Consider the following 121,896-nt stretch of genomic DNA (forward strand, 5'->3'; position numbering starts at 1 on the left):
AGGCAGGCACAATCACAAGTCATTTATTTAAAAAGTAGAATGTATCTGTGCTTTACCAGTGGTGTAATTATATGCACTAGGTTAAGAAAGTACTTTTTATTAAAAAGAATTTTTAGCATGCACCCTCTCAAGATACAAGCAAAGAAATTAGCAACAGAAATTACCTGATTGGTCGTTAAGTCCATCCCTTCACAGCAGGGTAATTGCTGTGCAATAAAGAACACAAATTGCTCCAATAAGCTTAAATTTGTCATGGGGAAGACTAAAGGCAAGATATGACTACTTTATACAGATTAAAAGGACTTGTCTTGATGAAATCATCATCATTTGTTGTAAAAAAGAAAAATCTTTGTGCCAGAAAGGCAATTCCTAGCCTGACCCAGTTCTTCAAATGCAAAAATTGTGTTTTCATCTTTTCCAATGTCTTTGAGTATACAGTTCCTGTGAGATATGGAAAAGATGTGCAATGGAGATTGATTAGAAATGGGAGTGATAAATATCTTTTGCTGTGAGGAACTCCTATTCCTCCCTTACTGATCAAAGTTCCTGGCATTCTTCACTTTCTGAGAAAATACGTGTGGTCCTATTCTGCAAACCTTGCATGAGGGACACTGGATATATGGAGTTTTCTGCTGGGGTTCCCCAGACCCATGCTAAATGTAAAGATGGAAGGCAGGGTTCTGGGGTGCCCATAATATTACCCGTGGCCTTTCTCTGAACTGACAGAGCCAACTACCCCTGGGTCACCCCACTGTGGGGGGACTGCCACTGTGAGGGAGGCATTTATGTCAGCTGTGCTCACATGTGCTGCTTGCTGGTTATTTTCATTAAAAGTCTCACATTGCAGCACTTGTTTCCTTGAGTTCCTCTTTCATTTCTCTTTGTCATAGCCAAATGGCAGAGTGGACAACAACTGTTTTTCAGTGGATGGATGAATCCTTGGGGCCACGTACAGGGGATGAGGCGTATGTATTTAATTGACAGTTAGAGAAATTAGGAGAACTTCTCAGGCTGAGATCAGAGTTTCACACCTCCCAGATACAGAGTGCAACCCAGAGACTGGCTGACAGGTGTTTTTGAGAGTGTTCTCTGGGTTGCTGTCTTTAAAAGGTTGTGGCATTGAGGAAAGCCCCAGAGTGTACAAAGTGCTACTTTGCATTTTGGAATACTTGCATCTCAGGTAAGGAGAGCAAGAGAGCAAAAACAGAGGAAGAAAAATAATGAAGGAGCCAGAGTAGTCTGATCTTACTAAATAAATGTATACAGATGCTGCTAAGATGTCCAAGAGTGCTGTCTGAAGCATTTGAAGTAATGGAATCACAGGAAATGAACCTGGAAGAACTACAGGATATCTGGAAATGCCAAAGAAAGTGGATTGAACTCAAGGGAAGGAATAGCTCCTGCTTCGGTTATGGGAGATACTCATGAGGAAAACAATAAGGCTGTAATGCTTTAAGTCTTTCTGAAGCTCACCTCTAAATTGTTGCCTTCAAAATTCTTGGCAGTGCTGAGTCATCTGGTGCTCTGCGATGACAATTTCCCTCGCTGTTCACAGCTTGATTCTGCTTGACCAGGTACCTCTAGATCTACCTCCGTTCCCTGATTGGTTTTGTACGCAGCTGAAGTCTCATAAGCTGCATTTCACATGGCTATAGTAAGTGATTCCCAACTGGGTATGTTGCCATCCACAGCAATGACATTGTTTGATAAAGAGAAAAAAGAGCCCAGGAGAATTTTCAAGGTTGAGGTACATTTTGAGTAGATATAAATAGACTAAAGCTATCATCACACCTGCCGCTCTTCTCTAAAGTCCTGCAGATCACCAGCTCTAAGTGTCACACTCAGCAAGGACAGGAGAATACAGAAGAAAGAAATGAGTGCTGCTGGCAGTATAAAAAATACAGGGTTTAAATTTATTTCTGCCTCATAGACCCTAAACCATGACTATTTCGTGCAAGTTGTGAGTTCAGCTGTGAAAGCACCGTGGGTCACCTTGCTACAAATAAAACTCACTACTATTTTCTCCCACTGTCTCATAAAGTATGGCAGGTGAAATTTCAGTTCTGCTTTGCTGTTCCAGCTCTCTCCCATTCTGCAACATTCATCTCCTTAAATGTTTTCTTTAGTTCCCTCTTTAAATTAAAAATGTTTCTAATTCAAATTTTGGGGTTTTTTAAGATGATAGCAGTTTCTACAGAAAGTCTGATTGACAGCTCAGCTGGCCTCACATTTTGTCTTTGATGGTGCCTAAAAAAAAATAAGAATATTTATTAAATCCCTCCTAGATACTCCACTGAAATCTCTCCCTGGATAATACTCAAAGGGACTCAGATGCCTCAAAGCAAATTAGCAACCTGAGATGTCAAAAAAATCTCTTCTTATCCCAAAAATTGACTGCAGTATCCTCATTAAGGAAACAAAAGACCAAGACTTATGCTTACAGTTAGATCTAGCCTCAGCCAGATCCAGTGACTGTCATAGCCTTGTGCTTGTAAGGACCCTGCCATATGCCAGACCCTGCATCCCATCAAGCCAGCCCTCTGCAGCAACCACTGCTTGGAGGATTTAACTGAAGGTGATTGAAGATCTCCTCCCCTCTGAAGGAAAGACAGCTTGATATGTACTGTAGCACAAGTTAGTAGTGATGCTGGAGCAACAGATGTGTTCTTGTGGGAGGTGGTGGGTTTGCAGCTCCCAGATCTCTTCTGCAGTGCCCTATGCAAACACTGAGCCCATGTTAGGATCAGCACTGCCCTGCAAAAGTCCTGATGAGGCTTGGGAAGCAGGCTACAGTGGGGAGTGAGGCACTGGAGGTGAGTAAAGAGAACATGGGTGAGGTGGAAAGGATGAAAACAGTCATGGGATGGGCTCTCAACATGTGGGTAAAGGTAAATGTGCTTATTTTAGGACAACTTACAGCTCTGAATTCAAGTTTGGCAGATGGCCCAGTTTTATTTCAGGCCAGTCTTTACAGCACACATTCACTCCTCACCAGAGAATGAGGAGAATTTTCTTCACAACATCTGAGCTGACAGGGCCAGCTGGAAGCAGATAGAGTGGAAAAGCATAAGCAGACTTTGAACTGGTCTTCAACAAGCTTGGATGATGGCAATAATGTAATTTGTTCCCTCAACTCAGAGGTTTTGCAGAGAGCAGTGTCTCATCAGCATCCCAATTTGTCTTCGTGACCCTGGGACAGAAATCTGTGCTTGCATTTCTTGCATTGACCTCTCAGATTTTTTTGTTGTTGTTGTTTTGTTGTTGTTTTTAAAAGAGGGCACAGGAAGTTCCACATGCTCTAACAACATTTGCTGTTTATTATCCTCTATCTCATTCAGATTATGGCTTGCAGCTTTTGCTCACTGGGGAAGTTTGCATAATAGTTTCAGTTCGCTTGTTAACAGTAATTATTTTTCCAGTCTCTCTTTTGATGTAAGCTGAATAGCTTGGCCTCTAAGAGATGCAATTAGTGATTCCTGCAGTTTGCTATGGAATGGGGCAATTGCATCATTAAATTCAAGATAAGTCTTAACTTAGTATTTCAGATGCTCACATAACGTGTTATGCAACAAGGGAATAAAAGTTACACAATCCTGCCCTTTAGAACTTTTCCCCAGTTGTTTCTCCCCACAGCTTCAACGCAGAGAGGAGACACAGATTTCCCATTGCAGGTGAAAGGACATCAGTTGCTCAGATAGCTCAGCTGGCATGTAGCTGGCTTGTGTGACATGGGATGAGGCAGCGCAGCTCCCCCGCTCCCCCCACCCTTTTGTCCGTGCAGCTAATGGACTCTGGGTACAACATGTGCAGCAGCAAAGATGAGATGTGATCCTAACTCAAGAGAAAGCAAATAAATAGTCCCAACTTATTTGGATGGAATTGTATCTAGAGAAGTCAGGCCATTCCTTCAAGAGGCTTATAATTTACTGTTTTCTCTCAGTTTGTTTACTGTCTTTTCTGAAAACCCTTTTACTGTAAAAACAACCCGTGAAATTTTTTTAGCCTTTACTCTCAGTAGATCTTAAAATTCATAGTTTTATTTAAGCCTCACCTCACTCCTGTAAAGAAATCATGATGTTATTAATAGAAATACCTATTACTTACCCAATAGGGAAACCAGAGCACAGAAGTTGTACTGCTGTTTGTGTATGGCTGTGCGTAAAGTAAATGATAGACTGAAGAACTGACCTCTAGTATCATGCAGCTTTACCAATTCCCTACCTCCCCATTTTATTCCAGTAAAAAAGTAATTCAGTAAAAAATCTAATCACATGGAAAAAATAGAATTTTATTTAATAATATTGAAATCTACTGTTTAAAATATTATTTACTATTTTCATTTTATTTGCACCCCGTCTTTGCAGATAAGTAGGGTTGATTTTAAAGTAATAGTTCCTGAAGTTTATGTAAAATCTCAAAAATATCCTTGTTTTGGGACTGTCCTTTCCTCAAAGTCATATGGCAAACCTCTGACATGGCAGTGTTGTACCTGCACACAGAAATCCAAACTGCCATGAAGATTGATAGGACACTGCGACACAGGAGACAGGAGCACATTTTTAACAAATTGCACTCCTGTCCAGGACTGTTATGCAGAACTGCATAACACTCAAAAGAGGTGGCAGCTACACCAAAACTCATCACTTTTTTTCTGTCTCCCCTGACCTGAAAGCTAACACATAGCTGGATGTGTTTCTTATCAAACCATCAGTTGTTCAAACCGTGCAAAGCCCACACAATCATTCTTTGACTGTTCCCTGAAGTGGGGACATACATACAACATGCTTCCATTCTACAACCAGAAGACAATTTTAATAGGACTAATGCCTTGTCCCTCTGATAGTCTCAGAAAGCAGAGAGAGAGGTGAATAGAAATGTTCTCTTCTTTTCTTATGTAGCCTTTTTTCACGTATTTTTTTGTATTGTATCTCTTGCCTACATACATATTGTGAGATGCACTGTCTCTTCCCGCCTCCCCTTTCATGTGTTTTCCGACCATTTTTTCTCCCTGTTCTCTCTGCTCTTCCATTCCAATTCTTCATTTTAACATTCATAGGAGAATATCCTAGATATCCCAATGGATCCTGGGACAGATTTAAAATCCATTTTAACCAAGGGAAATATCTCCATTTCTGCTGTGGAAAGAGATAGCATATCAGGAACTGGAGGCTGGCATATGCCACAGCACAGATTACACATTGGAATTTGGCTGCTCTGTCCCATATGCTGATTTTTAACTTTGCAATGATACAGTTCATTCGTAGGCCTTGTGCATGTTTCTTAATTTCTGAATTAGCCAGAGCTCTTTTAATTTTAACATCCAGACTCTCTCGTAAACATGTCTTATTACAGCAGTACCAGTATTGCCTTGAAGATAATATCCATTTCCATTTTTGCTTTTTTGGACAAGCTGCATCTTGCCTAAAACCTAAAACCCAGTATCAATTTTTTAAAATGTCCTTTTACACTCAGTTGATTTGTCTGTTGTATCTAATGTATGAGGCATTTAGTTCCTTATTCTTACTGTGGCCAGTAGACAAGAGGAATTCCTCTAAATCTTGTTACCACAGGGATCAAGCCCAACTTCTTAGAATGATTTATGGAATATGCATGGCTGTACTCAAGTGGTTGATCCTCTATTTCTCTTCCCCACAGGTGCCTGTCCCACTGATGGATGCACATTCTTGGGATCTGTGATGTGAGAAGGACTGTGTAGTGTATCTCTTCCCAGTTTCATTTTTGCCAAAAAGAAAAAAACAACAGGTGAAAATCTCTGGTTAGGTTGGGAGCAGAGACTGTTCTAGTGACATTATGTGAAGAGCAGCTCCACTTGCATTCCCAGGAAGATCAGCTACCAATAGATGATAATTAGTTCATTAGCATCCCCATTAGTGTCTGACAGCATGTGATTAAGCTGCAGAGAGCACAATGTAGAAGCCAGTCAACAAGCTAGGAGGACACTCAAGCCACTCTGAAGAAGTCTGCCAACAACAGACCATTGGGAGATACCACTCCGAGGTGTCAGCACAAGTCACAATGACTTCTGCAGGCATGAAAGGGATTGGAGATCCCACCAGATGTGAGGGAATGTGAGAGGTTGATTGGCTTGTCCACTTTCTCAATCTCTTCTTTCACCACATTCCTCAAAATCACAAACTTTTAATTGATTCCCAACATGAGGCAGTTCCATGGAGAACACTGTTCATCTCTGGATGATAAAGGCTGTGGTCTTTCCTTCTCTCCTCTCCTTAAACTAAGGCTTAATGTCTAGCAGCTCTGAGCAGAATAGCAAGGCAAAACGCCGATAGATGTTGAGGAAAGCAGGGCCCATAAGCTGACCCCAGAAGAGTATCACAGACATGTGAGTGTGACTGCCCTGTTGTTTTGGTGGTAGCTTTTGTCCTGTGGCTGTTGTAAGCTGTCATACTACCCTAGGACCGCTACATCACCCAGAACAGGTTTCTGTGTCCTTATAAAGGCTTTTGTAAAATAAATGGATAGGGAGTTTTTTGAAAGCACAGCTATGGGGATTATTCATCCATTCATTGCTAAGACAGCATTTTCTTACACCTGTATCTTCTATTGTCTTAGAATAATTTTGTTACTACAAGAAATCATTACCCAGTACTATTTCTTTTATTTTTTCCTCTCTTTTATGTGATAAACTGTGTTGTGATGGAAAAACCATGTCTTCTTATCTATGATACAGATTCTGTGCTTTAGCTATAAGTCCTTAGAGGTGGTATCTTTGACCACCAGAATAGAAAATGGTATGAACTTCATTCTGTTTCACAGAGAGGAAAAGGTGTATGATTGTTTGCCTTATAGTTCCTCTATTTCCTAGGACCTGCACGGCTCCTCTCATTGCATGGGAGGTGGGTAAGGGCATAACTTTTGCATGTGCAGGTGTTTCTGCCTTGAACGGCTGCTCCATACCCAGGACTCAACAGTGAAGGTGTGCAGAGGTTCAGATGACACCAGCAGCTGCCTGGGCCAAGCTCACTTGCACAGGCACTTCCACCAGCCATGCTCTGCCCTGTCTAGTCGAGTAATCCCTCACAAAGCCACATAGAAAAAGAGCTGAAGAAATACCACAACCCCTGTTCTGGTTGTTAAAATTTCCCGCTCTTCTCAAAGGCAGAGGGTATAACCTTCCAAGTCAACACATACACAGGCCCGAGTCCAAAAGGTAGCATGCCAAAATCCAGAGCTGTGGTGTCCCTTTGGGAAAATGTAGCTGCTACAAACACCTCCTCCACGATCGCTAAAGATTGTATTGTGTAAGTTATTTTACGCTCACCTAGGGAAATATATTTTTCATTCATTGCCTATTGCAATGACTTTGCAGTTTGTGAGAGACCTAGGCTTTACTGATTTGAATGTAGTACAGTATCCACACATCTTTATTTTTAATGAAGTGACCTAGGAAAGTTCTGGTAGCTATGTTATAGCCATTTTTTCCCCCAGTGTGGCTTAGGCGCTATTTTTCCTGTAGTTACCTCTCTTTTATGAGAAGCATAAATCATCAGTTGTATAGAACTGTACTGGGGATACAGCCTTCAAAAATGTGAGAAAGAAGCCAATTACTGTAGAAATTATTTTGAATAGCCAAAGAAAGCTGCCTTCATATGCCAAGCTTGGCTGTCTTGACAAGTCATTGATACTATGTTGGCAAACCTCTTCTTTTTCCTTTTAATCTGTGTTTTTAATTCAGAAGCTACACTGATTTTACAGAAGACTAATACTAAACTAATCCAACCCGTGTAAAATCAGGGCACAACGTTACACAGAAAAAACAATGAAAAGGAGAAGAAACATGAAAAAGCATATTGTGGCAGGGACTGAGTTCCTATCACTGCCTGTAAGTAAGTCTGCCTGACACTTCCCAGATAAGACTGCTTTCTGTTGACTGTAATTATATAACTCTTTAGCTGTTTAGGATGAAACATGCTTTGCTGGGTGACTTCCACAAATAGATTTCTTTATTTTTTTTTTAAGCCAGCCAAATACTCAATAACAGAAAAGAAACCCCAGGGAAGCTTTCTCTGATGTTCACCATCTGGAACAGTAAATTCCAGAATGGCATCTTACAAACCAGGGCCATCCAGAAGAGCCTTTTTAATGGATTATGATATATGTTGCTATTGACATAAACAAATTAAAGCCCCTGCCTGCTTCTTTAACCTAGGTAGCAATTCTCCGTCCTTGGAAACCTCAGTCTTATTCAGTGACCTATCCATTTTGAGAGCCCAGTGCTTCTGTGATAGGATGTGACAACTCCATTTTGCAAGGCAGTGCAATACATCAGATCTATTTTTCTGAAACTGAGGACAGCAAAGGTGAACAGCTTTGCTGGTAATGAAGAGGAGAGACTAAACCTCTGTATGTATTTTGATTCTTGCAAGAGGCAGCTGTAGTCAATGTTGGGAGCTGCAAATGCAGTGGCACATCCTTTAGTGAGGAGGCAGCCAGTCTTTGCATGTTAACTTCACAAGATGACTGTTCCTTTGTGCTTTGAGACCAGTGCTCCAAAAGTGCCTTATGACTTCACCTGTCAATGGCTCAGATCCCATCTCTCCTGTGTAAAAGGATGAGTTGTGTAAAAACGGTCACTCTACCCTGAGCCTCTCTGTCCCTTTCCTCAGCCCTCAACCCTATGTGTGTTTGAGTTCATTGAGGCTCATGCTTGTACTTCAGTTCAGTCGTGTCCACTCTTGGTTTGTTGTGAAGGATGGATGACTCCTGCTTCTCTAAATGCTGCCCACATCCTTTAGCTTCAGCTCCCTCTGCAGAAAGTAAATAACAATACCTTCCCCTGGGGTCTGTGATCAGTGACCTTCTTTAGCTGGGTAACTTCAGCTCTTCAACTTATGACAGACTTAGACCTCATTTCCAGTGAACAGAGAGCACCTGATGGATCAGTCTGAGGCACACAACCCAGAGAAAAGCCACAACAGTTTTAGGGACTGGTCCTCACTTCTCTGAAGTGTTTATGGGTGCCATGGTTTAACTCCAGCCAGCCACTAAGCCCCATGCGGCCACTCACTCACTCACTCACTCACTCTCCCACCAGTGGGATTGGGGAGAGAACAGGAAGGGTAAAAGCTAAAAAAATTGTGGGTTGAGATGAAGACAGTTTGATACGAAAAGCAAAAGCCATGCATGCAAGCAAAGCAAAGCAAGGAATTAATTCACTGCTTCGCATGGGCAGGCAGGTGTTCAGCCATCTCCTGGATCCTCCTTCTCAGGCTTCTCCCACTTTATATACTGAGCATATGGTCTGGAATATCCCTTTGGTCAGTTGGGGCCACCAGTCCCACCTGTGTCTCCTCCCAGCCTCCCATTCACCCCCAGCCTCCTTGACAGCACAGCAACAGAAAAAGCAGAGAAGGCCTTGGCTCTGTGTAAGCCCTGCTCTGCAATAACAAAAACATCTCTGTATTATGAACCCTGTGTTCAGCACAAATCCAAAACACAGCCCTGTACTAGCCACTGTGAAGAAAATTAACTCTACCACAGTCAGAAACAGCACAATGAATTATATAAGTGGGTAAAGGGCACACTGCCTTTGGAAGGGACAGTCACGTCTCAATTTTATTAAAAATCAAGGAAAATAGTCAACACATACACAAACAAACTCACTAAAGCAATACTTTTTCTAAGTATGACTTCTGAAGCTGAAGAGGTGCTGAGCTTTTCTCTCTTTTTTTTTCTCTCTTTTTTTTTTTTTTTTTTTTTTTGCATTCTGTGGGCATTCTTCTGCAACAATTGGAAGTCAAAAACCCTCAGGTTTGTCCTTGTATGAGGTAGAAAATATTTTCTTTTTGAGTTCTGATATCCTGGTCAAAGGCACATTTTTAATATGACTTGCAGCAGGTCATTGGTTGTATACATGCCATTGCCAGTTCTACCAATCAGCTAAAGAAAGCTGAAAAATTAGTCAGTTGTAGCTGGATTCAGAATGCTGGTCTATAAATACACCCAAGATGAAATTTTTGTTAGCAATAGGATTGGTAAGAGTTGTCAGATTATGAACAATTTTTGTAGTTCTTGCCTTCAAATCTTGATTTCCTACTTGAATTTGGGAAATAAAATATTTTAAATAGATGACTTAAAATCATGAATCTGTTACTTTGATTGTCTGAATTTACCTGTCACATACTTTTGCATTTTGTTAGATGTTTTATTATTATTATTATTGAGCACTTTCAAACCTCATCAATTTCCAAGCTTCTGGTAGTATTGCTACCAGGAAAAGTTGTGGCTTCCTACCACTTTGGGTGAATAAAATTGAACTGGATGTTGTTTTCATAAGAGGGTAGTTGATGAAATTTCCACACTGCAGAACTTCAGAGAGATTGTTCACTGTGATTCAGTAGCAAAGGGAATGATTAACATTTCCATCTGACATGACATACCCCACCATTCAAAGTCTCATTTAATGAACTTTCCCTGCACCCTTTCAAAACACAGTGTACCAGACAGTTTTAGAAAGTAAAGCCAATGCATTTACACAGACAGTTCCTCTTGTTGGATTAAACACATGCATGCCTAATGCTGTGACTAACACTTCCCACCTTATGTCCTGAAATGCAGCATCCTGTTCAGATCATCTTTTGCTTCCTTTTTCTTTTCCATGTAGTTATATAAACAGCTTTTGGCCTGTCTCTTATGGCAGTTTTGGCTCATTGCATTCAGAGCCTGCCTGTGGCAACAACTACATGTAGCTCAGATTTTCTTCTGTTGCCATCTGCTTTCTACACCTGATACAAAGCCTGGCCTGTTTGCAAAATCATCATTGTGTGTGCTCTATTTTTCCTCCACAAGAAGCTGTTATTGTTCCTCAGAATTGCTAATCTCAGTCACATCCATCAAGGACTTGGAGGTGCTGGTGGATGAGAGGCTGGACATGGCCCAGCAATGTGTTCTTGCAGCCCAGAAAAGCCGGTTGTATCCTGGGGTGCATCCAAAGCAGCGTGGCCAGCAGGATGAGGGAGGGGATTCTGCCCCTCTGCTCCATTCTTATGAGAACTCACCGGAGTGCTGCATCCTGCTCTGGGATCCTCAGCACAGGACATGGGCCTGGTGGAGCAGGTCCAGAGGAGGGCAACAAAAACAGTCCTAGGACTGGAGCACCTCTGCTGTGGAGAAGGGCTGAGAGAGTTGGGGCTGTTCAGCCTGGTGAAGAGAAGGCTCTGGGGATACCATATAGCAACCTGGCAGTCTCTAGAGATGGCCTACAAGAGAGCTGGACGGGGACTTTTTAGCAGGGCCTGTTGTGATAGAGCAAGGGGAAATGGTTTAAAACTAAAAGAGGGTCAGTTTAAATTAGATATAAGGAACACTTTTTACAATGAGGGTGGTAAAACACTGGAAAAGTTTCCCCAGAGAGCTCGTAGATTCCCCATATCTGGAAACATTCAAGGTCAGATTGTATGTGGTTCTGAACAACATGATCTAGTTGAAGATGTCCCTGCTCATTCCAGGAGGGTTGGACTAGATGACCTTTAAAGGTCCCTTCCAACCCAAACTGTTCTATGATTCTATGTGACTTGTTTATTTAATGTCCTTCAGTTTATTTATAGCTCATTTGAAATCATCAGCAGCTCCTCCCTCATGCAGCAGAGTATTTGACCATGAAAGCTGGTTCACAAAATTGCCTTGAGCAGGATGGCTCACAGAGGTGCTTATGTTAAGTCCACATCCAGATACTTGGGCAACAGAAGATCTAAACAAGACTCTTCCTTGCCTAGATTTTTTTTTTTTTTGGGTGGTTCTGCACTAGACATGCAATTTATGCACTTAAAAATATCATTGTCTCTTTGGAGGCTGCTTTAATTGCATACTGAAAGTACGTGAGCTGGAGATTTTGTTTACTTGTCTCCGTTCTCAGCATAAAGATGCTTTTGATCAACAGTTTCTGTATCACCTTTTTAGTTTAATTACAGGAGGGTGCTTCTACTGAGTCAGAATAAAGACAGCTCTAACTCGACATCATGTCTCTGATACTGGCTAATACCAGATACTTAGAAGAAGAAATTGAGAAAAAGGGCAAATATGAAATAATCTTTCTTCTATTTATTGATGCCTCAGCATCAAGAGCTGCAGGGTTATGGACTGGGAGGTTTTTTTCACGTCCAAGATTTAACTGGGCTTATGTTAAATATCCCATGTCCTACTTCCACATTAATGAATATTACCTAGCAGCGTTTTTTAACTCATTCTTGCTTTTGTCTCCCTAACACCTATGGCAAAGTGTTACATGGTTTAACTACATGCTGTGCAAAAAACCACTCACATTTTTATTATTTATATTTGCTACTGGCTATTTTGGTTTTGTGCACTTTAATTCTTTCATTATAAGAAGCAGTGAAGATCTGTTGTCCTTTTCCAAACCATTATCATTTCATAAACCTTGATCAAATTTTCCCTCAGTCATCTCTTTTCCAAGTTAAAATGCTCTGAGCTATTTCCATTAGCTTTGAACAGACTTTCCTTTGTCCACATCTTTTATGGGAAAAGAAATTCTCATAAAAAGCATGGGCACACTGTCCTAATCCAATTAATGATGGTTTCTATTTGTGATTCCCATTCTTTTTTTCCCCCAGCATCAGTAAGTAGCTAAATTAGACCCCATTCACTTTTATGTATACTTAGAAGTGTTTTTCCTGTATGTGATACAATGGTCTTAAACTTATGTTTCACCTGCTATTTTATCTCACAGCTATTCAACATTGCGAAATCCCTCAGACACTTTTTGCAGTCAACTTTAGAATTGATTTTACTAAACCATTTTTAATCATTACAAAAGGTTTTTCACCTGCACTTGTACCTTCCTTGCCTGTCAGTAACTTCTTCCCAAGTCTGAGCACATAATCTTTGGATTTTTAGGGGTAATTTCCCTTCTTTATGAAAAGTGACCATTTGTTCGTATCTTCTTTTCCCTATGTCATTAGCAGATTTTAAATGCAAGAATGACTTCTCTTCCATGCCATGATGATTATATTTGTCTAAGAGCTTTCTGTGAAAGCTTACTGAAAGCACAGAAAGGAGAAGAGGAGCAACAGCAGCCTCTGGAAACTGGGGATTCAGATTACAGAAGCAAAGCATCTGGGTCAGCTGGAGGGAGCTAGAGCTGCTGAAGGTCATGACAAAAGAGCTGCAGAAATGCTTAGGAAACCTAAAATGAGGTCTGTCTGAGAGAAAATCAGTTGCAGAGTCTAAATGATCAGCCCATGTCAGGTCTTGCTCAGAAAGCTAATTCAGATTAAGTCATGCAATGTGAATGCGAAGAATTATATTAAAATCATGTCACAGAAAAAGGATTAGATTACTTGAGGAAGATGCTGTATGCCTCATTCCTATTTGACTGTCATTTCAAATCCAGATCAGGGCTGTGCTCCTTAAGACTTGCTAGCATCTCATGGCCCATCTGATCACAGTATGAACCTCTATTTACAAGCAGTCATTCAAGCAGTAGAACACAGAATTTCCTCTGGATGGCTGCTCCATGCATGGGCCAGTTCTCATGACCAAGCCTGCTAGTGTGTATGGATAGCATTTTGTCCTAAAATATCATATTAGAAACTGTTCTTCTTCGGGTGGCAATTAATTCAGAGGAGGAATAGCTCTTAGTTTGTCCCACAATAAATTTTGAGAAGACAGAGCATGAAACTGGTTTTGCTTCAGTCTGTTAGTGATGAAAGGTGCCAGCAGAGAAGCCAAAGACTGACTGGGTAGGGGAGAAAATATCATTCACAGTCCACCAGCAAACCCATTTCCAATGGGCTTACACTGACGACTGAAGACACATTATTTTGCTTGGTCAGATCTTTCACTCAGCCTACCCTATTTTCTCTTTATGCCACTGCTTACCTCTGATCCAGCAGATTTATACATTACATCATTTTGAGAAAGAGGTTGAAAATTTGGTTTGAAAAATATTAGGAGTTGCTTCTTTATTCTCCAGCCTTGCCTTTTTGTATGTGCTGCATGCCCAATCCATCACCAAGTTCTCCTTCTCAGTTATAGAATTGTGGTATTTTATAAAATGTATTTTTATTCTCCCAACTTACATTTCCAGCTGCTCCTTCTGCAGTGTTAATATATATATATTTAAAAACGCAAGAAAGCAAAAATACTACTTGATCTATTTGAAGCAAAGCAATGGCTAACTAGGAACTTGAGTTTATTAAAAAATATACATGTTTTGGTTGACCGAGACGGGGCTTTAACCACATATCAGAAAATTCTTTCTGTATGTGTAGCTATGTGACCAACAGAATTACAGGGAAAAAGAGATTGCATTTCTTTGTAGAGTCTTCTTGTGTTTCATCACAGAAATGCGCCTGGTTCATCACTGAAGGAATGTTCTTGCTGCATGAAAAGACAGAGTTAGTTATGATGCATTGCTATGCTGTGCTAGTGGTAGCTTTTGTTATGCTGTGCACAGAGCCAAAAACTCTTTCAGTTTGGATGACTTTAATTAAAATTTCAGATAGCAAAGACAGAAAAAAATTCCATGTCAGAGAGAGTACAGCACATGTCTGTCTGTCTTCTGCTCAGACTGTTTTAAACTCCCAGAGGGTTATTAGCTTGAAAAGTTAGACACTGGAAAAGTTAGTTGTATTTCCAATGCAAAACCTTTGTCTTGAACATCTTTGTCCCCATCTTTCCAGTTTGGTAAACAGACCTCCATAAACCTTCTTGCCACCTTCTGTGCCTTTATCTCTTTATTTGCTGGTCAGTTTTCATTGGGAATTTGATGGCTGAAGTTGAAGACACCCATTCTGGGAATACCCTTTCATTCCCACCCATCATCCATTCATTCACAATTTCCAGGCAAAATCTTTTTGTTTGGGTGAGTGTAGGAGGGTGTGAATTAGTGGAGAAGGCAGAAGGTGAGAGAGTCAAACTAGCTGAGGGAGAAAGGATGCTTGAAATAGTGACTATTTAAAGGGGGGAAAATAAATGTTGAGTTGAAGTGTTTGTTTGAAAAAAGGAGCAGAGAAAAGCAAAAAATACTTGAACTAAGACAGAAAGAGGGAACAGAAAGCCAATGATCAGACAGAAGGAAAGAATAGACCTGCAGAGGAAAAGTAATAGAAGGGATGAAAGCCTAGAAGAATGGTATTTAAAAGCCCTCAGTATTTTCATGGTGAGGAAGCAATTTGGTTTTATGCCCATGCCTTAGTGAATGAAGTTGGCTGTGGTGCCAATTAGCTTCTGAGAGCTTATAACTTGTCCTCATTTCTCACTGCACTTTTCCTCTTGCCTCAGCTGCAGTTTCATTTCAGGAGCACAGCTGTAAGTCTCTTTTCTCTTGCTGGAATTCTGGGAACCATGATCTTCCATGTCACCAGCGTTTAACTGGACACACATGAAAAGCCGCAGGGGCCGTCCAAGGCAGGACAGGCAGCAGCTGCCTGTAGACAGAGCTTCTTCAGCACCCACACGTTCCTCAGAGCAGTAACCTGACTGTCAGGGTCCAGCTTCACCTTTGCAACTGCTCACACTTCCTCAAAATAGCATTGTTGCTGTCTGGGGCTTCAGAAAACATTCATTTGGGGGAATGTTTGTTGTTGCTGTCTAGCCCTTTAAGAGGTGGAAATGTACAGTTTTTCAGATGAGTTGGTGTGCTTTCTGTAGCATTTTAAAATGGTGAGGAAGGCATCATTTTTCCTTGAAAGTTGTGGGCATTTTAAGATTAATTTCAGTCGAACTTCATTGAGACACCTGAGTGTTGTTCCCAGAGACCACTCAGAGAAAGGTCCTCCTAAGGCCATAGGACAACAGAAGGACAAGAGAAACAGCGGGTTTGAAATATCTTTTTTTGGCATAAGGAATAAAAATAAAATTTTAACCAAAGAAAGGAGAAACCTGAGAAACCTTTCACATTTCCAGCCAATGAAAGCATAAGAACCCATTTCCAGAACTCCCTGAAAGAAGTGGTGAGCTGACACTGAACCATGCCGTAAATCAAATCTCTCCTGATGGGAGAGGGTGTTTTAAAAGTCCTTGCAAGGAGTTCAAGAGACAAACAGAGACTTTCCTGGAGTTTCACTGCTGCCAGATAGTTGTTTATTAAGTCTTATCAGAGAAACAGAGTCACTAGTGTGACCCAGGCATACCACAGAGCAGAGAATGCAGGAGAAAAGTCTAATTATCAAGATTTACACAGCCTTTTAAAGATAATTTAACCAATGGTTACTAAAAACATATATTATTTTCACTTTCCTACCAATTATTCAGTATCACGGGCAGGAACTGCGGAATTCTCTATCCAATCATTCCAAACTACTTTTACTGCAAAATATGGAGTGGTAGAAGAAGAAGAAGGTTTGGAGAACAACAACAATCCTCCATTTTTATGTTTTTTGCTCTCATCTATTTACTACAAAGAGAAGCCCAAAACCTCTAAATTTTTCACCCTGTGACAATCTTACATAGTAGTCTATCACCTAATTCACACCACTGTACTTTCTAGTTTTTGTCTGATCGTAGGCAGTTTTTTCCAAGGTTGGAGGTTACAATAGTGTTGTTCAGGGGGGTAAGAACCCTTCAAAACAGGTAGAGAAATATTCTCGGCATTTTGGGTTCCTACAGTGAGCTTCACTTTTACTCTGCATTTTCCACAGTGGTGTCTCTCAGCTCTCCCTTTAATACGAAAGCAAGGAACCCTATGACTAATTTCTTTAGCATCAAAAAACTCCCTAATTCCTCATACCCTGTAAAAGTCTGCAGTGGGACAATAGCACAAAAAAGTATAATTAAAAAAATAAAAAGGATAAAAGTGTAATCGTTTCCTTGTGCATAAATACTTATGAATACTTCAGTAAGAAACTCTCTGGAGAGCATTTTCATTAACAAGAAGAAAAGTAATAATAATAATGATAGCAAAAAAGAAGATATACATTTTGCATTTATACAAAGGAATAATTTATCTAGAAATTTGCTTCCAAAAGTGATATTCTTCAAGGGACATGCACTTATCATGTTACATATATATCTAATGAAATCTAGGCAACCATGCTTCAGTTTCATGTATCTGATATTTTTAATAAGCTGTGCAAGAATAAAATCCATCTGTCAATAGCATGAAGATCTTTCAGGGGCAGGTTTTATTAATGTTTTTTCCTGCCAAGGAGCCCTTAGTCACACAAGGAATCCTAGTTAAATGAATGAGAGAATAGTGTGAAACTTCTGCACCTCTGTAGATAATTACACATAACTTTGGGAAGAAATCTTATCAATGCTGTCTTTGTTCCTTCTCTAACTGAAGGGGGTGGCTGAGCAAAACATTTATAAGTCACATATACAGATTTGTAAACAGTGCCTGAAATTAAGGTTTTAAAGTCACTTGCTATTTGTTTTGATGCAATTTTGGGATGTGCATGGTAAACATAAATGTTAATTAAGTCCTTGTGTTGACTCCAGCTACTAACATAGTATGCATTCTGCTTATCAATAATGAAATGCTTTCCCTTGCACTAGTGGGAAGCTGCCATGTAGTATCAGATTTGCATGGTATAATCCTGAGTCTACATTTTTCCTCTGGCTCTGAGCCCCTTAGAGTTCCCTTAATGATTCAAATGGTCAATATATGTTTTAGATTCTGTGTCCCTTAATTTAATTTTTTAAAATATTATTGTTGTTATTATTACCAGATATATTGCCTTCTTCAATGAGTTCCCCCACTGACAAAAAGAATGAATGTGTCAGGTTTAAGAGAAATTTTCTAAATTTCCATGCTTATAGAATTATTCACATCTCTCTTCACTCCCTCTCACCCTTTCTTTTCTCAGATAGAGGGAAAGTAAACAATCATAAAGTTGATTGTTAACAACAATTACATCAAAATCCTTTGATTGTTTTTATTGTGCAGTAAATTCTTACATTTTTATGGTTTTTTTCAGTGTAAGTCACATTCTGTTCAAAACTAACTGCCAGTTTCTTTCTAGATTGTAACTGTGAGGTATTACACTGGGGAATTATTTCCATTCTGGAGTTTATATACCTGCCTTTTCCTTCATTGATTTGCCTCTCTCATTTCAGGTATACTTATCTCAGCAGAATCATTGACTTAGCTTAAGCCAACCACAACAAGCGTATGCAAAGCTACACACCCACGCAGCAATTTCTGCCGGGCATAGTACACAAATGACAAATGCTCTTTTGCCTGTTTATGCCAATCACCTATGTTCTTCTCACCAGATTGAAGGCTATAATCATTTTCCCTTTCATCAGGTAATTTTAACAACCTCTCCACTGCTGCAACAACAATTTAAACACGAATGCTCACCCATCAGTGCTCAGACTCACTTTGCGTGAGCTAGTGCTCAGCTGGAGGAGTGAGTGGGTATGTAAGTCTCAAAGATGATTTTTCTGGTAGCAGTTCTCCTCTGTGAGTCAGATTCTACATGGACTATGAGACACAGATTGAAAACCCCTCCACTAACTTGGTTCTGTATATCTTCTGTACTTTTCCAGCCTACAGTTGTAGGCAGGCATCATTAGTGTCTACAGAGGATGTCATGACTCCGAATGATGTGAGATAAAGAAGTTAGGAAGAGCATTTGAAAGTCAGTTTACTGTCTCTAAAGAGAGTATTCAAATGTTGTGACATCCACTCATCAGCACCTACAAAGGAACTGCAAATGAATATTAGATATTTATCTTGAAAACTAGGTCAAAATTTGCCCCAAATAACAGTTCCTTAACTATGATTTCATGCTTTCTTTTGAAACATCCCTGGCAAGTAATAGGAAACCCGATGAAAACAATGATTTTGCCTTCTCGTGTGCCTAGCCCATACTTATTTTCAAGCCTGGGGACTGCTCACCATCAGAATTTTGATGCTCAAAGCCATCTTGATCTTGTATTTGAAAAACATTCACAGATGGAGTGAAGAAGACTGTTTCCTGCAGTGAACACTCTTCTCTCTGTGCTACTTTCTCGTTTTCTTCATGGTTATTTTTCCTTTTTTGGGGGGGACAAACAGCATTTAGCTGAGTATTACCATAATGTTTTCTAAAAGCACTTTCCGTGATTGAAGAGACCACTGCTGGATTCCTCACAAGGCCGCTTGGTAGCACAAGCTAAAAAAAAATAAATGTAAGATAATGAGAGAAATCTGCAAACTGAAATAATTCCCCACGTTAATAAATATTTCAAATCATCCCAGTAATGCTGCAATTTTCTAAGAATACCCAGAACCTTTCATTAATGACCTCTGTAAATGCTTTTTACTGGCTGGAATCGTTCCTCTTAGTCACACTAATAGCAGCATGACAGACAGGCCAATAATGGCATCCTGGGGGCTGCAGCCACTGCAGCTGAGCTGGGGTCTTGCCTTTCGGACTGGAGGGAGCCAAGCCATTCCCCTTGTGATGGCCAGGGGGTGGCTCTCAGCAAAGGATGCCTCTGCCAGGGCTGGTCAGTGACGGAGTGATGCCACAGGGATGATCCAAAGATGGGGAAAGGTGGGGCAGCCCATCAGCTGCCCTGAATTATGTGGGGGACTGAGCACACCCATGGCCACTTCAGCACCAGGGAAACAGTGGGTGAAGGTTGTAAAAACCCCCTTCTCCCTTCCTCAGTTGCTGCACCCAGGGATACTGTCCAACACTTATAGCTAGCATTTGCTTTGGTATTAATGTTTCTGCAGCAACATCTCCTAAGAATACAAGGGACTAGGAGCAAAAGTTAGCCATGTAAGAAGGTAAAAAAACCATCCAGATTTTGGTAATCATAACTCAGTCATCATTTTGGTCCCTATATGCAGACAAATATTCTGAACACTTCTCATGGAATATTTCTCAGGCATTTTTCTTGTTATCTGTTAAAAATGTAGGTATGCTCCTGCCCCCATAGAGGCCACTGAGGAGTGGAAACTGTCATCATCTAGCTGGGGAGGAAAAAGCTGCTGCTCTGTTTGATACTCTGGGTCTGATTCATGTGAAGCAGTTGGAGAGGAAAAGGCCGAGAGCTACAAGAGCAGCCTGAAAAGGCCCCTGCCTGTCCCCAAGGCTGGCTGAGAGCCTGTTGGCAGGGCCTCTTACTCTGTAGGAGCCTCTTACTCTGCCACTGGCACAGAACTCACTGCAGGACCCAGCCTTCTCTGTGCCCCTGGGAACACAATTAATTGGTGTCATTTTTGGAAGTGCCTTGCCCAGTTTTCAATAACAAACTTCCAGGGGAGACTTTGCGACCATCACTGACATTGGGACTAACAGCTCCACCCACAAACAGCCATACTGCCAGCCATTCCCAAGCTACTGTTTCCCAAAGGAAGCAGGCTCTGGGTTAGGTTATGTGCTGTATTGCCCGTGCATGGCTGGTACAGGAGGGGTGTGGTTCTTGGGATCAGCACTTGAACGGAACCTGAGCATAAATCATACTAGGTCAGCAGACTGATGGGGAGCAACAGTGATCTCTGAATCCTCGTTTGAAGCAAAAATGCCTAAGCTCCCTCTGTGTGCCAAACATGATACCGTTTCTAACATTTTCTAGCACTATCTCTGTCATGCAGGAAATTATTGACAAACAGCTCCAAGCTATGCAATACAAATCCACCTGGTGTGCACCTCATGCTGTAATGCCTTTCATCCATTCACAGCATCAGTGTCTTTTCAGACAGATACCAAACAGTTGATCCAGGGGTGGTTTGTTTCAGAGGCTTCTGGTATGAACATCTTTTCTTGGTTCCTCAAATGAAAAAAATGTAAATCTATAGCTCAGCATGATCAGTTTTCTTACAGTCCTCAAAATTGCTTAGAAGCAAAGAATTTATAAGACCTAGTGAACTGAGTTGTCCTCCTTGTTCTCCTTAAACGTGCACAGTTAAGGGAGAAGCTGAAGGAGCAAAGTAATGAAATAGGACAGGTACGCTTGACAGACACGTCAAATATGCCTGACATCAAACTGAGGTGAAATCAGCTTTGCCTCTGTATTGCATCTTGAAGGGAGGAAGAGATTTCTGATCTTAAAATGACTGAAGGACATCTTACCCTACACTGAATGACTCGGGTGCTTTAACAAGTACAGACAGGGCAGGGGCCAGCTAAAGCAGTTGGTAAGGAGCATTAAAGGTGTGCAGAGGTGCAGAGCTCACTCTCCTGGCTAGCATGTGATTCAAAACAAAGAGCCACATCTGCAGATGATCGAACTAATTTCACTGTAACCCACGGACAACACTGGTGTGTTTGCTTACAGGACATGGCCAACTCACTTTCCCACACATTTTTGAGTAATGCACTAGAGACTATCACAGACTACAGCTTCCATTACGGCTTTGACCTAACACTTTACAATATGCCATGTACCCCTTCAAAGAGATGAACAAAAAAGTCAACACAGGCAAAGTTCTGGTTAGCGAGTTTCAAATGTTCCACTTTCGGATATATTATCTAGCAAAACACTAGTAAAGTGTAAAGCCCACTGACGTGCAAAATTAAAGGATTCTTCTTCTTGATTTTGTCTCTTGATATTAATGAATTGTTTTTCTTAAAATACTACCACTGATGAAGATTATGTTACCTTGCAGCAACCCTTGTCTGTAGATTTTATAGAACACTGAACTACAGCAGTCCCTCCACTGGAAAACTCTAAATGTTTAATAAATGCACATAAACTAACCTCAGCACTTACCCAAAGAACAGAAGAATCATTCTGTGTTTCTGGATCCTGAATGTGCCAGAGTCAGTGGAAGGAGCAGCTCTGGTTGTGATTCCTGACTGCCTCCCTTTCCTCTGGAGGAGGGGTTCCTTCCTATTTGTCTTCCAGCATGCTGCTGTGATCCCAGGGACATTTTTCATCAAAAGAGGGATCACCTTCATGTCTAGCATTTCACAGAGCTGAGTGCCTGATCAGTCCAGATTTGGATCAACCTAAAATCATTAAAAACCAGCTTTTTTCAATTGGAATGTTTCCACTGAAAACTACTGGCATTTTCTAAAAACTGAAATAATTCACCTCCAAGTGGAATTAATGCTTTAGTACTTAAGACAGATATTTGGACTCAAGCAACTATAAAAAAGCAAGTCCTTTTCTTACCACTGCTGAGTAATTAATGCATCTAATTTCTAAATTGATTTCTCTTGAATTACATACAGCTGAGGAAGTCAGCGAGACAAAGAAATTCTGTTTGTTTACAATCAAAAAGCCAAATTGGGATGAGATTGAGAAATCAGATTTCAACACCTCTTCCTCCATCAAATTAGTTGATCCAAATTGTGCTTGCTTGAATTAAGTAAGAAAAATAAATTTGCAACATATAATGGAGTTCCTTAGAAAGTTTTTTATCAGTGAAAATATATGTATTTAGGTAAGGGACTACGTGGAAGTAAACTCTCCTAAAGAGTTCTCAGGCCAAATTTACTCATTATTGAAGATGATAAAACTATTTTGCATCAAAGAGTCATGGTGGATGACACCTGTGATGCATAATCATCAGCTTTGAATGAAGCTTTGGACCATGAAGCTGGTTTCTTAAGGAATAAGGCTGATTCATTCAAGATAAAACTTTTTGTAGGAAAGTGTCAGTTCTGACATTTACTTTTACCCTTAAAAATTTTCAAATGTGATAAAAAAGTTTCAATGAAACTATTTTTCTAATCACAGCGTATTTCTATCATGTTTACAGAATTTCCCCATGTTGAAACACTGTCCATGGTTTGAGTAATATAATTATGAAAATTGGTGAAATATTTCAAAGGTTTTGAAACAAAAAATTGGCACAAATTAAATTTATTTTAAAAATTTCTTTCTTAAAAAGCCAAAAGAAGTAAATAAGCAACCCCCAAAGCCCACCAAACCCCAGGATTTCACCTCTTGGTCCCTAGATAAATTAAGTTCTTTTATTTGCTTGGTTTTTCCTAAAAAATCTGGGTCAATATATCTACATTTAGCACATAAGTTCGTTTCAAAACACTGACTAATATTTGTACAGTTTCTTTTTTTTTTCCAAAAGACCCTGATTAAGTTGTGAAAGAAACGAATGTCTTAAAATTCAGCACCATGAGGAAATTACAGATGGTGCATCAAGCCCATGAGAGCCTCACTAACAGAAGGGAATGGGCCTGTAGTTATGAAAACACAAAAAAGGTCTAAAAATTCCAGTGTGAATTCCATAGGCTGTTCTCAGCCCTCCAGCAAAAATTAGCACCAGGGAAATTTCTGCAGTTGAAAGCCTCAAGACCAATCTCAAGTTCTACTATTAAATGTTAGCATCTGTGCTTATATTGTGTAGTACCTCCAGAAGATCTCTCACTGAATAAATATGATCCATCAATAACAAGTTATTTTTTATGTTGACCTGCAGCCTCATCTGGGTAATTAGGGGACAAGTTTGTGTCGTTCAACATCTTCTGTTCCAAGGTAGCATCAGGTCACTTTCACCCCCTCATGCATGCTGGCACATTAAATCCCCCATGAACTAGTTATCATAATTTGCATCTGTCTTCCTGAAGCAAAAAGTGGCCTGGGACATGTTCTTCCATTGTTGTTTATTGGTTTAGCATCTCTTGGTCCTGAGAATACTAACTTTTAAAATACAGACACGTATATGGCAAGCATAGATGACAGTGACATATATGCTCCTGCTATGACCTTCATTTCCATCAGCTTAAAAACTAATTTTAGTCACAACTGAGCAGCTCCACTAGCATTGCAGGGGTAAGAAAGACATAACCAAGACTGAAACGATCTTCATTTGTAATTGCCCTTCTCACCCTGGCACCTTATGCAAGTATATTTTGTATTATGAGTATATTTGTATATTTGTATTCTCAGCATGTTTAACAAACAACATCTGCATTCAACTGTTTGCTTTGTTAGAAACAGCAAGACAGCAAACAGCACAACACGAGACCGTCCCTGCAGGTGAAAAGGACTTGCCTCTTCCCAAAGGACCTCGATCCAGCTGCAGTATCCTGTTACCTGCATTGATTTTTGAGCTGCTGCCTGGGTTTCAATAGGATCAGATACGATTCTTCCACACTGTCCTTGTGCCAAGGCTTGGTCTGGTGTCCTGAGAGTACAGGTATTCCCCACCTCCCTGGACTGTCCTCAGCAAGACGGATGATCAATGCCTGCACAATGACAGTGCAGTGACAAAATGGCCTCTCTACTACCTCACTTTCCTTTGGATAATTTGTTACTGTCCTTGTCTGTTTAGTGATGCATTTTATAGTGGCAGCCGATTCTTCCAAGCTTAATAATGCAGCCAAGCTGCTTTCTGACATTATCCCAACATAATCACTATAATTCCTTCTGTTTCCAATATAGGTCAGGTTCTGCCTGATTCAATAAAATACCATTTTTAAGTGAGCATCATTCATCTTAGGGTGCATTTGTCTGTTTCATTTTGGTAATTGGTCTCTATCATTTTTTGTTTGCTCTTTCACATTTTCCTTGCTCCTTAATTATCTAATCACACTATGGATCATTAAAAAGCTGAATCCCTGTTAAATAAGGTGACCATATGCAGAAACTTCTTTGCAGTTTAATTTCCATTCCTTCAGGCTACAGAATTCCTGGAGTTGAACAAAGAAGTGAGTTCTGATTTTCAGTTATAAGCATAGAAAAGAACAGGAAATAAAGGCTCTAGTTGTATTCAAACCTGAAATTGAATAGAAGTGGAAATAATTTTAAAAATAAATGGACTAACAGAGATGGTGTAGGGGGCACGGGGACTGGAAATTCAATATTTTATTCTGTGGTGTATGGTAACTTTTGGAATGTGGAAAACATCACCAATGTTGGAGAGGGAAACAGACAACTGTAGGTGTAAGGGATTGTACTTCTCTTTATTATTAGATGTATCTGAGCCCCATCTCCAGAATGACAGACATGCAAGTCAAAGAGATTTGCAATGAACAAATAAAAAATAAATACTAGCAGCTTTTTGTGACTGTAAGTGGCTTTAGCCTAGATGGAGCCTCTCAGCCACAGGCAGAGGCTCCTCAGAAGATGAGGGTCCTAAATGTAAAGACTTAGTTTGGAAGAAGCAGTTTTTCAGAAAGTTCCAAATATTTGCAGAAAGGATGCATGATAAAAATTGGCCTGGTCTTCCATATATTTTGGTGGGTAGTAAAAAGTTGCAAAAAGAGGTTGTATTTTGTATCAAAAAATGAAATTTGCTTAAAATAATAAAAGCTAAAATTCTGAATTTAAATTAATTTATATGTTAAATACTGTATTCTGCTTCTAGTGAAACACTTAATAAAGTCTAAACATAAAATACAAATATATTTAGTACATGTACTGATAAATATAACATATTATTAATATTTTAATGAGTCAGAATTATGTGAATGACAACAATGCAATCTAAATTAAATTATCAAAACAAGACAAACCCAAGCTATTTAAGTCTGTTCTCTATTGAACATGTGAAAAAAATGGCATATTTCTGTGAAATATATGGAGGGGGAAATCACATTTTTAGGGAAAATGGGTATATAGATGGTTTTGCAGCCACGTTTCCAGCAGACATTTTAAAAAAACTCTACTTACTGTCTGATGACAATTGAAAGTTCAGCTTATACTGTACAAACAGATGAATACTGAAAGTACTCACAAGTAATTATTATATATTATTTATTCTTACTTGTATGCCCAGTGCTCTTACAGCTACATAGACCCAGCAGAAGGAGTGGTGCCTTCCCAAGAGCGCAGCTGGAAGACTTTGATCTGTGACAAGCTTCCTATTCCTTCCAATAAAATAAATACAGGGCTGAGGTCTACCTCCTTATGTTCTGCTGAGAACTGCCAGATAAAATTAATACAACCCGTGTCTGATTAGACATTTTTTGCTGGGTTGGCCTAGAAGAAACTTTTGCCACCCTGAAGAGCAATTCAGGATGATGTGATTTCTTACACTGACTAAGTCTTTGACATGACTTCTTGAGGGATCATGTCTTTTGAAGATAATAACTATTTTATGTAAATGTACTGTGATTTGCAAGTGTATCCATGTGGAAAAAAAGGCCAACTCCACACTAGCAGGAACAGCAATTAGGGTTGTGAGTTCCTGAAAGAGCAGCCACTAGCTTTTAGTTGACTTAGAAGATGACTGAAATCAGAATATGAGATGAGGTTGCTGTGCAAGAGGTGATTTTAAAAGTAGTCAAGGAATGATTCAAATAACAAGTGAAGTGGAAACAGAGCTGTCTTAAGGAAAAGAAAGCATTGAACTTTAGATTTTCCCTATCATTTTATTTTCTGCACTCCAATTCATGGAGGCCCAGGAGACTTCATAATTTCTCCAGAGTCTCTGCCTGTATAGGGGAGCTTCTGCAAGCATAACAGCCTCTTGATCTGGACACAGAGAGAGTCTGAACTCAGGCGCTGGGGGAATTGGAGGCAGACTTTTTCTGCTGTTTCACTGCCATTTGTAATAGTGTGCATGTGACTAGTGCTCCAAGGTATCAAAAAGTTTGTCTACAACACCTGTTAAATATGGAAGCTAGCTGGGTTACCAGATCAGACTCATCCAACACAGATGTATATACATGAGAAGCAGGAAAACTCAGGTTTGCTGGATGCTTTAGCCTGTACCAAACATCTACCTCGGGTGGACTGTGCTGCCTAGGACTGTCAGGGCTGAGCACACAGCAGCCCAGTCCAGCTGTCCTGCATGGAGCTCTGCTGAGGCCCGAGCATGTCCTGCTGCAGCAGAGCAGACTAGTGCTTCTCAATGCTTAGGGACAAGATCCACTGAGTTGTCTTTGTTGTTCTCACCAGACGAAAGAGGAAAAATTGCCAGCAAGACACAATAGGTTTCCCTCTTCTAAAATTTTCTGTCTCTGGTGCCCAGAGGACACCACCAGGGGACTGTGAGGGCCATTCATTATCTCTCTGCAAGATGTCCAATGAAGTACTGGGACAAATCAGACACTCTCCAAACCCTGGAGAAACCTGCTGTAATTCTGCATTTTTCTGGAAAACACTGTGGTGTTTGCTTTTGTTTGGAAGAAGCTGCTTCTTTCCACTGTGACCTGTTTATATAAGAGGACAGGATAAACCAGTTTCCAAAGATACTCTTATTTTCTTCGGTGCTGGCTCCCTTCCTCCATTTAAGTCTGCTTTGAATACGTCTTTTAAGTCCACTAATGAGTACATTTATCACATTTCCCAAATATTTCTTTTGTAATTCACTGACTTGAAACTGTTCTGGAAACTGCCACATTATACTAAACAATTCTTTTAAGGCGAAGATATCTGGGGTGGGGAGGGAAAAAAGACATTTATTTTCATAGAACTGTTCCTTTTTCTTCAGGCTTTCAAGATTTATTTTTTTTCCTTAGAGCTCAAAGTAACCAAGAGTAACTAACCGAAACTAAATCAATAATTTAATTAAAAATAATAAATGAGGAAAATAAGATTTATCACTAAAAAGGGAGAAACCACCTAGCTTTCATTCTGTCTAGTAACAGTTTTTACTAATCTAATCAGGCTAAAACAGGTGAATTTAGACATTCTTGGGGTGAACAGGAAAATATAAATATCTCTTTGACCAACGGTCATCTCCTTCTAAGGGACTGAAAAGATTAAACTGTTCAGATTGCATAAAGCAAATGTGTGCATCATAACCCCATAAGGGCAAGAACGGGTAACAATGCTTGGAGCACATGAATTTTCACATGAAATATTCTAAGACAGAGCTGCTGGAAGCCTCTTAAGGCAACAATGGCTATAAATTCGTATATTACATGTAAATAACCTTGCTGTCAACAAACACAGGGAAATTTTTAATCACAATAATTATTTTAATCTTTTCCCAACTTAAAAAATAACAGAAAGGAAACTGGGGACTTGTCTTCTAGTTTTGTATTTGTTGTTAGTGGTACTGTGTGCTCAATACAGGCAGCAGTGCAATAATCAGAATGAGCCTGTTTATCCTGCCAGCTGCTGACATTCGCCCCGTGCTTCCTCCATCTTCTTAGGCTGCACCTGGGCCCCTCTGATAAATGGTCCCTGGTGTAGTTGCATGCTGAATAGCTACATCATTTCTTCTCTCACCTTTCCATCTCCTCCTGTCTTGACTGAAATGTCACCATTTTCACAATGGTGGCATTTCGATTGTTTTCTGTCCTCATCAAGAATTACAATAAATGCTGTTATTCCTCACTGATAATGTCTGCTTGATCCAAATGTGAAAAGAGAGGCTGTATGGTCCACATCTTGGTCATCTCTTACCTCTCACTGCAACTTGGTTCTCTGTAGCTTCCTCTCATACAGCTACCTGTTCTTTCTGAAGAGGAGCTGGAGAAGAAAAAGTCTGCATTACATATTTTCCTATGAATGTATGCACCCTCGTGGCCTTTTCCATATTTTTGTCTCTGTTTTTGCATGAGATTAAAGCACCTCAGTTCTGAAGTTCTCCACCTCATTATGCTCTAATCAGCAACTATTATCCATGAAAGAGAAACTGATTATTTTTCTGACTAATTCCAGAAAACATCAGTTCGCTATTCAGCATCCATGAAATAGGAAAGCAGAAGGCTAAAAACTAGTAAGAAAGGAGTAGGAAATAGAAAAACATCAGTAAGTCTTTGCCAAAGTCTGCAATGCACACACACCTAGAAAACTGCAAGGAGTTTTGATAAATCAATGTTTAAAAGGATACAGTGAAACTAGAACAAATACAAAATTACATCAAATAATATTTTTAAAATATATAAATTTATGATTGCCACAGAGAAGATGAATGAGGAATAATTATTGACTGTTTTTCACAGTACTGAGAGACATCAAATGTCTCTCAGTACATCTCACAGGACTGAGGGACATCAAATGAAATGATCAGGTGACAGGTTAAAAAAAAGGAAATACTTCACAAGCTGTTTTTAACTTGTGGAATTCATTGCCACAGCATGCTGCAAAGGGTGTTGAGAAAGCTGAAAGTACAAGTTTGCTCAAAAAGGAATTAGAAAAGTGATTCGAAATAAAGCCTACTAAGACCATTAGACAGAAAGGTATAGTTACATTTGTTTGTGAAAATTCCTAAACATTATCATTCTTATTTTCTTTCCTTCCCTCTTGCTGGGACTCCTTTTCTTCTCCTCTTCCCCTCCTACAGGCCACTATTCCTACTGCAATCCTCCCCGTCCTTCACCTCTTTATAGGAATTCCTGGGTACTGATTTGTCCTGAAAACACATCATGATAAGACTTATACTTTTAGTGTATATGTCATGACCTGAACTGAAACATCAACTGGTTTTCTGAAGGTTTCATCATTTTTTAACATTTGCACACTGGTAAGAATGCCTCCAGGGATGAAGAAATGTGACTGTATCTTCCAGCTTCATAATATCATGCCTACATCTCGCTGACTTTCTTGTAGCAGCAGAGATCAATATGAAAACAAAAATAGGAGAAAGAAATAAGAGATGGATGGGTGCCCTCTGCATTCAGCATTGATCAAGAGAATGAGTTTTGCTTCTGAGTTAATGCAGAACAGGTATGACAATGATGGAGATATCTGAAATCCTGATCAGAAGAGCTTTCATGGAAAGGAGGCTCCATGCTCATGCCAGAGAGGGATGCTTCTGATGGAGGGTGCAAAAATATGGCCCAACATCTATCTAGTGATAGGACAATCGTGGCAACTGAGTGTGGCACCTGGCACTCTCTGTCAAGCAGCCTGACACACCCATCACCCAGTGACAGCACTGATCTCTTAATTAACGTCATGGGCGTACATCTAGCCACTCCGAGCCAGCTGCCACTGCTGGAACAAACCATCCAGCCAGCAGCGGGCTCTCTCCTGTGTCTGAAGTGTCTTTCTGCAAGAATGTGGCAGAGCCTTTGTGAAAGGAAAAGGGGCACAGATAAAGTGGATCTTGTCAGTGTCTCACGGGATCCAGGCTGTGAGCCTGGTGAGCCTGCATTTTTATGCTGCTTCCCATTCTGTGGACAAGGCAGAGGAGAGCACTGACAAATGGAGGCTTCTCCAACATACTCAGTACATATTTTATGGCCAGATAAGGCTAATAGGACTGAATATTATTGAATCACTCTTACCACCCCAGATTATCTGGCCTAACCTATTGATTGATCTCAGTACCTGTTGCATATATCCTCATGAACAAGCAACCATTCATTGATGTGGCAAATTATAAATACGTTTATGTGATGAAGAAGTAGGCAGATTTTCCTTAATATATGAATACCTTGGCGCCAGACTCTTTTCAGTGGTGCCTTGCGACAGGGTGAGGAGCAGTGGCCATAAACTAAAACTCAAGAAGTTTCACCTCAACATGAGGAAGAACTTCTTTACATTGAGGGTGGCAGAGCACTGGAACAGGCTGCCCACGGAGCTCGTGGAGTCTCTCTTTCTGGAGACATTCAAAACCCACCTGGAAGTGTTCCTGTGTCACCTGCTCGAGGTGACCCTGCCTTGACAGGGGGTGGGACCGGATGATCTCCAGAGGTGCCTTCCAACCCTAACTATTCTGTGATTCTGTGATTTTCCACAGTTACAGAAATTAATATACATGCCCTTATTCCTAAAGAAGTACATATATACAGTCAGCTATTTTGTCCGTAGTCTTTACTTATTATTTTTTCTCAGTGGAACCAATGTCTCTTTACTTAAACAACCGGAAAAAAGGTGCCAGTACTGAACACATCTGTTTAATAAGCTTTGTAAGATAAATCTTGCAGAATATATATTTGGAAATACATTTCCAAGACAGCTAAATGCTCAAGTTTTTCTTTTAGCTTTCAGTGTGCTTTTGTGTATTTCAAGATCAAGGCGATTTATGGGATTTGAGCTTGCTGAACTAGAAGAAAGGGGACAGTGTTACAGCCAACAGCTGATGATTTGACCTCTGCTCATCTTTGTAGAGTCTCTGCTTGGAAAAAGAGGAGTTGAAATTAAACAAAGATGGCTAAAAAGTACAAATCCAACTACTTTCATCATACAGTATATTTGGGGCTACAAAATTACTGAACATTCAAAAATAACCCTAGTAAGTGTCCTTGGAAAATAATTGTATCAAATTATTAATCAACATTTAATAAATTGGTTTGACTTGTACTGCAGCTGCCTGCAGCAAATACCTACTTTACTAAGAAGTTCAAGACTCCAGAGTAATGTAATTTACATACCAGTCTTTAAGTACTGCTAAGACTAATTGTCTTTGGGAGAGGGGTATAATACTGTCAGTGTGTTCCCGAGGTATCACCTTGTTAGTAGGTGCTGAAGTGGTTGAAGATATCCAGGATGCCAAAGTGGCTGGGAAGTTTTCCCGGAGAAGACAATTGTCAGACACCTAGTAGCAGTAACTGAGGATGGGACAAAATTATGAACCCGATTTTGCCTTCTTTCTAGAAGGCAATGAGCTGGGTTACATAGGAAAATGGAGCCCCAGGAATGACAGGTACAGAGTTACCCAGGGACATTCCTTGGTGTTTCAATGGCTATTCAGACCATGCCTGTAAGCACAGCACAGCTTGAGAAGGAAGGCTGAGTTTACAGAGCAACATGATTTCCCCTCTTTAATGGGTAAGGAATCACAGTCAGAAGAGAATGTTCCCACTGCAATTGTAGCAACCCACTAATAAGGATGACCATAGGGGAAATCACACCATGCAATATTTTTTTTTAAGAGTAATTACTATAAATCCAAAAACCTATAAGATATTTTCGTGTCATCTAAGTCAGTCAGTTCATGATTCCTCATTGCTCCACAAACACACACCAGGGAGTGATACTGATTGGTAATATTTTTCTATATTTTGAGCATGGCAGGGGGAAGAGGATTTAAAAAAAGCTCCAACAAAACAAAACAGAAAGAGCAAGCCACAACGAGGAAAGACTCCTAAAATCAAATATCCTACCAGGGAAACCTTACAAGGAAGATTAAGCCCATGAGCCTGTGCTTAGTTGAATTAGTGGCAAAAACCCATACTGGTCTGGATGAGACAGATGGGCCAAATGGGAGACAAAATAATTCAGGGCTGTGTGTAAAGGAAATGCAGGGAACCAGTGTGTCCTCAGCCTGCAGTCAGCAAAGGAAGCTCTCATCCATGACAGCAGATTTCCCAGACAATAGCTGTGCAAAATGGAGAAGATGAAGGAAAATGAAGCTGTGGTATAAATCAGGAGAATAACACCATATTTCCTCAGGTTGTTTGTGCAATCTCCTTCAGGGACTTATCTTATACATAAAACACTTTGAAAAGGCAGGTGGCCCAGGTGAGGAAAAGTTAAGCAGACACTGCAGTGCACAAATGAACAGTTTGACAGCGAGCAGACGGAATATTTTGTGTAATACCTATCTTAAGCTTCAATAACTCAACTGGCATTCAGAAGCATTTCTCTTCTTTCTCTTTCTTTTATACTAGACTCCATGTTACAGAGTAACTTTGAAGGAGTAATAATTAAGTACCAGACAAATATCGATGTCCCTCCAAAATTTAGTAAAATTCCCTCCAAAATTTAGTAAAACCTTTACCCACTGTGGTTTTTCATCTACCTCATGAAATTAAGCAGACTAGGACATGACACATGAAGCACTGACAGATTTATAGCCATAGCTGAATTTCCATGAATATTCTGCTGCTTTAAGCATACACAGCTTTGCCAAAAAAAGCAATCTCAGGAAAAAAGTGGTCTCCTAGCAGGACTTTTTTTGCATATATATAAAAAAGAAAATGAAAAAAGTTGTGTTTTCTTTGTCCCTTTTTGGAGAAAGCAATGGGGAAGGCTGATACCCTGATGACATAAAAGGTGCCTATTTCAATCCAGGCCAATGTGCTCTGCCTGATTTTTGTAGATTTCTGATAGCTGGACAATGCCCTGATGGAAAAACCATGGTAAATCTCCAGACAAACTACAACTTGAGTGTTTGACCGGTGACAAAGTACAATAATAAGTACAAAGACAGAATTGATCTCTACAAGTAGTCTCTGATTATTCAAGAAGAGCAACTCCCAAGCAAAGCCACTAGGAGATGTTCCAAGGTCTGAGAAATGGACTCTGCCATGAAGCCTCAGTGAGCAGGAAGTAGCTCCCCACCATGGGACGACTGAGATACAACAAGAAACAGTGGCTTTCTAGCTCATATGTTGGATTTAACCTCTAGGTTGGTACTGTCAGGAAGAAGACAATGCAGTACCTGAGGCATTGCTGGCAGCTCTCTGCAATGGCGATCCATTCAGTGATCCACCATGTAGCAGTGACATGGCACACATGGAGGAGTGGCCTTCCAGCTTGAGGTTGCTGCATCTGGTCACCAGCACTGCTTTAATGCCTCTCAGACTACATCGTTTCCCTGCAAAAAAAAAGGGGTCAGAGTAGGATTCCATCACATAACAATGTTCTCACATTTTCTTAAGTCAGCTGGAACAGGCGTTTTAAACAAAATGTTAGGCTTCTTTTGAAATCTAATCAACCCAACACAACAACAGGGTCGCCGAACGATGAAGAAACAAGGGAGTTTGCCAGGGCATGCCCATCTGAATGAAAGTGACAGTCATTCACCAAACTAAGCTACACAAATGCCAAAGGGAGAACATAAATCTGACACAAAAGCCAATTTGCATGATTTCTTTTGGTTTTGTAAAATTATTTTCAGCATTACTCGGAGGGAACTTCTAAAAATGCATTTCAATTAATAACTTTCTCCATCTTGCAGTACCAAAAAATCTGATTTTTATCTTGACAACACTCTTTGGAAATATTCTTCTTTTGAATCACAACTCCATATCTGGAGAAAAACTGGCATGCAAATAAGCCATTTCTGACAGAAGATCACAAACATTTTTTTTCCAGATGTCTTTTAAATATCCTATTTCTAACAACATTACAAGCTATTTAGAGACCTCAGCTTCTGGAATTGGTAGCTTTCAGTGGTGCATCTCAGAATAGAAATTCCGAGTGTGCTGAGCCAGCAGCCAGTTCCATGCCCTGAAAGGACCACTTGATGGGCCAAATCCTGAGAGCTGGGAAGTGTTTGTACATTTCATTCACTGCTGCAGCTGTTCAATTACCCTCAAGAGCAAAACCCACTTATTTTGTGATGGCTGAACATTCACCCTTTGCTTGGAAAAAGAAAATATCTCCCATGGTGGGGGCAGATGTCAAACAGAAGGTATTTTTGAGATTAACAATTATTTTTGTTAATGAAAATAGACTGTCACTCTTCTTCGCTGCTCCCTCACACATTTTCAGTATTGCCCCCTTTTATGATCAAAGTTTGACTTCTGAAAGCCTCCTTTTGCTACAGCTAATTGGGACCTGATCTACTTCCTGTTTGCACTAATTGAACAGAGTGGGTAAACTCTCCTAATTTAATGGTGACTAACAGACATCTGCCACAGTCTATGACTAATATTACTCTGTTTTTGTGGGAAGATGTGATTCCATTTCAGATCTTTAAGCGATTCAAATCACCCTATACAGAAGATATTTTGCCTTTTCAGCCTTTTTTTTCCTCTCTGGAAAGAAACGGGATCCCATAAAAATGTGATGAAGGGGGCTGCTCTTAACCAAAACATAAATTAATCTGTTTGGTGTCTGATGAAATGCAACAGAACGTAAGTCTAATCTCACTTTGCCAACCTGTACTGCTTTGCAAGGACTACCCGTTTCAATAGGTTTAAAATTGTCTGTCAAGTTATGAGAAGGTTTAGCACAGGTTATCAGTGGGTTGGAGCCTATTTAGATAACGCTAATCAAGGCATCTTGGCAACTGCCAGATGGGGTACTGTATTTCCTGGTGGCTTTAAAGGGCATATTACAAAAACATGCTAGAAACTAGAATGCATTTCCCTGTAGAAAATGAAAGTGATGGTAGATGACAAAGATTAGCAACTTGAGGAACTGGTTTTGGGCATTATGGCTCATCTACCTACTCATGGATTATGTTTTCTGTCTCCAAGAAGAGGCCTTCATAATGTTAGTGTATACTTGGGGCCTCTTTTCAATAACATTGTATCCTAATTTTATTATATTATTATTATAAACATTAATGGTTTAATAATAATAGTATACATATGGTAATTTAAAATAAATAATTAAATATTAAATATTTATTATAGAAGATTAATGTTTGCACTATTTAATGATTTTATCACTTTACTTCTGAGTTGGAAAGGTAAATTAACAAGCTGATACGCGGAAAGAATGAGCACATTCTGCAGCTGGAGAACCCTCCAGTTTGAGCTGCAATGGGAAGACGACAGTGTAATCTGTGGAGCAAATAGAATATGGTTGTACCCATGCACTCAGGCAGGCAGATACCTGACTTGGCAGCTGAGGCATCCTTCAAGAAAGATCTCAAGAAAGCAAACTTGGGAATCTGCAGACCAGTGGCGGTAAAGCAAAGATGACCATGGCAAAGCAAATGCTATGCAAGACAGGAAACTGGGAACCAGCCTGGCTGGGATCCCATTCTCTAGTCACCTCCTTCATGTGTTGCCACAACACGGCTTTCCCTGAAAATCCTATTATGTTTTTACCGAGCTAATGAACAAATATAGGATAAGATCTGAAATTGTAATTTGCAGCAAACAGGTTTCCAGATGGTAGAAATACAGATAGGTTTGCATGTGTGATTTGCATGATAAGGAGTGTTCTCACAGACCTGACTGTGAGTTGTGGGTCACAAGGAGCAAAGTTCCTATCTCTAACTGGGCATCAAGCCCTGCAAACTTAATAATCCCGTAGCATGTTTTAATAGAATTAACTAGCTAAACAAAGAGCTTCCAGATGGTACCACACTACCAGTCCCAGGGACTTTCTAGGTTCAACTCCCATATTGATCAAAAGTGAAACTTGATCTACACTGCAGGGCACACAGGCTGTTGTAGAGCATTGCCTTAAGGACTGCAGCCTTTAACAGGGCTCCCCTGAGGCTCTGCCTTACTGGCTCAGGTCTTACTGTGAAGTGTGTGCGTGGGGTCAGCCCTTCTAAAAGTCCATTTCAAAACTGCATGGTTTTCAATGGAAAAGTAAGTGCAGCCCTACAGCACTCTGATTTTTGAGTGACAGCACAGCTCTGTGCTTCTAGCCTACTGCACTTAGCTTCTGCTTCACACCCATACCAGAGAGGAAGGAAGGGCTTTTGCAGACCATTGCAGGACACCCTATGGACCCTCCATAAATTATTGATTAAATAGCTGATTTTCCATGCATGCATGAGAAACACACCTTATCTTTCCCTTTGGAGCTTAGGTGAGACTTGTTCATAATACAGCTTTTGCTAAAAATGTACTGGGCATGCATGAAACATGATTTCCAAGGGCTCTTAATCTGAAAATCAAGTGTTCATCACTGAAGCACTGAAATTTCTCTCCTAGATTTTAAATTGAAGTCCACTTTTGCTTCAGTATTAGAAGAATCAAAAATCACCTCTCCCTCTCATGCTATAAGAAAAAAACCATACTTGTTCCATATCTCTCATTTGAAAAGAGCAGCTTGCTTTTTCCCTTGATTTTTGGGTCAAGATCATACTTGGGAAATGTTAAACATCAAACCAAGAAATACAGGGTTCAAACAATACAAAGCAGTTGGAAAACAGAAAGCAAAAAGGAAATACCTAGACAAGCATTTTTATTGTACCCAACTTGCCACGTGCTGTAAATACTTCACGAATTTAAAAGAAAGACAACAACCCACATATATTATCAATGTTACTTCCAACAGGAGAGTTGCAGGGAGGATGAGAAAGAGCTCCACAACAACCTGCATAGAGCACTATATTATGCAGGGCAGAACAGTGGCAAATCAATCCCTACTGAGATGCTTTTCCCTGTGCCGTGCAGCAAGACATGTAACAGAAGCCTCTGTGGAAGGGTGTGCAGAGCACTGTAACAGGACAGGTTGTGGTCATATAGATTTCGACCCTGCAAAGTAGGGACATCAACTGGTGATGTGCTTGAGAACCAGCCTGAGCCATGAGCTCTCCCAGGGATGGGACAGTCCCTCCCTACCCTCTTCCCAAGGGCTTGGGAGGAAACAGTCCACTGGCTCCAATTCATTATTGTTTTCAGTCTTGATGAAGATTTTTCCCCAAGTTCGTCTGTTCCTCTGAGGCCATGCAATAATGGAAGAGGGAACTGAAGCCTATTGGCCTAACACTGGATAAACAACTCGACTGACTCTACAGACTCCTTTTAGTGAGGCACTGAGATGGAAGACAGTTTGAAACTCAGATTCCAGGGTGCACTTCCAGAACAAGTGATTAGAAAAGAATAATTTTGTAATCTAATTAGATATTATTCCATCTCAGTGTATTTGTGCTATGGAAGGCACACACCAGGGCTTAGTTCTACAAACTTCATGAAATCAATAGGAAGTGAAGAAGCTGAGACAGAAATGTCAATATTCTGTTGGATCTAGGCCCAAGGCTTGACAGTGTAAATATGGTGAAAGATGGCACAAGATCCTTCCACAAAGAGATAACTATGAAAAATAAGTTACCGAGAAGTGAGAAACAAGAGATTTCCCACTATCATAGTCTTAACCATGAAGCTTTTCATGGTCAGAAGGAGTGTACCAAAGGCATCTTTTCTGTTGCAATAAAACCAGAAAACTTAAAGGAAAAAAACACCAAACATTTTCTCTGTAGACAAATTAAAAGTGAATCCACAGGTTACCATGGCTACAAAAGTCCATTTACTCTAGTAGCGTTTTCTAGCAGCTAAACACAAGTTTAAGTGATTAAGGAGAAAACACAGCTATGTTTATAACATTCCATTAGGTTTACATAATTAGATCTTTCAACTGCAAACCACCGCTGGTGACGGTTTTCTTGACTGTTCATAAAAGCCCAGCGGACTGATGTAACCATTTTTAGAACCATCCATCGTATTTCTGCACCTCTGCAATCATTTGGGATCAAACGACTACTAGCATGTCATACATGGCAATTTTCACAATCCAGAACACTCATTTTGGGTTACAGTAATCCAATTGGCAGCTTCTGTGGATGGCTGGAGGGGTACACAAGAAAAGCTAATTCTTAGACCATAAGGCAAGCCAAAACCTCAGGCATGCAGCCCTGTGTGGGAGCCTCTACAGTCCTGCCTCCTAAAAGTAATCTTCCCATACACGCATGAGAGACTAAAGCCGTTTCTCTGCTTGTGGGACAGGCAGAAGAGGGACTTGTCATTTTATACACTAAGCTGAAAGAGGAGAAATTTCCATCAAAATAAACTGCATGTGTGTGTATGGCAGCAGACTCCGTCATTAAAATGTCATGTTGGATTGGTAGGTGAAAGGATCAGTCCCATCTCTCTCCATCAATGCAGTGATCTCCTCCCAGAGCTCTCATGTCCATCACTCAAAAAATGAAAACTGAAGTTTTGGCCATTAGGAGGGAGGGTCCTGGCAGTGTGCATCAGCCAGCTGTGATGGGAGCCTGTTTTTGGCACAAAGCATGCAAGAGTTGGGAGACATTGTCTTTGCTGCAACCCACAGACAGAGAGGGCTCTGTGGGTTTCTTCAGTCTCTGGACTGTTCCCATGAGTTCTTTTACTGGGAGCCCATTCTGATAAACTTCTCTTTCTGTCCTGGGCTTCGGAGCAGTCCTTGTAGCTGTTGTGTTTCACAGAAAAGAAGCAGCAAATTGAAGACATTTGAGTGTCCATGGACACTTTCATAGAAGCTGGGTGCTGAGGTGAATTCTACATCACCTGGATGGACACCTCCATCCTTCCAAAAAATCAAAAGTGTATTTCAGTGTCCCTATACAAAGAACCTGTCAACATATTTGAAGTGGCTTTTTTTCAGTCTTAACCATTGTGTGAGAAGATCAACAAAGGGTATCCCTATTTTTTTCTTTCGTGAGAACAGCATATAAAACAGACAACATTTGTGAAGAAGAGTCTGTGGTTTTCTACATGCCATCCCAGCAAACTGGATTCATGATGTTCAAGCTGGTCACTCACTACCAGCAAGAAAAGTCATGCCTTCCCATCACGGTACTCTGAAGACACAGGGTGGCAAAGATCGATTAAAATGATACCTTGGCCTACAGAGCTCTGATTTCTGGGGACCAGTGAGATGAAAGGAAGCCAGTGCAATGCTCAACTGACAGGCTACATCGGCAGAGACTGCAACTAAAAAAAAAAAATCCATTTGTATATCAACTTAGTAATTTTTTAATATCATCAGTAAGACACTTGACATTTTTGAAAGTAGAAATGCAACTTAAATCTCAGCCTTCAAAATACACTGGGCTTTCCTGTTTACTTAAAGATGCACAGAAGATGGATTCTTTTCTCTGGATTTGCCTGTATACATTATATAGAACTTTAAAGTTTTAATGAAGCCATTGCAATTAAAAAAAACCTGAATAGGATGTAAGATTAATCTTTTAAATACCTACACAATCCAGCTTTTATAATTTTCCATGTTGTGCTATAGTCCTTGAGAATCATCAGAAGGCCATTAATCTTCCTTTTTTAAAGACAGAAACATTCAGTGTTATAAAATTTGTTAAATCTGTAGCACTAACAGATCTTCAGACCAACCTAAACTGAAAGTTTGCATCAAAAAATGCAAATAATATGCCCTTCCTCCCCCCCCCCACCAGTTCCATACGATCAGTCCACAGAACCCGATTACTGTTCATTTTGAAAGCACTGCTGTGAAAGGGTAGGCTCGATAGCTGCTATTGCTGTTGACAAGGGAGTGAAGGACTGTCGTCCTAATGAGTGTTTGTACAGTAACCAGCACAGCAGTATGCCAAATCACAAATAATAAACCCTGATCAGAGATTTCAAACATTCCTGTAACATCAGACAGACCATTCTGACTGCTGCACAACCAGGGACATCAGCTGCTGTATGAAATCCTTAGATTACTCCAGGGATACTTCTAAGTCATGTTTAACTAACCCGGTCACGGCACGGGTGTTTTCACTTGCCTCGTTTTTCCTTGTGCCACGATATTGCTTTTAAATCAGCGGCAATTTTGGAAGAACGGTTACTTCACTTGAGAAAGCAAACCATGCACTGGAGGCACTGAGCCCCACACCCTGAAGAGAGCTGGACAGGCAGGAGCGCGTGTATGTCCCACGGCCAGTGCAAAGCCTGCACGGAGCCCAAGCCGGGTGGTAGGGCCTGCCAAGTGCCAGGTGTCCCACAGCCCTGTGCTCCAGCACCTTCCCCACTTTCCTTCAAGGGCTGCCCCGGCGCTGGAGCTCTGTGTCCTACTAGGGGGCAGCGACACGAGGGCCCCCCTGCTCACGCTGTCCTCCATGACGAGCTGTGTGGCCCCGGCCACGCTGTCGGGGCTCGGACCCACCGGGTTAACACCTCGGCGCCTTTCTCCTCCCAGTCCGCGGGAGCCCTTCACCCTCTCCCCGCACAGCGGGCGGTACTGAGGGACCCGCAGGCACCGAGGCCAGCGCTCCTGCCTCCGCCTGTGCCGCTCCAGCACCGCGGCAGGGAACAGCTCCAGCAGGGAACAGCTCCGGCAGGGAACAGGGGCCGGGAGCTGGAGCGGTGCTGGGGGGAAGGACCCCCCTCCCGGCGTCGGAAGGCAGCGGCAGCCCCACGGCAGCCGATGCTGTGATTTTAAATGGGCGGAGCGGCGTCGAGCGGCGGGGCGGGCGGTGGGCGGCCCGCGCTGGCTCGCGGCGCCCATATAACCCCACCTCCCGAGCGCGGAGTGCCGCGGCAATTGGCTGGATGTGGTACTTGGAGATGTTGAGCTGGCTCCTTCCCCCCATGTCCCTGCACACACACAGGGGCGGGTGGTGCGGGCGGGAGCGGGAGGCAGGGCTCAGCCCCGGTGGCGGCGGCGGCGGGGCTTCCCCTCCTCGCTGCCTGCCCGCCGCCGTGCCCGAGCCGCTCCTGCTGCTGGGCTGCTGCCTGCGGCCGCAGGACCCGGCCGAGCCGGGCGGAGGGGAGCGCGGGCGGCTGCTGGCGGCGGCGGAGATGATGGCGGAGGGCGGCGGCGGGCCGGCGCGCAGGAAGGCACTATCGCTGCTGGAGGCGGCCCGATCCCGCTACGAGAGCCTGCAGATCTCCGACGACGTCTTCGGGGAGTCGGGCCAGGACAGCAGTGGGAACCCCTTCTACAGCACCTCGGCCGACTCCCGCTCCGCCGCCTCTTCCCAGGACGAGGAGGACGACGAGGAAGACGAGGGGCGCCCGGGGGTGCCGAGCCCGCGGGGCAGGGCGGGCCGGCGCCGCGCTCCCCGGGCGGCGGCCACCCCGGCGGAGCGGCGACGGCAGCGGCAGGTCTGCGGCGGCAGCGCCGTCCCAGGCGGCCCCGGCCCTATGGAGGAGGAGGAGGAGGAAGCGGAGAAGGGGGGCTGGACCCGGTCGCTGCGAGACGTCCCACCCCCTCATTTCAAGGATGGCAGCGGTACGAGGAGAGCGGGCTGCCGGGGGCGGCGGGTTCGGGCGGCCGTGGGGATGCCGGCGGGGGTGCCCGGAGCGCGGCCCCCACGCTCGGGTCGCGGCGCAGCCACGAGAGGGAAACCCCTACACGGGCTCAGTTGCCGCTTGGGCTGCTGCCCGGCGCCGGGCCTCACGGGCGGGGGCACGGCAGGTGCCTCTTGGCAGGCCCCTTCCCGGGAGCGGCCCCGCTGTCTGGCCGCAGGTGCCCAGGGCCGGGCGCGCCGGTGCCGGAGAGCCCTGCCGCGGCGGTGAGCGGGAGGGTGAGGAGAGGCCGCGTGTGCTTAGTCACAGGCATCCCCTCCCCAGCGGGGAGCAAGGTTCCCCATGGAATGAGGACAGGCGCTGCCCCGAACAGGGTGGGTGCCTAGGCCCCCGCAGTGGCTCCGCTCCGGTGTGCGGCTGGCTCCTCGTCCCCACTCATAGGTGGGGAAAGCCGCTGGTCAGGGCACTGCGGGTCTCCTGCCCTGCGCTGTGCAGTAGGGCTCTGGGATTGGGACTGGGATTCCCCCTGGCTGCAAGGTTTCCTGTGCAGCCGTCCCTAAACTTAACCCTCCTTGTGTGGCTTTTGGCCAGAGCGCATACCAAGAGAGTGGTGAAATGACACAGCGCGACCTACAGCAGCAGTGCGCTGCACGGAGATCTCCGCGGAATGGCTTGTGTAGCAAGTTGCACCATTGGTTTGCCGAGGGAGCCATTATAACATATATCTGCAGGCCTCGACAGCCAAGTTGACTGTGTAGCAGATCAGCAAGGCATTGCAAAAAAAGATTAATGGTTATGAAAAGCTGGGATGTGAAATTCAACATGTGCATCTCAGACTAGGATGGGATGATTACTGTCAATTGAGTGGGCAGTTTCCCTGTCCTAAGGTTGCTTCTCTTTGCTTTTTTTCGGTAGTGTTTAATTCCTTCATTTGGCTGCTAAAAGTAATAAATGGCCAAGAATGCTGCTGCACTCGGTGTAGTGTGCTGAAATTTGTGCAGTGGGGCAGGCAGAAACCTATCTGAGGAAGCAGCTTGGGATGGTTGGGGAGGAAGGTGGAGCTAGCACTGAAGCCCAGAGAAAGTTCAGTTCTGCTTCTGACAAATGTGCAGATAGAAGCTGTGTTTGCTTCTAGAAATATCTGAACCTTGTAAAATGTTCAAAAATCACTGTGATGTGCCTCTACAAAGAATTCCTGAGTTTTATTGAAGGTTCTTATTCATAAACATATCTAAGATGACATTCTGGACTATAAGCTTCATGATGTGATGGTATTTCAGCATTGATTCTCATCTAATTTCTCTACCTTTGATAGCTTATTTCATCATGTCATTACTTTATAGTAATACCCGTTTAAATACAGAACTGGGATTAGTGCTTTAATACTGGTTTGGAAAGGAATTGAGTTGATGAACTGTTAATTCAGGAATTCATATTTCCTTTGATATAAAGGAGTCTGATTAATGGTTGACAGGGACAATGCAGATGTCTCTTGAGGAAGGTGTATGGATATTGCTGTGAATATTTCCTTCCACTAATAGATGCAGAAGAGGATACTTATGCCCTTTCATTCTGTTGATTGTGATGATGATGATGATAGATGCTGCATGTTCTTCATAGAATGGTAATTTGGTTTGGCTAAGTTCAGGTAATGTAGTGATTTGATATGTGGGAAACATTTACCATCTGTGATATTTTTATTTTTGACTACTCAAATTCCAAGCTATGGAAACTACTGCATTGTATATAACTAAGCTCTTATAAATCTAGTTTGTAGATTGACTGACTTTAGGCAGGTATCATCATCGGAGTCATGCTAAACATACTTGTGCTGGCACCATTGTTGCTTCATGGAACAGCATTCTGACCCAAAAGTTTGTATCTATACCTGCTGAGGAAGAGGTCTTCACTGAGCTCCCTTGCAGTGACAGCTAGTCTTTCACTCCCTTATGGAGTACAGCAAGAAATACAGGGTTAGACAGAGCACTAAGAAAACTGTATTCTTGATTCAAATGTATTGGATGTAAGATCCTTTCTCTCTAGGTTCTGAGATTAACTGGAGTAGGTTTACATGACACTGAGATAAAAATTACCTTTGGTTAGCACCAAAACTTCAGAGTGTGGCATTTTGGTCAAAATCTCAAGGTTTGGTTAGGGGCAGGTACTTGACATCATCTGATGTCAGAAGACAAATGTCTCATGAGACTTCAGCCTCATTGATGCTGGAGATAAATTCTTGAATCAGACTAGGATCAAACCTCCTGTCAAGCTCTTTGGTTTGGGAGACTGCTCCTTCATGAAAGGGATTGTGTGGAGGAGGAAAAGGTTTGAGTTAGTTAATGAGAATGAGCTAGAGTTCCCAAGAGGAAGAATAAAGAGCCACTTATAAAGCTTGTGGTCTTTTTAACTACAAGTAGAAAATACTATCGCTTCCCTTTTTTCTTTTGAATAAATTACTTATTACTACCTTTCCCTTCCCAGCCTCAATATTGAACTTACGTCTTTAAAAAGTATTGTACCCATCCCTAGAATTAATCTTGAGCACAGACAGGCTGATACTTCATCCCAGAAATACACTCAAGACCCAGATGTGCTGGGGGCTGCTGGCAGTGTGTTAGATGGTTGAGTACGTCCTCAGTCTGCAGTCAGTCACCGCATGTATGCGTGGTGATGCCTGCCTTGCTTGTGTGGCAGGTTCTGACGAACTGGGAAAGGTCTGGCTTGACTTATGTGTGAGGAGATAAGTGCATTGCTATGCAACATGGTGCTGTTTGTGTCCCAGATTTTTGTTTTCTGCCCCTTCTTCAGGGATCTCCAGTTCCTGTTGCTCCTGTTCCATATAATAAAAATAGTGGGTGCTTAGATTTCCTGGGGAAAATACCCCCAACGTTAATACTTTAGCTGACTTCCTTTGTTGAAATCCAAAATAGCTGTTAACTTTAACATAGAGGTTAGAACAGATGGCTTGCTGGAACTTTGTGTTACTTCCTGTTAAACTATTTTGCAAATCACTCTTTTAGTTGGTGAGAATTCCCAACCATATGATTTGATACCCTGATTTATAAACTGGTAACTTGTGGCACTGTGTAGTTCTAATTAAATCAGGTTGAAGAAACGAGTGTCTGCCACAAATATTAAAGCAGTAATGTAAGTTCTGAGGTACTGGGATGTGAGTAATGGATAGGAGGTCTTGGGGAAGTTGCTGAAATGCCTTTCCTTCACAAAGAGCACCTGGCTACAGCACGTCCATGGGTAGGTCAACATCTGTGTTTAAAAGGATGATGTCATCCATGGTCAAATGCTGGTCAAAAGCTTTTTGTCCTAGTTGTAGAGTGTGGAAAGAATAAGAGAACAAATTGCTGCTAGGATAGGGAAAGAATAATTGAAAAGGAGAGAGAGAGAGAGCAAGCAACTACTATTACAAGCCGGTATGTGCCAGTAACTCAACATAAGCCCATCATTTTTGGTTGCTCCTGCCTCAGACTTAATTGATGTGCTCTTCCTTTCTTTAGGAGTGGGGTGGCTCTGAATGGTGCTTTCCCTTGTTAGCTCAGTAATGTAGCCAGCAACTGTTCTGTGATATATTGAGGCACTATTGCTTCTGCTCTTGGTTCTTTTGGGGTCTTTGGAGGTGCAAATATCCTGGTATTGCTGCAGCTTGATGTTCCTGATTTGGGGTAGGTGGCATTTTCTTCCTAGGATCCAATGCGTCCTATATCAGTGTAGTTCAGCAACCAGAAAATTTGACCTCAGATGTAAGAGCACTTCTTACTGTTAGGATGCTATGTTATGGTTATGTTTTAGGGTGGCAGCAATAGCAGGGAAATGTAAGCAAAAGTTAATGTTGAAGTCTTCAAAGATATGGGCAGTTAGTGCTACTGTTTCCTTCATTTTCTATGCCCTCCAAACCCTATTCTTAAGCCTAGACCTAAGGGCAAAATATTAAGAATGTTCCTTGCTGAAAGAGCATAGCAGGTCCTCTTTGAGTTGCATTTAGACAGTGAAAAGATCTTTTATGGATTTCCAGAGTGTTTCTCTGAAACACTTAATGTGCCATAAGTTGCCGTCTTTGAAGAACATGCTGCTGTAAAACAGCATGCTCTCAGGAAGAAGCTGCTAGGACCATGTTTAGCAATCTTGTTGCCTTGAAGAAGTTTAAGCAAATATTTAAAGTAATTTTTAGTATTTTCTGTTCCCAAGAGTGTGGACAGGCAGATGGGAAGGCAGCATTCCAGCAGCAGGGAGTCTGGAGGAAGAGCTCTTGGGTCAGGCTGGGCCATAAAAGAGGGCCATATGCATGCTACCACCTAACAGTGCAGGAGCTCTTGGATCAAGTTCAATAATAGAATCTGAAGACTTTAGTCTTACTGGATTGATGTCAATATTTAAAGATGCTAGAGTAACAAAAGTATGAAAGCTACTTAGTCACTTATGTCAGATTCTGCTTCAGAAATATCTGGCCCAAATTTTCTGGCTGTAAGTGGATAAAGTGATGTTGATATGATTTGTTCTTATTTATGTCGTCAGAGAACTTAGCTGCTTTTGATTTGCATAACCATGGACAATATTGGGGAAAATGTGTATTTATATAATCTGTTCTTGCATTCTAGGTAGAAATTACTTATAATGACAGTATCACAACACTTTCAGGAAGATATGATCAATACATCTCAAAGATGTACATTACTACTTTGCAAAGCCTTTATAGGATGACTTAAAGTCTTGAAGTTTTGCTAAATAAGTGAATTGTGCAAAGGCTTAGTATCTCATACATATTACAAAATCTAGATGTGCTTTTCAGGAGGTTTTAATGGCTTTAGAGCACATTTTCCTGCTTCCATCATCACTGAAGAGAACAAAGTGCATATGACAGCCTTATTGATTAAAAAATTTAGTGCACCTTAGCTATTTGTGTTCCCTTGCCTCTTTTGCCCATACCTCTGCCTTAAACATGCATTTGAGGAACAACCTAGTATTTAGATAGACTTTACGGGGGAAAAAAAACCACTGTTTTTTTCCTGCTTTTATAAAGAGAATCTGTTTTGGTCAGTACTCGAGACAAGTCTATAAGCACTGCAGATTAAGGTCTTCTCCATAGACTCTATCTAGCCTTTTACAGAGAAAAAGCATATTTGTTCCTAGATCTGTTACTGCATAAAATGAATCTTTTCTCCTTGCAGCTATTGATGGGGTCATTTAAAGTAGATCAGTTCCTACAGCTACTCATGTCCTTTAGTCAACATCTCAAAAACAGTACAGCAAACAGTTTCCATGTCTGCATACCTTTAAGTCAGCCTAGAGAGGAAATCAGCCTCTCTGTTCAGTCTAATGAGGATGCTAATGGTGGAGTTGACTTGCAAACTCTGTATTGACTGCTAGGTCACAGGAAGTTGTCCTGGATGCCATAGACTTAAAAGAAACTGGAAATGCCTCTTAGATGTTCATGTTCATATAAGAGTTTTGCTTCCCTCCTGTGCTCAAGCTTCAGAATTTTTGGAGTAGATGGATTTAGCAGTTTGGAAATACGAGGTATTTCCCAAAGGGAAGGTAATAATGGATATAGTTACACATCCTGACTAGAGGTCAGTGGAGTATAATCACTGAAATATCTCATTCTTTCAAGTACTGCCAAAAATTGGGCATGTTACTAGAAAACAGAACAGATGGACTCAAAAGGAATGCATGGCTAGAACAAATGCATGAGGATACTATCATTTGACGTCTTACTTTCTTGTAGCAAGCCATCGTTTCTAGGAGCTTATCCAAGCTCCCCCTTCATATTCTTTAAAGAACAGGATGTTAACCAGTCACTGGCCCTGGGTGAAAATGAATGAACTCATACCTGAGTAGATCATTTAAAAATTAAGCCAGTTCCTTGATTGATAGACTGCAGGAAAACAGGCTTGGAAAGCTCCACAGCTGATTTTGTCTCTAAGTTACTCCTGGACTATCTTCTTATTTTCTATGAAAACAACTGGTATTCATGTAACATGGTAGAAAACATGCTTTTGATTCTGCTTTCTTGGATATCATGAGGGATTCACATGACCTGTATGGACAAACCATACATAGTGTTAAGGACAAAGAACAAAACCAAGCAACTTTTATTCAGCAAGCAATAAAAAGCTGTAACTATGCAGCTGCAAACTGGGCAAGTTGAAGTGTAGTTGATGAGGCCCATTGTAAGGATGCCAAAATCATGTTGGAGAGGGATACACAGCAGACACAGAAGAAGAATACTGTGTATGTATCTGTATGGATGGGGACAATTAGCTGTGTGTTGGTCAGGAAGATTATTTGACTGACATAAAAGATACAGCAAGCCCATCAGTGGGCACAAATGAAGGTGTTATTTCTAGTGAAGAAAAAGCAGAAAAAGACCTAAAGCGGCTGCTGTTATAGCAGTGATTCATTTCTGATTACATATGGCAGGGAGGTGGGTGTGTATGAAAGATTAAATTCATGCAAAAATGAGAATATCTTTTTTAGTTACAAAATTGACTGTTGTGAAAAGTCTGACTATCCAGTGCATGTAGTCATCTCTGCTTTTTTTGGAAAGGTAGATGCTGGTTAACTTCTGAGTGGGGAGCACCTGTAGTTGTGCAGTGCTAGGGGTCAGCGTGTAGCTGTGGGCATGGCTGTTCCCATTGCCTGCTGCCAGATGCACCCTGTTGACAGAGGGCTTGGACAATGGTAATCTTGTCAGTTCGTGCCCAGGGACACTGCTTGGAAGAGGCTACATGTATTGAAACTCATACATGTGTGCACTTACACATTCAGAATCATAGAATCATTAAGGTTGGAAAAGACATTTAAGATCATCAAGTCCAACTGTCAACCCAGCACCACCACAATGTTCATGACTAAGCCACGTTCTCAAGTGCCATATTCATAGGTGTTTTGAACACTTACAAGGATGGTGACTCCACCGCTTCCCTGGGCCATCTATTCCAATGCTTTCTAACACTTTCAGTGAAAAAAAAATTTCTTATATCCAATCCAAACCTCCCCTGGCACTACTTGAGGCTGTTTCTTCTTGTCCTGTCACTTGTTACTTGAGAGAAGAAGCCAACCCTGTCAGGTAGTTGTAGAGAGCAGTACTGTCCGCCTTGAGCCTCCTTTTCTCCAGACTAGACAACCCCAGCTCTCTCAGCTGCTCCTCATAAGACTTGTGCTCCAGGCACTTCACTGACTTCACTGTTCTTTTCTGGACTCCCTCCAGAACCTCGATGTCTTTCTTGTCAGGAGCATAAAATTGAACACAGGATTTGAGGGGCGGCCTTGCCAGTGCCAAGTACAATCACTGCCCTGGTCCTGCTTGCCACACTATTGCTGATACAGGCCGGGATGCCACTGGACTTCTTGTCCACCCCTGCTCACACTGGCTTATGTTCAGCTGCTGTTGATCAGCACCCCTTTTCTTCTGGAGAAAGGATGCAGGATAGATTTCCAGCCACTCTGCCCCCAGCCTGTAGGACTGCATGGGGTTGTTGTGACCCAAGGGCAGGACCCAGCACTTTGCTTTCATGAACCTCACACAGTTGGCCTCACACATGGCCTCAGCCCATGGATCCAGCCTGTCCAGATCCCTCTGCAGAGCCTTCCTACCCTCCAGCAGAACAACACTCCCACCCTGCTTGGTGTCATCTGTGAATTTGCTCAGGGTGCACTCAATCCCCTCATCCAGGTTATCAGTGAAGATACTGAACAGGCCTGGCTCCAGTACTGAGTCCCAGGGAACACCATTCCCTGGCCCTGTCATTCAGCCAGGTTTCTCCCCAGCAAAGAGTACATGCATCCACACCATTGGAAGATAATTTCTCCAGGAGAATGCAGTGGGAAACAGTTGTAAAGGATTTACTAAATCTAGGTAGATTACATCCAGAGCCTTTCTCTCATTCACTAAGCACATCACCTCGTGATACGAGGAGATCAGGTTGGTCAAGTAGGACCTGCTTTTCATAAATCCATGTGGCTTATGGCATTTGGAATATGGGGTCTAGTTTTACTTATTCTGCCCCAGTACAGGGTAAATAGATCAAGTGGACTACAACACAAGAGGTGGCCAGCCCTCCCCAGAGGGCAGGCTGGCAGTTCATAAACCTTTTGCTGCTGAAAATGAACCACCTTTGGTTTGGGGTAAGGGATTCCCGGGATGATCTTGAAAAATGTAAGATGCTCTTACATCTATCTCGCTCGATATGTTGCATTATGGATATAAGTACATATGTGGATATAAATTCTTTTTTAGCCTTTCAAAGGGCTTCTAGCTTTCTGGACTGTATTCTTGAAAAGGATCACTAGATGAGAAGACCTTCTTAAACTGAACACTTTCTCATTTTTTGGCCATTATAGTTCTTCCTTACTCATAAACTTGTCCTTTTATGTAGTTAGTGGTTGTTTTGAGATGAAGAAAAATACAGTGTTTGAAGGTTTATACATGGAGATCTGCATTAGTTCCCTTTTGTCACTGACTCTGAGATGAAAAGAAATTACGCTGCAAGACTTGGAGTGCGGTTGAGTGATCTGTAGCTATTTTCATGGTGCTAACATTGTTGCAAGTAGTTTCAGTTCTTTCTTTTAAGGGTATGGCTTTAAGTGTATCACAAACTTGTCCCATTGGGAAAAGAGTGATGGGGTTTTAGAGTAAATGACATCTTAGTCTTTCCACTTGATGAGGTTGTAGTTGATGAATAAAGAATGACCTCTCAAAAAAGGCCTTTCTTCATCTGCTTCTGTACTACAGGGTAATGACTCACACTTAAAATGACATGAGAGATGGTCTAAGAGATTGTCCAATCTCTACAGCAGCCCCCTGCCATGGGGCCCCTGGGGGTCTGTCAAAGCAGGGCTTGGCAGCCAGGGCTGTCCTGCCACCCCAGCCAGGAGAGTTGCAGCCGAGGACCCTGAGGCAGCCCTGGGCACTGGGGGGACAGGCTGAGGCTGGGTCAGGATGTGGGCGTGTGGGTGGGCCTGTGGCAGGACAGGGCTGTGCCAAGCTGGAGCCTGGCCCTGCTGGGGTGGGGGCTGATGGCTCTGGGTGGCTGATGTGGAGCCCTGGGCCAAGAGGGTCAGGCATGGTGGTGATCGTGGGGCACTGGCAGTAGCTCCTTGAAACAAGCTCCTTGGCAAAAGCCATGACTTTCTGTAATGGCTCTTGCACAAAAAAGTGTTCAGAAGGAATTTGTCAGTGCTCAGCTGAGCCATTGTTTCAGCCCACTTCCCAATAGCTGTGGTTCTCTGCACCCTATCCCTACAGCTCAGGCTGTTGGTAGACAGCCCTCCTGTCAGCCATGGAGAGCCTGGCTGCTGCCAAAGAGTGATTGGGAGGTAGTGCTGTCTTGTCATTACCTTTGTTTCATGGGTGCCCTGCAAGTTCTTTTGGTTCAGATTACCTTCAGTGTTTATGTCTTGTGTATGAAACAAACCCTGTGGGGGTTTTGGTGTGCAGAGCAGTTGTGTGAAGTTAGGAGTTAGCTGATCCTTGTGGAGGCCCACCATGGTCATTGTGTTCCATGACAGACTTACTGCCTTGTTTTCTGCAGTGAATTGGAGGCAAGCGATTGAGGTTGGAACCATCTCCGCAGTACTGGCTCTGAGTTTAACTTTGTGCTTTGTGTTACACTACATCTGTTGCAACAAATCTTACAGACATTAAAATATGTAGCAGGGTGAAGCAGACAGATGCAGAAATATCTGATTGGATAAATATCATCTAATCCCCAAGGTATTCTCACTAAAATTGTTGTTAGTGAAAATGCCTGTTTGTCTCCATTTGAATTGGATAGGTCTGGCCCAGCATCTCCAAAAATGTGTAGCATAAAGATCTGTCAAAAGCTTAAATGTTCTGATGGGACATTTTTACTTTTATTTTTATTTAATTTCATTTAATTTTATTTTTTATTTTTAATTTAATAAGAACTTGAAAGCGCATTCCTGAATGGAGCTGGACTTCTTGAATTTGTTTATTAAACCTTTAGATAATGTGAAGTTGGGAGTGATTCCATGTACACTGAAGAGCAAGCTGAGAATTTCCAAGGTTCTTGATAGCCTGAAATAGTCTGGTGCAGGGAACACAATGGCATGGTGCAAGAGGGAAAAGCTTAGTGTAAAGGCAGCACTGACTAACAGCAGAAGTGGAAAATGGAAGGACTGTCTGGGTGGAAAAGGAACTGGTGGTTGAAGCTGAACACCAGACAAGTGCGACTCAGTGTCGTACTGTTGTGAAAAGGCAAACATCCAAACAGAGTGTACAAGACTTGAAATGAGACTGTTTTGCCACTTAGGAGAGAGAGTCTGGGTTGCCAGTCCAGGTGAGAAGCATGTAATTAAATACGAAGATAAAGGACAGAACTGGAAAATCTACTAACTTGGCTGCCTTTTAGTATTCTGGTTTTAAGCCAAAGGGCCATATGGGTAAGTAAAAGAGCTATTGTAGGAAAGGGAATTATCTGCCTTACCTGCTCTGAAAACTAAGTATGAGGAATAATGGGTATAAATTGATGGATAATTTAATCAGACATGATAGAAACTCTCAGACAGTGCAGTGGTGCAGAAGACAAATGTGTCACTGAAAACCTAAGAACAAGTGTCATTAACCTGTTACATCTGTTGTAACAGACTGACACCCAGTGTGTGTGCTGAATGGGGATAGAGGCCTTGGACTGAAGGACTTCCTGAGGTTCCTTCCAGCACTCTTTTCCTTTGTTTTAGATTGGTTAAGATAAAGTAGCAAGCTGCTTAGTGGCAAGTTAAATGTTGGAGTGTTATGAAAAGGACTTGCTACTTTCATCTCCCATGTCAACTTTTGGAGCAGGGAGAAGGCTGTGCAGCTTGTGGGAAAGAGCTGTGTGCTCTTAGAAGGCTGCCTGATCTGTTAAGGTGAAACTCCCTCCTTCCCTTTGTCCCGGAAAGTGGCCCAGGCATACTTGATGGTTACTTAGGGTGTTGTTTCCACACTCACTTCTATGGTAATGAGTTGTGTCCATGAATCTTGTATCTCTACTCAGATGACTTACTCTGAGACTCCTTTATGTTCGAAGCACTAATCTGCTTATGTTAGGGACATCTGATATGACACTACCCAAATACTTGTGAGATTAGTGGTGCAACACTCTGGAGGCAGTGCATCATCCAGTGGTGCCTGGGTTTGTACTTGCCTTTGTTCATGACACTTTTTGAGGTATAAAGAGCTTCCTTGCAACTGAATCCCAACACAATGCTCTATAGATGTTAAGGATGGATACATGGAGGAAGACGAGTGCAGGTCTGGAAGAGGCCCAGCTAAGTCATAGTGCAGACACTTGCAATAATTGATAATCATGTAACAAGTGTCCTGGCAAGAAAGAACAACAGAATGTCTACTCCATGATTTTTCAGTTTGTGGACTGGGTATCAGAAGGTTGTTTCTTCACTTTTTTGTGAGCATTGCAATATTGTTTCATCTTCAAAGACTACTTTTTGGCACTTAGGTTTTCTTTTTTCCTGATCTTTACCTCAAGTATATTTAAAGAGATTTGCTGTTTAGTTTTCTTGTGGTTTTTTCTCTTGCTCTTTTTTCCCTCTTTTTTCTTTTTCTGTGTTTTTTTTCCTCCTAGGCTAAAAATAAGAAAGTGTCATATTTCTTCACAATCTTTCCTTGCGAGAATACACCCCTACTTCTAGTAGTAGTTCTCTGCCTTTTCCAGTGTAGGATCAATTCTTTGTTGACAAATTGCACAGGTGTCCAAGTAAGGTCTTACAGTTCCTTATTCAATGGTACTAATGCATCACTATCTCCACTAAAGATAACCTGCTTTATGCTACCCAAAAAATGACTGTTCTAGAAGTCAGTTGTGTATCAATTTTCTGCAGAATAAGAGATTGTGTCTGATAATTAGAGAAAAAACTTTCAATATGGGTTTTTGAGATTTATTTTGGCCAATAAATTCAGATACTATCTAGTGGGATGATCAGCCCAGTCTTTTCTGATAGTGTTTTGAGCATAAAATTGGTTCTAGTTCCATGTCCTGGTAAAAAATAAAATAATATCTTTCCCAAAGTCACCTCCCTTCATCCAGACAATTTCTTTCTCAGTCAAGGATCTGGGTAAGGAGGACACATTAATACTCTTACTTATCTGTGCTGCTGCCAATTAACAAGTATCTAGCTTGAAACAGAACAGATAAATTCAACTTTCCTGTAAGTAACATCTTAGAAGCTTACCCACTGAAAATGATTTTAAGGTGACCTGTCTATGATACAAATGTCTGCATTTGTCTTGATGTCTTTAATTAGTCTTTCCTTCAAAATCTGTTCAGTGTTTAAGGAGTATTGGGATCAGAGCAACAAGCTAAAGTCACCAAGGCTCTTACTTCTTTTTGGAAGTCTTTGTTTTCCCAGCTTAATGTCTTAGCTTGAACTTGGATTCACTTAGGTTCTTCTTATGGGGCTCCTATTTGAGTATTTGAAGATTAGAAACAAAAATATGTACTAAATGGCAAGATTCAAAATTTTTTGTCTTTGTCACAGGTATTGCAGTTTCTGGTGTCCTGTCCTCAGACTCTTGAAACTTACTCTGCTATAAACCTCATTAATTGCCTTGAGAATGAAGCCAAAATCCTTGCCCTAACAGCTGAAACACACCTAGGTTGTCATGAATCTCTGTGTCATGAAAATTGCTCTGGCTTCACTTCCTCCTTCTTCCCCTTCATCCCCCTTTTATTTTACTGAAGAGCATTTTCGATCTTTCTGTACAAGACATGGCTGTTTTGGGTTAAGTGCGAGTACACACACTTCTGTGGGTGTGAGTACAGCCAGCAGTATCAGAACCGATAATCCCACTAGACTCAGGTAAATTCAAAATACATTGAAGGATGATAAATTCAAATAGTAGTGCAGGCACCTAACTGCTTTCTGGGACAGATGGTGGGTGTAAAGTATTCAGCTATGGATATTTTTGAATCGGTACCGTCAAAGTACCAATTGAATATAAAATGGTTCTAGAAGTATGAAATGGACTTGACACTGTTAATGCTGTTGTTGAGATTGTACCAGTTTGCAACTCTTTTCTCTTTTTTTTTTTTTTTTTTTTTTGGCTGCTGGCTATCTCTCCTTGAATCAATAAAAGAAGCTAAGTGAGCAAGTGAGCATCAGTTTTTTTCTAAAAGCAGCCATTTGTATCATATGATGAAGCAGAAATGCTTGATAGCATTTTATGGACATATATTGCAGTAGAGTGAGCGAGGTGTTAAAATAAAACCCGTGCCTTTTCTTCAGGTCTTTTGCTGAAAGGTTGACTCAGAAGGGAGGGGTCTGAGTATTGACCTGGAGCAGCTTGACATAGAGCAGCGCACTGCCAATTGTTCGAATGTCAGCTTTCTTCCTAAGATAAAAGGGCAGTGGAATTCTTTTTTTTTTTAAGCTGAAATGGGCAGCTAAAGGGAGACTCCTTCAGCACAATACTTTAATCAGAAAAGGAACAAGAAATAAGTATAACAAAAGCTGCTCAAAACTTTACTTTCAAGCTTTCAGTTTCTACTGAATCCTTTTAATCTGTACTATAACCTCTTTCTAACCTGCCCTTCTGTGCTACAGCATTTAGTTTCTCTAATTGTATTTTGCTTCCTAGAATCTTCTCCTGTCATAAAAATGACGTTACTCTTATATCTTAATATTCCAATACTTCACATTTTAACATCTTGTTCTTAGTCTTTATGAAACTTTCTTTTTTTTTTTTATTCTCTGGGCTCTGCTGGATGCCATGGCTCCATTGTTCCTATTAAAATTGTAGGTAGTCAGGGGTGAGAGTTCATCAAATTTTGCTTCTTAGTAAGCCAGGCTTTGTGTGATTTTGCTCTGCCCCATGTGCCCAAGTCCATTCTTGTGGGAGGAGAAGGTAAAGGTCTTCCAGATACCGAATTCTCACCTAACTTACAGGAAGATAGCGGATAGGATGACAGCCTTTTGAATTGCCCTTGCTGAAAGATGGCTTGCTTGAGTACAATCCTTATTGTACAGCACATTTGCAGTGAGAAGAGCCTGTAGGCTCCAACAGCATCTCCTGTGATGAAAAAGCAGGCTGGTGTTGAGAAGTGAGGTCATATGAAACAAGTCTCTGCCTGTTCTTGCCTCACACAGTGTATCATAAAGGTAACAGCTGGTACTTCGAACATACCAAAATTATGGCCAGGTGCTCCTGACCACATTGCTCACCCAGCCTGGTGCAGCTGATGTTCCAGATCTGCTTTTGTGGGAGATACAAAATGTGAACTGTCACACCCACCACAACATCAAACGTAGCATTAAAAAGCTGGGAGGAATGCTGTATGCAGCTCAACAAAATTTGAGTTCAGATCTAATAGTGATGTTTATTTATGGGTTTGGTTATCCCATGATTATTCAATCTTTTTGGATGAAGGTTGCACTTCAGGAGTGTCAACTGCCCCCGCATGGAGTTTTGAATTAGCGTTTTATTTTGTCTGAGTTTTGAATGCATCTGTGCTCCTGCTGCCTAATAGAAGAGACCAGTGCAGTTCTGCAGGCTAATGCACTGAGTAATAGGCCCAATTCTTTATAGCAAGGATTTAAGGAATATTCTCCCTTCTCCCTCACCTGTATTGGCAGGAGTGGGAATTGCGTCTCCTGTCTGGTTCTTCCCTCACTTTGTGAAGGGTACCCTGTAGTCCCTCGTCTGCCAGACATTGGTTCTAGAGGCAGGAGGATGTGACCAAAATCAAGCAATTTCTATAAAGAAAGCAAAATATTACGGTTTTTGTAAGCAGTTTTGGTGTAGCTATTGCTTTTCTTTTTGTCTTTGAGACTAGCTGAACTCAATGTTCAGCATGCTCGTGGAGCTTGAATGCTTCCTAAAGAAAGGAGACACAAAGATTTCTTTTAAGTTTTGCTTTCTCTGACTACTGCTGTAGAGAGTCATTGTTAGTTGCCTTGTTTGTAATTTAGAAGAGGGAGGAGGAAGGAAGCAAGCTTTTAAACTGGGGAAAAAAAAAAAAGATTTTTTCTAAGCAGAGTTTTAAGCACCTCATTTGCTGTGTCTTCAAGGACTGTGTACTATACTTGCCAATACTTACTGTTTTGCAGTTATTTCTGTGTTTTATTATGGACTGTGTCACTTGATATTGTAATACTTATACCACTATGTCATTTGTTTGGAGCAGTCCTAGGCTAGAAGAAATACGTTTAATCTTACTTCAAAAACATGCACATCAGTGTAGTGTTGCAGTGATACCTAAGAATAATTTAGTCACTGTAACTTAAGGTTAAGTATCTGCCTCAAATGCTTTCTGCTGGGCTGGAGCTGAAAAGACCCTAGAAGAGGTTTCTGTTGTCAAACTGTAGCCTCGAAAATTTCTTAAAAGAGATCCCTTTTGAAGTTTATTGAAAGTACAACCTGTTTGCTTCATATCCTGACAACAACAAAAAGTTTGGTATCAGCTCTGAGTGGTAGGAACAAACGTGAAATCCCCTGATGAAAAGGAAAAATCCATGCTTCCTGAAGAACATGGTTTCCAATTTGCTTGCTAAGGTTTGCAAAGAGTGACCAAAATCTGTAGCGGTCATAAGGCCTATGAGGGAGGACAAAGGGGCTGCAGGATAGACTGCAGAGAATTTTCATAGTCAAAAGACATTCCCCTTTTTTCCTACCACTGCACATATTGCAACCTCAGTCTTGCTTTTAGGATTAATAATTTGCGTGGCTGACTGCAAAATGAGTGTCTGCTCTGGAAACCTATTTCTGCTAGAGAAAAATACAAGGCTCTTACACATCCTTTTGATTTGTGAGTGACACAAATTGAAATTCAAAGGGAAGTGTCAAGGGATGTAAATATAGTGCATTATTCTTTGAATCCAGAAATGCATGTAAGCATGTACATAGGTGGTACTACTTTAATGATACATGACATATGACTTGAATGAGATGTATTTCTTTAATGGCACGAAAAGTGTTATACCAATGCCGAAGAACCTCTCACTGATACCCCCACTCCCCTGCTCTTACAAGAAGACAGTTTTCTAGGAGGACAAAGGGAAATGACTCCTTTTTATATTGGTATAAAACCTACGAGTAGATCTGCTGACGCTTATAGGATTTGAGCACACATTCAGCTCTCTGCTAAAGAGAACGTGAACTGTATCTGCTAGGCTGCTTTAGTCCTGAATGCCGTTACTGGAGAACTCGAGGGCAGTGTTCCCCAATCATTTTTGATCATTCACCCCTATCAGTAGAAGCTTTTTCAACAGAAAATCTCAATCCATGTATATTTATTTATAGATTATATACTTGCACTACTGTACTAATATACTATGTACATTATAAAGCATACACAAAACCATAATGAAAACCAGGATGAGATAAAGACAAAACTAACACTATTTAATTTTTTTACTTTGTTAACAATACAGAAAAATGTTTTCTTCCAGCCCCCCAGTAGATTGTCTTGTGCAGCACCCCGTGTTGGAAAGCACTGTGCTAAGTTCATGTATGACCAAGCAGATGGTGCCTGGATCTCGGCAAGGAGGACTGTGGTCATTTGTGTTGAGCCAAACTGCTTCAGTCCAGGCCCAGAAAGAGAATTTTTGTAAAGTGGTTTGAATCTCCCTGCCAGGGATGCTACCAGACCCAGATGTAGCTGTGATGAAAAGCCATATGTTCACCTGCTTTCTCTGTATTCTCTCTCCTCCCCAAATAAATAACATTCTGATTTGCCTAGTAGGCTCAGGGTTTTGATCACACAAGGGTAATAAGCTGTAGGCTTCCCCACGCCCCTCCCAGCAAAACATCAATGGGGGTTATAGCATTTCAGACCTAGTAGAATTTGGACCTTAAGGGTGGCATGTAATAAATTCTTGATGTGGAAGGTAGACTGCTACCTATTCAGGGCCATTCACAGTGAGCAGGAAAGGAGCTCCATCAACGATGATGGAAGAAGCTGTGATGGAGTTTCACAGTAGGTCTTTTACTTTTCTTAATTTTATTTTATGAGGCAGCCAACATAAAGAATGAATGGAAATAAATGTTGTTTAAATGAGAGCTTTGTGAACATAGCAACAAATGGCTGAGGAACTGGAAGGGCCATGTAAAGGAGCAAATCCATCTATAATGTAAAACCAGCTTTAGCAGTTAGGTCCAGAAAGCGTAGGAAGTGGGAGGCTCTCTGTGGAGATGTATGTTCTTCTATAATTGCCTTACTTTTTCTGCTCACAGAGCCAAGAGAGCAGTGCAAGACAGCAGTGAAAACTGGAGGCTCTCAGATACCCCTTTCCCTGGGGGATTCCATACTCAAAGAGTGCTTAAAAACCAAATCAGAAAATGAAAGAAGTTTTGGAAACAGATAAGCATACTTGATACTGGAGCTGCAATGCTGTTACCCTGACAGGAGCAGCACCATGTGCTGATTTCTCCCAGAAAGCAAGATGACACTAGGATTTCTGATGGATGAACTCTGGCTGAGGCATCATCTCAGTAAAGGCATGAAGGAAGATCTCAGCTTTCTATAAAACACCATGGTAAACAGGCAGAGATGCTTGGATGTCAGTAACAATGAAAGGAAAAAGAATTTTGCCTTGTGAGAACAGTGACTTGCTTAAATAACTCAGTTGTTATGTAAGTGGAGACTGTAAGACATCTAGAGAATTGAATTTTCCTTGTAGAAAACGTTGTGGTACTGGATAAACACCAGTGTACCTCACGCAGATGTTGGGCACTTCCTTGCCAGTGGGGAGTGTCCAAGGCAAGAAAGCAACTTGTAAGAGCAGCTCTATGTGAATTGTTACACATCTGCTGTGTAATTCAGTTGATTTTGATGGCCTGGCTGACTGGGCTGTACAGAAGATTCCATTTCTGCCTTTTGCACACTTACAGAAATGTGTATGTCTCCTTACTGGTGTTTTGATTTTAAGCCCATAGATTTGAATCCATACTTTAAGATTTTGAATGCCTCTTCCATTATGTTGATAATGATTGAGGAAGGTGTAGGTGTGGCATGCTCATACCTGTGGATTGTACGAAAAGAGCCAGGAATACAAGTTCCAACACTTTCATGTAACATTACACTGTCTTCAAAATGAAAGAGAAGAGCAGCAGACCTCCCTCCCCAGTGGTTATGGCATTTGATCTGTATTTACCTGCTAATTAGGTATTCCTTGACAAAAGGAGAAAGTGTGACTGTAGATGCCAATACTGTGTTAATTCACATGAGTCAGTGCTTGGGAGCAAGGGAGAGAAGTGGAACAGGACCCAGAGGGGGTTGGAACACCTAATTTTGCTTTTTGAACAGCCACAGGCTGGCCAAGCGTAGGTGCAGATCTTTATTCTGTGACTTACAGCTGAATACCATACAGATGGACACACTGCTAACCAGTGCTGGCCCAGCTGCTTGTGCTGACAGCTATTCCTTGTCTCAGAACATGTGACTTTGGAAACAGCAGTTGTAGACTTGAAAAATTCATACTAACATATGCCTCATCTCATCACTTCAGTGAATTGCCAGTGGAATGGGAAACTGAGGTATGACACTGTGTCACATATGCAGGAGGAAGGGTGGGGAAAGTAGCAGAAAAGTGGACCCTAGGGAAGGTTGAGGTCAGATAAGAGTGAGCAGTTGGGGAAGGCTGAGAATTTGCAGAATGGAGCAAAGGAGAGCAGGCCATAGGTCCTAGTGACAGCCTGAGACATGATACACCAGAAAAACTGATGATATGGTTAGCTGGAGATAGTAGAGCATATCAGTCACAGAGTCAAATATTCAGGGAGGCTGACTTTCAGTTCCTGAACTCAGGAAATAATTGCTATAGCTTGATGGGCAGACAGTTTGGAAGGGAAGTACCACTTCTCTCTGAGCAGCAGTCAAAAGCCACAAGCCCTTCTTCAAATGAAAACTTTTCCGGTTAATGTCACCAAGTAAATACACTCCATCATATAAAATTGTAAGCCAGCCTGATATGAAAACAGCTTACATATTTTCACTTTAAGAAAATTAGTCTGAAAGTATATAAGAGCATGCAGGACAGGACATAGGGCTAGGGTTTACACAGCAAAAAAAACCATAATGGAAACTTCCATATTACTAGGTTAGTAAAACTTTACCTTAAGCATGCAAATAGACTTTGCCTAGGGGCTCTGATCGGTCATTGGCTTTTGTTCCAGGCAGATTTTTTCAAATTGTGAAGGATTTTGCTCTGGTATAGTCATCTAAAGATCTGTTCTGAACCCTGCTGTGAAGACTGCATGCTTCTATAAGAAGAAGGCTATAGCTAGCAAATGTGAAGCTCCAGTCACTGAGGTCTCCAGCTATAAATGTCCTAATCTGTGGTTACAGAGTGGGAAGGTGTTACTTCTGTTATGATAATGCCCAGAAGCTTCTGTAGAAATCCATAATGTGAAGTGCTTGACACTTTGCAAACAGAAGGACACGCTTTGCAGTAGTTATTCCCGTGTTCCTAATTTAAATCTACCCTGCAGGTGCATCCTGTATCATTATACCTGCAGATTCAAAAAACTGGTGTTTGAGTGTGGGTTTTTTTATACCAGAGAGATTTATTTGCTTTGTCTTCCACTCCACTACTTAGTATGACCCAGATTTCATCACCAACAACCTTTTTTTTTTTTTTTTAATGTGAACACACCATGAACTTCTTTGACAATCTCTGCTGTTTGAAATCTCTGTTGCTGCTAGGTCCATCATGAGAAATACAAGCTACTTTCTCCTTTTATAATCTAAAGTATGTTCTTAGAGTGATTCATTCTTATGAGATCTTTCAGCTTTTACTGGTTTGTATGTTGGCAGTCCCCAAGAAGCCTGGACAAGTTGACCTCTAAGTGTAGCTGTGATCTGGTGTTCTGGGTGGCTACTAGGAAGCAATGCCTGTCTGGTGACCTGCAGTCTTTTCCCTGCCTGATCTCAAAATGCAGCACACTAAGCCTGTGTTTGAAGAGGTGGACACTGGCTCCAGAGTGACAAAGCATCTCGCCTGAAAGGCTGTGGGGGAAAAGTACACAATGCTTTTCTCTGCAAACCTAGTTCCGTGGGGTGGTTCCTGCTCCGCTTGTGCGCGACAGCCGCACAGCACGGCGTGGGCTGTGGTGGGAGCTGGCTGCCCGGAGCCCAGCAGTTCCGCAGGCTGCGCGCAGGAGCTGAGCAGAGGTTGCGGGAGTGGTGCTGTGTTGCTGAGGGACTGCTGCTGAGGGTGAGCGGTGCTGTGCCACTGAGGATCCCACTCGGACTTTATGCACTGTTTAGCTCCGAGTTGTGTTTCTGGCTTGCTCTCTGCAGATGCAACTCCCTGAAAACTTTCCCCTGGGGTACAGTGGCTTGTAAATACATTTGTGTCACCCTGAAGTTAACACAGGCAGTACAAGTAATAAATCCCATCTTTTTCACAGGTGACTGTCTTTTTTTTTCCAGTCTTGATTGTTGAAGAAGTGTACTGACTTCTTAAAACTGGCAAATTGTGGGTTTATAAGAGTTATTAGGAAGCCTAAGCACTTGCAATGCTGTGGAGTGTGTCATGTATCCTGCATGTGGTAAGAGGATTAGGGATGTTGATGTACATGGTGTATAGAAGTCATTTATTGAACTTTCCAGCTGCTTGCCTGTTTTGAGTTGAGATGTTCAGACAGCCTGCAGCACTGGTCACTTCTTAGGGCAGGCAGAACAAGGATGGAAAAAACCAGTCTAACAACAGGGGCAGGACTAAAAGAGCAAAAAGAAACAAAAAGGACACAAAGTGATACTGTGCATGTGTAAAGGAGTCCTGACCCTAGTAAGGATTGAAAATACATGACCTCCACTTTGCATCTTAGGTGTCCTAAGAAAACATTAAGACTTTCATCTGCCTCTAAGCCTAATGCACCAGCAGAGAACATGTGGCTTGTCCCAAGATTTTTGAGGGTATTGGGGAGGAACATGGAGAATATAAAGTGAGGGAATTACAAGTTTAAAAGCAGGTGTGTAAGTGCAGATGCAATATGGAGTGATGAGAGCTCCTTTGCCTCCTAGTCTGCGGTGACGACAGTAGAGAAAACTTTTCTTACTGGGCAGTTGATGAAACTCACCTACAAATGCAAGTGCACACTTTTCTACAGAGAGCAGTAAAATCCAAGGGAGGCTGGTACAACCTAAAACAAACAGGTTTGAAAAAGCCTGAGTATTGTCCCCCTGCAGCTCCTGTCACCAGCCTCTTTGGCAGATTCCAGTTTTTGAGCTCTTCTAGCAGAGCTGCAGCATCACCCTGCTCATCACCCTCTCCCAAGTGGGTGCTGCAGTAGGTGCTTACTTCTGTTTGTGAGAAGTAGCACTGAATACTTTGAGGACTATGTGCTTACCCTAACAACTACTCTCTGTCTTCTCCAGGAAGAGCCTGTTGCTGCTGGGAAGCAATTGCAGAGACCAGTACTGTAGCTACCTTAGCTCATGTGGGATGGAGATGAATCATTAGGAAGTTCTGTACTGAAATTAATGTTAGCATGCGATAAGGTTATCTCTAATGCTTTAGTGATCTGTCTGGATTTCTGGTTGCTATATTTTTTTTTTATTCTTTTTTTTTCCTTTTTTTTTTAATAACTAATATTTGAACAAACCTGAAAGCCATTTCTTTGTGAGACTTGCTCAAAAACTGGAGGTTCATTTTTAAATGGCTTGCGTGTGTTGTGTTTAAATGGCAGGAGTTGATGTGAAGGCTTTCAGCATCTCATTAGTTGGGTCATTTGCTTATTGACTTCTATTTACAAAAGATAAAGTAAATATTCTGATGGTTTGCTTGGAAAACATAACAGGCTGTTTTTCCTCCTTCAAACACAAAAGCCCTACCTTTCAAGGCAGGGTTCTCACGTCCAATATTGCTGATGCTTATACAGGTGGATTTTTATTTCAAATTTCTGGAAAGGAGCAAGTTGCATGTGGTATTTGTGAACAGTGTGCACTAGAACAGACCAGGAGCCTGGGACTGAAAGATGGGATGGTGGGATTGCACCTGCAAGAGTTGCCTGTGCAGAGGAGGGGTCCCCCCATGGAACCGTCCCAAAGCAGTCTTTTGGGATAGAGTTATGTAGGTCACCCTGCTGGTAATGGAAGTTGTGCTGACATAAAACTATCCATGCTGCTTTGTATAGTTATTTCATAAATGTGCACAGCTGTGCCTACAGACAGATGTGTAGCTGCTATGTGATCTACTAAAAGCTGTATTACAGATAGTGTATGAAGTCAGCATATCGATGGGTGTCTCTAATCTGCTAGATATGCCCAGTGTCATCTGGGCTGCGAGGAGCAGTGCAGTAAAATGCTAATAGAAAACTACAGTGGCAAAAGAGTGCAATGGACTATTGCCATGGAAGCTGCTGCAGCAGGAATTCCCCTGAGGAGGAGTATATGCAGTCCCACAGCTAAATAATGTGCAAAGAATTATGTAAACTGACACAATATGGTACTGCTTCAGCATTGACTCTGCTGCTTTAAGGTCTTTGGCTTTTGGAAATTATTTTAACCATAAGACCTTGTACCAGTGTTTTGGGAGGTTCTGTTGGGTGTTGGGAAAATGGTGACTGGCAGGTTGCAAGATCTCATCACAGAAATTAAGTGTATAATTAAAGGTGTCAACATCAGCTGCAGTGGGCTTTTTATTCTTTGTACTTGTCACAGCTTGAAAACTTTGTAGCTTTAAAACATGGTGGCAAACACAAAGAAATACTCTCTTAATTAAACAATTTTTTGCCATGGCTTAAATCTACAGCAAGGCACACTTCCGTGGAAGACTGCTGCAACATGTCTGGCATGTTCTCATTTTCAGACCAGTGCTGTTGGTGGTACAACATACATTTAGTCAATGGGAAAGGTGTAAGACCTGCACGCTTGGTCTCTTGAAAATGCCCCGAAATTTAATTGTTCTTCTACAGTGTCTTATCACACAAGGTAATTTACTGAGTGACAGTCAAAATTATTTACCCTTGGTATCCCAGTCTCGATGCCCCACTGAAGTTCTTTACCTTTTCCAGGCTGAACTGCCAGCACACAGTATGGAGGAGGAATGGACAGGGTGCCTTGGTTATCACCCCTGTCTTTGCAAGGTCAGTCACCATCACATCAGGGGAGGAGACTGTCTTGTGTTTGGTGAAACAGGTGCATTACTTGTCCCTGACCTATGCCAGCTTGCCCTGCTACACTTAATGCTCAAGGGTTTTGCTATAATACTTAAAAAACTGAATGACAGTCTGGATCCAGTACACAGCATGGAAACAAGCTAAATTGCAGGAATTTCCCTAGTTTGCTAAATACTTCATTAATTTTACTGGTTAATTTAAATTTTACTATTTTATTTACTAAATAAGTTATTTATTTAATTTATCATTAACTCAGTGCTGTTTGCTGTGGAGGCCAGGGACTCTTAGGACCAGAGTCAGCATGGAGCAGCTCTGTGCTGGTTTTCAGTCCACTTTCATTTGTCCTTGGATTGCTTCTAGACACAGTTCTTAGTGCTCTCTATGGATAGAAGTCAGACTGCAGTCTGTGGATCGCTTTATTGCTGACGCTCTGAAAAAAACAATCCTTTTTAATGCCGGGGAGGGAAGAGAAAGTGGCCTTTCACTGAAGCTGTTTGGAACAATTTTTTGACTACGGTTATTATGTGCAGGCGTGGAGGCATTGTCAAAGGCTTATTTATAAGGTTGGAAGAGTGCAGTCAAATCTTTGCTAAATAGCTTGGAATAAACTTACTGAAACTAAATGTAGAGCAGAAGTACGGCCACTTAGCGCCTGTGCAAGGGTATAAAGTAAGTTTCTGTGAAGGTGACCTTGCAAAAACTTACCCAGAAGCCTGGACTGCTGAGAGCGAGCCCTTATAGTCTAAGAAGAGACCATCTTTGGAAGGACTGTGTCCAGTTTCTTCTTTCTAAACCAAGAGTGTCTGCTTGGGAGTTGTTGGCTTTTTTTAACTGCCTCCTCCTAGGCTGGCTCTCAGCTCCAAGCAATGCCACAGTATGGATCATGTTTTCATCATTTATGTTGAATTCTTGTGCAAGGCAGTCATTAAAGGAAACTAAGATTTGTTTACCAAAATAACAGATGCAGACATCTACTTGCCCAAAATACTGGTCAGAAGCACAGCTGGTATAAATTAGGATGATGCCTTTGGCTTAGCAAAGGACGCCTGTCACTGAGGCTTTGGTAGCTTTTTCTAATGAAGATGAATAAAAACATGCAGCATAATATCCGAAAGACCTGGATATTTGCTGCCCAATTCCTGCAGGAGAGCAGTCTCTGAAATAAACTTCAGAAAAGAAGTGGTACGTGAACTTAGTTCAAGCTGTCTTGACAGGCTTGTCGTAAGGCTGTCAAACACGCTATGGTTTGAGGATGGTCTGATGTACATTTCCAGGCCATTAAGAATAGAGCTGAAATGAAAACTGATATTCTGGCAAGCCAGATAAGCTCCAATGCTTCCAGAGGTTACATGAGGAAACTTAGTGTAAACAGAAATTCTGAAAAATCTCACTTGGGAAATATTAAAACATCATTTTTTGTTTCCTTGCCTTTTTAAAAATCTCTTTGTATTGCTCTCTACACATTGAAAAAGGTGAGAAATTGTTTTAACTGTCTGTCATATTTTATGAATTGACACCTTCCATGAAGACATCATGATTTTTTTGATGGATGTATATTTTCTGACAAAAGGCTTTTGTCAGCATTTTTTGATGTTCTCTAAATAAGACCCAAAAATCATGTTGTGCACTTTTGCAAAGGTAACTCGTCAGGAATATGAGTGTCTCTAACTGCTTAGACTTAGGAAAAGGGAGTTAATTGGCTTTTCAAACCCTGGTTGTTGAAGGCTGTACCATATGTTGGAGGAGAAAGTACTTCCCAACGGCCAAAAAAAGTAGTTTCTGGATTGATTTTTTGTAGGTAGGTATCTGTATATAATACAGTTCATGTGCTATTCCCATGGGTGGCTATAAATTGTTAGATTTCTCCTCAAGACAATAAAATTACTTCTAAATTCTTGAACTGATACTTCTACCACTCCTGTTCCTGATTTGGGAGTACTGTTTGCCAAACTGTTAATGAAGTTGCATTAATTCCAAAGTCAGCCATGATTGGCTCTGCACAAGGTCTGTTTACAAACCACACAATTTGGGTTATCATACATATGGTGACACCTGGGCCTGTCAGCGTAATGGGATATTTTATCATGCACCTCGATTGCACTTTGAATGAGAACAGAGTTGTTTGCACCGCAGAGCAAAAGAAACTTTCTTTGAATGCATTTTCTTCTTACATATCTGATTTATCCTGCCCAAAATGACTGACCTTCTTAAGATTTGGATGCTATATTGTAAGCACTGATAGGTTACAGTATGTTTTGAAACTTTCAATCTTTTGCCAATTTATTCTGAGTTTGTGTATCAAACTTCATTCTGAGTCTGTGAACTCTGAGCTACTAAATTACAGGTTGGTGATCAGAACAGAAAAAATGGGAAAGGATGCATGAACCTGTTAAAAATGCTCTCAAATTACTTAATTCTGTAAACCAGTTAAGTAAGGAAAAAGCATTTAATTTACTTGGAGTTCTTTTTTTTTTTTTCCTAATGTGTTGCTCAGTGAGGAATACTAGAAAGGGAATGAAGCAGTGGGAAGAATGTGACTGGTGGGGATCCATCCAAGAGAGAAAACCAGAGATTGTAGGAGGACATGCAGAGGCTGCCTGAAGTTCCACCTGAACTTTTTCTTAAATCTTTCTGGGTGTTCTGCAGTGGATATATTTGCTGAGAAGTTGAGTGTGCAGCCTGCTCTCTTGCTAGCCATCAGAGCCAGCGAGACAGCTGCAGTTTGCCCTGAGCCGAGTTGAGCCAAAAGGGGCTCTGCAATGCACACACTCCTGAGGGCGGGGTGCCAGCCTCTTGCCTCTGCTTCACAATCGGATCCCCAGTACGGACACACAAATGGCTGTTTCTGCTTAGTTTTTTTTCATTTATTTTGAGTCTATTCTTACAAATGGAAATGTCTCTCTGTGGGAGACATTCCCTCTGAGTGCAAAATAGAAAATGGAACCAACTAGTCAAAACAGCAGTAATGATTTGCAAGGCGGTTGCTGTGGAGAGCACGTGCAAGTTTTTTCTGGCAGACAGGGTGAGAAGGAAGAGCTTGTGTGTGTATGTTGTACCATAATGGAAGTTGTTTGTTATTTTCCACATCCTACAAGGTCACTCAGAGCAAGCCCAAAGTTCTGCTGCTGGCATCTGTGCTGCCCAGTCAGAGCTTCACTCAGTAGAGCTCTGTCCCTGTCCTGACTGTGCATGGAATACTGGACTTGGCTGCATGTTTGGACACTCCAAGAGTGCTTTTGTGCTCTGTCTCTGCAATTTGTATTGGAAGCCCTGATTGGCTTTTAAAGCAAAAAACCCTGTGAAAGTAAATATATTCTCCATGCAAACACTCTATAGCAGAGGAGAGAGAACAATCTGAATTTTACATACCAGTCCTAATTGTATAATCATTCTGAGAATGGACAACTGGGCAAAGCCATTCTTTCATCTGAGTGAGTAAAGCTTTGAAAGGTAAACAGTGTATGTATGAAGCACTGAACACTTTTCGTATCAGTATTTTCTGGGTAAGTGCCATTTAAGTCAATGTAAAAATCCTTAAAAAGTACAAATTAGCTATTTAAGTTCCTTATGCAGACAGTTGGCTCTCTCTATGGGATATATTTGTGTACTTAGAAAGTAATATTTAAATATTTTAGGCTGGTCATTAACTATGCAAAACTCAATTCATGTTAAGAATTCAGTTCTTTTCCTACTGAAATTCGATGTTGCTCTTGTTATATTGTGTATCAGTAAATTATGAATCAGTTGTGCTCACTTTGCTAATAAAGGCTGTTTTTTAAGACAATGAGATTATACAGGAGCTTTCATAATTTTATTTAATCAACAATTATGTTGATGTTTGAGTCAGAAAGTGATTCAGCTTGCTTTTTTAGAGCTGTGTGGGTTCTGTATGACCAATGAGATACAAAGCTTGCATATTTATTTCAGGAAGGAGAGGAGGTAGCAGGTTCTCTGTGGCTGGAGGAGGACTATTGGGTAAGAAAGAATTGCCAATTCCAGTACACCTGTCAGGTTTCCATAATCACTTACCAAGGTAAACTTATGCAAATACTGAAAATTTCATTACACCAAAATTATATTTTTGTGCTTCTGACTGCTCTCACCTCCATAACGATGGAGTCCAGTGTGTACCTGTTGTCCATATCCACAAGTCTCAAGACAAACCTATTTCACTTTGTATGACATAATGCTTTATGAATTCTTGTTTGCTGTAGACAAGATTTAAAATATTACCCCTACTCCCAGCTTCTGCTTCTGAAGACAAGAATTTAAAAACTGTCTCTGTGTGCTACCTGGAAGGTTGCCTGAGCACTGGAGTTGAGTTCAATAGCTACTCAGGATTTCATATATAACTAGGAATACACTCTGTCCATGTGTTGTTATCAGAAAACCATACCTGCTGTAGAGTAGAGCATCTTTTGTGAGCTGTAACAGTCAAGCCAGTGCTAGCAAAAATAAACTTCCTGATCAAAAGAAGTAAACTTTTTGTTAAATGGCTTTATTATTGCACTAGCAGTTAAGGTTAAGTAAATATATCTATTCTAGCCCCATAGTTTCCACTTGATAATGGAAACCTTTTATCATTTAAACTGAAATTTTCTCTTCTGTCCTTACCAAAACATGGTTTGTGTGGGGCTCTTTCCTCTGGCCTTACAATAGAAGTTTCTCAATCTCACAAATTAAAACTGGAAAGTAATCTTTAAATAGATGTTTTTTTCCCAGTGCACTTATAAAAAAAATCCAGTTTTGTTTGGTTTTTTGGCATTCTTTGCAATCTGAAGGTTTACTGTTTCAAAGTCTTGATGCTATTTTTGCTGTCCTTTCAGTAGCTTGAGTTCACCCAAACTTTAAGGCTTAAGAGCAAGTCCAACCACAGTATTTGCATAATTCCTTGTAGTTCTGTTTCATGGAAAATTTCTGCAAGCTGTAGTTATTGCTGTAACTAGGAATGCGAACTGAGATACGGGGGCCTGGAGAATGCGACATGACCAACATGGTTGTGGATCTTTGCAGAGGCTGGTTGTGGAATGGTCAGTCTCATGCTCTGATCTAGCTGGGAGAGCTGATGCTGAGATCCAAGCAGCCTTGTAGTGCGAGAAAGACTCACTCTTGTTAGGCAGAACTCCAAATGAGAAGCTGTGTACTGTCTCCTTTTGATTAGGAAGAGTGTTTCAGACAGTCCCAAGGCTGAAGGCTGCTGGACTAAGGTGCAGTATTTCTTGGATCCAACTCTTGGTTTGGGATTATACTTGTGACAGTCTTTATCACAGGGGTGTAGAGCTGCTTTTAAGCGCTCTCCTGTGTGCTGGGTTTGGAGAGGCTGCTCCTTTCAGGGTATTGGTTTTCACTGCTTCTCTAGAATAGAGAGTGTCCCCTGCCCTTACCTGGTGACTAAAACACTACCACGAGGTGCAAGCATGAAAACTACTAGTTTTAGAATGGAGCTTGGTTAGTTTGTGGGCGGGATTAGAGGAGAGGGGGCTCTAAAGACTGGTGTCTGCATCCCTGTTATTGCGGGTTTGACGTTCCTAATTTGGCTTAATGTAATCTGGTGTCTGACTGGCTAACCTTGTAACACTGATACAGTGCCAGCCCTTAGAGCCTCCTTTCTGGGGTTTTTTTGCCCTCCTCTTATGGAATAGTTGAAACTGGCAGAGAAGGTGCAAGATGAGTGAAATGCTAGAGTAATGACAGCATGGGACTGCAAGGCTTATTACATTATGGGAGGAAGAGGACCACTGCATGTATTGTAGTGCTAAAAATATTCCCTGTGACGTGGGACAGTGACACTAGCCACATGGTAACTGTGACTTGTTCTGGTAATGTGCTTCCTTGGGGATGTCAGAGTGCAGGATAAAACTCCAGTGTGGTGGCAGAGACACAAAACTCAAAAACACATAGACATGACCTGTATGTGATTCTGTGTGGAGCAGAGGCAGATTTGAAAGTCATAGAATTTATGACAATGAACTAGGCAGGAATTAGAGGTACAAGAGAAATGGTAGGATCAGGTTCTAGAGCCTAGGAATCATGTCATCTGGAATGAGGGCAGCACTGTCTTTGGAGGACTCACACTGTCCTTCTGGGCTGTTTGGAGGGAGGTACTGCTTTGACACACGTAGGGACAAATAAAAGACAATCCAGAAAAAGGCCAAAACAGCTGCTGAGGATAAAAGTTGCAAATAATGTGTAAGTGGAGAAATAAAATACATGCTTGTCTCACAGGCCTGCATGCTGCAAACTAATGAGTGTGCAGAGCAGAGGAAGAAACTTTTCAAAGTGTATAGTATCATACAGGAGGAAGAATATGGGGGAGGGAGGGGAAGTTTCCTGATGAAGTCTGTCAGACAGTGGGTACGTGCCGTCATTTGCATTAGAAAAATTAATCATGCTTTTAATTTCTGGTGTTGGACATGCCTTGTGGTGATCAGGAGTGTGCCTATCTTCCCTTCTCACTTTTATCCTAGGTCCAACACGAAAAATGCCCCTGACTGCCAGTGCCATGGACTTTTTTCAGCTCTTTGTCCCTGACAATGTACTAAAGAATATGGTGGTCCAAACCAACATGTATGCCAAGAAATACCAGGAGAGGTTTGGTAGTGACGATGCCTGGATTGACGTCACCTTGACAGAAATGAAGGCCTTTTTAGGCTACATGATATCAACCAGTATCCACCACTGTGAGTCTGTTCTCAGCATCTGGAGCAGTGGCTTCTACAGCAACAAGAGCATTGCACTTATCATGACACAATCACGGTTTGAGAAGATTCTGAAGTACTTCCACATTGTGGCCTTCCGCTCGAGCCAGACAACACATAGCCTCTACAAAATTCAGCCTTTTCTGGACTCTCTGCAGAATGGCTTTGACTCTGCTTTCAGACCTTCACAAGCCCAGGTAAGAATTAATCTGTCGGCAGGGAACATCTGAGCTGTGCGCTCTGGTTGTCTCACTGTGACAAAAAGTGCACAGCACAGCTGCCTGGGGAAAGAGCTGGGGCTTCACAGTGTGACGTTCTGCTGTGGTGCCTCCATGAAACAAGAGAGAAAGCAGCACTGTCCTGTGCGACTGCTCATCAGTGTCTGTCAGTGCAGGCACCAAGCCTGTTTCAGTGGAAACGGTGCTCTCCGAGCTGGAGCTGTTTGCTTAGTGGCCTAAAAACACCTGGAGTCTTCTCAGTGAGGCTGGCACCAGTAGGTTTTGCTGTCCTGAGGATGGGAGGTTGCAGGTTGTGCAAGGGCAGAAAAGGCAGAGCTGGTGCTGCTGGGCTGGAGGGAAGGAAGACCAGTAGCTGCTCCCGCTGCAGGCTGAGTTGGATGGAGGAGTTGAGTTTGCTGAGTGACTGTCCCTGACCTTAGCGATGGGTGCTTGTTTTATGGTCCAGTAACACAGCTGCTTCCTCACAACTGGAAAGGGGTACAGGTGAAAATCTTTTAATAATCATCATACTCTATTTAAACTTTGTTCAAAATAAATGATCTGCTTTTGAAGCTGTTGCTACTGGTCGTGTTCAGAACTCTGGAAAGGAAAAAGAGTAAGCATGAAATATGTTACTACTTGACATAACTTTTCAATCAATTCTCGTTTCCAGAATATAAATATTTCACTTAGGCATTTGGAAACGGTGTTGTGCCCATAGTCCTCTTTTTCTTCCTGTTTCCCTTCTGAAGCATCACATTTTTGCCTTCTGCACAAAATTAATGAAGACATAGATGTATCACATCCATTGAAGTGTGCCTAAAATAAATGGCGAGTGATTACAGTTTCTTCTATTTTATAGACAATAAAAATCATACCTATATAACTCATGAGAACACAGCTGCCTAAAAAGCTGTTAAGGTGGAGAAGGGAGGAGTGTTCTCACTAAGCCATGCAAAGTGTGTGTCCATTAAGACAAAACAGGCAGTGAGAAACACAAAATTGTTGGGACTGAGCTCTTACTAAGGTATGAAATCTAGTCCTTATGGCTGCTGAGTTCAGTGGGCAGAAGATAAAGGCTTCAGAAATGCGATCACTCTCTAATGTGAATGCTTATAATGGTGTGCTGTGGCACACACTCTGAGTGCAAGTCCATTAAAGGATAAAATTTGATTTGCATGTATATCCCTTCTCCCATTCCCCATCCTGAGCAAGGCTTGAGAACTGAATTGACAAAATCACAGCACCCTGTTTGCAGTGGCAAAACATCTAAATCTTCACAAGCAAAACACATTCTTATTCTGAGCTTGGTAAGGGGATGCTACTTAAAAAAAATAGGGGGGAAGAAGTAGACACAGCCTAATTCTCTTCCCTCCCCCTCCACTTCTCTGCTCCTTTGTCAGTGTTTACGTCAGTGATTTCTATACGGCATGTTTCAGTGATTTTGCATGGAACAAAAAGCACTAAAATACAGCTTCAAAAATAACCCTGTGAGAAAGAATAAGGTTTTGAATCTGTTGTTAAAAATACCTTAGTGTACCTCTGGTAGCCTACTGTTCCAGGCCTCCTCCTGAAAGGAGCCTTGTGCATAACATCCTCCTGAGTGCCATCAGTCAGGGCTGAACACTACCTGTCTCAAGAGATGAGGACCCCATCTGCTCAAAACAGGAGGAAAGATCTCTCCCTGCAAATTGTCTTGAGTGCAGACTCCAGTAAACATCAAACCCAGAATGCCCAGTGAAAAATACCAGAAATAATTGAAAATAATAACCCAGTTGCATAGAAACAAATTAAAAGATGAGGGGAAAGAGCCATTTAGATGGGCTTTTGGAAGTTCTGCCTGTGAAAGCCAGTTGGAAAGGGGGGGGGCCAGGTTTCTGTAGTCGGGGATACCTGAAATCCCAAATTCAAGCTGGATTTGTTGCTTGAGGTACATCTGTATCTTAAACATGAGACTTGTGGTACCTGGGTGGCTTGTGGCTGACCCATGAGCTTTATGCTCCCTTCTTGTAAGTGGCATCAAACAGCTGAATCACAGCTCCTGTTGGATGCAGCAGGGCTGTTTGGGCTTATGGGTAGGCTCGTTACTGACTTTCTTCCTCTGGCAGTGTGGACTCATAGAACACGGATTAGGAAGATGCCATATTTAATTCACCCCTATGGACCAAGCAGGGACAATCTGCATCCAGCAGGCAGTACATCTGCCATTACAGTTATTTCTTTTATAGATCTGATCTTTTCTTTTTGGAGAGCTAGAAAAGATTCTTCAAGTGGAACTTCTGTCAGAAAATACTTAGGGGTTTTTTTTCTCATCTGTGACCCCCTCCCCCTGCCCAAATTTGCCTGTAAAAATAACACCACAGTTGCTATGAAAGGAAACAGGGAGAAAGAACTATGCCAATATACCAAACCAAAGAAAACAATCTAGTGAATTATAACTATTTTGCTAAATATACTGAGCAAACAAAAGGAAATAATTACTCTCCAGCTTATGAAGGAATTGAAAGCCCAGAACATTTTTTGTATCAGCAGTGCTGGCTGTAGTTTCTGAAGTTAAAAAATGGTGTTCTGACCTAGATCGGTAAAAAAAAAAAAAGACAGGAATATTCTCTGCATCTTATCCCTCTTCAGCATCATCTGTGTAAATAAGCACTGCCTCTACCTGAGCAACAAGAGGTGGAGGTTTGGGTCTGTTCTTGGAAGCAGTGTTGTTTCTTCGCTCCTTAGCTTTGTAGCTGTGCTACTGTCTGCAAGCCTGAAGGCAGGGAGGATGCCCTGCTTGTGCTCAGGAGGTATAGAGCGACAAATTCAAGGGTACTCACCTGCCAAGGATATGCACTGAATTCCAGAAACCTGAGCAGTTCAGTGAAAATAACATCACTGCTCAAATACCCTTCTGTGCCTGCTGAGCATTTATATGCTTGTCAGCAGGATGTGACTAGACAGCATTGCTGTGACTGGCTGCCCCTGACTGGTGTGGGAGAGGTCAGGAGCATAACTCCAGGTACTCTCTGCTTCCCTCTGCCTTTAAAGTACCTTCTCTTTGGTGTCTTGGAACCAAACAATTTTGCATCTGCCCAGTGGAATGTCAGCTGGGAACAGTCGTCGTCTTATCTCCAGCAGGAGTGAACCCCCTGGCAAAAAGACAGATGTAAGTCCAATCTCTTGCTCCAAGGGCACAGTGTTAAACTTTGGCCAATTACTAGGCAACTTGTTTGTGTTTCACTCTTGGTGGTATCATAGGGTACAGCTAGGCAGTTTCAACATAGCTCTTACAAACCAGCTCACAGCTTTAGATGGCAGCCTCTTTGAAAACACAGAGGGACAAAAACAGGCTGGTCAACTTGCTTTTGTGTCCTCATGATTAAATATTCATTTGATATAGGGTATTTCCAAATTATAAGATCTTAATCGTGTTTTACCTCTGTATTTCAGACTTCCTGTTCTCAAAATGATTCTTTAGGAGTTAAGGGTGCTGGTCCCAAACCAGAACCATTCTGTCTTAGGGCTTCTTTGAGTGTGACACAAATACATAAATATTGAGAGAACACTGGCCAAGTATAAGACATCAAGCAAGAGAAAGACAGACAGAGGAGCAATAAGAGTATTGAGCAGCAACGTAAATTTCTGATGTCCTGTAACTCTTGGCCAGTTGATCCTTTGGTGAAGCCAGATTTTAGGGAGAGTTTGGCAACAGAAAATGATGGAACTTCATTGGTATTTTTAAATTACCTAATGGCAATGGAGTGCTGTAAGTACTGGCGTTTTGTTTTTAAGAGGATTGATTGGGCAGAGGAGCGTGGAATCATGGCTCCATTGGAGGTCGGAGTTAACCTTTGAATGATGGCAGAGAGGAACTGTAAAATGTGGATAGGCCAATCAGGACTTTGAAAATGAGAAGAGAAAGAATCTGTCTGATATAGTGGAGAAAAACTATCAGAGACAAGTAAAGTGATGTGGTCAGTGTGACAGACTTGGAAAATGGCTTTCCAGCAGTAGTCTGTAGGACAAGATTGCCTTATGCTGAGTAGAAGTAAAACTGTTGCAGGATGGTTGTGGGTTTTGGATGTAAACTTGTCTGGGTGGGTGGGTTGTTACTCTAAAATGAGTGCCATTTTAGAGCTCTTACTCAGAAAGCACGGAAAATGCAGGCATTGCCTAGCTGAGAAGATTTTGCAAGTAGGAGGTAAAGACTGACATTCAGATTCACTAGCCAGTGATATCTGCAGCAGGAGGACAGGGACGTCTGCAATGACCAAAAAAGGAGATACTAAGGGTTTCTTAAGAGAAGGGAGATGCTCTCAAATGCAGCGTAATGTAATCAGAACTGACAGCTAAATATGCAAGCAGAGATGTCAGACACCAGCAAGAGAATTTAGATTAGACAGGAGGAGCTTTGGAGCAAAGAGGCAGAAGCATGAGCTGGAGGAATGACTGTGTGCATAAAGGTGCAGTTACCCGGGGACTCCGCAACTGGCTGGTACCCGCCAAAAGCCAGAGACAAGGCAAGCTGAGGCAGCTTCTCCAGGAGACAGGCTGGAGAGACAGCCTGTGTTGTGGATGGCCATGGATCTAAGGGGGAGATGTCTCATGGATAAGTTGGTTCATTATCTAAGTGTATGGAGTCCAGGAATTTGATGTACAAAAGACATAGTGATTTGGGGATTTGTCTACAAGCCTGTTTGGGCTCTGGTGAAAGCAGGATGGGTGGAATTCTGGCATGGAAAAAGCATTGGAAATGATCTAAAATGGAGAAGAAAGAAAGGTACTCCTGGCAGTGGCTATCTGTTTTGTTCTGTGAGTGAAAGATACTGTGTGATGGAGCAGTTGATAGAGTCCCATCTTGGAGTCCTGCCTCTGCAACATTTGGAGTGCAAATACATGTTGAGGGGAAAGCAAATGTGTGTGAAAAAGAGTGAAAGTTTGGCAGGTCGATGTCGCAGGGATAAGGATTACTATAAGGAAAAAGGAAAGGAAAAGAAAAGGAAAAGGAAATTAAAGAAAAGGAAATGAAAGGAAAGGAGAAGAGAAGAGGAAAAGAGAAAGCAGTGTGATGGCAGTGGGGGAGCAAAGCAACTAGATGAGGAGCTTCTTAAACCCCGAGAGAAAAGAATGGGGATGATTTCTATGAAGAAATCCACAAGCTATCTTGCATCAAATGAAGTCAGAATAGGAAGAGGGCAGCACTTGGGGACTGAGAAAAAGATTGTGAAGAGGCAGCCAGGAATATGTGTAGGAGTCAATTAAGCCTGAAAGTAGATTTTTATCAAGGAAGATGAGAAGCAGGAAAGAATATGCCATGGGGGCAGTAAACTCAGTCCTGTAAAAGCGTATATTGCAGCAACAGCAAGAATGGGGAATAGGGAGGGAGGAAATATCACTTTGCATGAGGATTTGGCAAATAGATGGATTTGAGATACAGGAACAGCAAGGAGACTGAGAATGCAGGAGGGTGAACAAACTAATAGGATGGGCCAGTAGCACCAGGGCTAACTTTTGTCCTAAAAACACCATGTCAGTGCCAGGAGCAACAAATTGCTTGCTTTGAAAACAAGGTGAGGATCAGCTGTTCCACCAGCAGGCACGGCCCGTACAGTGCCCTGTTTGCAAAGTTCTTTACAGCTGTTGAAGCAGTGGTTGCATTTGGAGGGGTGACAACACTTGTCCCCCACTCTCTGAAGGAAGCAGGAAGAACAAGCTCCAGGGTTTTCAGTTCATTTTCCTTGCCTGTCCACATTTTTTCTTTGCAGCAGCAGCAAACAGCCCTAGTGTGTTCACATTTTTATTCCCTCTTCACAGAAGTTGAGTAGGAACTTACAGAGAAATTATTTACATTCAGTACAGGGGAACAAAGGAGGGGAAGCTCTGGTTACTAGGGGAAGGCAGGGCTGAGCATGGGCAGGGAGAAAAGGAAGATGGAGAGAGGTTTTAAATATTCAGATTTGCTTTCTAAATGTAAGGCTGACAGGCCTTACTGTGTCATAGGAGGCAGAAAGAGTGTGAAGGGTAAACAGGACACAGTAGAGATGCTGTGAGGAGAGTTGATGCTGTGGTGCAGAGGGAAAGGAGCTAATGACAGAGGGTAAAAGATGTCCTAAGGTGATGCTTATACAGTCTTTTCTTTCTGCTGCTCTCCATCCTACAGCAGGGGAGATTGTAACAGTGGAACCACACCACTCAGTGGGATCTGGCAGGTAAGAGAGCCTTTCCAGAAGCTGAGAAATTCTTAACCGTGTATCCAGCCCTATCCCAAAGGATGTGCTCCTTCCCTCTGCACATGAGAGGCAGAAAGGCAAAAGTGAATGAGGGCACGTTTAATATTTGCAAAATACTGTCAGAATCCTCTGAGGCGGAAGTCGGAAATGCCCCAGATGGTCTTTAGATAGGAAGGGCTGTGTTCTGTGTGGACCTTGAGAGAGGAAGATTTGGCTTCAGGGCAGCTGCAGCTGGAAGAACAAATATCTTTGTGTGCAGCTCTCCTTGCTCACATCTGTGTTTTGGTATATAATTTGAACATTTCACAAGAGTGCTTTCAGATGGTCCTGTGAATGTTTCATGAGTTGTTAAGAAGTGGAGTGTGTATAAATGACAGTGTGCAGCCATCACTGTGTGGGGAGGGCATGGGTGCCTATTTTGGGCTGACAGAGTGATGTTCAGCAAACATCTTGTATTCATGAGGCCAGCAGCTGTTCATCTCTGCTGCTTAACTGCTCACCCACCACATCTCTCCTATGAGCATCGCTCCCAGGTTTAGCGCAGCTTTGTTCTCATTTCTGCCACTGACTGCATGGATGTGCACAAAAGTAGCACACGTGCAGGCGTGGAAATGCTTCATCTGAGGATGGGAGCCTCTTCATACCTGTATCTGAGCCCGCTTCCTGGAGGGATAGTCACTGGAAAAGAACAGACTCCTTTAGATTATAACCCATCTGACTATTTTGCACATCTTTACAAGGGTATGAATTATGGCCTGCTGGGACTGCTTTCCCCTCGTGTACAAGGAGAGGAGCCTGCAGTGACTTCCTCTGATTTAGATGTACATGTCTGAATTTGGTCAGCATTTATCAGCTGTGACCTTTCAACAGTTTGCAAGTCTTTGTACTTTCACAAGTGGCTTGCTAGGCAACTTACACATCATGCAGTCAGGTATGTGTATGTTATGCACAGCTGCTTGTGAGCTGTGGGGAGCTGCTAGTACTTTTCTGTAGGTGAGTTCCACAGTGTGATACCTAACAGTTTTGCTGGTGAATTAATGGAGAGAAGTGTAACGAAACAGTTACAAGAACCACTTACAGCATCTGGATGCAAAATGCAGAAACTGCTTCACTTCACAGGTCTTCGTTACTTGCTCCAGTCTGACTTACCTTTTTCTATTCCTGCCTCTGGTGCTTTATACTTGTCTCCTTTTGTCAAATTTTTCAGCTCCTGAGGCAAGAGAGACTTCCCTGAAGCTGCTGCTGCTGCCAGGAAAAATATTTTCTGTCTCTTCACCACCTCTTTAAATGGCAGCATTTTTCTCCTTTAACTTCTCTTTCTCTTTATTATGTGTTTTCCTTTGCTGTAACCAAGGAACATACTTTACAACATATTGTAGGGGATGTTTGGGTGGAAGACATTCTGCCAAACAAGATGAAGCTTATGATGAAGCTTGGAGAAGGATGCTGCCAACAATCCACTCTCCTTGCCCCATCCCCTGCATCGTTTTGGAGGGATGCTGAACTGTAGCTGATACTAAGAAATGAGAGCTGTGCCTTGCAATGTTTCCAAACCACATGTAGAGCAGCTATCCATAAGGGAGTGTGCTTGGCCAGGCTTTGGTTTTTGTTGGGTGGTAGCATCAAACAAAAGTGAGTTTGCTTCTTTGTTTGGAGTGATGCACACAAGCACAGTGCAAGGGTTGTATTTCCTTGAAAGAAGTTAAAGCACCTTTTTTTTAGCAATCTTGTATTCTTCTATTTCTTTCCCTGCCTGTTTTCTTGCTGCTTGCAGGTACTACATGAGCCCCTGATTGATGAGGATCCAGTTTTCATTGCTACCTGCACAGAGAGGGAGCTGCGCAAGAGGAAAAAGAGGAAATTCAGTCTTTGGGTTCGGCAGTGCTCGTCCACTGGTTTCATCTGCCAGGTGGGTTTTACCTCTTCAAATGTCATGATTCAGTTCCAGCAGGCCCTCAAATGTATTGCAGGACCAAGGGTAACAGTCACTTCTCTTCGTTACCCTGCCGGGGGCTACAATCTGCGTGCAGGAGGCCTCTGACTCCTGCGGATACGAGACCCAACGGACAGTGATGACAAGTTCCTGATACTTTGTTTGCTGTATGATTTAACTGAGAGTTTGTGTCTCTGATAATGTCCATCTGGCTGCCAGCCCTCAGCTAATTACATTGAAATGCAGTTAAAAGGTCTGTCTGTTTGTATATCCTAAGTTTATCTGAATGTCTGAGTACTGTGACTTATGTCATTTTTTTATGAATCAGCTTTTCTCTCTCTAAGTATGACACTGCAACTGTGATAGCCAACAGTGTCCAATAGACTAAATCAATATGGTATCAAGATGTCAATTTTTCTGTGAGAAATATATTTGTGGGGGTTCCTATTACCTATCTTTTCACACATCTACCTCTCTATCAAAGAAATAAAATCTGGTGTGACTTCAAGGTGAGATGTAAGCTGGAGTGAGAGACATGTTGAAGGGTTTGTTTTTGTTATCATAAGGCATTGGGAACTTCTTTTCAAATTCTCAGCTTCCTCAATTGCTGATGTATTTTGAGAGCCCTTGAAAAATCTGGTCATTTATGTTGTTACTTAGAGATGAGGGGGCAGATGTTTTCTAATATTTCTTTTTCCCAAGAGCTCCTGTGAGAAGGTTGTCCCCCGCATGTTCCAGAGTGGTGGTTCAGAGGTAGGATGTGCACACTGCTTGCTCAAACTGAATGCATGTCAGAACAGGGCCTGTGGATTTGCTGCAGTTGAACATTTGTTCAGAGCAGAATTTAGTTGGTGAATCATTATGACTGTTTGACTAGCTGTGCAGGAAAAGAGGCTCACTGGGAACAGAGGTTTGTGTTTTCAGCAATGCTCTTCACTCTGAGAAGAAACTTAGGATCCTACATCTTCCATCTAAATTTTAAAGCAGCTGTTTTCTCTGATACAAAATAGATTCACCTTGTGAAGCATCCTTGGAAGTTTCTGCTCTCAAGGCTCTTAGAAAGTCATTTGCTATATAGAGGCAGTGTCTTTGATCTCCAAGGAGAACTTCACCAGTCCCACACGCAGTTTATTACTGAAGCGTATTGGGTACAGCGAGCACAAAGTCTGCTCATCTCTCTTGCCATGCTCCCCCCAGCCAACTGCCACAAAACTAATAAGTCTTCAGATAAACCAGAGGTTTCAGATTCTGAGCTATAATTATGTTGCACCTCCCGTCCTGTCCACTGAGAGACTAAATTAATGGAATGTCAAATTAAACAGAATAGATGCTCAGCACCACCCTAATCCTCCCACTCCCTTAATGAATTAGATACTCATGCTTCGCTTGCATCCGGATGACGTCCAGGATTATCTTGCCAGCTGCCTTCTATATTCATTCCATGACTTGGCTGTCATTATCAACGTGCTGAAATGACTGGGTGAAAGGGACTTTAGGGAACCGTGAAAAAGAATATGCCTTCATGCTAAAATGGAAAAACCTAATCTGGGGAAGATGGGCATCTTCAATTATGATATGCTTGAAATGCTATGTTCATTTATGTGTCATGCTTACAAGTGGTCTTGCAGAATCCAAAGCACTTTTTCAGTGGTTATTTGGTTTATTTAGGGTTTTAAAACAGAGGTTTTGTTTCTTCCCCTATGTTTAACAAATGGAGAGAATTGATCTAAACCAGAAGAAAATCCAGTGTTTTCCCTTCATGTACACATTTTCCTTTCCATCTCTTGTGAAGCTGCCATCATGAAGAAAAGACTTGTTGTCTGATAGTTAAGGACTGACCTGTCTATCACCTGCCAACCGTTGGAAAAACCTTGCAGCACTTACTTCAAAACATGTAGACATTCTGTAATACTGTCCAGATGAATTCCCTCCCTCACTGCTTCCATGTGATGGCATTGAGGTCCTTTTATTCAAGATAAAATAGGACAATCAACACTTCATAAATCAGCATAATTCAGTTTCAAAAATCTGAACAATATGTATCTATAAAAAGGTGAGCCAGCCCAGACGGACAAGAGGACGGAGCTATGTATGACTGGTTTTCAGGAGTGGAAGGAACCTCAAGAAGATTGTGATGCTCCTGGCCAAAAACAAGGTCCTCCAATCCTGAATGATAAGCCTGATGTTAAAAAAAAAAATCTCCATTTGAGGAAACACCTTAGTTTTCCCAGTGTTCTGCTTTTCCTACAATGAAGAGGATTGGTTGGTTTGTTTTCCTAATGTAGAATGGATATGCCACATGATGAGTTACTTTGTGAACTCAGCTCACAGGTCAGCTGTTAATGTTAGGAGTTTCAGCTGTTTCTCTGCTCAAATTCCTGTTCCTGCTTGTTCTGTGAACAAAACTCTGAATCACATTTTTGGGTATGAGTAAACACTTCTGTTTGATGGCTCATCATTTACTTTTTTTAAGGAAATGGTGTTTGGTTAAAAATCTAGCCCAATAAGCCATTCATGGAACAGAAGTGGCATAAACCCCAAGTGCTGCTTGTGGACATAAGGTGCATAGGCTTATATATTCATAATAGAAACAATGTATGAATATTAGACTACTTTTCTGTCTTCTGTACTCCAGATAACTTGACTGCACCCTGACAGCCTTTGTTTTAAGATGGATGCACAATTTCAGATTATATCTCTGCTTCAGAAAATCTCAAGCAGAGCATCTCGTTGCAGTGAATAGCTTTGTTGCTGAGCATCTCTTCACGGTCAGCTGGCCAAGTGGGAACATGCAGGAAGGACACATCATTCAAACAATGTAAATACATGTCTGCCGCAGTTGGGAACACGAACAAAACCTCTCAGAGAGTTCTGAAGGGCTTCAGGAGATCTGACTTTGGCAAAGTGGATGGCAAAACTGCCCTGATACTGTTGCCTTTTTCATCTGCCCTTGACGCTGGACATCAAGGTGGCAGCAGCTGCTGGGGGAGAGGGCTTGGGCCTTCTAATTTCTTTCTTTCTAATTCAGGGAGGACAACAAACACAGCTTGCAGGACTTCAGGTGTCCCTCTCTGTTCCATCTTCTCTTTGCTTTTCTTGTTTCTTTCCAATCTATTTCCCTATATACTGCTTAGCACTTCTATTTCCCTACTTAACACCGAGACACTTTTAAAACCAATATTTTAATGTTTTGATTGCAGTTTAAATTATCGAAGTAGCTTAGAAATCTTTCTTAGACTATTTGCTTAGCGTATATTTAAATATTAAGTCATACTATGTAAATCAAAACTCCAGCTGTGTCAGTTTTTTTGTCAGTTCTTATTTCTTTTTCTCTGAAAATCTGGAATACTTGATTATAAAAATTGTTCATAAATATGATTGGTAGGGCTCTTTCTTATTTTAGATATAGCAATATAGCTCATCAAAAAGTGATGAAGAGAATTCCCAAATACCTTATCAGGGCTATTTATTTTGTCCTGGTGGGATATATCATGTGCTCTCTGCATTTCTTGTGTGGCTCAAAAGGAATGAGCGTGGTTATGAGTAACTAGGTGATGCCTAGTCCTTGCATAGCTCCTCCTGCACAAGAAAGTGTTCTGATCATTTGCAGGTGAAGAAAGCACAGGATTCTGGTGAACCCCAGCACATGGAGAGCTGACAGAATAAGGTATTCCCATAGTGCCTCATCCTGAAGCGCAGACCCATAGTCCAGATGTAACCCTAAGACAGTCCCTGACCCAAAGAGTCATCAATCAACAAGATGGAAGGCAGTAGCAGATGGTAAAGAGCACTACAAAGAGACAATCAGACAATATTAATCACTCTGATAGGCAGTAATAGAATTAGCTCATCAACGTAATTATTTGCTTAAAAAAGCTGGTATCATGGTGAGGAAGAAATTACTTCATGCATGCATATATACTTTCCTAGTCATTGAGATGAATTTTATTTTCTGAGGCTATACTGGACACTTTTCACTTCCCATACCTCCTCCCTGCCCCCCAAAGTATATGGGCTCTGCACTTGCTTTTATTCCCTGGCAGAAAATTCTTGCAATAATGCATTTCATTTTCATTAATATCCCTGTGCAATGTTACTCAGATTTATGAAGTCCTTTAGGTCCTTGTACTGGGACTGACTTTGAGTTTCCACCTTCCACTGCTTCCCATGAAGTGATGAGTCAGAACAGAGTAAGGAAAACTACTGTGTCTCAGCAGCTTGAGTCTTCCCATGATCCTGAAGAAACAGCAGTTTGCAGGATAGCCGCCTTTAAAGAGTGAAACCTGGAGCGGGGTGGCCCCTGCCTGAGAGGGTAAGAAAGGGCTCTCTCCCCAAAGAGCAGCAGTCTCACTGAGGGGAGATGTCTGAGGTTGCTCCACAGATCATTGGCAGAGCTCTCAGTGGCAGGAAAAAAACCCCGAACAATGTAAACACCATGCTTCTACAGTAAATGCTGTAGTTAATTTTAGACAGGGTAGCTACAGCTAGCTTAAATACTTCATAACCCTATTGACTTTACAGAGTAAGAACTTCCAGAATTTAGAGAAACTGAGGTTGTGCCCCAAAGAATTTATAATTTTACAACACACTACATAAGTGCATTCAGTCAATGGGAAAGGGAGGGGTAAAAAAACCTGGAGTCAGTTTTGTTTTCAAGGTCAGAGTTGCAGAAGAGTTAGCCATCTGTGCACTTGTTTAATAAGCTGCTCAGAAATGTTGGTGTTTCGGCCCATTTAAGTTCTGTTTAGAGATTAGTCTGAGCCCTTGCATTTCTTTAAACCATGTCCTGATAATTCCTCTATTGCTGGAACAGTTGCATCTGGAACACACAGATGTAGCAGGTGCTTTGAGGAGGTTCTCAAGGTCAGGCTTTGTCTGGGAGGGGATCCCAGGAAATCTGATCACCTTCATTTGTCAGTCACTGGTGGCTGGAAAATCCTATCTACTTTCTTCCTCTGGCTTCCATCTGGCTCCAGCTTTTTAATGCATATGGTTCTGTAATGTCAGCATGTGAGAATCCCAGATCTCAGTTGAAAGTCAATTATCCTCTTGCTCACCAGTGTTAAATGGAAAGGTATTCTTGTAGATGTGTGTTGGGCCAGACCTATTCATTTTTATGGAGTTTACAATCTTACCATGTTTCTAAATGAATAAGAAAACCAGATCTAAATGTGATCTAATGCAAAGATCTCTGTCAGAGTTTGTATACAGTCTTAGTGTCTATTTTCAGGTGTGAATGAAAGTTATTTTTTAGTTCCCATCTGAGCTGCTTGGAGTTTATGACAATAAAACTACCTGTGTAGTTGTGTCCTTTCTGCAGCTGTTCTCACTCAGTGCAACTCTGCCTGGGGAAGCAGACTAAAAGCACCAGAGCCTCCTCTCTTATGCACTTCATAGGTTTGCCATAGGAGTGCCCCTCATGGATCCCATCCCTTTGTGCTGGGTGTGGAGAGCAGAACAAAAAGGCAATCTTTGCCCTAGAAAGTTTGGGATCTAAGTGCAAGAAGGAGGCTTAAGCTTCCCACAGCAAATCTCTTTAGTTCAGACACATTTTGGCTGCCCAGAGAACTGTGGAAGCAGGCTGAGTGCAGCAGTGTTTCTTGGCTAATGCACATGGCAGATATCTGGGACTAACACACTACTAGGTACCAGTATACACCCTACTCCTGGTGAGCCTGCACAGGCCAGGCTGTCATCGGCCTTGTGGTTCCTCCTTAGAAATGAACTGGGTCCTCGATGTCAGTGTTTTGTCATCTCTTGGGTTTATCTTAAGATTTTATGCCCTTTTTATGTAAGTATTTTCCTCCTTGAGCTGCTATGTGTTATCCTCTCAACAGTTACAGCATTTCTGATAGTTTATACTGTTCTTGCCTTGCGTCACTTATATACCTTCTCACTTACACCTCCTCACTTACACACCTTCTCACAGCTCAACAATAATTTTCATAGAAAATCTGAGCCAATGTTGTGCAATTGCGTGGCACCAGAGTGAAGCCTCAGTCATGGACCTGAGCTGGGCTACACAGAGGGAGCCTGGAAAAGCAGCATTAAGAAGCAGCAGAACCGATGCATTGATTAGCAATTGCCTTGTGGGGATTGCATCCTTTCTCGGAAAGGTTTTGAAGAGCAAAAGGAAAGAGCTCTGCTGAGATGGTGGTGATTTCCAGCCAGGCAGAAGGGCAGCATGGAAAGGTGCAAATGTGGGCTTGTTTGACACTGGTTGTTGGATGCTTGGCTTCACAGGGCAAATGCGGGGAGGAGTCACTATACTGACATGGTATAGGAAGAGATCAACAGGGAAGCCTAAACCATAAAGGCCTGTCACTGTTTTCCAGCCCCATTTCCATTTGATGCTGCAAAGAAGAGGGAACTGGCAGAAGGGTGACGTGGTCAAAGCAAAGGATTAGACAAGTGATCCAAGGGGTGGAGCACTGTCTGGATGTCAAAATACATTTCAGCAAGGCCAAAGGAAAGAAGGATGATTGCAGTAATTGGGAGGAAAGCCAGGCAGTTCTTAGGTATTTGAAAGAATAGGAAATGATTTATGTGGAGCTGTTAGAGATAATGAATCTGCCTGACCTAGATGTGGCTGCCTGGGAGAAGGTACAGAGCAAAATCTGCATTCGTTGGTCCATGAGTTGTCGGTTTGCCATGTAGGTAAGATGTTGTAGTACCCACAGTGACAAAGAAATAACAAGAAATCATGGGAAGAAAAGCAAAGAGCTTTAAGCCATATGACTTGCGTTGTCAACTCTGCCAGCATCTTTTTGCCAGTCTCACAAAGATCTTTTTAGAAGCTTCGAAGAACATGTGCAGGTAAAACAGACTTTTGTCAGTCGTCAGCACAGAGATGTTAGCTGCATCTGTGTGTGTTCATGCAGATTGAAATCATTCAAAAGAAAATGCAGAGGGAGAAAAGAAAGGGACCAAGTAAAGAACTTTGTAAGGAACACCAGGAACTACCTGGGAGAAGGTTGGGAAAACTGCATGTTCTTGCATACCCTTTAGAAAGCAGACTTTAGCAGGAAGAAAATGAAGAGAGGCTCAAACAAATGAAAAGATCTGGTCTTGGTAAGAGCACCACCACTGGTGCCAACATCTGCTGGAAAAGAGCTGCCTGGGAAGAGATCATTAAAGAAGGAGGGAGTATGAGGTGCAGCAGATTTAGGGTGAAACTGGAGAGGAGAATCTCCCAACAGTGTTGGTAGTGGCAACAGTTAGAGGTAGGGTTTAGGATGAGAGGGGATTGAGGCAGGATCTAGAAAGTAGTACTAGGAATGTGCAGTTGTGGGTTGGCTGTAGAAAAAAAATAAAGTTATTTTTTCAATACCTATTGAGGATCGAAAAATTATGACTACTTTATTTTGTTCTCTTGCTTTTATAACTGTGTCATCTAAAAACATGGCTTCTGTTTTGTGGTTGTTTAGGATCTGCCCTTTGTGAAACATTTTTGCACAATATATCTTTCAAAATCTTCCTTCTGTTTATTACTACCTCTGCCTTTTTTTTTCTTCCAAATGTCATCTATTTCATTTGAGAATTGTACCCTGGGGTGCTTCAATTATGTATGAAGGTGGAATATTTGGGATGTGCTATTCACAAGTGCTTTCAGTATGCCATCTGAGCTTTGAATATGAGCAGAATCACCAATATTTCTGTTTCTAGGGCACATTCTCTTAAATGTGCAGTCAAGATGTAGCTTTTGTTCCTAAGCATTCCATTTTTTACTCAGTTTCTGTGAGACCTTACGAACTTTCCACAAGAAGGTAATGAAAACATACTGGATTCAAAGTATCTGGTGCAGTAGGGCAGCCACAGATAGAGAGATGGCAGAATTGTGTGTGTCACTGTTCTGAGAAACAACAGACATTCAACAAATAATTGAGGAATGAATACAGAAAGCACTGCATGTTAAATGTCTTCAGCCCATAGTCGCCTCCCAAGACAGCTGCTGTCACATCTACACAGGTTATCCCAATTAGTGCTGTAGATCAAATGTACCAGTAGCCATTAGAAAAGATTCAGTGAAAGAGATCTCTGCAGATATTCAAGAAGCACTGGTTTGGCTGTCATGCACAGAAGCAGAGGATGTTTGCTGCCAGCATCTCCCATCTGTTATCCAGCAACAGTGGTTGAGCCTGTACTTCTGATGATATTTTGCTGTTGGTGCATATGGAAAGGGCACAAAACTCTAATGTCCCAGGACAAACCAGAAGGTCTAGTGAATGGTTTAACAAACATTTTGGGGGAGCAGTTTCTGACTGTGCCTGTGAAGGTCTAACAGCCAATCTGGCAATGTGTGCTGTTTCTGCAGATTCCTGACTCTTAAATACCACTTCTAATGCATTACAGAAAGGGGGGGAATGCTGTGGGCTTCAGTAGGGAGGATCTTAATGGGTTGAGGTAGAATGAAATAAGCTGGATGGGGAAAATAAAGGTCATATGGGATCCTAGGTATTTGCAAAAATATTTGAAGCTATGTGTTTGCCAGTTACCTGTACACAGCCACTTTATGCCTTCACAGCAGCCTTAATGCCTTCCAACATTGTGCTGCTGTCACCCGTCATCCCAATAGAGCTGGGCACGATAAAGCTTTGAATGATGCTTCTCCAAAACAAGAAACACTGTGCCAAGAACAAAGGCTGTTGTTGGATAGGCAAGGAAGTGCCCAAGGAGAGAAAAAAAAGGGGTTATATTTAACATTGGAGGAGGAAAGGTTCAGCAGTGGGTATGAACATTTGAGTAAAGGGCGCTGGGAAAGTGAACAGAGCAAGGGGGGTTGAGATTCAAAGCCAAGTGCACAGGGAATTCTGCTAACCAAACTTTGAAGTGTGTAGCATCCTCATATGAAAGTAGTGCTACCTCAGTGGACAGGTGCCTGGTGGGCATGCTATTAAAAATAGCTGCTTCCAGACACAAAGCAGCCCACAGTGAGGAACCAGTTGGCACACCAGCAGTGCCAGAGGACTGTCCCTTGGAGGGGCAGCACTCTACAAGGAACACGGAGTGAGCATGGAGCAGGAGAGATTCTAAGATTTACTGTATTCGGGGAGGTAAGGTGTAAGACACTTTTATAGACTTAGAGAGATTCCTGCTTTGTTTTCAGCTCATCTGCTAATCCAAGGTCAAAACTAATCTGTCTGCATCTTCTGTCTCCACTGCCCTGTCTGTAGATTTTGAGGATTTGATCTGTGGTCTCTGTGCTGACATACTAGTAACCTAATCTTAATTTTGTTGCCAATAATCATGAAATACCTTTGCTGTAAATTTGGAACAATCTGTTCTTTGAATGCATTCCACTGGCTCTCTGGAGCTCTGATTAATAACCTAAATGACTTATCATAATTAGCTAGTCCTCAGCCTTAGAATTGGAGAAGTTTGACAGCTTTCAAAAACAAGTGGAGCAGAATCAGGGAGTCTGCAAACATTGCTGCTTTTGTCCTCATCTGGAAGCTGTTTCTATCAATAAAAGGGGTTTTAATTTTTTTTTGTGATAAATGATGTATTTAAGACTTCCATTTAATATATACTCTACTTTTTGTAATTAGTGTGCATTTTTCCTTGCACCAACTTTGTTTTCAGCATGTCAGTTCCTTCAAAATTATGTCTAATTTCCCAGAAATTTCATGTGTAACACACACTGTTGAGGTCTGTTCATGATAAATGAATTGCTAGGGATTATTACACAGAATACCAGTGCTGGGGCATGCACCATCTAAAATAGGGAGAAGCTGTTTAATTGAATTTTGTCCTTCTCCAAGATCACTGAGTTACAAATTACTGGGAGCACTACTGCAAACATGAGCATTTTTGTTCTCTGAGGATTGCTATGAATTTTCATTTGTAACAGTGTACGTTGGTGAGAGAAATAAGCTATATAGAAAAGTAATACTGTATGTTTTGCATGGTTGAAGTCCCAAACAAATTTAACGAAGTTGTTGTGGATACATCACTGCAAAAAACCAAGGTAAAATTACATCTTCATGCCCCTGAATACTGAACAAGTTTCAGCTTTTTCTTTGACAGGAAATATTTTCTGTAATTCATAAAAGTTTTGAGTATTTCAGAGCCAAAGTCACGAAGGCAGGCCAGGGCAATTTTTTCTGAAAATTTGCATTTGTTTGTGTATTAAATCTTTGCAAGTTCCATGGTGTTACAGTAGTGTTTGAGTAACCGAGTACAGTGTTTGCTTCTTCCCATTTCTCTTTCCAGCAGGTTATTTCTGCTAGCTCTTAGAACAAGATGAGGGTTGGATGCTTAGTTGGCTTATTAAGTGTTGAACTTGGGTGAAAGTTGTGCTTGTAATATACTGTCAGTGAAATAAAATAGAAGGCTTGTGTACAAACTAAGGGTTACACGTTTTCTTCCTCTACACGGTTCAAGCTGTTTTGGTGGGTTGTATCCAAATCAGCATCTACATAAAGGATGTAAGTGTTAGCACTGTGCCTGGAGAGTTTGATGAGGGTGTTCTGGATGGTTGGGAGTGCATTTTGCTCATTTATGGAGGTGCACACACACTTGTGTCACAGCCTGACGGTTACTGCCAACCTGAATCTGAATATTAATGCAGAGAAAGCTAATGGGCCATTTCCTTCTGGTCATCTTACACTGGCCTTTCTTGACACTGAAGTTCCCATGCTCTCCTTTTGCTGGCAGCAGTGAAGCCTATGCAGATTCAGTACAACATGTAATCCCAGTTATGGCTGGAGTCTTTTCCTGCCAAACAAACAATGTTCAAACTGCACAACAATGACAGGAGCCTCAGAAGTGAGGTGAAGGATGCTGTATTTATTGGTAGCTGTGCCAGCTAACCTGAGTTGGTTTAAAAGCAACAGCCCCTTGAAAGGACCTTTAATTAGCATTTTATAACAAGTATCTGCTGCTTTCTCAGCTTGTCTCAAGTTGAGCTGTGCAGGTATGTCGGGAATTGCATCTGCTTGCTCTGGGTTCTTTATAACCTTCTGACTTTTCTTACCATTTCTCATTTAAGATTTATGTCCATCTCAAAGAAGGGAGTGGTGCTGATGGTCTGGATGCTTTGAAGAACAAACCACAGCTTCACAGTATGGTGGCCAAAAGCCTTTGTCAGAACGCCTCTGGGAAGAACTACATCATCTTCACAGGCCCAAGCATTACCAGCCTGAATCTCTTTGAAGAATTTGAGAAGCAAGGTGTGTATCTGGTGACTCACTGGGTTTTAATGGTGACAGACCTAGGGGCCTCCTGCCACTGAATTAAAAAAACTTCCAAAAGTCTTCACTGATACTTCAATTCCTTGTATAGATCAGTTGTTCATCTCTAAGAAAACTTCTCATTCATGAGAAGGTACTATGCAGAAGACTTTCTAAGTTGCTGTTTCTATCTTCCTTTTTAAAGATTCAAAATGAGGGTGCAAAACCAATTTAAATACGGTTATTTAAAGAGCTTCCTTTTGTTCTTTGACTTAGAAGTGTGAGGTCAAATCTCCTATGTGACCTGGGGGACATTTCAAGGAATTTCCTGTCTGCCTGTGATTTTTCTGTTCCTCTTGTGAAAGATGAAGGATGGGATGAATCCTCAGAGATGCACCTTAGAAGTCTTTTTTTGGTTTAATATCTGTTAAAGATGTGTTTTCTTTAGAGGACATTTTATGCCTTTGCAAAAGCTCTAGAGAAGTTTGCTTTGTTGTGTTTTCGGGGGTTTTTTGCTTGTATCAACATACCTTGATGGGACAGTTTTTAGTTTTGAAAGAATAATAAAACTCTCCATTAGCAAAAACCCACTTCCAGCAGAATGTCCATTGATACAGCTCTCCCAAGCAAATCTCTTGCTAGTGCAAAGAGCAATCCCAGGTCATCCTTTCTGTCAAATGCCCCCTCACCTTGAGCGTGGTAGAGCCACATGTTCCTTGCTTTCAGCCATGCTGAGGACTCGTAACTCCCCCTCAATTACAGGATCCTGCACTCTTGCCAGTCAGTTCTGAATAATTTCATGTAACTCTGGTCTCGTTCTTCAGTCAGCACAGCCCTTCAGAGTGATGTGGTGCATAGAATAGATCCTTCCCAGCAGTGAGCATGGAGGCTGCCATTACGCATCACAGCTACAAGGCCATTTGCTGACACACCACTGCTGTCCAAGTCGGGCTCTTTTTTGTCATTGCAGAAAATTAACCCACGTAAACCATTATATTAATGAAACACTGCCCAAAGCAGGAGGAAAGTGTGGGAATTGAGACAATATGTTGATTCTCATTTAAAATGAGAATATCAGTGAGCTGCACCACTGCTGTAGTTTAGCACTACAGATGGTGCTGGCACTGAGAGCTGCATCTGTTGAGCTCCATGCAGGACTTGTCTCCTACATTAATTTAGGCAAGCTGGAAGCTCACTGACTACAGTGGAATAGCTGCATATTCTCATAAAAGAGCCATGGTTTCCCAAATGCTGTGAACAGCCAAATGGGTAAGGAGTCAGGTGTATTTATAGTGCACTGGAGTTTTTCCTCTGAGCAGAGACTGATCTTTGCTAGATGGCTTTTCACAGCTGATTATAAGCATTAAATTTGTAAGACTACCAAACCAATGATGCAAAATGTGAGTTTAAAAGAATGTAGAGGATAAAACATGTGCTCTTAGTACCTGAGGTGAAATGTTAAGGTTTAAATGTAAAGACTGACAACTTGACTGAGTTCATCCTTTATGCTTAGCTAGAGAAGGATAAAGATGATCTGGTATGATCCATTTGGTTAGTAACCCTGGTTGAAAAAGATACATGGCTACTAAACCAGTTGAGTGTTTATACTTGCAGGTAATTCAAATTGTTCACAGGGTTGAATTATTCATAGGCTTTACCCTGCACAGATCATTCAAATTAATGGTTTCTAGCAGGTAAGAAATTCAGTAATGTATTTTTAAAACATGTAGTTTTGACTTACTGTCTGATCAAATATGCTAATGCAATACTGAGATTTCAGTTTGGTTCATGATTTGTTATGTAGCTTCTTGAGATTTTATAATCTCTGACAGTTGCCTCCAAAATTAAATTTCATATCTGGTACATACTATCACCTTCCTAGGGGTGAAGCTATGAGGTAGGTGGGGGGTGGACACTAAGAGAGCAGGTTTATTGACTTTGCAAAACAGCATGGTGCTCCTACATAAAGAAGATCATGGGGAGAAAAGTGTTTCTGTTTAATAAGGCGATGGGATTGTCTGCATTTGCCATGAGCTACTAGGGGCTAGCTCAGGTTTTGCAGGGAGAGGCTGAGCTGAAAGGACTGTGAGACATGGAGAGGTGAGATGTCAAGCTGTGGTGAAGTCAGTAAGAGCCTTGGAGGAGATAGTGTTTATTGACTGCTGCAAAGCAGATCGTGTACTGCCAGCACCTGCTGGGATCCTACTGCATTAGCAGTACATTTGGGGAGAGGCAAGCAAAGAAACCTGGACTTGACAGAGAGATCTCTTCTGATGTACCACAGAGTCTCCTTCAGCAATGAAGTCAATGTTGGGATTTTTTGATGTGTGGCTTAGCCAGCTAAAGCTGAACAGATCTATACCATGACCACGAAGTGTCATGAGAGCCTGTTCAAAAGCATCTATGCTCAGGTGCTCATGGCAGTTCAAGACCTATTCTTAAACTGATAAATTTACCTTTTTATGTTCAAGAAAATTTAATCTGTGGGCTAGAGCAGGACCAGCAGTAGAAAGATCCCATTGAGAGCTGAAAACAAAAAGAAATTGGTATTGATCTTAACTGCTTTATTTTGTTTGGGGGTTTCATGACTATCAACAAAGAAATAGGGAAAGATTTAAATATGTTCATGCTTGGAAGCCATAAACTTACTGGGAACAAAAAAGTTTAAAGGGAACTAAAGGGAATTCTGGAAAATCTGGAAAGTCACCCACTAAAACTCTTATTAGTTCCTTTCAAAATTCTTGATGAAGAGGACCTGGGGTCTTGGTAGCCAGTGTACTGAACCTGAGTCAGCAGCATTCCAAGCTGGTTAACACTGTCCTGGGCTGTGTCAACAGGAGTGTAGCCTGTAGATCAAGGGAGGTGATTACAGCCTCCTACAATTTTAGACAACAGGCCCTCAGTACAAGAATACTCTGTATACAAATATAGCCTGCCATGGGGAGGGAACTGTTCTTGTTCAGGTTGAGAAGAGGCTATGGGGGCATGCAACAGCAGCCTTACTCTACCCTGTCATGAGAATGGAGCTGGCTCTTTATAGTGGTGCATTGTGGAAGGACAAAAACCAACAGATGTAGGCTGAAACAAAAGATGTTCAGACTAGATGCAGGATTTTTCCTGAGGGCAGTGAAGGAGGATGCCCAGACAGGTGGTGCAGTCTCTGTCCTTGGAAGTTTTCAAGCCCAGATGGCCTAAAGCCCTAAGCAGCACTGTCTGGCCTCAGAGCTGACCCTGCTCTGACAGGGGATGGGACTAGAGACCTCCTGAGTTGTTTTTCAGGCTGAACTAGGCTTTAATCAATAGAATCCTGTGATCCTATAAAAAATTTTGTGGAATCTTAACTATCATTCACTTTTCCTCACCCTAGCCCACACATGCATTATTGTTAAAAACACAATGCTCTTTATTGGGAGCCTGTGGTGTAGCACCTTCACTGTACCACAGCAGACAATGATGTGCCTTGTAGTACAAAGGGATGTCGGTGAACATAATTCTAAGGCTTATATGAGGATACCAAGAACTGAGAAAACTTCAGAAAATAAGATAGAACACTTTGATCTTTTTCAAAATCAAAACCCTGAATAGATCTCTTTTTTATTTTTCAGAGGACATATAAAGAATTTCTTTCTCTGGCCTCTGAATAGAACTGGAAACCTGCACTGAAATGCCCCAGATTCTCTGTTCTGTGAGCAGACAGCTGTCACTGCTATTTGCTGTGACATTCATTCATAGTGCACATCCCTTTTTCCCTCTCTAAGCATTAGTATTGTCCTTTATAGAGGACAAAACCTCCTAAAGCCCTGTGTTCCATGCTTGCCTTAAACATGATCCCTGAAAGTCCCTTCTGCATGTTGTGAACCAGCAGGAGCATCTGGCTCTGCTCTGCAGAGGGTCTGGTGTTGGCAAAGCTGCAAGAGCTGCCAGCCTAGTTGACCATGGCATTCCCACAAGGTTTGCAGGATCCTGCAATTCCAGCACAATGACCAAAGCAAGCTCACTTCTCCCCACAACAGCCGCCTCCCCCCTCCCCCGCCCCGTTTCCTGGCTCTGACTTGACCCAGTGTTTCATGCAGAATACGTGATTGCAGAATGTGTATTTTTGCCTGAATTAGCTCGAGCCTGATGGCCTTTGCAAACTGTGCTAGCGAAGATGTGGTGAAACAGGCTTCAGCACAAGCTGTCTGGAGGCTGGAGACTCTGGGAATGAGTTTTGGGTGACTACACTACATTTCCTCTTCTTTGCTAAACTACCTTAGGTGTATTCGTTTATATTGCATCTACAGTTTAAGAAGACCAGTCAACAAGCTGTTTCCACTGACTCCTGTGTGTGTAGCAAACACCTGTTGTGATTCTGATTTAATTACACACAAAAACTTCATTGAGCCAGATGGGTGTAATTTTTATTGCTTCTATTGCTATAGTAACTGGGTGGTTTTAAAAACCTCTACAGTAGATTAAGGGTGTCATCCATGATGAGAGATGCTAGTAAATCAGCAGAAGTGCTGCACTTTTCTAGGCTGTACAGCAGGAAGGCAACGTGTTGTGTTCCTTAGAGAGAAAATGGTTCCCATTATTCTGCATGAGGAGTGGAACATCTGCTGGAAGCTTTCTGCAGGCTTATTGCTACAATAAAAGGAAAGGCTACAACTAATTATTATGGGATCTCAGAAATGGCTGTTGCTGTTTTGAAGCTCTAGCACAACAATGTAGTTATTAACTTGGTTTTATTCCATTGCAGCCTCCTGGAAAATGTATAACATTTCAATGAATAATAAACTCTGGGTGGCTAAGAAAAATCTTCACAGGTTTGCTTGTTATCAAAGCAGGAAGATCTTAATACTTGCTAGAAGAAAGCTTTATGAAAGTTTGCTATGTTAATGGCAAAGTTTTCAGCTACATGACCTACACAGTTTGGGTACCTCTTAGCAACAGAAGAAATTTTAAAAAAGAAAAATAAAAAATCAGCTTTCCACTGGAGGTGCAGTTCCCTCTATTAGTGATTGTAAGCCTGTTTACCATCAGGCTTTTCTCATTGTCTTTTGTGGAAGGAACTTATGGATTTCCAGGGACTGATTAATTCATTAGAAATAACCAGTGGAGTACAGGTTTCCCCCTTGTGAATGAAGTTTTCCCATTACTGTGTTGGTTGACCCTTCTTCTCCCATCAGTGGCTGAAATTTCTGATGGAAGAGCCGTAGCTCCTTGTAGATCTGCCCACAGCAACTGGACCAGTGCATGAGTATATGAAATTAATTTATTAGTATTCCTGTAGTGTCTGTGAGCTGTTGAGGGGATGCTCAGCATGCCAGTCACTATATGAACCAAGGACAAAGGCTGCACCTGCACTCAAGAGCTTAGGTGCTTCCAGAAAGACAGAGACAGAAGAGCCACTTAAATGGAAACCCAAGAACAGAGGTAACATGTTTATGGAAACCCAAGAACAGAGGTAACATGTTTAGGGGAAGCCAGACACTGCATTCTGACTTTGCATTTTCACTGTAAGGATATCATGCAAAATTCAGCACGATGAAAAATTTGATCAAGCAGACTTAGCTGACAGATGAGCTTTAAACCCCCACAAGATGTGCACAGATGTCACCTGCTTCCATGCCCACTGGTTTTTTCCACTCAGATGGGTTAACACAAAACTAAGGGAGACCGTGGAATTTTCCATCCAAGATTTCTTTGAGTCACAGAAAAATTGGATTGAGAAGATCTGCTTCTCTTGGACTAACAGAAACAGGCTGCTGCTATTTCACAGCCTCATGAAATATTCAAGCATTGTTATTAGTGTTGTTTCCAAACCTTGTTTGTGCCCACCTGGCTGTATTGAGATGTGTTTTGTGGTGTTAGATTTTATTCATTGCCTCTTTCACATATGAAAAGGCCAAGAGGCTCTGAGCAGCAGACTGTCTCCTGCAGAGCCTCTGGTGTCTGTGCAGGACAAGATCAGTGCTCGCTCAGGTAGGGCACTGTGTGGTTTTTCTCCTTGCCCTAAAATCAGTTTTCAGTGAACTTGTATTTCTATCTTCTCCATCCTTCTGGCATACGCATTTTTTAAATCAACCAGTGGTTTCAGTGGTTTTTAGTTGCTTAAGCAGCATTTCCTTAGCAGATGATGCATGTGCAAGGAATATTGAGCTAAAAATGAAGAATGTGGCAGCACAGTGAAACAGTAGATTAAACTAATGTGTCTAAAAGCATCATAGGAGTCATGTAGGAGAATTTATTTTGGTTAACATCAGAGATGCTATAGCTTTCCCTACCTCCCTATTCCCTCCACAATTTATTCTTTTAGTTAAACATCAAAGACTCTCTTGGATCATAAATTCTGATTTGTCCCATAATGCATATCACCACTGGGAGGTTTTTGAGACCAATTTTAAACATGTTGTAATGTTAAACACAGATCGTAGGTGTTATAGCTTGGAAAATACCCAGGATTATTTTTCCTGTTGTTTCATCATGATGGTGCAGGAGGCGTCAGTGTATTTCAAGAAGAGAGCAGACTTTCTGCACTTGTCTGTTTCCAGAGACATTCATGTAGGACACAAATCTTTGGTATTACAAAATAAAACCGGTTGGCTGCCATATCTGTTGGACTAGAAGGTTGTAGGGCAAGTTCTTTCAGAGGTCATTCAGGCTTGCTCTGCTGGTTTTGCTGTCTGGGTCCATGCAATGGCTTGCTGATAGGGGATGTGTTTGTTCACTTGCAGAGATTTACTGCTGTGGGTTGCTGAGCACCAGGAAGAGTGACTGCACAGGCCTACCTCCATCCATGCTGAACAATTCTGAAACTCCACAGTCCAGAGGACAGTACAGAATAAGAATGAAGGGAAACATGTCATTGATCTGCTGGTACAATAAAGGGCACTTTCGTTTTCTGACCAACGCCTATTCTCCAGTTCAACAAGGTAAGCAATATTCCTAGTTCTCATCTCAAAAGTGCACATGCTTTATGTCACAAGCCAAAATGAGTCACTGAGATTGATATTAAGCCTGAACAAAGAGCTTGATTGTAACTGATCATACATACTAGATAAACAGTAGCTGTAGTGATTACTTCCCTTTTGTGTCTTCGTACAGCTATTCTTTTTTCCCATACAAAGGTTAAAAGCCTACTGCTAATGCAGTCTCCTTGCCTGAGCTGGTGGAGGCACTATCCTTTCAGGTATAAAGATTATATCTTTGCTGATGGTCAGAGAAGGGAAGATAATTATTGCAGAAGACAATATTAGCCCCATTTGCAAAGCATCTTGCAGGATTGCGGCTACAGAAAAATTAATGATAATGTACTTTGAACTCCAAGCAGATCCTACAATTAATTTTTCTTACCTAGTTAAAACTTAGTCACAAACAAGTATCTTTCTGCCAGAAGTAAATATGATTAAGGTTTCCTGTTGTATGTTAAATTGATTTTTACCAGTCGATGAGAAGAAAGCAAAACAGATAATCTGGATAGTTCAAATAATTACAGAGAGCTTCTTGTTACTGAAATATTTTCTTTTTTGAAGGTATCCAGGTGGTTTGAAGAACCTTTGGAAAGTTCTATAAAATGCAATATGACTAACTAACTTCTTGAAATTAGTTTTTTTGTGAGAATGTTTTTTTTCAGTTTCTTACAATTTTTATTATTCAGATTTATGTATAACTGCCAGAGAAAAATGAAAATAAAAGAAACATTTAAATATAATGCCATCAATTCAAAGGCAACTTCTACACTCATTTTCTGAATCCCAAGCTACTCTCACATGTGTGTACAGATTACAGAAGCAAGTTTAAGGCTTAGAATTACTGTATGGTAAACTGAGAAAGCTGACTTAATGTGTTCAGTGCCTTGCCAGAAGGCTCATTGCCTTAGCAAAGCATGGCTGATCCTGAGGAATTGTGCTGGGCATCCCAGCAGAGTGAGGACTTGGTGATTCAGATGGATTGATGTCTGAGCACAAATGCTGAAAATATGTATGTGAAGGAAGTGTGACACTTTGGAGACCCTGCTGAAGCCAGTCTCTGGAGCAGTGTTAGCTCCCCATGAGGGGCTTTCACCATCAGGATTTGTGCTATTTTCCTTGTGGTTGTTGGTGGATTTAGATTATTTGGCAGCACTAACTGGACAAGAGTTATCACTACAAACTACTACTTGTTTCCTTTAGACTAGCATAGAGAATATGGTTATAATTCATAAATATTAGAAAACTACTCTGTTTGTAAACATCAGTGTTAACTGCCCTGTTAAAAAGGGGAGCAAAAGCAGACTGTGCTGGCAGCCTCCTTTAAAAGCAGCACATGGAGTTGTGAGCTGTTGTGCTTGTGATTGACCTTGGGTCTGTTTTGGCATAGATAGGATTGTAGATGGTGTGTGTGTGAGGTAGTTTAACGTCCACTGATTATGACTTCTGTGTGTGATGGACAAGACTTTCCCAGCTCGTTGCTCACCAAATGCTGGCTGGGACAGTTGACATAGTTCACTGTGAATCACAGCAGAAAACAGAGACTGGCTTCCTAAAGAGTGATGCTGGGCAAAGAGTCTCTAGCAGGGACCTGGGAACAGATGGAAGCTCGGTGGGAAGGCAAGAGACCAGATTGCTTGCCTCTGATTTGGCACTTGTAAAGTCAGTGCAGCAAAGATAGTTCAAACCAACTTGAGAGAAGCTGGACCACCAGTCTCCTCTAAGGCATATAAATATAGAGGAGGAAGAGGAGAAACCTCAAGAAATGTTCCTTGAGGCAGGCCTGGAACACAGATCTGCTGAGCACATGTTAGATGGGAGAGGAGGTAGGGACAAAGGGAGTTAAAACCCACGCGGGGTAGTTGAACAGAGACTGCTGCCAGTGGGATTGTCTGGTGATGCACAGTGTGTGTTTGCACTTGGCTGAGTGTAAATGTGTACGGGCTGGAGGAGGCCACGAAGAGAAAACAGTAAAAACATAAGGTAAGAGATGGTCAGAAGAACACTTAGGATGAGAAAAGAGGTGGACATAGCTAATCATTAGCTATTTATTGCAATTTAAAGGAAAGTCAAGAAGGGAAATCTTGCCTGTACTTGGAGTGCAAATCCCACCCAGGCCAGAGGCACCGGGAGGGCAATACACTTGTCAGAGCAGATCTATGAATACTGTTCCTCGATGTAGCAGGTTATTCATTATGGATGTTTTAAACCAGCATGTCATAATGCATCATCTCAGATATTCAAGGAGGGGTCTCATTTCTTTAGTCTTGTAAAAGTGTCCTGCTTACTTATCTATCAAGTATGTAGTTTCTGCCTGGAACAAAATCCAGTTGGATTTTTAATTGCCCTTAAGCTTTAATTTTTCCTTGTGCTTGTATTACAGAGGAACTGAGAATTCAAAAGAGATTGGGACACCCATAGAATAAAAAGTTACCTTATCTAAACCAGGTCATCTATGTGCTGGCCCAAATCTCCCCATCTGTGGGACAAGGCTGCATTTTGTTTTTTTTCACTCTAGATCTGATGCCCACTTCCCCAGCATCTCCATTATTGTGTTCCAGAAATACTGGTCTTTACTACCTTTCATATGTAGCAGGATGGAGCAGGCAGCAACCTCACTTGCTGCACAGTAGGAAGACCAGAATAACATCTTCAGCAAAAAACTATTGAACCCAAGATCTTTTTAAGAAGTAGCTTCTTTCTGAGAAGAACTTTCGCAGGTGCTCTTCACTAGCTCTACGTAGAAGCTAAACAGTCAATAACTAAGAGTAGAAAGCAAACCTTGGGCCACATATGCAAGGAATAAAGAGCTGCAAATGGCATGTTAGCATCTCATAAGTGACTTGTGAGAAGGTGGAAGGTGTTGTGGAACCATCATAACTGTATGAAGCAGTTGCAAGAGTCCCTGTGTGGTTCTTACTGCAGGAGAAGCTGCAGTGATGGGTGACTGGTGACAGTCTAGTTTCCTGAAAAAGCTTGTGAGATTGGCCCAAAATTGGAAAGTCTGGGGAAAGAAGCATAATGTTAAAAAGCATGTTTCAGGATGGGTAAGCTTAGGGTTTCAACTTACCATTTCCATGTGTCCTTTTTGAGACTACAGCGAGGAGGTTGTATCCAAGTATGGTGAGATTGGGGATGGGGCCAGAGGACCCCGATGGTAAGACCTCAATCATCAGACCTTGCACAATGCTGAATATTGGCAATTCTGACAAAGAACTGTAAGAAATCAAAGTCCTGATAAAAAGCCATATAGCACTTGGATCATGCAATGCCCCTTCTTTTATATTGTTATGAAATCTCAGGGTTTGCCAAGATGGATGCAAGTGCTTGTATTAATGAGATTCCCATTTTTAAAAAAGCATGATTCTTGATAGGTTTAGAATAAGTGTTTTGAGGAAACAAACATGTAAACCTTTGTCTTTTGGCTTGTTTCATTTGAGGTAGTATTTCCCAAGCTTTGCTCGATGAGCATACAGCTTAAAAATTTAAATTAAAAAGGAAAAATGTTTAAAAGAACCCCAAACCCAAAAGCTGATGCCTTTCTATGGTGACAGGATGGAGGCTAACAGTCAGCACGCTTTCCAACATGGAAGTAAAGGCAAGCTGTGGCTGCAGTGCAGGTGGTGTGTTCCCTGGAGTGCTGCCAGGGATGGGAACACAGCAGTGCTGGGGGAGGACCAGGAGGGGAAGTGGCTCATCGGATGTACTGATGAGTCAGCTGGCTCGGGACCACATGCCACAGAGACCTGCAGCTAGGAATGACCCAGCTCTGGCAGTTGTCTTTCCGGGGAAGGTGGGTTACGGCTACGAAACAAGCTTGGAAAGGCTAAAAATAATATGCCTAAAAAGCTATTTATATTCTCAAAACAGGGGAATGTTATGGGGAATATAATAGAAAGTGATAGGGAGTATATGGTTCTGCCACCTCAATGCTTTCTTTTAAAGATTATGAATACAAAGCAAATTGCAAAGGAGATACAAATCCTCCAAAGGAAGAGAAGGGGAAGAAAGAGAAGAGAGGAACAGGAGAAAAGGGATTTTTTTTTTGTATAACACTTGTACCAGGAACACAGTTGCCCTTCCCTGACCTGCCCTGATGAGATGGCAAGTGATTTTGCAGCACTAATGCAGCAGGCTGGTGGTGTATCAGTCCTTTTTACCTCATGCTGGCCAGATATTTGTAGGACTCATTAAAAGAATCAAAATCACACTATAATAATTACATGAATGTAATGAAGAATTTATTTTGTTCAATTGGTCCCCCCCCCCCCCCCCCTTGGGCTATATTTACACCAAGCTTGAGGAGGCAGAGATGAAAGGAGAGTGTATTGGACAATTCAGAGGTGATATAATTTTGGACTCTGGAAAAATCAGACTTTAAACACCCCAAATAAATTTCTGCATGGCTCAGCTGTAACATGACATTTAGTATGTGTTGCATACTTGCTTCAAAAAAGAGCCTGCCAGCTAGGACAGCACAGGGGGCTTGACAGAGATAATGGATGGAATGAGACTTCCAGCTGGAGGAATGAAATGGTGAAGTCTGTAATCAAAACGTGAGTAGCATTTTAGGGCTGATTGTAAAAGAGTTGGCAGAAGGAAGGCGAAGAAAGTTCTCTTGAAAGCTTGAGAAATGAGAAAGCCCAGAATTGTACTGAGAAAGGATGCAAACAAGCCTGTGCTTCTCTAGACCTGGAGAAAATAGTGCTGTACCAGAGAGAAGGGCGTTACACTAGTCAGGGTGCCACAGCCGTGGAGTAAGTGGTGGTCCATACCCTGGAGAGCCGGCGACTGAAACCTGTGGGGGTAAAAGGTCAAAAGTTAGGGAACAGACTCCTATGCTCTAAGTTTGTTTTACTCACCCTTCCTTCCTACATGGAGCTTTCCCCAGGAAGGGGGAAGAAGGATAGGAGCAATAAATGAGGAAAGAGCTAGGGGAGTTTCTTAGGAGATCATTTGACTTACAAATACTGGTGTAGTGTTGGATAAAGCCAGGTCAAAGATAGACAACATGAGGGAATAGGGCCTGGTTTTGGAGTAACCTGCTCTAGCACCACATCTTTGTCTGTGCAAAGAGTGGTTGGTAGGTGGCTGCAGCATGATGCCTGTTGCCTTACCACAGATTTCTGCAGTAGGCAGGGTGGCCATCCCCCATGATGAGCTGAGTTACCAAGCCAGATGACCAAGCAGGATGGGAAGCAGCACTTGCAGGCAGAGAAATGTATACTAAGCTCCAGTGAGCAACCTAAGAGTACTTCTGAGCTCATTTCAAAGAGACCACAGTCACCAACCAGCATCATTTCTGTCTTCACTGAGTTCAGACATTTGGCTCCTTCTTACTGTATTTTCTTCTCGGTGTCAGTCGGCCTCCAGTGAAGAGAAGGTAATATTGCTCTTGGCCTCCATGGGTGGAGATCAGCAAAGGATTTAATGTCAAGGGACTAATTTGGAACCTCCAGAATTCAAAGCATATAACAGCAAGTCACTGCTCTAGAGGTGACCACAACTTCTTGTGATCCAAAAGAGGAGAGACTAATACTGTCTGTAGGCAGCTACTGTGGGACTACAGCAATGCATGCTTTTTTTTGAATGTATGGCAAAGATGTCTTTTCATTTTCAACTGAAAAATTATCCCTCTTCTTCCCCTTCCACTTGTTCAGTGTACTACCTGTGGGAAAAGAAATCAAATTAGCATCTCTGTTACAGAGAAGTTTCCAGCTTTAGGGGAAACATTGTCAATAATGTTTATTTCATAAGCCATATATAGAAAACATATTTTTCAATTGCTAGACTTATGATGTCAATTTAAAACTGTTGTGTTTCTAATTGATGCAGGAGTTATAATTAAGAGAAAAAGCGGAGAAATTCCATGCCCACTGGCAGTTGAAGCCTTTGCTGCTCACCTTAGCTATATCTGCAAATATGATGATAAATACAGCAAGTAAGTAAGAAGATGTGCATGTGTGTGTGTACTTCTTTCACACCTTCTCTGTTGCTGCAATGTTTGAGTTCTTCATGTTGAGCTCCATCTGAGGGCCCAATGCTGCTTTCACTGAGTCTCTGTCAAAACTTCTGTTTAAGTCAAAGATCAGATGCTGGCTCTGCACAAAGCAGGAACTGCATTGCTGGTATTGGTTTGGCTCTATCTACCCATCCAGCAGTCAAAAAAAAAGAAATGTTGAGACACAGGTCCTTTGCATCTTGTAAATTACTTTTAAGAAGTGATGGGAGGATGAGCCAGCAGACTGATAGAGAATTCAACAAGGGTCTACCATCCCCACAAGTCTCTCAGGCTGGCTCAGCTCTTCACCTGTAGCAGTAGATGGTCTTTAGTTGATAATCCATCCTGGTGATATTTGCAACACCTGGAGCCAGAAGAAAGAAGACTTTCAGTTGTGCATGTAAAGCTGATCTACATGATCTGAGAGAGCAGAATGCAGAACTTCTAGCTCCTGAATTCCAGTTGGTGTCCTCAGTGTTAGCTCTTAATGTAGCAGGGAGGAACAGAAGTGAGTAAGAATAGCAGCGATGAAGCTTGGCTATGGGAATAGCAATGAGGTGCAGAAGATTTCAAGAACTAAAAATTGAGAAGAGAGAAAAAGCAGCACAGGTTTTTCAAGCCGATTCTGGGCAAGGCTGCAAGAATTCAGTAGAACATACGAAAAAGGGGGAGGTGGTCACTGGAGAACGATACTGGGATCTGATCGGAGGAAATCAATGCAGAAAAGAGCTGAGGTAGTAGTTTTAAATGGTTGCTAAAAAAATGAAAGTAGGAAAGTAGGAAAATGGGAAATCTTATGACTGAAGAGAGAATATTCTGGCAGTCCTAGAATTAGTCAGAACCTAAATACAGAGATGTCAGTCCTTTCTAGTTCTGCCTTGTGCTCCACCTACCAGCAGTGTATGCTATGGCTCTACCCCCACATCCTCCCACCTACTGTTGACAGCAGCAGCAATCATCTTTGCTCACAATAAACATGAGGAGAAGCATCAGCAAGCTTCCCAAAACTGTAATGTAATGTGACTGAGGCTTTTTTTTAGTGACAAATTGAAGGGATTCAGACCTACATCTCTCATCACAAGGATATTTGTCATGGGTGAGCTCGAGGAATCTTTATCAGTACTCTTATTTACATGGAGTGATACGGAGGTGAGAGTGTTGCTGAAGTTTGTGTCTGAGAGACAGGAGGTCTGTTCTTTTACACACTACCAGAAATGTGCAAATCAGCTGTAAATGACTGTCAAACACATTGTACAAAATTTCTTAAAATAATACTTGAACCAGGCATCCAGTCCTATGTCTGCTTCTCCTTTGGGACTGCAGGGTCTTTGTGTGGGGTGATTTCTTGCATTCCAGCTGCAATTGTTTGGCTGAACAATGTTTTTCTCTCCTTTCTTGGTTTTTTAGGTATTTCATTTCTCACAAACCAAACAAGACCTGGCAACAAGTGTTCTGGTTTGCCATAAGCATCGCTATAAATAATGCCTACATCCTCTACAAAATGTCAGAGGCCTACCACGTGACAAGGTACAGCCGCGCACAGTTTGGTGAAAGACTTGTAAAGGAGCTCCTGGGCTTGGAGGACACCTCACCCTCCCATTGATGCTTTGTTCTTGGTGGCATAGGCAGGGGCTGGAGGGAAAGCAGAAGATACTACACCTGGAGCGACAAAGCAAGGAACTTGTGACACCACCAGTGCTGTCATCCAAAAATGCCAAGTGATGCCACTAGAGAGGTGCAAACTTTGTTCCTAGTATCAGCTGGATGTAAACATATAGTGCAGAAAGTGCCACTGGAAAAGCTGACCCAAAATTGCATATGTGAATGCCCTGTGGGAATCTGTACACCCAAACCAGACATAAATTAGCCGTCATCTTAGTGCTATTTGTTGAACAGGGTCATCTTGTAAAGTTCCTCTTGGGCCAAGAGCTTGTCAGAAGCTGGCACAGCTCAGCAGTCCTAGGTGGGTATTACAGGAAACTCTCCACCTTCCTTGGAGTTACTCAATTCTGGGACGAGCGCCATGAGGCTGCACCGTGGGCTGTGGCTGAGCACGGCTGCCATCCCGCGAGGCGTCGCTGCTGTCCTCCGGTGGGACAGGCAGAGCAGCCCAGCACAGAACACTGCAGCAGGCATCTTGACAAACACAACCTTCACAGGCAGGCAGCCAGCAACTGAGGACCAGTCACGATTTTTGCTTTCTGTGGTTTTTTTTCCCCTTTGCTTTTATTAATGTAATGTAAAACAATTTGATCCCAGTTAGAACACAGGAAAATTAGGAGAAACCAAATACATTAGTGAATTTAAAATGACAAATATATTACATTGATTTTCTTTTTTAACCAGGATGAAACATTTTATACACAAACAGTGATTAATAATGTAAGTATTAACAGTGAGTAAACCAGTAAGTAATACTGCCTCATATCTTAACTGCCACGGTCAGTGTACAGGTGAGAAATCAGAATATATCAACTATATTTTTTCTTGATTTCAACTGTATCTTAAATGTTGCTTAAAAAGCTAATGTAATGGACTGTTAAGGTTTTAAGAACAATAATTTCTTGCTTTTTCTTTGGTAACTATCAAGACCTTTTTGGTCCACTTTAGAATGTTTGGTACACAGTTGGCAGAAAAAAAAAAGTCACTAATAGCCACGTGTTTCCCATTATCACTGTGGGGTGTTCTGTAGGAATTCTTTTTGGTAGAGTTCAGGGCTTGTCACAGTAGTTGCAATTAAGCAGATTACATGTTTAGCAAAATAATGTAGCATTGTGTCTTACAAAAGGAAAGAAGTCCAATTGTAACCAACCTTAAACCTTGCTAAAACAGAGCAAGCCCAAAGAGTTCTTCTGTTCTGAGTGACACTGTAGAGGACAAGCATCATCGTGAGCTGGTGGCCAAGGCCATATTTTGGGGCTCATGGAATCTGAAAGCCGCTAGAGTTTCAGAAGACAATGCCGAGAGAAAGGTATGACTGAAACAAGGGAATCAATACTGAGGTGAAATACTACCCTGCCCTCTACACTTTATTGATTTCAGTCCACAACTCAATCATCCAAAAACTCTGTATTCTGAAAGTTAGCAGTGATGGACACAAACAGAATTGCATTAACTTACAGGGCAGAAAACCATGTTGATTAGAGGACCCCAAGACTGAAATTTTTACTTTACTCCCAAAGAATGACTCGAATTGATTCAAGAGGAATGGAGTGAATGATTGACTTATCACTGTAAATCTAACCAGGTTACATGTATCTATCTGACAAGAGGCAATAGAGGGTAACCAACATGAATTTGGAAACTCCTCAGATTTCATCATTCTGTGACATGCAAGTGCATACCATGTAAATAACAACAGAGGAAGAATCCAGCAGGGGTTAGTAAATGAATGAGTAGCCCATGGAGTATCCTTGCAGTGACACCTTTCTGTTTCCACCAAAGTCTTACTGTTTGGAGTAGACCTTGAGGCAGATCTCACCTGGTTGCAAGGAGAGAAGGGGATGGCTAACTCCATGGTGGTTCTGCTTGTGCTACAGCCTGGAGCCTGTCCCACACATCCTGCTCTGCCTGCGAGCTGCACAGTGAACAGCAGCAGGATTCCTAAGCATCCTTTTCACTTCTCAGTCCACAAGGTCTCCACCCAGGAAACATGGGAGAAAGGACAAAACTTTGTGTACTGAGGCCTCCTAACCACAAAAGAAGGGGGTGGGTTTGTATTAATGTAGCCCTTGGCAATGCCAATCTGCACAGGAACCCAAGGATGAGTTCAAAATTTCTTGGCCCTGCAGAGAACTGATACCACCCCTCTTCAGACTGAGTGTGTTTGATTGCTGGTTCTTGTCAGTCTTGTAAGTACTCAAAGGGAGAGAGCAGCTAGCCTGAAGCATGAAAAATAAATGTTCAGCAATAGAAACATACAGTTTTCTTTTTTCAGGAAATTTCACAGAGTGTTCTCATTGCTTCAGACAATGCCAGCCTATATTGGATCAGGAAGAGTAGCTACTAGCTCATTATATCCCATAAATTTATATGGTAGTTAAAACTCGAGCAGTAAGGAAAAGTCTGGCTGGAGCTTTGCTGATGGGATGGCTTAAATGAGCAGTAGCTGCTTCCTTGCACTCCCATGCCATGCTGGAGTATGTGCAGGGATACCCATGGCCCCGGCAGACATGGGATGGTTTCCAAGACCACCTTGGAGCCACTTGGCATTTCTGAGGAGTAGGCAGACCACTCTCCAGCTGTGTTGTAGGCCCCTGGGATAATCTGGAGCCCTTGGCCAATTGTTACATAACTACGTATGCTTAAAGGCCTGGATCTAGGCCAGCCCATACAGAAAATGCCTTTTCTTTTTTAGGTGACAGTAGGCCTGAGGCCTCAGAATATTTAATTTTTCACTAATGTATGCTGTTAATTATGTGGATTACTTGAGCTCAAATCATGAGGTCCTAGCTTTTTGCCTCAGGGACTTGGTCCTGAGTAGTTTTCCCTAGAATTGGTGTTGACGGGGGATTACACAGTGGCTGACTATTACAGGGAAGATGCTTTAGTCTCCTTTGTAAAGGAGAAAAATGAAGACAAAATTATAGCTTTGCAATGAATTTCATTTTCTTAGCCTTAACCATCCCTCATCATTTTGAACTGGTATTCTAATCATGCACGAACATTCCATAAGTAAGCAAAAATATTTATATATATTTATATGTACAAAATGCCTGAATTTTGGCTCTCGAAGCCAACAAGCAAAAGCCACCAAAGTGTAGTCTATTTCTACAGCTGACTCTTCCCCCTCATCTTTTCCTTTTATTGACTGGAAGTGGATAGGCTTGGGGAAAGTTAAGATTTCTCCTTGTTGAAAAAGCATCTTGCACTTTTTCTGTTACTACAACCAGGGCAAAGTAATTAAGGAAGATAGAGACTAATTTTTTGAAGGCTAAAGTTTGTCAACTGCAGCTCAGCCTGTGTAGGATTATTTCCTTTACTGAAAACTGGCTTACTTAGATTTGGTTCCCCACCTGCTTGTAACATTAAAGCTTTTCCCTAATTAAAGGGAGAAAAACATTAGTCTCAAAGTAGTGCAAGGATGCTCGTTATAGTGCGTGTGTGTCTAATTGTGCAATAGCTTGTGAAATGATAGTTTGGGTTGTTTGTAGCCTTAAGACAATCTGGGTAAGAGATCTGAGAACTCAGCAGTAGGTAAAATGCAGTCAAAATGCCAACCAGGTCACAGAGGAATGGCTCTAAACCTTTTCAGGAAAAAAGTTTGACACTGAAATAGTGAAGGGAACACAGCACAGCTCCTTTCTCTCCTGCTGAATTGAATTTTCACTGACATGTACTTCTGAAAACTGGTAATTACTTGTTCATGGTATGCAAACTTTGTTTCAAAGAACTAAGACCATCAGTAAGACATACCAACCACCTTCTATGCACAGTACTTTCAGGAAATGTCTGTCATGCCACGATCCATTCTTGGAAAACATTTCCTTTCCCAGTGAGTAATACAGCACTCGCTAGAGCTTAGAAGCCACTGGGAAGTGGTTTCCACTGTTATCTCAGTTGAAAAATACTTCAAGGGCTTGCAGGAATTCTGCCACTCTTTACTTCAGCCCATCTGTACACTTAACAATAGGGCACAATTTAAAGAAATCTCATCTCCATTTTCTGTTTCTGTTCTCTATCCCCAACCCTTCTATGTACAAGTAGTCTAGGAAACATAATATATAGAAGTACAACTTTGTTTTCTTCAAGTAATTCCTAAAGAAAATTGAATTTAGCAACTCAAAACAGCATTCCCATTTTTTACCTCCAGCTGTATTTCTGTGACCTTTTATTTTTTCTGAAGATGTTATTTTTTTTCTAATATTTATTTAGAAGTCTGTCTTTAGCTGGCAAGTAGTGAAAGCAGCCTCCAGTATCTCATTCTTCCATGCCTTAGTCCCCTCGTGTGAGAGCTGATTCCACTGACGAGGTGGGGATTATGCTGCTCTGATAACTCTGTGCATCTCTGGTACTTTCCAAGCAAGGATTGCAAAGTGCTGTAATAACCTCAGCACTCATGAGACATCATTAGCTTATGAAAGCTTCTCCTTTCCTACCAGACACCAAGGCACAGCACAGATAATAAGGGTGACGAAACTGTGGAGTTTGCACTCCTGCTGATTAAGGCCATGTTTGGTGTTTTCAGTGATTTGGTTCTTGTTCAAAAGCACTTTTCCACACTAGAAATGAAAGAATATAATTTCCCCCTAAGTAAGGGCTGTGGGACTTAGCATAGGTTCCTTCATACAGGCTGGCACGAGTCAAAACCAAGTTGCACTAAAGGTAAGAGAAAATTTGATAAAACATAGGAGCCCAAGTAGCCTAGAGGAACTTAGAAAAGATAAATGGAAAATCTGAAGGTGTGCAGTAGTCCAGTAAACAGTGTGAAATTCAGACAAATAATTACTGAGTTGAGAAAAATCACCGAGGCTTAGATGGAATATGAAGTCTTCCATCCACCTCTGTTGTGGAGTTTGCCATGGCACTTTCTTCCTGCTCGGATTGATGTAAGATTGGTTGGTTGTAAAATGAGCTCATCTCTGGCTGAGAAAAACATTCAAGTGTCAAAGGCCTGTTCACAGTTTCATAAAGGCAAGGAACTCTAAGCTCAAAACAGGTATATATTTGGCCTGCTGTTAACTAGGATACTTGCACCAACACATCACATCATCTGCTCAAAAGGAAGCCTGTCATCAGTGCTACTTGATATATATTCATCCTTGTCACAATTCTTCCTAAACTTACCTTACTCCAGATGCATCATGAACTCAAAGCACGCCTGTATCATCACTTCACTGTTGGGAAACAGTTGAGAACAGTTGTGCTTTGTAAAAAGAATCTTTTCCTCTTCTTTTGAGTGACAGCTTTGTCCCTCTGGAAATCTAGCCCTGGAGAAGCTTCCTGCCCCACACTTTTCCTTTGCTTCCCTCATTCCTTGCATTTAGAACACATCCAAAGCATCCTGCAGGTTCTTGGTCAGTCTGGAAGAGCTGACAGCACAGGGTTGGCCCTTCAGTTTACTTTTGTAGCATTGCTTTGCTGGTCCTTTCTTCTATTTTGCAAATCTCAGATGAAACAGAGTATTGTTTCTGAAGCCTGTTCTGATTGCAATCACTGTGAAGGTGCTGTCTGCTTTGCCCAATTAGTGCTGCCCTAGCAGATTCAGTTGGACCCCAAAGAGGTTTCAGCAGCACCACACCCACTGCTCCAATGGGAGTGGCTGTAAGATTCCTCAACTCTGGATTGCTGTCATACAGGGACCTTTGACAGGGTCTGGGGATTTGTTTTGTGTTTTGCTTTGTTTTTTGAAGCCCTTTAACTCTGATGGGTTTGGTGAACAGCTATTAGGTATCACGAAAAGGCCTTAAGTGGTAAATCCCTTTTGTATCACTCTTTTGAAATAATAATTGCTTGTATTGGGTGTCAAGGTGGTCCATGTGATGTGTAGTGCAAAAACCTTACCCACGAAAGCATCATTTGCTGTACCTGAACAACCTTGGATGCCTGGGGGCCCTGGGTGAGGAACCCAGTGGGAGAGGACTGTCACGCCGTGCTGTAGGACCATGATGTGCAGGACCTGACTGTAAAAAGAAGCCGGGGAGATACGAGACTGCAATTTGCAATCCAAGCTCCTTGGACAAGCAGACTTCATAGTCAAGCTGGTCTCAGAAGTTTTTCTAGGGAAGGGAAGATGCCAGGCCTATGCAGTTTGCTCCCAGCCCTGGCAACTGTGTTTCTAAAATAAACACTCTGGCAAATGCTTTCACGCTTCAAGTATTTACAGCGTGCTCTAGACTTCAGAGCATTTTGACCTATTTCCACTAGTTCCCCCCGAAAAGCCTAAAAATTGAAAAGCAAAGCACAGTACACTAGGTTCAGCTGTCCAGAACCCCAACCCACTTGTGTCAAAGTAACTTTGTGGTCTTGTTCTCAAATAATCTGTGTCAAGGCATTTGCAAAACGTGACTGCTGAACAACTTGCATGTCTCTAGAAATATAATTGCTCATTTGGTGGAAAACAGTTTGCAGGTCTTTCCGACTTACTTTTTTCTTCTAGATATAAGCTAAATCTTTGCCTGGCATTTCAGTACTGAAATAAAAAAATAGCTTGATCCCATGGTCTGGAGGTGATATTAGAGATAACAAAACTCAGGTTTATGCCAGAGATTACTCTGATCCTGTAAAGGTGAAGCTAATCAGCATGGCCTGACACAAGAAGAGTTCAAGGGCAACAGTGGGTTTGAGAAGGCAGAGGAAAGTTCAGAGGTTGGACACATGGAGGGAGAGGAGCCAGGTGATCCCTTCTAACTCTCATCATTCCAGCATGTATACCCCTCTCTCCTGCTGCCTTTGGATTAAAAGAAAAGGCTGATGTTTAACATATCCAGTCTGCACAGCTGATTTAGTAACATAAACCCTGCTTTAGCTACATCCCTGGCCTCACTCCATGCCTTTCCTTAGACTATACATGTTCAGTAGTCATCAGCCTTGAGTCACAGCACTGCTGCATGTCAGAACAGCATGGAAGCTACCGACTGTGGAAGCGCCACGGTAGGAACAATGGAGATTCCGGAGAAGGAGTCTCCCCCTTGACATTTTGTTTTCATTTATTTTCAATATGTGCATCAAATGCAGTGACAGTTCCAAAAGTGAAGATGGGCCCTAGCTAGCTGAGTGCTTTCAAGACCACTGGGCTGTGCTCACACCATCAGCAACTGCGGTTCTGTTGCAAAGTTCCATATTCTTTATAATTCTAAAGATTTCTGTCGAAAGCATAAATTCCAGAGGTGAAGTATACACTGCAAATTACTTTTTTTTTTTCCTTTTCTTTTTAAAAATCTTCTCAGAGCAATTTTATAACAGCCAAGTCTTTCAGGAAATGCAGGTGTGTGACCTCTTCACAGTAAGAGACACACAGCTGTATTTCTGCATGGGACAGGGAACTACTTTTGTGACACCAGTTTTGTTCTACACAAAGGCACGCTTGCAATAAATTTTTACAAGTTTTGTACACCATAAGCTAAACTCCGAGTTCCAAAAATGTGAAGTGTGGCAACAATAACAAAATGGATTTATAGTATCACTCTGATATCTTGTCATGTGATTTTATTTCTTCAACAAAGTTTGTTTACAACCAACAACTTTGAAATACAGTCAGATATATTACCGGTTGCTTTTCCTGTCTTGTTCTTTTTTGAAATAGGTGGGAAAGATGTTTGGTCATGCTCTGGGTGTGTAAGTGGAAGGATGTAGAGAATATACTGCAAGATATGTTATAGGTTCACTCTCTAAGAATCCATTAGAATCATAAACCTACCATCTTTATCCAGCCATTGGGGACAAGGGCATTTTCTTTAGAAAGAATTGACTTTAAAAAGCCTTTCAGTGTAGTCTGCACACAGGCATAGGAAAGGGGACCACTGTCTGCCCCGTGTCGTCCTGACCCTGACAAGCAATTCTTCCCAACCACCTCAGGGCAGAGTAGGGTGGACACAAGGACAGGGAGAGCTGTCCCACCTCTCAAATATCTCTACTGAACAGAACCAGCCCTTTGTCCTCACTGCTCTGGCTCTTCCTGGCGAGCATTGCCTGTACCACCAGTGGCACCCACCAAACCCGTGACCTGCATGCCAAATTAGTGATATTTGCAGGCAAAACCAGACACATGTGATCTGCAGATGGCCGCTGTTTCACAGCTCCAAGTCAGCAAATTGCTAGGACCTGGTTTAAACCTTATTCCACGAGGGGAGCAGAAGCCTTTCAGGAGAACACGTGAGTGGAGTTACAGTCGGTCTTTGCCAACAGCCACAATAAAGATGTCCCCCACACCTTGGGCTGTGTCCCTCATTTCCCCGTGGCTGCAAAGGCTCCACTGGGACCGGGCTGCCCGGCATCTCCCAGGTGTGTGAGTGTGGCTCAACACTGACCTCTGGCCGGGATCTGTCGGGCTGCCGTGGCTGATTTGCTCAGGGTGTTTCTTCATAGCATCTTGTGTTTTCCACATGAAGAAATTTAGTTTGCACCTAAGCTGTGCAAAAAAAAAAAAAAAAGCCAGAATTCCGGGGAAAACAAAACATTAACAGAAGCCACCAGCAACAAGCCCCTTGACCTATTTGATCTCTTTATGGACCCTTCCCTAGGAGAGGACAATTTTTCTGAAGTTGCTTAGTATCACAAAAGGGGAGGGCAAGAGATTCTGGCTGTTCAACACAGCCAAGATCTCAGAAATCTTTTCAACATGTAAGTAGCTGCATTGACAGCCCTTAACAGTGGTCTGAAAGACAGTCTGGACCCTTCACACAAGAAGCAGACTCCTTTTCTCCTTTGCTGTGTATTTTTTGCACCGCAACAGTCACTGCTGAGCAGCAGGGGAGGAACTCACAGTTTCTGCTCTGAGACGTCACATCCAGGCTCGAGAAGCAATCAAACCACAGTGCGTGCCTGCAGCTCAGAGTGGAGGCTGGCTCATCCCAGATGAGTGCAGAGGCTGGAAACAAGTAGGTGCATCCTCAGGGTGATGGACCGGCACGAACGCGCCCTGGCGGGTGGCAGGGCTCCCCAAGACGGGATCAGCCACGCACAGGTGGCTCCCTGCATCGCTCCATAGGCACACACAGGAGGGACCTAAGGAGAGGATTACAAGCCCCTGCAGTGAGACCAGCTACACGCCAGATGAGATGTTCAGCTGTGCCATAAACCAAGTGATAATTTCTCCTTGTTCCCTGTCACGGTTGGAGAGTCGCCCCCGGCAGCACAGCACTTTGTTCCCTGGATGTGCTATGACCAGAGCTGACACTGTGTCTAATCAGGCCACACCATCAGAGGTACAATAAGCAATGCAAATAATCTTTAACACACTAATTGAATAAAAGAAGGAATTTAATTTATGAAATTATGAAATCCAGGATCTGATTGACACAGACACACGCATTGCCTTGGCGCTGTCATTTACAACACTGCCATCCATTCAGATCAGTCCAGGGCCTGCAGTAACTTAATTTCCCATGAAATTATTCTCAAGAGAATTTGCAATTAATAATTCCAACAACTTGATGTTTCTTAATTAGGCCAAACTTAACATTCCCTTTTTCAGTGTTTTCTAATATTCTATTCCACTTGTCCCTCTGTCCCCAGAGAGGAACAGAGAGAATAAAAATGCCACCTCACAGACACTGCAGAAAAGGACAACCCCAGCTGTCACCAAGTCAAAGCACAGACTCTCCTAAAGCACCCTCACCTGAGATTTGACAAAGCACTTTACAGGCAGTAATGAACAGCATCTCATCAGACCCCTGCAAGGCAAAGCCATCTCCCCTCTCTTCAGACACAGCCTCCGTGCTGCAGTTTCCTTAGACTACAGCATAGTCACAGTTTTGTCTTTGGGAATGAATTTAAGAAATCAATACACAAAAGGTGATGAGAATTGAGAAGCCAGAAACCTCTCTTGCTTCTCTGATATTCCCACTTCCCCAAGTGAGGGCTTGGACAGGATTCTACAGGAACACCTGCACCAGAGATGCTGGCATGGGATTCATGTATTTTACCTGGGCTTTTTTTGCAGGTTATGTCTCCTGTCACAGGTTTTGCCTGGGAATCTGCAGTCTGTCCTTCATCAAAGAAGCAAAAGCAGCAGCAAAGGAGGTTCTCAGTTTCATGGGGAAATGGCAGTCCACAAACTTGGAGGAGAATCACCTCCCCTGAGCAGACAGTCTCACCTCCTGCAGTGCAGCCATTGCCCTGCACTGGCCTGGAGACAGCTGGTACCAACTGCAGTGTGAGCACACCGAGGTGCAACAAGCCAAAACACGCTCCTTTTTCTACTTCCGTGAGTCAAGGCTGGATTGCAGCCTTAAAAGAAAGGTTAGATACTCCTCCTGCCAGATTCAGACTCCCCAAGGGCAACAAGGCAGGATTTAAGATCACAACATTGTCTCGAACCCTTTGGGGAAACGCCAAAGCAAACCTCTTCCATCTCTCCTGGGCACACACAGAATTTACAAACAGTCAGGTACAATGATGCCAAGTAATAATCCCCAACAAATGGAAAGTTTTGAGGGAAAGTGGGGAGGGAGAGGCATTTATTTGCTGCAAATAAGATTAGCACCTGCAGGCAGTCACACCAGAATAAATTGCAAATCACTCTCAGGAACTGTAAAAGTTCATTGCCTACTAGACTATCTGTATCCCAAAGCCTTTTAAGATTGAAACTGTTGGAGATAAAGACAAACACGTGAATTAATGGGCATAGTTATATCTTGGACATACGGACTGGAAAAGCTGCTCTGCAAACATAAGCAATTGTATCTTCACCCAGCCACAGAGAAAAGTCTCCATCCAACACTTGCATAGAAAAATCTAATTCTGTACCTGCTGGTGTTCCTCCAGTGTATGTGTGCTGTTCTTCTCCTTGACATCCCAATTAATCTTTTTTTAGTCATCTCCATTACTGTGCCAAACAAACCATCACCACCTAAAACCCACAGCTACTTCTGATACTGGATGGAAGAGAGACATCCCAACAAGTAGCTCAGCATAACATCAGCACAGCATTTCGGTGTTCAGATAATCACCTTTTCTTTCCACTCCTATCCCATGATTAATATTGAGCAGGTAGAGCATTGCTCTGTTCCGTAAAGCAATTTCCAAAGTGCCACTGCAGAGTTCCACAGTTTGTCTTTCCAGACACCAGGTAATGTCAAGTACTTACTAAATTGGTAATGGTTGATCACCCACAGTTTGCAGGCAGGCTGAGCAAGCAGTGCTATTCAATACTGCAAGTCATGTTTAATAAACTTACTAAAGCAGAAGAAATACTTGCACTTTTAATGAAGAAAACCAGTTACTGCAGCCAGGGGCTTGGTGTGTGTGAGTGACCCTGGAGTATCTGAAAGGTATTCAGTAGGACTGAGACCAGCTGTTAAACATCTGTAGCCCTTTCAGGGGTCTTGGCCAGTGCAACAAACTGGCCATAGACGGTTTGAACAAATCATCCATATACAGCAGCATTCTCTTGCCTGGGATGGCAGCAGCCAATTTCAAGGCATGGTGCACTATAGTGATTTTAGAAGCTGCTTTTTTGAAGCAAAAAAAGCCCCTGGCCTGGGGCAAGTACACACAAACACACACCAAGCACAGACATTCAAGTGGACTCAGTGGGGGCCAACAATAGCTTTCTATTGCTCATGTGACAAGCAAAACAAATTCAGGAACTTTTTCCCACAGGCCAGCATGTATGATCTGTCTCTCATGATTTTTCCAGTAGCATCACCACCAAATTTCAGTGGAAACACGTATAGGGTGGTGGTTCAGCAGGCCAGTGGTAAATCACGTATCATGAACATCTTGCAGGCACTGGGATGGACCCTTCCCTCATTGCTTCCCCAAAGAGCAGCCTGCAGGAGTGATGACCAGGCTCCCTCTTAGCAAGAGAGAGCAGGTGCCAAACAAAACTGGGCTGCAAGGGAGCTGCCCAGCCACAGCCCAAACCCCAGGGAGCTGGAAATGCTGTCCTGCAGCTCTGTGGGTAGGACCCAGCCTCATACCTCTGCATCAGGTTTAGCCACCAGATGTGCCAGACCAGCCAGACCTTACTCTTCTCCCCATGTGCTCATCCTACCTGTCGTCTCATTGGTTTTATGACCACTGGTCCCAACCAGCTCTGATTCTGTGCTGCAAATAACCAAATGGCTTTTGTGCAACCTGAAAGGGACAAAAGTGCAACAGAAAGAGAGTAAGAAAGGATTTCCTCTGACTGTTTATTTTCAAACAACGAGGAGCGATTTCTAACATGATGAGGTTCATTGTTGCACGGAAGCAGTGCCCTTTCCCAGCTGACAGAGCCTCTCTAGCAATGACAACCTTGCAGCAGCCTGCAGGATTATTTTGCCTGAGGTAGCTTAACCCAGTTTTTCTTGTCGATAATGAAAATCAGCGGTGGATAAGATTTGATGTGGCTGCTGTTCTTTGGGGCTCTATGCAAAGGCTGAAGCACCCAGGAAGATATGAGCACCTCTACCTTCTTAGGGCAGATTTCTGTAGAAATGGGTGGTTGCAAAGCTCCCTTCCCTCATTGAAAGCAAACCGTAACACCTTATCTGAAGTGAATTTATACTTCTGGTTCAAAAGTTGCCCTGCTCTTCTGTCAGCACCTCAGGCCGGTGTGATAGAGGCAGTCAGCAGAGAGCAAACTGCTCCCCAGGCAGGTGACCTAAATCTCGCTTTGCCCAATGCTGCTACAGGGCACTGAAGGGGTTTGTGTGCTGCCTTCCCTCCCCTCCCCAGCAGCTAGGTGCTCCAGGGCATCCATCCTCTCATGGTGGAGCAGTGCAACTGCTCCACAGTCCCCAGGGCTGAGGAATAGCATCCCCTAGAGAGGGACAGCCTTCAGAGGCTCTGGTAACACAGTGTCACACATGCCAGCTCTGCTGAAGAGCCCAACTCTGCCCTTCCCAGCTCCCCCCGCAGTGCTGTGCAAGTGCTCCCTTTGGCAGATGTCCAGCAGGAACATCTCTGGCCAAACAGTGCACAAGTGTCCTGAAGAAGTGAAGGAGAATGGCAAGAACAGCCGAGCTGCTCAAAGCAGTGGGGAGAAGATGGAGCAGGAGTGTTTTAGGAAAGGGGGGTAACGGGTCACTATTGTGGGATATTTAGGCACCTTCACACAGGCCTTGAGTTTCACAGGAGGCTCCTTGGATGGACCCAAGCCTCCCAAGCCAAGCTGTGGCCAAAGAACATCACTGTAACATTGCAGCAGTGGTTGGGAAAAGGCGCAAGAGTTGCATTTGGCATGGCTGCCAAAAGTTAATTAAAACAACAAAAACAAACTGGGGAGAGGGCTGTGCATATGACAGGGTTCATCAGTCAAATCAGGTAGAGCTTGTGCTTATTACTTGCGTCAGACCAAACTCCCCACAGTGATTCCTTTACCTTTCCACCTCCTCAGGGCTAATTTAAGAGCTGTTCTTCGCAGCCCATAATAATAGCGAGAAAGAAAATCAAATTCTGTTCTGCCAAAAGGAGGAAACTGGAACAAGGGAATGGGCAGGAAACTTGTCTTGCTGCCATCTCTGGCTTTCCTAAGGAAATTCGTGCTCCAGGGCACCCAGTCAAAGAAAGCAGAGCTGCCAACAGGATGCATGACTCTGATCCTACCCACAAGAGCAGCCAAGTCCATCTGCTGGGAAAGGGAAGGACATTTCCCACAAATAAAACAGCAGTGGGGTGGGATGCATAGGTGAACACAGAAATAACCATCCTGCACAGAGAAGCATTTTCTCTGGGAATACCTTGGGCTCAGACTGCCTCTTTTTAACGTACAACCCTCCCCCCGCCACCAAACCTTTCCTGTGAGGGGCAGGTAACCTCCCATGCCCCAGCAGAGAGCACCAGCACAGGAACAGAGCTCCTCACACAACAGGAGCAGTAACACTGTGACTGCTCCTGCTCCGGCCTGTGCGAGCACGGCGAGCGAGGCTGACGTGATGCCTCCTCCAACACAAGTGTTCAGAATTGAAGCAAGCGCGCTAAAAGGTCACCTTCCACTCACGTGGATTTGGGCCTACCCTTTGTGTACCCCATGAAATGACTTTTTATTTGGCCAAGTCTATAGAAATGATTTTTTTTAAATCTTTCTGGAAAGTTACCCGATGGCTGTTGCAGCAAGGGCACCAGTCACTCCTGCCAGGCTCAGCTCTGCTCCACACAGGCTGGGCACATCTTCAGCTTCATTTCCAGAGAGTGTTTAATCCATACGAAGTGGATCACAGAAGTATCATGGTACTGGCATTAGGGAACCAGCAGGGCTGGTTCCAACCAATCCCACAGTGCAGGGGCTCCCAGGGGCAAAAGCCACCTGCCCTTTTTGTCATAATTTCTCTAGCAATGGAGCCCAGGGTGCCCAACCTTAAACCTGGACCCCCTTTGTGCCAGGTGCGGATACCCAGAAGCTCATACAAGCCTTTCTCCAGGCACTGCTAACAAAGGTCGAAATTCAGATACAGAACAAAGATCTTTGCATCCAGGCTAATTGCAAATCCCATGGCATGCTCTCAGAACTCTATATAACTTGTTTTCTTCAGAAGCTCTCAGAGGCTGTCCTTAGGGACTTATGCAATGAAAAGAGCAGAACGTCAAAGATGCCATCTTCTACCAAAGAGACTTTTGAGAATGCAGATTCTATGGGTTTATGTCTGTGGCAGTTTTGGATAGGAATAAAATTCTTAAAATCATGTGGAATTTGGTCCCCAAAGGCACTAAACTGCTATTCACAATAAAATACAAAAATATTTTCCTAATCCTTTCCAGACTCATTTTTTGCCCATATTTCCTCAATGCGAAAGTCTGAAATTTAAAAACTATCTGCAGCCATTTTCTGTTATAATATAAAAATCAACCAGAAACATCTTAACATTTTATGTGAGAGGTTGAGGACACCATTTTGTAAGTAGCAAGAAAAGTAGTTTGAAATGAGAGCTGGAGATGGGATTCTCCACCCAGCACATTAAATACCAGCTGCTTGGTCATTCCTTCTGGGTGTGCTCACCTGGCACTGCCCCTTGGCATGTTCCTGGTGCTGCACTTGCTGTTCTTACCTGCTGTGCTCCAAAGGTGCTCAGTGCATCCATGTGTTGGTCCAGCTTCAGGACAGTTCAGCTGGAAAATGGAGCAAGCATGGACCAAAGGATTTGATAACCCAGCAAGCAGTTGCCTAAGGAAAGAACAAAGGAATGGAATTAAAACCGAATAGTATTACCTCCACCTGCCCTTCAAGCTCCCATTAATCTCTGTCTTAGAGACTTCCTGGTGCATGTTTATAAACTTGCATGTTTTACAGCCCTGTTTTCCACTGAAAGGGCTGTCACATCCATGGAGTAATTTTCAACAATATGAAGTGCTTTTGTCTTAAAACTGGTACCTGGCATCTTTTTTTTTTTTTGCCTTCTCATTCAGTACTTATAAAGAACAGCCATGAGTTAACTCCCTATCCACATACTCCTTACTGCTCATGATCTAACCTCTTCTTGTACAGCCACCCTGCCTTTCCAGCTCAAAACTGGACAATTCTTGCTCCTTGCTGATAAAGGACTTCAGATTTAACAGGGAAAGAAGTGGCCCCTGGCATACACTCTGTGCCACTTGCCTTGTAATTGAGCTGTGTCTATCCCCCTTATTCCATTTTCCCCTATTAAGATTTCCCAGTGTGCTGTGCAAATACTTTGATCCATTCCAGCACCTAATCCTGTTGTGTAAAATGAGAAGCACAGAGATTCCCAGGTGGACAACCAATTTTTGGGATGTTCCCTGAGCAAACTGACAGGCCCTCAAGAGCATCAGTTCTCACCAGCTGCCTGCAAGTACTGTTTGTGGACACCTAGCAGTGTTCTCTTTACTGATTTCATCCAGAAAGATAAACAGCTAAAGGCCCAACATTGATTTACCTTGCCACACTGGATTTGCTGGAAGCCAAGGAAGATGTAACACCCCTCAGGATCACTCAGAGCACTGCCTGGCTATCTTTCTTACAAAGCCCCAAGAACAACGTGAGTAAGAAGCATCAGTGGGAATCTTACACAAGTAACAACAATAGGGAACCCCATCCTGTTTTTACTGGAGTTGAGAGAAGGACCTTCACCCCTCATCATCCCTCCATCTGCCTTGAGGACAGCTCAGGGAACAGCTGTAGCAATGTGTGACCTGAAAAACCTGCTTCTGACCTAGTTTAAGGGTTCAGTCTGTACAGGCAAAACTAAAGAAATGGCAGAATCACATTCCAGAAGCTCTGATTCTATGAAAAAATATTTTAAGGAATCAAACATAATTAGCAGACAAATGGCTCACAGTTGAAGCTAGACATTCAGCCTAGAAACAGTTATTCATTAAAACAAACTTATATTGGAAGAGCTGACAAAAGGAGAATTAGATCAGCTGAAGAATAAGATTTCCTAATTCTCAAGTTCATCTGTTTCTCAAGATGTTTAAACTTCCAAATTTTATTTTTAAAAACTAACAATCCTTAAAACTTCTGAAAATTGTAGCCGGTCTTTTACATCTGAGCTCTTGCCAGAGGTCACATCCAAACAGAAGCTGAGCACTTGGCACAGATACCACTGTTGAAGATGTTACAGCTGATTCTGTAGAGCACAGGATAGCCCCATCTTATTTTCCCTTAAACTATGAATTACTAACTTTGAAATACGTTCTAAGCTGCAGCTCTGCATCTGCTTCTCC

At 42.2% G+C, this 121,896-nt stretch overlaps 1 protein-coding gene across 1 annotated transcript; it reads left to right on the plus strand.

Moving 5' to 3' along the window:
• Positions 1-40,889: 40,889 nt before the first annotated feature.
• Positions 40,890-105,232, plus strand: PGBD5 (piggyBac transposable element derived 5; the record flags this gene model as incomplete). The annotated part of the gene is made up of 7 exons (XM_082303046.1): positions 40,890-41,334; positions 70,911-71,338; positions 79,349-79,483; positions 90,498-90,678; positions 97,395-97,592; positions 103,464-103,569; positions 105,037-105,232. The coding sequence occupies exons 1-7, from the start codon at positions 40,902-40,904 to the stop codon at positions 105,230-105,232; spliced, it is 1,677 nt and encodes a 558-aa protein (XP_082159172.1). The 5' UTR covers positions 40,890-40,901.
• Between the last annotated feature and the right edge of the window lie 16,664 nt (positions 105,233-121,896).

The sequence above is a fragment of the Coloeus monedula genome, assembly GCF_965178545.1.
Source record: "Coloeus monedula genome assembly, chromosome: 2".
Lineage (NCBI taxonomy): Eukaryota > Metazoa > Chordata > Aves > Passeriformes > Corvidae > Coloeus > Coloeus monedula.